Below are 144,179 nucleotides of genomic sequence, written 5' to 3' on the forward strand. Positions count from 1 at the left end.
TATCTCAGATCTTTCTGTCATTACCCACTTTTCTAAAAGAGCAGCGGGTAGCCAAGTAGCCGTAGACTGTAGTTGGAGCCATAATCTCCATCCAGGCTCAGTGCCTGGATGAGGGCAAGTCCAAGGCAAACCGCAGATGTGCGAGGAGTTCGTGCCGATGCCATAGCTGCGACTCAGCTGGCGTTCTTGCCTTGACATCAGAACAGAACAGCCTTGGCATTGGGATGAAGAAATGGACCAAAGAGCTGCAGATGGTGTTCTTTTAGTAACTGAGGTAATTAAATAACCTAAGAATGGAAAGAAATAGAATATTCCAGAAGCCTATGCAGGTATATTTAGTTGCTCACAGCTGGAAGCTGACTGACCCAATGGAAAATCAAATGTAGTATTTCCAAGAATTGTTAACACCTGTTTGTTGTTACCCTCTGGCCCACGTGGAACTGGTCCCCTGTCTGCAGTGCTGAAAGGAATCAAAATGGAAAAATCGGAAGCATCAGCCAAATAAGCAGAAAATGTCAAGAAGAGTTGGGCAGAGGAAAGTCTAAACTCTGCCCCTGAAAGGGTAAGCCCATACCGAATTTGGCAAGCAGTCAGCAAAGGCCCTTCCCATGTTGCCTGTGCTTTTAGCCCTGGCCGTAATTTATTTCATGAGAGAAAACAAAGTCTTATTTCAGTATCCTTTTCACAAATTTTTGACCTTTTTATTTTTTTAAGTTAACAGAAAATATACCTAGTAATTTAGGATAGACTTAATTTTATCAGAGAAAAAGAATTTAATGGTGAATTAATAGAGAAGGTAATAAAAATAAATTGCTTTTTATTTATAGCCTTTTTAGTACCTGGATATGGTAGGGTAAACTCCCTCACCCACCAGTTTATTATGATATTATTTTTATTCAGTATGATTTATTTTGTCTTTATTAAATGTTAATGATGAGAACTTTTCTCATAACTCTGTCTCCAAATATTAGTCAGGTTTGGATTCTGTAGGCATTCAAAATTTAAGAAAAGAAGGTCGTTGTTTTCAGATGTTTAAATCTGAGAGATCATCTCAGAAGGTGATTTCCCCCCCCACCCCCCCGTTGTTGCTAAATGGAAAATATTACCCTAATATATTTCTAGGTCTTTAACCTAAGTTTTGCTATGGAATGAAACACCAATGAAATTAATAACATGAAATTTCAGAAGCTTTTGAGGAGGGAAGAAGAAATGAACAGTGAAATGTTAATACATAAAGATATCTTAATTATTTCCATGATGTTAAAACTGTGAGGGAGTCCACAAACATAAAAAGCAAAAAAAACCACCAACAACAAAAAGTTGATGAATACAACAGATTTTGTGTTTTATTCTTCGTAACACAATTTTCAGGACAGCGCTCTTAGTGGTTGCACTAGCTCTGTCCCTGGGTAAGATTTAGAAAGAGAAACCAACTTCAGTGCAATATATTGCAGGGACACGACCTGTCATTCTTACCTTTGAAACCCATTCTTTGGTGCAGTAGATGTCCTCTGGATGCAAAGTCTCCAGAGAGATTAATTAGTAATTCAATGGGATTAGTGTTTAGTTTTAGTCTTACTCTGCCTCAATTCATGGATAGATACCGGTGTTACAACTTACTATGGAAATGAACAAGGCACCTTTATGACACCATCTTCTTTTATCTTTCTTTTTCCCTTTTACATTTTCACTTGGAAATGCTTAGAAATAATGAAAATGAGTATGGACACTCAGATACATCATTGGCTAATCTAAACAGATTATTATCTGTACTTTTATGTTCAGATTCAATGAGCCTCTTACAAAAGTTAGCAAAATCATATATGAGTTTTAGTATTTCATGGTAAAGAAACATTTTAAATATAGACAAAAAAAATAAAATACATTTATTATGCAAACATGCACAACTTTTTTAAAAATTATTATCAACACCCAAAGGTAAATCTGAGTGTTGGATTCATAACTCATTTTCAGTAGCAATTTAAAGTCATAAATATGGCAGTCAGAGGTTATATCTCTATGGGCCCACAAAACATTTGATCTACATGCAAGAAAACTCCATAGCAAAATGTACTCATTTCACTCCACTCTAAGGTACAGTGTATTAAATAAATAATTAAATCCACAAAATCCTTGTGAGAGAAAAATCTGTTACAAATACTTCATCTTCATTCTTATTTTTTCATACTTACCTATTGGTGACACAATCACTTATAAATGTGATTTGATCAAAATCAAATTGTTTTCTGTAATTGTGTAAAAGAGATTATACATAAGGAAATTTTCTAATGAACTTCTCAGTAAAATTTCATAAGAGACTGCAGATTTTCATCACAAACATAGAAGTATTTCCAGTGTCACCAATATAGAGTAAGCCACCTTCTCTCATTTTAAAAGTCATCAGAAGTGTCATCCCAAAGGCAGGAGAAGATTGAAAAAGTTCCTTGATAGCAAGCATGTAGAATACATTGCCTTGCATAAAAAAATTGCAAATGTTTCCCATTATATCAAATGCAATTTACTTCTCCAACTCCTAGGAGGTTTTGAAGATGATTCCATCCCTATAAATTTTACAGACAAGTCAAGGTACCATTTCTCAATAAAATAGCTTTGCTTATTCGACTTCAGTGCCATGACACTCAGGAACTTTTACTTTTGGCATAGCCTGTATGTCTTAAAATTTCACAACAAGGCATTAAACCACATTTAATCAAGAAACTATTAGTTTTTAATGAAGTCAGGCTGCATTAAAAAAGAAAAAAAGTTGCATCATTTTACTATTATAACTTAAAATGTCAGTGTATTTAGTACTTCTGGAAATAAAATTAAATTTCAAAAAATTTGGCAATGCACATTGCCACAGAGTGCAAGCACTGCTGAAGGTACCTGCCATGGGAACTGGGGCGTGATTCGTCTTTGGGACACACAGTAAATGGCCAACAGTCAAAAACGTCTTCTCAGGGTCTTTTGATGTAGCTGTGTGGAATGATTAAGTTGGAAACACTAATCTCTCTCATTTTCATTTGTAAGCCAAGACAGCATGTGAACAAAGGCTTTCGGAGATTAAATAAGATGTATTGACTGACAGTGTCATTAGTCCGTAGCATTGCACGTGTCTGGATTTGAAGAATGCATTTCTGCTTAGAAAAATGCAGAGTTTTATAGTAAAAATATGTAAATAAATGGAGTTAGAGCACTGTTGTATCATTCAACCGCAAATTGACTCTAGAAAGTTTGACTTTCATAGCTCTATGTGACAACAGGAAAGTATTTTTGACCTCTATGGATTTTTCCCATCACAAACACAATTCTGTCCTGAGAAGTGTGTGCATCTAATGCTGTCCTTCCTTATCACCTGTTAGGTAACGTGACAAAACCTGCCCCCCAAACACAAGAGAAAACCTGTCCCCCTTGTGGGGGAATGCCAGTACCACCTTCCACGGTTCCTCCAAGTGCCCCACATGATTAATCAGCCTGTGAAAGCCTCATCCTCGTGGCCGAAAAGGAGCACAGAGATGTGGTGTCGGAGGGCGCCCCAATGCCTCAGTCAGAGACAGGAGCCCCTGTCCTGACCCCAGGGCTGTCCCAGGGCAGCCCCAGCTCCATGTGCCGAGGGAAGACCCAGCACCAGGAGTCAGCGAGGAGGCTCTCCAGGTCACCCCAGAGACCAGGGCACTACTTGTCTAATACTTTGCATTACATTTCCTACTTATCTTTGGAAATGTACTTCATGCTAGATTTTAATACAAATACAATACAAATATAATGCGTTCATTATAATTGACTAAGCTCTCTGAGCAGCAGCACTGCTTCTTCACTACTAGGTCTGTTCTGTTATTTCTATGCATTTTGTGCAGTGGCAGTATTGTATTTTGCCATTGGTATTGTCGCCATTCAAAAAGGTTATGGTCAATATACCCTGCTCAAAGTGACTTCATTGGCTGAACCTGTTCTTCGATTATTAAAAGTTACAAAGTTCAGTCTTTAAATATTTCTTCTTCTTTTTCATTTCTTTACATCTGCTTTTAGGAAAAGAGATTTTACGCTGCCATTCCCAAGCTCATAGGGTCATATAATAATTCAGATTGAAAGTCCAGTGGTCCTATCTCCCGCTTAAAGCAGGGTCAGTGTCTGGGCCCTCAGGGCACCCACAGGCTTGATTGCCCCTGCCTAGCTCCTGGGACTCCTCCCATCCTGCACATGTCCCAGGACACCGCTGCAGCCCCCTGGGGCCATCAGCCCCTGCCCCAGCGATGCCACAGCAGGGCTGGTCTCCAGCTCCCCACAGCTCTGCTCTACTGGGACATAGGCCCAGACGCGTTGGGACTACCCATGAACCCACATCCTGGCCCATCCTCAGTCCCTTCCCATACCCATGGAGGCATCCAATGCCCAGGGTTGGGTCTGCCCCAGCTCCCACCATCTGTCCTGCTCCTGGCTGGGGTGGTGGGACAGGCCCTGGCTGTGGGGCCCATGACCTGCTGCCCCCATGGGCAGCCTCCACCAATCCCAGCCCAGAGAAGCCAACAGCTTTGTGGCACCCTGACCATCAGTGATCAGACCAGGTTGCTTAGGTTTTTATCCAGTCAGGCTGTGAAAACTTAAAAGGCTGGTGACCTCACAGCTTGCTCAGACCACTGGCTCTATTGCCTGCCTGTCCTCATGGTGAAAAATGTTTTCTTGTCTCCAGTCCCAAGCTCTCCTGTTTCAACTTGTGCTCGTTCCTCTTTCTCCTGCCATGCACCACTGAGAAGACCTTGTCTTTGTCATCTTCTAGATCTCCTTATAGCCTCTAGGGGAGTGCTGCTACGTCCCCTCAAAATCTCCTCTTCTGCAGGCTGGACAGGTCTGGTCCCCTCAGCAGTAAGGTGACATTTCATACTAATCCGTCGCTTCTCCACCACACCTTACTTTCCAGTTCCCTACAAACCTTTAAAAGTTTAAGCATTAGAAGGTGTACTCTGTTTTGGTTTATCTGAATCCAGTCCTTCCTAGGTAGGCTCAATCTACTTCAAAAGTTTCCTCTTTATCTAATTAACCCTCATAAACAGTTGGAAATCACTTTATAAAAGGAAATACAGAAAGACAGCATTAATCACTATTTATAATTTTGTCACACAGATTCAAATCTGAAATGTAAAATTCGCTATTTTGGTAATTTTTATTTCGTTGAGTAATATTAACATAGATGAGTCAAAGGTGTGTACCAAAAATGTGAGTCACATACACAGTGCAAATGGTGAGCTGTTTTTTGTCTAGTGAGTCACACATTGTGCATCTCCCAGTCATGGGCTCAGATATTCAACTTGCCCAGTAGCTGGGTGTGGATCCTTACTCTCCCCAGGTGCCTCCTGCGCTGCTTCCAGCACATACTCGCCCAGTAACTTACACATGCAGGTGCCCAGCTCCCAGAGACACCTCCCAAGACAAATGTCCCACTGGCTGGCTGGTCCAGCTTGCTGCTGGCCAGACACACACTGACAGCATATCATGCTGGTAACATGGGCACATGGGACTCCCACCCCTGGTCCACCCCTGGCACTCAGCTCCCCCATACACACACACACAGCCCAGAGAGCCCCTCACCCAGGAAAATCACTTGATATGGAGTTTAGGAAGAAGCCAGGACAAGTTGTGATGATCAGGTGCAGGCATGGTCAGACAGGTGTCCATGCCAGCACCAGTTTGCACAACACTAGCTCCTTTTCTCCCCTTCTCCCTCTCTGTTTCCACATTTGTTCCTTCCCTTTCCCCACCTTCATTACTTCCCCTAAACATCCAGTAGTAATTCCTGTACAGTCACAAAAGGCTCTTTCCTGCACCCCACAGCAAGCCCTGAACCCCAAGCAGCGTCCCCGTCTGTGGGCTGACCCGGAGAGCATCCTTGCTGATTGCTTGCTCCTGGTGCTGGGTGTCCCTCGGCATATGGAGCTGGGGCTGCCCTGGGACAGCCCTGGGGTCAGGACAGGGGCTCCTGTCTCTGACTGAGGCATTGGGGTCCTCCCTGACATTGCACCTCTGTCATCCTTCTCGGCCATGAGGATGAGCCTTTCAGCACCCCATGTGATCAGACTGCGGTTAACACAGGGAGCATCTGCAGAAGCACCTGAAGAATCGTGGCATGAAAACTCCATTTTTCTTCCACTCTTCCAAATTGAGAAAATTACAAGTACTTGTGAATCTGTAGAGGTCTCAAATACACTTTTTTTTAATGGATTTGAGATGTCTTTATCGTTGCACAAATTAAGTTGGCTAACAAGTACAGTACTTTACCTTTTACACATGATTTTCCTAGGTTGGTTAAAAGAAGAAATACACTTTCCAAATGTCTTCTTGTCCTGTCTTGAAAGCGATTTTCTTAACCCCATCAAATGCAACTGGACAGACTGCATTTCCCAAAGTAAATTAAGATCTTATATTTGAGAGTCTATGTGGAACCACCTTGGGACATTAAAGAACACTCCTAGAAATATTAGCATTCCTTTTTCCTCTATTTACATTTGCCCATTGCTTGAAATGTCAGATGAGATGTGATATTCTCTATTGCTTTTCTAGCTAGGATGGGAGTTTTTTTAGTATTTATAGAAATTTTGATAATAAACTTTTCACTTCTGGATTATATATTTACCTGTATGTGATGTTTTGTCCTGTAAGTGTGTTCTGTTCTTACCAGCAATTCAAAGAAAAAGCTTTCAGATTCCATGATATCAAATGTTTCAGAGCCTAATTAGAGTCAATAATAATAATAATTAAAAAAAAAAATAACAGTGGAAAACTCCACAAAAGAAGCAAAAAGAAAAAATATCTTCAAATAAAATTATAGACTTAAAATTAAGCAAACAGGTGAGAGAAGATGAAGCATAAAGTAATGTCCATTTTTGTATAAGTATAGTTCACTAAAAATAAAGAAGTAACCTCATCACTTCTGAGTTGGTTGATCCCTTATTCATTAATTGGCTAATAAAAGGGATTTTCTAATGAAGGTATTTTTGTGTAGGGGATGTTCTTCAGGATTATGTTGAGAACCACATCCAAGATAACATTCCATTATTCATACTAATCACAAACAAAGGTCAGCTCCAAAGGGGTTATTTGAGAAGATTTATGTCTTTTAAAATAAGCAGTATAGTACATTCACATGCTATTCTCTAATAATTCCAGATTTACTTCTTCCTGGTTATTACAAATGTACAGTAAATTACATTTTGTAATCACATATTCCCCTAAGAGATGTAAGGATTAATTTATGGCTTGTTTTTTTGTTTTTAATTTGATAAATTATGAGGGGTGACTCAAAGACCGGTGATGGAAAGAGATTTTCAACTATTAATGTAAAGATTCGAGTGCAGTACACGGGCAGGAGTTACCCTTGCTCTATCTTCTCAAACCCTCAACCTTTGCCTATTCTGCAGTCATTTACATGTGTGATTGACAAGTGAGAGAGAATTAGAAACAAGTGAAAATAAAAGCTTTTTTATTCCCTTTGAATATGTAAAAAATGGCTTAAGAGAATTCTGTGATTTGGCTCTTATGGTGTCCCATTCAAAGTGATGTTTTAGTCAGGTCTAGGTATGTTATTCTTCTCAAACAAAATAATGGACAAATTTAAGCACCTGCTATTGAATTTAAGTTCAACAAATCAACCAGCACTTCAGTCTTTCTTCTGTCAGCATTAGCTCACCCTGTGTCCATACTCTACTGCCCAAGAGTGGTGCTTCCGCAAGGCGTAGCCTGTGTCTTTGAGGGAGATCAATATGCCATTTTGCTTCATAATAGGATACTTTGTTTCCACTAAACTTCCGATACAGTTACCCTTTATCCATTTTGTTTTCCTAGCTCTAAAGAACAACAAACCAACCAACCAACCAAACCAAAAAAAAATAACCCCAGCATCTCCACACCCTATAAAACATCACTGACTGCTGAAAAAATTGATAGATCGAGAAAGAACTCTGTCATAGAAGATGTTTAAGAATAAACTGAGACGGAAAATAGTTACTAGGAAGAAACACTTGCAACTAGAAAATAAAAGGTCTTAAGTTTGATTCTGATTTGAAGACAAGTATATGAGTTGATTGCTGTATTATTTTAGATTTTTTTGATTACTGACTTATACTTTATTCAGCAGAGTCTTACCCTTACAGATGATCAGGAGGAAACAATAATTACCATTATTTTCCTTTAATCACTGAGATATTATAGTGAAGAGCAGCACACACTTCTAGAGTTGGGAAGATGAAGTCCAAAAATAAAGAAAAAAAAAGATAGGCAAGCACAGCATGGCTGGGAGAGAAGGAAAAATATTTACAAATTGGAAAAGACTGAAATAATCACACAGATTTCAGTCATTTCTTTAGAGACAAAAAGACTAGATATGGTGCCAAGCAGTTTTGGTTTTCTTTTTGTTCCTTACCAAGGATGACCCAAACTTGCACTTAGTAATTATGTGTCTTTTATCACCAAAAAAAAAAAAAAAATACATCTTTGAAGTGAGACTCCATGAGCCAATTAGGCAGATTAGTTTCAAAACACACAGAATGCAGCAGTCCTCATTTGTTGACCCTTGGACAGCTGTGCTAATGGCTTTTTCCCTAGATTATCAATGTATTAGCTCAATTACAGCTACTTTAGTTTTTAAAAATGTTAGGAACCTGATTAGTGTTCCCAGCCTAGTTGGAATATGTCAGCTGACTGTCTAGCTGTATCTTCTGTTGCTGAGTTTAAAAAACATAAAGAGGACAAAGACACAGTCAGTGAAGTGGAGCATCAGCTCAAAGTCCAGATCTAAATGTTCCTAATTGTGATTGCTTTAATTGGCTTTATCAACAGAAATTTTCTCTGTAAACAGTGTATTGTTTATTTAAGATACAGCCAGCAACACTGCCAGAAAATGTACGTATTTTTCTCTTACTATATGAGAGTGATGAGTGAATTCTAGCTTGATTTATATTTTAGAAGGTTTTTAATTTCTACATTTTTACTTTCAATATTGTCTTACGTATAAAGAAATTTACTTTAATTAATGTGAAAATACAGAAGCAAATGCTGTAGTCATTACTCTTCAGTAGTCATATTTATGTCTTGTCTTGAATTTAAGAATTATTTGTAATAAGGTAAGGAATCTACAGCCATCCATTTCCCTGTTATAGTTATGAGGAATAGGAAACTTGCAAAAAAATAGTAGGGCTTCATTTTAATATTTCAAGAGGAATAAGTCAGCATATTGTATCATAACTTCCTCTCAGCCCTCTGAATATTAATATTGAATCTAGTAAAGGCCAAGGAAAAAAAATATAAGAGTTGAAACATGATGATCTTCAAAAGATACAGAAGCCATGTGAAGGTTATTACATCATTTCCTCTGCCTGCCAGTAATGTTATAGGGGAAAAGACCCCTGGACCAGAGTTCTGCTATCACATTGGTGCTGGTGACCACTGTACTCTGAAATGCATTAGACCATTCCTGATGAGAGTAAAAACAGTTCAGGGAGACTCGTCTGTGCAAAACACCATGGGGATCAGGGTTCTGTGAAAAATAAATTTATGAACCTCAGCTTGATCTAGCCATATCCCAGGGGTGAACCAGGTTTATGGTAATACTGGATTTTACTGCTTGCAAAAAAAATAGTTCTTACAGGATTTTTCACTTTGATAAGGCTTTTGTTGATTTTTTGGTTGGTGATGAATGCAAACAATGTTTTGTATTTTTTCAATGAAACCTGAAGTGTAAAGAAAAATTAAATTTTGCAGGGAGAAAAGGAGCGAGGAAGAAGGATAGGGAGGAGAAGAGGAAGAAGGAGAGGGAGAGGGAGAAGGAGAGGGAGAGAGAGAGGGAGAGGGGGAGGTATTCCACAGTTGTAGTGTGCAGGAAGAGACAGACGTCTCTAAAAGTAATTAATCTTACCTTAGAGATTTGACGACAGCAGAAAACCCCCTCTAAAATTAATGAAAAGAAGGAGAAAAGTGACTTGACATGTCAAATGACTGAGGTATCAGATACTAGCAATATACTAGTAGAGAGTTCTTTTCAAATAGTGTAAAGCCAGTGCGATAGCACAATACATGCATAAATAACCATCAGGTTTATTGTGAGTAGGGGTACAAAATCAGATCTGTCATGTAGCGAATGCATTTCCAGTGAAAACGTTGGATTTAGTTATTGAGCTCCTGGAAAAAAAGAGCTCCATTTATTTTCTTGGAATGCTTTCTACTACTACAGAAGAATATTCCTTCATCAAATTTCATTGCTTCTAGATAAAACCTGCAGTGTAACCTTTGCTCTTTTTCTTATTAGTTGAGTGCAATTATTATGTAGGAAAAGACTCATTTGAAAAAGAAAATACACTATGTTGTGCTATGCAAAATTTCAGTAATAGTGCTGATTTACATCTGATGAGGATCTGGGTCCTCAAAGAGCATTACTTATATTATCAAGTGTTATGGATACATTTTTACTTGGATCTATTTTTGCTTAACACATACTTTCACTTTTCTGTATATATTCAATCAGTTTCACAGTTTAGACATGTGACACATCGAATACTCTCCTTTTCCCCCAAATTATTTGTGACAAATTCATAGCTTTTAGCACCAGGCTTGGAAAGCTCTAGATGATGTATGACTTACATGGTGAGCTCCTCAAAGGATCAAATATCAGGTGACATATCTCTTTTATATACCAGTCAAATCTCATTTGATTCTGTGAAGATAATCTTATTTTTTAAACTACTTCTTGCATTCCGTCAACAATTTATTTTTCCCTCACAGAGTTGAATACAAATATCTAGCAGAAATAAGACAAGAGTTTTCATGGAAAACATATGCCACTGGGAGCAAGGGAAGCTATTGCTAGATGAAAGTCATGATGGTGACATTTTCCTTAATGCCATGGAAATAAAAGAATCAGAACTGGAGGATTACTGACTTTGCACAGGTATTCACTCCAATGCAATGGGCAGCACACTGGAAGATCAGGTTAACGGAGACATGCTGAAGGGTCAGAAAGCTGTAGAGGGCCATAAAATTGAAAATTTTCAGATGATTGCATAAAGAGTTGTTTCAGCACGTTAACCTGGCTTTTGATGAGCTTAAAATATTTTTTTTTTTTAGTAGTGGGAACAATTTGTTGTACCTGAGTGTGCCTTTTCAAACTATTTTAAAAGATGTAGAACCCCAACTGGATTTCTTACAGTAAGACTTGAATCACTCTTTAAAGGCTTAAACCTAATTTTTTATTCTCCTCAGCTTAATTCTAAGCTGCAGTCTTGAAGTTTGAAAAGGCCAAGGAGGCCTTTCATTTCTTCTGTTAAAGTATGGATTTCATGAAGAGAGTAGCAAGTATGCTTTTTGACTTTACACAACTTCGATTACCACAATGTTTCAGGGCCATTCCTTTAATCTTCTGAGAAGATTCTCTTGATGACTCAGATTATAAGGATAGATCTCATTTACTGATCAGTGCAAGCAGACTAAGTTTCTGACACTTTCATATATACTCTTTTTTTTTAATAATCTTTCTAACAGAAGAGCTTAAGAAGATGAAATATAAAATAGACAGTTAATTATGAATATAGAGAAACTGCCTGAATTAAATGAGGATTGTTCCCTATGAGCAGGAAAGCTTTAAAAGTTGAAATATGAAACATTTTTTTAATAATTAATATTTAAAAATTGAAAGGAATCAAATAGAAATTCAGCTGAAAGCTACCTGGAGAGCTCCACAGGAAGTGTATACTCAGTACAGCAGATTCCTATGGACCTTCACGCATACATGCTAGGGAAAATGAAAGTGAAGAGATATAAAAGCTGTATTCAGTACTGGGATTTTAAATGATTTGATTGGGAAGAGAAATTTCCTTTTTTAGGGATGAGCGAAAACTTGTCTGCCCTTTTTTACAACCCTACTTTCTTTGAATGTAAAAGAGACCAAGTAAATAGCACTAAGACGTATCTGCTTTCTGAAGCAAATTATTTTCTTTCTTTTGTCTTTAGGAACATTCACAAGATATTGAACATTAAATAAAACGTGTATACAGATGTGATAAAACAACTTTTACAAAAGTATGCATATTTTTATATATTTAGAATATTAGAATTAGAATATAAACATGTATATATATCTGTATAAACATGTATATATATATCTATATAAACATATCTCTATATATCCATATAAACATGTATACATCTATTTATATACACACATGTATATATATCTAGATACGTTCCTGAGGATTAATTTAAAATTGCAATTCACTGCCGTCACAGTCAGTTTCCAGAACTGTTACCTGCCTATCCAACTGGTAGATTTTAATGGTAGGATTTACCCAATGAAACATATGGCTGGTATTTTCAAAGCTGCTGCTGACATCTCCAGCTGAGAATCACCAACCCATTTAAAACAGGTTGCAATCAAGCAACAAAACTGTTGGACAAGACTGAAGTTTGCAGAGCTCCATGAAGGCCTTTGTAAGTGTTCAGAAATTCAGTTGTAAATCCAATGCTAGGTTTGGATGCACGTGAGAATGGGCATGTTCATTCTTGCTCTGTATTAAAACGTTAAATGGAGAAGGCATAAACTAGTTTCTTGGAGGTTTGTTTGTTTCAACTGTTCTATAATGTAATGGAAATCATGTTTTAAATAAAAAGCACCATTCACAATTACATCACAGCTGGCAGAAATTCTGCGGTGCACCGGTGAGTCACTGTCATGTCAGGCAAGTGAAGGCAGGAGGCTGATTGAGATTTTCATCTGCTCACAAAGAGTTTCAGAAACATGATTGTTAACTGAAGTGAAAAGACTGCTACACTTTGAACATCATAAATCATACAAGAAACAAACAGAGATGACCACGTCCTTTTTGGATTGCACTCATTGTTTCTTTACTGCCTTCTCCTTGTCTTTGTACTGTTGAAATGAAGGCTTTGGGGAACACCTTTTTTTCCTGATCCTGAGAATACACTGACTTCTTTCATTGTAGAGTCCCAACAGGTAACTCATTTATTAATTTGTCATGGCCACATGTACAGATATATGTGGGTTGGTAAAGCTGAAGCAATCACAGCATATGGCGCTAGAAGGCCTCCCCATTCTCTCCTCTCACTTTGTAGCCTTGCTAGTGAAGAGTCCGAAGCTAGATTGAAGGTCATATGCTGCCTGTGGGGACCCCTCACATACACCCTCTTCAAACTTGCTCACCTTGTACAGGAAGTTGTTGCTTTCAGGTGGATGGAAACAGCAAAATGTGATGGGGTTCAGAGAGCTATTTGTTTGGTGATGTGGATCAGCCAGGCTTAAGGATAGCAGATACAACAGAGATGATGTGGATAATATCTTAGCAGAGATGCAAGTGATATGATTCTTCATTTTGAAGCAAGCTGCTGCTGCGATGTTGATGTTTCACTGAATCTCTACAACATAATATGTCAAAGCCTGTCATGCAGTAGCAGAACCATATTGCAGTAAGATTATTCCTACTCAGCAGCAATAACGTATATATGCAGTCAGAGAACATTTGAGAGACAAGAGTGCATTTGAAAAGCCCCTGTGAATGGAAAAAGTAAGAGAAAAGATAGATAAGAACCAGCTCCTAGAGTCCACTACTAGCTTTCAGTGTAGGTGCTGCTCACACGTTACTGGGAAAACAGAGCCTTTCCGCTTTGTTGCGTCCTGTCTCCAGGCTGGGAACTATGAGAGAGCATACCTTACCTTGTGAAATGGAGGAAAAGATGTAGTTGGAAAAGAACACATTATACCAGCTTAGCAGCATACGACCTTCTCTTCAAGAACTGGTGTCAAAAAGGAGCTGTGTTTCAACGCAGCACCCAGGATTGCTCAAAGGAGTAGGAGACCGTATAGACCTTCCTTTTGCTCTATATCCTCTGCAGGTCCACAAAGCTGTATAATGTTAAGCAATTAATACAATGCAGGGGTAACCAGCTGGATTTACAGATGCTTGTTTACATAATAGAAAAGGAGATATGGTGACTGTGAGCAAGATGATTTTCATACAGATTAGATACTGCTCCTGAAACTCTGGTGCTTGATTTATATTTTTAGCTTCACAGAGCTTTATACATTCTTTACCATATAATCCACTGGCACTGTTACAAATGTCCATATCTATTATTTCCTATGGTAATAAACCCCACCTAGAAATAAGCAGCTGAGTAGAGAAACAGTTGCCTTTAATTTACTATGTGGCTTTGAGTTTTGCAGAACCATGAAGTTATTTCTAGGCCAGAGGTGTTAGAAAGTGAGTAGCTGTGTGGTACTCTTTCTTCAGGGATGTTAGCAACCTCATGCTGAGAACTTATTGCCTGCAATTCTGTAACAGGGGAAGTGGTTCTTCAGCTGCTACAAAGGTGACAAGGAAAACAGTATGTGTTCTGAGAACATAAAAATATTAGTAATCACTGATATTACACCTTGAATTCATAGGTTTCACCTTTCTTTGCAAAGGTCTCTAGACATAATTTCTTGTAAGCTTAGAAATGTAGGAAAATAGAGACAAATAGAGTCCAGAAAGTTGCTTGGAATTTTTCTAAAATAATCCATAGGATACATATGAAACAATATGCATTGTTTACGCATATTGCAAAAATGCATAATTATATGCATTTTGATTTCTGTGATCCTGTTTTGAAGGGGAAACTTTCTAAATATACAAACTTTCCCATAAAGTCTTTTGATACAGAGAGAATCTTTTCAGGGGTGGAAGAAAGACTCCTGAATACGGTATTCCTGAATCTTCTTATATTGGAAGGGTTTTTGTGTTCCTTCCACCCAAAGATGCTTCCAGCATGGAATTGCTTATAATTTTCACAGGTACATGTGTTTGGTCAAAAAAAATTATTCCATAATGTATTTTTCCATACGATGACTGAAAATTTCTTGACAGAGAAACCTTCCCAAGGCCAGGCATCCTGAATTGGAAAAATCTATTCATAAAACTATTTGATTGGTTCCAGGTGAGGTTTGTGAGGTTTTTAAGTTTTTTGGCAAAATCCATCAGAAAGAGAAGTCCCGAAATTAAAAACTTTACATTTTCCTTGGAGATTATATTCATGCACACTGAAGCTTACAAATACCAGAGAAAGAACCGCACAAACTGTTCAGCCTAAAAGTTTTGTGGTTATCGCTTGGTGTGGTTTGAGTCAGAGTGAGGAAGAATCTGGACCGCGTTCAGAACAGACACTTCTTGATGTAACACAGTGAGAGACGAGCCCCTGGACTGAGCACCTTGCAGTACTGAAGCAAACTGTTGCTTAGTTGTTGTGCACTGTGGATGCTTAGCTGTAAGATGGAGAACGTGCAAAAAGTGTGAGGCAAGCAATTTCCACCCCAGGCTCTATGGTCAGCCGGCTGGTCTGCACTCGGCGGAAGGTGAGAGAAAGGTTGTCGTGGAGGCCTCTCAGTGACTGTCGCTTCGGTAAACAGAAAACACATTGCTGAGTCTGATGACACAGAAGTGGGAATAAGTTATTAACTGATACACAAAATGCAGTTGCAAATGGCTCCGGGGTGTTTCATGCTTGTTGTTGATGCCCTGCACCAACTGCAGAATTTAAAGCAGTCCTCTGGCTGCAAACCCCCGTTAATCGCATATTCTTGAGGGCAATTAAGTATGTCACACTTTTGAGCCCCTGGGACTATAGACTTGTGTTAACAGCCCACTTGCCACCCTCTGCCAGCTGCACTGAATCTCCTGCTTGGCTGCTGCTGCTGTTGTTAAAGCAGAGTTTAAGAATGAGTTTTTAATATCTTTTCACTTGATTAATTTTAAGACAAAATCTTGCTTTAATAAACCTGAGCGGAGCCCAGAATTAAGACCATTTATTGGCACTGATACTTGTGTGAAAAATACTGCTAGAAAGATTAACTCTCTTGGAAAATAATTGCTACTTTGGGGCATTATGCCCCATTTCCAGTTACTTTTTGTACCCAGACCAAACTTCTGCGCCTCTGGGTGTAAGGATGGGAAAACAAATATCTAGTTGGATGAGGCAGTCATTTTCAATCAACTCAGACTGCACCTCTGATACAACAAATCCAGTGTCCGTGTAAACACAAAACAGCTGACTGTGGATTTTATTAATACCCAACAATAAAATCTTTTATTTGCAGTGGACATCAGCTGAGTAAAAAGACAAAGGAGGTTATCAATGCCAATCTACTTTATTTAAGTCTTTCAAAAAGCTCTGGATATTGTTTCTTTTCAAAATGATGCATTTCCTATGATATTCCCTAAACACAATTCCGCAGGATTTTTCTGGCATGCAGGTATTAGCAATGTCTTTTATTGGTGCTCCTTCTCTTCGCAGAAAATATTTGCTGTTGGAAGACACATAATCCAGGTGCTAGAGTGCCGCCATGTGAAATGGAACAAAAGGTTGCTATTGCTGGTCTCTGCAGCAGTAAGAATTACCAGCAGGGCAGCAACTCGCTCCTGAATCCCCAGCAGCTTTAGAAGAAGGAATCGCGGGTTCATTCACGTCAGGCAGAAGAAAGAACTGAATCTGTCTCTCTTTATGTCTGATGAATAAAGTGATCATTGCTGAATCCTGTTGTTTCACAAACGGTATCCAACTCTCCCTTTATTTCCATTCAGAGGGTCTGAAATGGAATCGAAAAGCTTTGTTTTGTAATTAAGGCGAAGAAACACTCTTTCTGTGAGGGGAAAAAAACCCTTCAGTTCAGCCTCATCCATTTTTCCCCAATTATTCAGTTCAGTGATTGAACTGAATAATTACACTGCCTAACTGCTACTCATCTATCATTCAGGCCAAACTGGAATTGCAGTTATTAATCATACTATGATGGTTGGCAAAATGTATCACTGTTCCTCCAAAATAAACTCTTTGTCAGTGAAAACTGATACATCTGTGATATTTCAGAAAACTTTGCCATTTCTTTTGGTATCTAGCTACAGGTTTAGGGTTCTACAGGAACATTTCTGAAAATATTTATTTTTGTAAAATACAAGCACAATCTACAAATGCTGAACAGTATCTCCTCCAGTCATGCATTTTGATTCAGTTTTTTCTTTATGGAAACTTCATCATTTCCACGAAATTTCTCAGAGATGCTTTTTATAACATAAGACTGGAGAGTTTTCACTTTTCCAAATGGCTGGAAAATAACTTATTTTTTTCCAATTTTTTTTTTACTTACTGTTGTTGTTAAGGCATATATTTTTTTAAAGAAGTTCCATGTCTAGGAGCTAAAATATATTACTTTACTGGATGGATATTTTTTCAGCATGATCAGTGTGACAGAAGTTAGGAGGAGAAGAGCACATGAAAGAGGGGAAGTAACTTAACTACCTTCCAGGCCCATTTACTCTAAATTTTGACAAAATGATAAAAATAAAATCAATTAAGATGGATATTCATTTTTACAACTTACTTTTCCTTCAGATATACTAATTTGAAATATTGATTTGAGGTAATTTCCAAATAATACTTGGAATCTGCAATTCTAAAATTTTAAACTGAATTGAAGAGAGTACAGTTCTAGATGCTTTAAGATTTATCTGTGCTAATGAATGTAAAGTGGGTTAAGTGTCCTTAAAATATCATTCTGCCTGAGTGTTTCTGGATTTTCTCCAGGTAAATCACGTTATTTTATATATTGTGAGAAAAACAGTGGAACTGTGGCTTGGCTCAAGAGTTCCTTTGTACAGAAAAGACTGCAAGACTGAAGACTCATGGTAATCAAAGAAACAGCAGACTCACGTCGGTACATCTCAGTTTTGAGATGGTTAATTACATTAAACAATAGGGAGAAAACCAGTTGTTCGAAGGGGTGGATATATTCCAACCAAGTATTTGTTGCCGCATGGGATATACTTGCAGTTAGTTTCACTAGGCACTGAAAATTAGAAGTCACTTAATTAAAATTGAACTATTTATTCATCCAGTGAATGTCAATTACCAATTATGTGTCTCTTTTTAATGCACTATATACACCATTTACTTTTCTTTGGCTTATGATTTTGATTTTGTATTTAAATAATAAACTTGGTATTTCTGATCTCTAGAGATCGGATTGTCTTATCTCAATTTAAGAAGATGAACTGAAACATAATGTGCTATGGCAAATGCATGCATACCGGGCCGTATGAAGAGGAAGCATGAGGAAAAATAAATGTTCACATACATACTATTAGAGATATATTATGTGTATTATAATATATGTTTATTATGTATTAGGAATTTTGTTGAATCGCAATGCTTTGAAGTCTTGATCAGAGGTAACAGAACTGTGGAAGTGATTACTGCTGGGCTGCAGTGGTAAATGTAACCTATTAGCTCAATTTGGGATAACCAGTAGTGTTAAAAGGGCTCATTACTAGAATGAAATACCATTTCTGGTAAAACAAAGTAACAGGTGATCTTAGAGACAAACTACAGATTGAGGTCACCATCTATCTTGCCACTGAACTATCAAAATACAAAACCTCAGGAATAGGTATGATTTGTCTGAATTCAGTGTCTATTAAATATTCAGCTATGTATTTTAGTCATGCAATCAGATTCAGTGAGGTAACATACTTTAGGCATCCAAGTGATAACAATGTCTTTGAGCAGGATTAAATATCATACCCGGTTCATTGTGCCAAAGGGACAATTTAACAACTATGTATTTTTAACTTTATTTTTTTGCTTGGTCAATGCCTGAATATGGATTATTTTAGAATATTACAAATACTCAAATATGGAAATATTACAAGGGGCTAGAATCTAACCAAAATCTAAATATATTCTGGCAGCTGAATCAACACTTCCATATCAAGAAGATTACAGATAACATTATTTGAAAATAGATTTTAAAGTTATTAGAATCTAAAAATAAAGACCACTAGCTTTCATAGGCAAAGTTATTTCTTTCTTATTCAATAGTTCATCTTTTAGACTTTTGTTTCCTAGTATCTTATTGTGCTTCTGTGTAAAAGGTGCGTAGGTAGCATGCAACAGATGTTAGTATCTTTAATATTAATATTATTGCTAATATCTCCTTAATATTTCTAATTTTAAATATCCAATCACATTCTATAAATAAACACCAATTTAACTTGGGCAAGCAACCATAACCTTAAGTCAGTTGACAAATTCATACCATCTGAGAACACTCAGAAAGATGAAGAAGAAACAGTTATCTACATCCACTATTTCAAGACATATGGATAAATTCCTCTTCTGTAAGAAAATGAGTATTAGCAATAAATGAATGACATTGCATGTACATCCAATACAGAAAAACATCCCAATCAGAGTAATGGGGGAAAAATCCTGGTTGTCCAGATGGTATCTGAGTAATGTATGAGATTTAGTCATAATTATGGTGGAACTAGGAATAGCAAGGGGCTGCTGGCATGTTCTGCTGCTAGTAGTATCTTTCCTACAGAGGAAATCTTCCAGTTCTGTTTCTGTATGCAAGGAGAAGTGATTTTGACATCTTAGCTCCATTTGAATAGTGAATCAGTTAATATATCTATGAATATTTACACACTTTAAAAGTGTAAATGACTTACTATTAAAGAGTCTAATAAAACAGCACTTACATCCTTTCAGAAACTTTACATTAAAATTTTATTTTCTTTTTTTTTTTCAATTGTTTATCATACACATTTTTCATTGCAATTTTCCATAAATATATATGGACAAACTTGACATATTAGAGACTAGTACAAGCCTGGAATAGAAGTTAATGAGCAAGTATGCATTTAAATACAATGTAATGCAGTGCATAAGCATTTTACAGGGTTAATATACATTATGAACAAAGAATTTTGTCAGGTCAAAAAAAAAGGATTTGGCATCTAGAAAGAGAATGTTATCATTCACCCAGATCTCTTTGGAACATAAATAGCACCTCTAGCTAATAAATGATTGTCAAAAAAAAAGTCTAGCCAATATATTCAAGTAAAAACCGTACTGTATTGCAAAATACAAAAAGGAAGAAAAAAATTTGTTAGTCAGCAACAATGGCCACTGCATGTTTAATTATTGCATAGCAATACCAAGTTCTGTTGGTAGAACAGAACAGTAGATATGGCGAACTTTCCAAGTAGGCTAATACAAGTGAAAAATGCACCTATGTCACACTTCAGGAAGGGTATTTATGTTAAGTACTTAATGTACCACTCTGAAAAAATCTCTCAACAACTTTAAGGTAGAACTTTTGAAGAGTCAGAGACAAAAGTAGACTTTTCACTGGCTTGCCTACTTGCAGACAAAATAAAAAATCCAGAACCTGGAAAAGGTATGAAAAATTGTCAGTGTTTTAGAGCCTAGTGTTCTGGAGAGTTTCCTGCAAGAATTTAACAGGAATATTGTTTACGGGGCCTTGAGTATCCTCATTCTCCATACTTTTTACAAGAATATCATGTCCCTCAATGCCTCGTATGATCTTGTCGTACATACTACAATAGATGAAAACTCAGTCTATGTGTTGCAGTCTGTTCAGAGATCACCTCGTTAATACTTCTACAGCAAAAACAACCAACACCCCTCCACCAACAATGTAGGTTTCACAGTCTAACAACAATGAAAATTCTCAGTGATCTTATGCCACTTTGAACTGAGTCATGGTTGAAATACCAATGTTAGGTAATATTGCAGTTTTCTGAATGAATTGCTAATATAAATAAAACCAGCAGAAACTGAAAAATAATAAAATATACTCTTGTAGAAAACCTTTAAATTTTTCTGTCATTTGCCGAAGTCATTTATCTGCTTACAAATATGCTTCATTTATCAGGCACAGTATGCAACTTACTCTAAGACATTATATATATTTTATATATACATAAATATATATAATATATATAAATTAGAGTTTTATATATAGGGGAATACATATATACACACATACACACATATGCATATATATTCCCTTATATATAGATCTATATATACATTCCAAAAGACATAAAACATTTTCTTGGAAATAACAAAAATGAAGATTATACACTGCTGAAGGAAAGCTTGAAAGGAAATAGATAATTTCCTTTGGTGTTAAACAGATTTGTTCGGATATTTATTTAAATATATCCTCTATATTTTATAATCTACATTCAGAGTTTATGTTTGTTTTTTTATTATTTACATAAGCTATTAAAATAATACATATTGTGCATTATTTCAGGGACTGATTCATTAGGAATATTATGCAGGCAGAGCTAAATTGCCATTTGCCACAAATTCTGCATTTGCTGTGTTATATCTGATACTCCTGAGATTTGATATGGAGAAAATAAGGCTGAAGCCTCCACTGAAGCCACATCACCTCCAATGTCTGATGAAGCTTTTTGACATTGGAAGTTTTTTTTTTTCAGTTGGCTTCAGTGGACTTTGTACTAGGTCCTAGAAGGCAAGAATGGTTTGCAGACTAAAAAGAATATCTTTGAAGAAACAATCATCTCTGTTTTTGTAAAGAGCATATGCACAACAATCATTATTCCTTGGCCCCAGTCCAACGTTTTGTGTCCATCTCCCTCAATTGCCCCACAAAAGCAGGGGCAAGATAAAATTCTCTATTTAAGCTAAACCAAAGAAACTTTTTTTTTTTTCAGGGATGCAAAATGCAAAGTATCCTGTAATATTTTTTAAAACTGTTTGGCTGTATTAATTATGTAATGTTTCCATGGAATTACTCTGACTAACTCAGAAATGGAAAGAAAAAAAAAAAATGGAAGGCTAGCATCTCAAAAAAAGGGCAGTAGACTTTGGATATCTAAATGACATGCTGAGTTTTTATACCAGTACAGTGATGTAAAAACTACACCAATGTGAGTTAAATTTTTATATTTAATAAAGCTATGGCAATTGACACAAGAATTTGGTCATAAATATGCACTGCCTTAAAAATAGAACTCTAAGTAGCTTCAAATAGTTGGGAGACTTTTTAATAGTCTGTACAGCTTTTATCATTATGCTTTTGTCAACCGTTTTCTTCCAGGGTAGTGCAATTCTCCAAACTTCAATTAAGAGGTAGATGATGAAAAAAAATTGAACTGCAAAACAACAATATGCAAATTATGTTGACATTACTCAGCAACGCTTATGCAAATTGTGATCAAAAAGGTGATAATACATGCAAACACTTCAATATATATATATGCACAAATATCAGAAAAGCATTCACCTCAAAAAAAATCCAGAAAGCCTTGTTAAAATTGATATGTCATCTCGGAAAATAATTATTTAAAAATTCCCTTTATATTCCTCTCTGTGAGTAGAAAAATAGTCATCTATAGAGAAATTAACAAAAGGTGCCTCTATTCAATTTTGTTATAGGCAAAATTGTCAGTATCAGTTACAGCATGTTCATCTATAAAAGTGGTCACTGGCTTTGTTAATGAAATCCTGATGGCTGCCCCAAACTTGGCTGTATGTGGTATCTGTAGCTTTTTATGTATCTGAATATTAATACTTGCGGACATCCAGACCTGAAAGTATCAAGTAAAAATGTTGCTTAGGCATTTGAGGAAAGGGAATGACAAGAAAGCATTTAAGAAAAGCCCCTACATGCCAGGCCCAAATTCTTTGTGTTAAATCCAAATGGAGAACAGGGCTGCGCGTGGGGAACCTTCAAGAGGAACAAGAGTCGCCTGGGAGGAACAGTTACATACACACTGCCAAATGTTTTTTAAGCACACTGGATGCTGATATGCAAAAAAGACCATTAAAATTCATGTGAATTTTGAATCACGATGTCAGTGAAATTGCTGCCATTCACTTCAGCAGTAAGTAAAGTTGGACTTCCTCTCATAAGGACAGCATCATTAAAAAAAAAATCTATTTGAAGATACTGTAAGACTTTCCCTAACTCTGTCGAAACAGTTCACAAATCATGCTCCTGAAATAAAAGGATTGTAGTCTGACTACTTATAAAAAGATGCTTTTGTGAAGTTAATGGAAATACAGAACTGACAACATTGGAACCACAGTTCAATGGCGAGAGGTAGGAGGGTGAACCTTCGATACGTTCTTGAAAAAGTACTGAGAATTACTAGTGAGAAGTCTTTCTCTGGAGTTGGAAAGGGCACCAAAGAAGAACCCTCCAGCTACTAGAGAGTACGATGTCAAAAAAACATAGAGATGTCTACTCTGAAACTACTTGAAACTTAACCTCGATGTTAAACAGGAAAAAATATTATTGATGTTATCCCCTTTTCTACTAATTTTAAAATTTTGGCATTTTTTTTCTTGATTGATCAAATAAGAGCAAGATGATAATTAGGCTCTGTGATATCGTAGCAGAGAAATGAAGAGCATAAGTATACATGAGTATAAATGAGATTAAGAGCAATCTTGCACTGACTGACAGAGACTAGAGACCATAGTGTGTAACAGATGCATCTGGTATGTCTTGAAGTTTGAGAGTACATTTCTTGATTGTAGGGCAGGGGCATCTCTTAGTCTTGACCCTGCAGTGGTCCTGACTGGGGGCGAAGTAAATAAAAGAAACCAGGGGGATTTAGAGAGATGGTATATACCCGGGTCTTCTCCTGAAAGCAGAAATGTAATGATGAAATGATTTGCCGTACAAATTACAGCTCAGTGCAAGTAAGAGTGATATTCAGGGATTTGAAGGCAAGTTATACTCATTTTGCTACTTTGCTGCTCAGTATAGAATTGATTCAAGGCAATTTATTATTATTATTACTTTTAGAAATAAGAGCTACATATACAAGGCAATTGCCCCTTTAGGACCTGTTATTTGGAAGACATAGTTTTTTTAATTCCAGGCAGTTTTTGCATAGATATGGTTCTAATTTTATTCATTCATCTCTGGATTTTAACTTCCTTAATATTCAGCAATAACAAGAATATTCTGATGTTTTTTATTTTCTTGCTAGTATTATTAGGAAAAGTAATGAAACAGGTATAAGGGAACGTTTCACTTGACACAGTTCATATTTTATATTGCTCCAGTTGCCTTTTACATCATTTTACCTTATGGGATTAAAAATTGCACATTGGTGAGCGGTGGTAAAGCAGTTCTTTCATTCCTATTATTTTTTGACATAACTGACCAGAGATGAAAGAGTAGTAGCTCTGCAGAGGGTTGTGTTTATATAATTTTTTATTTCCTCTGAGGCAGTAACATGATTTTTGTTACTGGTGGTCAGGTGTGTCTATGGCTCGAGGAACCTTGCTTTTCCCTTATTTCCTATGCCATGTTGCTTTGCATTTTATGATCCTGCATAGAACAGGTAAGTTGCCTGCATGTTTCCTGAGAGCCTTTTTTTTATCATCTTTCCTCTAAGTCCATCATTTGTTCAACAGCAACGTTCAACAGACTTAAGTCAACACTTGACGCCTGTTGTCTTCTACTCTATATTCTTAATCATGCTGTTTTTTGCAAAGAGATAATAAGCACCTAGCATTTTTGCCTCAGTCATTTTGGTTCAGTCTCTATATTCATCTCTTTTCAAATATCTCTACCTTTCTACCACTTGCTGTCAAGAGCAGAGTGATATATCTGATGACTACTCTTTAGCTAAAATTTCAGTTCATCTTTCACAATCCAGTATTTATAACTGATATTCCTCACTGTATGAAAGCTTAGCATCTATGAAACTCCTCATCACTTTCTGATTCTGGGCACATAGGGCCTTCACAGGTCTTGGAATTCACCCTGTATGTTTGTATACCCAAAACCAGAGGAATGGTTTTACCTCATAGGGTGCTGGCAGGACTGAGGTTCAGAAGGAGGTGCAATGTATTTATTTCTTCTCTGAAGCTGGGGGGGTGGGAGAGAAACTGTAATTTACTGGGACTAAATCATTCTCCTTTATACAGTTCACTGCTCAACCCATATTTTCTCCCAAAACTCTGAAATGGACGTATTTTGTTGCTGATGCGCCTATAAAATTAGAGGACTTGTAGAAGGTGTTTGGTTTTCTTGCACATAATTAGGTAAAAAGTAGGTATTAATTGCTGTACCATGCTGTGAGTAGATTCATGATGGTTCTCCCCCAAAACAGCGCTGAGATAATGAGAAAGTTCAGCATAACTGTGGTAGTTCATAGTATATAAGATGATAACCCAGCAAAACAGAAGCAAGCACTACCAAAATTTTTAGAAGAATGAAAATAATAATATTGAACACTATTCTTTCTTAAAAGCACTCACATATTCGCTAGATTTTACTAAGCTGTTTCTTCTGTTATTGGTGCTTGAAAGTATATTTAACCCAGCTAGCTGTCTGTCCAATATCTTTGCAACTTTTTGAGATTTAAAGAAGTGCTAAAATGAATGGTATTTTTTTCCCTGAATTGAATGTATGTGTATTCTGCGTAAATAGTGTATGAATGTTTAATGAATCAGACCCTTAATTTTCACAATTTCTGAGGCATTTACATGTATCTCACCAAAACGAATAGCACCTTTCCTCACCTACAAATAGAACAGAAATATTTTCACTTAATACCTTCATAAGCTTGCACTTTTAGCTTTCAACTGCAATGCTAATTTCTGCAAATTAAAATTGTTGACTTATACTTTGTCTAAAGGAACAATTGTATACTTCTTAATTGATATGAGTGTCTGTGTGACATTGCAGACAGAAGACCAAATATCCTGCACAAAAAGGATATGTTAATACAAAGCTTCCAGACTGGCACTTTCAATGTGCCTTGCAGCATTTTTGTTCAAACTGGCATTACAAAAAAGAATTAGCTTTTCACTAAATACATGGGAAAGGGAGGTGAGAACTGGTATAAAGTTACTTGTCTGCAAAAACCTGAAGTTAGACCTTAAATCTCCTCTCAGCAGACCACCAAACAACTCATGACTTGCCAATAAACCCAAGCATCTACTAGGTCATTGCCATGAAACTGGTTCAGGCCACAAAAGCCAAGGGTAAGTATCCTTTTAACATCAGCAGGTTCTGAATCTAGTCCCTTTAGGAAGAAGGTGTCACAGTCCAATCCAGTTCCTTCAGCCATACAGGAATACATAAGCAAACAAACTAATTGCCACTCTTGTTAGCAACGTAAATCTTGCTTTTAAATCATTTTATGTACAGGCAGATTTTAGCTTAGTTTGAATTAGTGAGGTCTGAACGTACTTTGTGTTCAAATGTGTATGTTGAAGTACAATGTAGCCATCTATCACAGCTATCACAGGAGGAAACAACTTCTGGAATATATTGTAATTCAGCTGTTTATTGTATTTTAGAGATGGTACCCACCAATTGTTTGTCTTCTAGCCTTAACTTTTACATCCATATTATATTTTTTTTTATACAGACATAATGTATCTTTTTGATCTAGTGGCCATACAAAAGAGAAAAAAGTTTCAGTGTGCTTCAGGTACTCTGTCTCTTTTGAAACAAATCTTTGAGTTTATATTCTTTTTAGTATCAGCGGTAAATACAATTTGGGCAGATTATTTCAACAGACTTTAACAATAGTCTAAAGACGAACAGAAAGTATCTTCCCAAATAAGAGTTAGAGATACTTTTTTCATTAGATATACTTTTAGAACAAAACTGCTTGTCACTGGAGGGCTTTATATATAGTCTAGTTTACCTGACTCTTGATTGTCCAGAGTCATAGTTTGATGGACTCATTTGCATGGAGTCACTACCTCTGTAATCTCAATTTTGTATCACTGAAACAAATAAGCTATAGATAGTAATTTAACTTAGAGTCTTGCCACGGGGCAAAAATCTGTTCCCATCCAATATTGTGACTGATCATTATTACCACAAAACCTGGCCTGTGTCTTGAAGACATATTTCTAATGGAAGTCATAAATGTTGCCTTCTGAGCTATATTGCAGATTAAATATTGGTTTCTCTTTCTGAAGGATCTTCAAGAGCTTTATCAGCTCTGCTGGCAGCATCTTCGTTCTCATTATTTGTTAATGGTTCTGCTTCCTTTGAGTCAGCGTTCTTCTGTGCTTTCTGCTTCTCATCTTCTAACTTCTTTTCTTTTGCCAAAAGCCTGTAGTTAATGGTATTGCCAATGAACAACCAGATACTGGCCACAATCACAATCACTCCACAGACAAAATACATGTACTGATATTCACCAGTAACATCCACTAACCAACCTGAAATACAAAGACAAGAAGAGAGAAAAAGAGTCTTTAGAATAGAATACCCAATACAATCTAGATTTCTTCCTAGGAGAAGTACCTATATATTGCTTGTTTTCGAAGTTGGAGCAAAAAAGCCTTTTCAACATGTTCAAATGGTCTGACATATACAGCGTAACTCTAACGAAACCTGTATTAGTCAAGTTAGCAATTGTTATTGCAATCACTGACAATGATAAAATATTGAAGAACAAAGTAAGTAAAGCTTAATGAATAATGACAGACAGTTTTTTAGTTCTTTCATTTTCCTTCTTTCATTGTCTTATTATTTTATTCACCTCCTAATTTTGTTTCCTATTGTTTTGGAGTGACTGTCTGACACTCACGGAGGCTGCATACAGACAATAGGATGAAGAGGTATGTGCCTTTTTAGGCTGCTGTCACTGTGCATCAACTGCTTTCTTTTCGTTTTTACTTTCCTGTGACTGGCGAAAGAGATAGAAGGGCTTGTCCCTTCAGCTATCATGCTCAACTGCTGAGTTTTGAACTCTGAAGCACGTACCTAAAAATTACATCCAGACCTCTGAGATTAATTTGGTCATGACAAGGAGAAGAAAATATAACTCTTCTTCCATTTTATGAGCCATTCTTTCTAAATTTTCCCAACTGCCAAATCAAGATTCGTATGTATCTAACTATTTAGCTCTGAACTCTGCTACACTATCATTGAAATTCACAGGATAACCTGCACACTTCAATTTGGTATGTATTTAGATGCTTTTACTGGGTTGAAGCCAGCCTATTCACCTGATACATATTTACAAGCCATCAAATTATTTTAGTCTTTTCTTTATTTCGCAAGCTTAGTATTACGAAAAAACTCAAATAGCACTGCATCTGTATAATTCACCTATTGGTGTAAATCGTACAATTTACTGGTTTTTATCGATGAGCAGTATCGTAAAGGTGACAATTGAAAGTGAAATTCTGCATTAAAATTACTTTAGCATAATATTTTAAAGGATATGAACTAGTCAAAACTGGGATTTAGCTTTTAGATGTGCTCACCTTCTGTTGTCTCTATTTAACAAGATAAATCAATTATTCATACAGTTATAGGACAAACACATGCTTTTCAAAACTTCTGAAAAGCCAATACACTGAAAAATAAATAGTTGCATATGCTATTGCTCCATAAATATTAGATTTAATGTCTTTAGAGTTAATATTAATATTGATTTCAGAACCTGACTGAAAAGGCTGGATCCAGTGGTCACAGGCTCAGTCCCCCCACTAGGTGGCATAGGAAGAGTCTGTGTGAGAAGAATATATTTCGCTCTACCATTACCAAAATGGATTTGCGTGTTAAAAAATGAGGGAAATCTGGCATAACTTGAGGACTATTAAACATTTACTTGTATAAATATTATTGTACTGAAGTGAGTGGAATTCTTTTGACATATTTGAAATTTCACTCAACAATGCTATTTTCATACAAATAGTGAGAGTAATCCTTAAAGCATTTTGATAATTATAAATGGTTTTAGTCACATATAAACTTGCTGACTTTTGTGTCTTTGTGGGTATAGTGTATGTTCACAAGGCTGGTAATCTCAGTATCTTTATATTTTCGTATTGCTGGGCTTACACTGCAACACACACACACCTTTAGCAAATATTTTTCAGTAAGATTTGAGCATTATTTCTTTAGTGTCTTATAGCATCAGAAGCCTTAAGATTATAAAACTTACTAACAGCATTACTAAATACTGACTAAAAAGCTAGCAAGCAGAAAATACTTCAGGTAAGACTCTTCATCATTTTTGGTGCTAGAAGCCCAAGTTATAAATACAGTCCAGGCTGCACACCTAGCCTCCCTTTAAGCTCCCCTTACACCTGAAAGAGACAAGATGGCAACATTACCATCTTTTAGTCAATGTAGGATGGTTCATACTCTGAATTGCTTTAGACGTATCTGTTGGCTACCGAAACAGGCTAATGGACTGGTTGAGAGTGAGTCTCCGTCGTGAAACCATGCCAGGGCTCAATGCTCCACAGCCCAGGCCCAATCCCACCAGGCCCACACCCTGTCTAGGCTGCTGAGCATGCCCCTGTCCTTTCTGGCACCTCCCTACTGCTTTCTTCTCTCTAGAAATGCCAGTTCTCTCTGTTTAGACAAACTAAAGTTGCTATTTTAAATTTATGTGGGTGCTCCTCTAACTGCCATTAGGTTAGAGAAACCACAAGTCACTGTGAGATCTTCACAAAAACCGATCAGTGGATTCGACCAGTTCAAGAGAGTAAGAACTGTGCTGGCAAAGAGCAAATTGGAGCTGAATACATGTAAATCAAGGCTGCAAAGTTAGCAGTACATGCTATCAGTAAAATACATTTATCACATGGATTTATGGGCCAGTAGAGATATGCTCTTTATCTACTGCACATGTACACATTATATGCTTTCAGATTCTCAAGTGGATCTGCAGCTGTAAAGTCCAAAGATAACTGATGCAGCACACTGCTGCCACACTACATTCCTAGTCACACAGAAAGCATTAAATAACATTAAGAATAATGTTTATATTAATTCAATACTAAATTGCAAGATTATGCCGTAATGTCTGAAAAAAAATGGACTAAAAGAGACTCTTACCTCCTAGAGGAGGGCCTATGAGCACAGGGCAACATTCCACGATGGTGACAAGTCCAACTGCACTGGAAAATCTGGCAGCCCCAACGAGGTCCATCAATGTCTCAAAAAGAACACTGCTAACCATTCCAAATGCAAACCCAAAAAATACAGCATATATCACCAAGCCAGTATAATTTGTTGCCAGAGGGCACAAGATATGACAGACACCATTGTACAACACAGCAAAACTAAAAAAGTACTGAATCTTTGGCCGGATAAACTTGGAGTTTGCTACGAGTCCCATTGAAGGCCTAGCAAACATGTCTACAAAGGCTAAGATAGATAGCAAAAAAGCAGCAGAATATTCATCGATTCCCTTGTGCTTAGCATAAGGAGCCAAGAATACTATTGGAGCGAAAAAACCGACAAACATAATGACATTTCCTGACAAATAGATCAGAAACCCTCTGTGTTTGAAGAGGGACAGATCCAGATATTTATTGATAGTTTGCCAAAAAGATTTCTTGTTGTTTTTGTGCAAGGTAGAATCTCCTGTGCCTTTTTCAACATCTTTTTTCGCAGGAGGGACTGTTTTTGGTCCAACAGGTCTCATAAGCGACCCAGCCACACAGCAGTTCAAAAGAAGTCCTCCCAGAATGAGAAAGCTTCCTTTCCAGCCAAATGCATTAAAGAGGAATTGATTGAGAGGTGCCAATGTGCTCAGAAACACCGGACTTCCAGCCATGGCCAATCCATTAGCAATGGGACGCTTTTTATAGAAATACTTGCCAATCATGGTCAAGGCAGGCTGTAAGTTGAATGCTAAACCCAGACCTAAACAACACATAAAAGACAGTATTATTGGAGGTCATGCACTAAAAAACATATCACACTTCTTTCAAGTTATTTTGTTAATGACCTGTATCTAATCCAGTGATTCCCAATGAAGACAGAAACCAACTAGCATTACAGAATGAAATACAGCTTCATTGCTGTCCATGTGTTAATGCCAAGACCATGTCATGGTGACATTCTACTATTTCCCCCTGTACCACTGCAATAAAAGCCAAAACTCCTTGTTGTGTTTCAGCAGTGATAGAGACAGGAGAACTGCAGAGGAATGATGGTATCAGAGCCTTGACTCACCATTTTTATGTTTACCAAGCTGTAATGCAATTCTCTCTTGGCTCATTTCACCAAAGTTATTAAATGTCACCTCAGCTACAAGGAATACAGGGTATATTTAAATGCATAAATCTCCTAATTTCTTATTTCCAGCCCTATTTAAGATCAAACTTGCGTACAAAAGTGGAGCTTAAAATGGCTAATTATTTTGGAGCATGTTCAGCTCCACTTCCCCAGGTATGGAAGTCACTACTAAAGGTGGAGGAGTTGTAGAGGACATGCATGGGAGCAGACCACCCATCCACATCAGTTGAGTGTACAAGCTGAACCTCTAGGCCTCTGTATTAAGACACCTCAGCAATAAGGTCTAAGTAGCTGTGCATCTGCTGAATAGCACAGGAGAGAAGTTTTCTTCTCTGATAGGCCTGTTCCTGGACCCTGACTTTATTCTTTGAGTGACCATTAAGTTTAGGATGTAAAAAATAAGAGCTTTAAGAAATAATCACTGAACAAAGCAGGACTCTTTTAGTTCCAATATAAAGAAAAATGAGCTTGAATATAGGAACAAGTATTATCTCATTCATGAATGACCTGCCAATATTTCACCTCACTTGCCTTCCTTATTCTGAGGAGGTAGTTTTAAAAAAATGCCACAACTTTTGATAAGGAGGTTATTTAATTTACTGGCTTTATGATCACTTTAGTTCATTGCCTTAGGCAATATCCAATATATGAATAATTTTATTTGGGGACTGACCTTGGGAGATTTTAAACAGAAAGCTATTGTACTGAAAGTTGTTACACTTGTCTGTAAGAGTAAATACAAACCTGTATATACAAACCTACAGAAAGCTGGTACTAGCTTTTGCATTTTTACTAGAATTCTACTAGCCTTTGCCACCCCGTTTGAAGTGCAACATGATTGAAAGCTAAAAGAATGAATGTGAGATTCTACACAAAAGACTGTAATAAGTGCTGTCATGAGCCAATCAATTTTTATACCATAATTACAGTGCAGTGTGGAACAGTACATACATACAGCATTTATTGAATAAAATCATCAGTTGTTCCTGAAATATCCTAAGAAATAATTTAACATCATACCAGCTAATTTAAAGGATTTGATAGATCAGGTAGCTGAAATGAACTGATCTTGCTACCTTTTTTTGTTTGCATTTGTACAACGCCTTGCACAGTGGGTTCTTGATCAGTAAGGCTCATTGGTAGAACAGTATTAAAAATGCATCAATATAATAATATAATATAATATAATATAATATAATATAATATAATATAATATAATATAATATAATATAATATAATATAATATAATATAATATTAACATAACATAACATAACATAACATAACATAATATAATATAATATAACAGAATAATTCCTTTTAAACAAGACTCTTACCTCCAACGACACCAATACATAGATAAAGTTCGAGGACGCTATTGCAGAAAGAGGAAGCAATCATACCAAATGAACACAGGATACCTCCTGCTATCATCACAGGCCGGCTACCGTACTTATTCACCAAAATGCTGCTTATGGGACCTGTTGGTAGAAAGAAAATACATTAACAGGTAACAGGTAACTCCATCATACGTGTCTTTGTGTTTAGTTTAGATATGTTGGAATGCCTTACTCTTACATCCCAGGAAAGGCTTAGCTGTTTCTATACTGATTTGTTGTACAAACACACTTTGTGAGTTTGCAGACACATGAGCCTGGATGTGGATATATTGCCTCCATGACAATATAAATATTGATTAGTCATGGAGATGGATCAAAAGATTAAAGACATCAGACAAGTAAGAGGGATTGTTACAGTTCACAAGCAATCAATACTGAGATTGGTCAATGGAAGTTTTGAAAGTGCAAGGACTGAAGAATTTCAAGTATAAGACAGATATCAAAACTCCGCAGAGCAGGTGGAATCTCCAGGCAAGCAAACTAATAACTGATCTTAATACTGTAGCATGTCCCGGACCCCTACTTAAAACTACACATAGACTTAAAAATATTGTCAAATCAGATTGTAAATCTCTGGCGCCTGAGGCTCGTTTTCCCTTACCTCATCCAGAAAGGAGTGTTAATGGGCAGTAAGATGACTATAGGTTGTCTGTGAAAATCTAAGATGTGGTTTAGCATAAAGACCTATAAACTTTGAAAATATTGCTACAGGACCATTTTTCAGTTTCAACTGCAATTCAGTTTATGGTGTAATTACGTCCGTATTAAACAAACTGCTAGTGTGCAATTTAGCATGACATGCATTATATGTTTTTTAAACGACCGTGACTAGAATAGATGGTGTGCTACATATCAAGATTAAGAGGTTGCCAAAGCTCTTTAGGTAAACCTGTGTACCAGCTGGCTGCGCTATATTTGGCCCAAACCATTACGAATAGTCTTGCTTTTGCAATAACTAAGCTTATCCAATTCAAAAATAAATAAAAAACCCCCACTATAATAAAAAGCAATAAATTTCAAACTCAAGACAAAGCAGGCACCTGGCATAAAGTGGAATGCCAAGCTCTACATTCGGTTTTACTGCAAATCATTCACTGTACTCGTAATAGTTTTAAGTCTCTCTTTTTATAAATACCTAAAGGAACAAATGCCAGAAACTCCATGATGTGAAAAAGCTAAACCCAAGCAAATTTAAAAGTGTATTTTCATAGGTACAGTGTTATTTTAGACTCCACTGTTTGAATTACCTTAAACGTATTAAAGTACTACTATGGATGTACTGTAAATGTTAATTATTACTTGCATATAGAATCACAGAATAGAATAGAATTGTCTAGGTTGGAAGGGACCTTTAAGATCGAGTCCAATCATTAAGCTAACACTGCCAAAACCACCACTAAACCATGTCCTTAAGCATCACGCCTACCTGTCTTTTGAATACCTCCAGGGATGGTGATTCCACCACTTCCCTGGGCAGCCTGTTCCAATGCTTGACAACCCTTTCAGTGAAGAAATTTTTCCTAATATCCATCCTAAACCTCCCCTGGTGCAACTTGAGGCCATTTGCTCTTGTCCTGCCACTTGTTACTTGGGAGAAGAGACCAACACTCACCTCTCTACAACCTCCTTTCAGATAGCTGTAGAGAGCGATAAGGTCTCCCCTCAGCCTCCTTTTCTCTAGTTCCCTCACATGCTCCTCATAAGACTTGTGCTCCAGACCCCTCACCAGCTTTGTTGCCCTTCTTTGGACATGCTCCAGAACCTCAATATCTTTCCTGTAGTGAGGGCCCAAAAACTGAACACAGTGTTCGAGGTGGTGCCTTACCAGTGCCAAGTACAGGGGGACAATCACTTCCCTAGTCCTGCTGGCCACACTATTTCTGATACAAGTCAGGATGCTACTGGCCTTCTTGGCCACCTGGGCACACTGCTGGCTCATATTCAGCCAGCTGTCAACCAATACCTCCAGTTCCTTTTCCACCCGGCAGCTTTCCAGCCACTCTTCCCCAAGCCTGTAGTGTTGCATGGGGTTGTTGTGACCCAAGTACAGGACCCAGCACTTGGCCTTGTTGAACCTCATACCATTGGTCTCAGACTATCAATCCAGCCTGTCCCGATCCCTCTGTAGATCCTTCCTACCCTCAAGCAGATCAACACTCCCGCCCAACTTGGTGTCGTCTGCAAACTTACTGAGGGCGCGCTTGATCCCCTCGTTCAGATCATTGATAAAGATGTTAAGCAGAACTTGCCCAAGTACTGAGCCTTGGGCCACACCACTTATGACCAGCCACCAACTGGATTTAACTCCATTCACAACAGCTCTTTGGGCCCGGCCCTCCAGACATTTTTTTATCCAGCGAAGAGTACACTCGTCCAAGACAAATATCAACAACAAAAGTCTTAAGCTTATGCCAGATGATGCATTTTTAGCTTATTTCCTTATGGAAACAAGCTTCTATAATAGTTTTGCCCTGCGTCTGACTATCTTTTCTAATAGCTTGGGAATCCAGAGACCAGTTTGAAATTAACTTCACCGAAAAGCAAAGATCTGAGTGATGTTTAGATCTTACAGTTTGTGCATTCGTTAAATAGCTTGGGTCATAAGGAGTCAAGGGCAGCATCTGTTTAAAAAAGGAGGTTCCTGCCCAGGCAACACAGACACTGGCCAATATACTCAGCTTCCCACTAGTAAAAGCAATCTATCTTCTTGCCCAGGCAGCTGTACCGTTCAAGGTAGGTGTGGACACAGAGGATAAACAGGGTGGCTGTTTTACTGGAAAGGTAAAGGGTGCTCAGACTGAAGGCATCAGGGCTCATCTTACAGACACATAAACACAGGAGACCAAGCTCTGCTGCCCACTGAACTGCAGTTTAAGCATAACCGTATATTTAAACCAACAGAGTTGAAAATCCACAGCATGGAATGGCTCACCAAATATACAGTAGCCCAGAGGTTTATTAAAAGACTTTGAATCTCATATGAAGCACTAAAACTTTTCGCTGACAGCTTATATTATAAGATACTTAACACTTCTTTATTTCCATTTGGGGGGAAACATTGGGCAGAACAGTGACAGTGAGGTGGGGTTTCTCCTTTGAGGTCATATGGAGAAAGCAGTGAAACGTGAAGGATCGACACATTACACTCCAAACACTTTCCAAAATTATCATGCTTACTTCTCCTGTCTTAATAAACTTGTGCTCTCATACCTATGCTGAAGCATAACTTTGATCACAATTTTTTTATTTATAGAGCTATGTTTGGACAACCAGTAGTTTGGCTCATGTTTGAATTAGAAAGAAAGCCCTTTTGAAATACGTGAACAATACAAATATTTCCCCTGTATCAAAAAAGATCCTTTTAACTTGAACTCATTGTTTAACTCAAAGCAAAAAGTTTCACCCCTTACCAATTAATATTTATATTTTTTAAAAGAAATTAAATTAAAGGCAATTTTCTGAAAAAAAAAAAGTTTTAATCGTTATCATTGCTAAACACAATAACAATATTTCACTTCAAAGATACCAGAATAATGTTTTTTTTAATTATTTTCAAGTTCTTTTTCCTGTGATGAGATGAAAGTATCTACAAAATTGTAAATGAAAAATTTGTGTAGTATTTGGTAACATTCTGACCCCCCCCCAAACTACTACTGTAATAAATGTTGCCTTCCTGTAGTCTTACTTAAAATGCTCCTTTGCTGATCCTTAGAAAAAAAATTTGTAAAGAGGCATCATAGGAGGTAAATATTTGACCATACAATTTACAGATTTATTCACTACAGGAAACACCTTGAATTGTACCCTTATGTAAATACTTCAGTTATGATGTAGATAGACCTGTCAGCAATCTGCTTCTTTACTCATTCAACAAAGACAGCAGGAAAAGCCAGAAGGACGGGTGTGAGACCAAATGAAAAAGATGAGGTAAATCCACACATAGTAGACTATCAAGTACTAGAAAAAGAATAATGGCATTAAAAAAGATTGTTGCACAATATTGCCATATTGCTAGCATTTTAAATAAAACTATGGATCAAAAAGACAGCATTGCACAGCACTGACAAAGTTTTCCAACATAATCAAGGGAAAAGATGAGCTCTGCTCTAATAGTCACCGCAGAAGAGTACTGACTATAATAATTACATTCTTTACTACTGTTTGACCCATCTTTCCTTCCTTCTCCTGTAGAACATGGAAATGACCCAGATTCTCGTCTGTTTAAGGTTTTGGGGGAGAGGTTTGGTTTTAGTGTTTGGTTGGTTGGTTTTTTTGGGGGTGTCCAGGAATGGCAAGTTCCATAGTACAGTCCTTTGAGGAAGATCATTTTGCAAACAGTTCCTTATTAGGCACAAGAAAACTTGACCTCTTAACGGTGGATCTTAACTGTGGCAGTTAGGACAGGACTGTAAGTTACAGCTTTTCAGATCAAAGCATGCCATGTTAGCCTCACCTACAAGACCTGTTAGCTAGAGGTCAAATATGGATTTATTAATTTAGGTAGGCAGTGGATGAAGCGACCAGAGGAAAGACAAAGCTGTCTGAGAGGTCTGAGCTCTGTACTTTCAAATGACCTACATCTGGAATGTATTATGAATTTAAAATGCCTTTAAACATAATATTCTCTTTGAGATATTTTCCTTAAGTTAATGATGTGTATTTACCACCACAGCTCCATTTATTTTCGGGTTTTCTTTTAGTATATTCCAGTATTTTGATTTAAAATTTGCGCATGTGGGAAATATTAATTGTTCTATAAACCATAAAGTTAGTTTAACCTTTCTCCCTAAGCTATCTAGGAATCCTTCCAATCTGATGAGTAGGTTAAATGTTTTCTTGTGGCACCTATGTATATACTTGTGTTTTGAGTCTCATAAAATGGTGCATATTCATACATTAATGTGTACAAATCTACATAAATTCCAGCTGTTTGCCTGCCATCATATGTTTTATGGCCATGCACAAATTTAATTCCACATCTAACAGCTTCTACAATTATTTAAGCAATGCTCACATGCCAGCATGTATCTATATTCCTTGCATATCTTTTCTTTTTAGCAGAAGGCAGATTAAGCTGTTTAAGTACTGTAACACTGCCAAAATCATGCTATACATTTATGCACGTTAATGCACTAAAGGACTGCTGGATCTCTGAGTCTACTTTCCTGAAGCCTGAAGTAACTACATAACAGATGTTAAGTCAGGAAGCCCACAAGAATATTTACTGTGATCTCTCCCTTAGCACCAACAAACCCTCAGCCACAAAAGACTACACACTCCCTAAACCAAATTTAAGACCATTATCATAATATGCTAACAGTCTCCTGGTTGTATTTTTATTTTATATCTTTCTGTTTGAGGCAAATGACCAGACTGTGAGAAGGAATGGGACAGCAACTGTAACCAGTGCCACTGAAGAACAGTTTCAGGGCTGTGCAGGAGGACACAAATGCTTTAGAAGAAGACAAGAAACAATTGCAGCTTTTCATACTCTTCCTCATATGTTAAGGGAAAGATGGCAAAAGTTATTTCAGCTATGTGAGCACAGACTGGCTCGTGCATTTGGGAGCTGTTTATGATGTTTTATACAAAGCCTATAATAACGTGACACCTACGTTCTGTTTTGATGGCTCAGCAGAACCTTCACTTGCACATTTGTATTGTGCAAGACATGAGGACAAAGCTGCTTTCACTGGTCTTCAGTGAATACCAAGATCTCTTGGAAGAAATATATTGCTTACAAATTAGTTTAATTATTTCTTATAATAATAAAGGTAGCAATAATCCATATTTTCCTCTCACTTCCAAGTTTAACTTTTCAATCACCATTTCAATCTTCCTTCTTCTGCTAAGCCATACTGTGGTAAATTAAAAGCAATAAAGACTACATAACTGAATAATAACTAGATATAAAAAGCAGATGTTTTAAGAAATAATCACTTTTTTCCCTTGAAAAGATGCTTATTGTGCTAATATGGTTTAAACATCCCTTGAACATTAAAATTTCTTTCTAAAGAAACATATTGCTTGCTATATTTGAGGAAATGAACAGAGGGCTCAAACTATGCACTATAAATTTAATATTCTTTCTCATATAGTTACATTCTCAGAGATACACACTCATATACATACATCTATCCATTTATTTCTTTTTTCAGCCCTAAGAAAATATACACTTTTAAAAAATGATCCGACTCTGGAGAGAATGCAACAACTTTATATCTAGTATCTCTAAAAGCTTAAAGGATGCAAACCAGATAACAATATTTCCATTTTGTAATACTTTGAGGTAATGGTACAGACAGATCAGTTTTAAGGCCACAAAACAGACTAAAGGAAGATTTATTTGGCATAAAATCTATATCTTGCTCAGCTCTCAGGTAGAATAACATTTATAAGTCCAAATGTATTAGGTACACTCCATTAATTTATAAGAGGAAGAGAATCTAGGACACTAGAATTCTTGCTGCCTTTTCTCTTTTACATCAATTTTTTCTTCACACAATGAAAAAAAAAATATTTACTTTAGACAGTTCTCCTGTAAATAGACACTACTTTCTCTGAGGGATAAAAAACTGTTCTGCAACTTAAATGGATAATAACTAGTAAAAATCGTTACAATAATAGGAATCGGTTTGTAGCAGTATCAAGCTGCTATAATTGTCTTTTATGTCCTTAATGAGGTCATCTCTGGGTCTACTCTATATGTACATTCACTGTAGAAATGAAAGTTTCTTTAGAAAGTGTATAATCTAGGTTTTAGTATTGAATTTATTTGTCCTGGTTTGATTTCTCACTGCTATAATACAGTGATGTAATTAAAGATCATTCACATCTATAATTTGTTTCAGATACAGACAGTGCATTTATGCTTTCTCTTTTGCTACCTGCATTATTTTATTATGGAACTAGAGATGAGCCTTCTTGATATAAAGGTAATTTTTTAACATAAATTGACAATGTCATACAGTCTTCATAGTGTCACTGATCCAAAGCAACCTGAAATGACTCAGTCTGAACAATATGACATTTATTTAAATAAAGTGAAAAGCTGAAAGAAGTTGAAAATAAATGCAATAATAATATTTCAAGTTGCACTAATGCAATATTGTAGATTGCATCCTGTCAAGTCAAATGATTTGAACACAAGTCCATTCCCAGCCATCTGCTCTGCAGAGTCAATGCAGCTATCTTTCCAGTCCAGCTTTATTTTTTATTTCTGTTTCGTACAAGGCTGGAAAATCCCGAGGAGCTACAAGAATTAATATTAGGATAAACTACTTGCTAATATCAGTCAGTCAGAGTTTTTTCTTCTTCTTCTTCTTCTTTCTTTTCCTTTTTTTTTTTTTTTTTTTTACAAGATATAAAATCCACTTGCAGGAACTGATTTGCTTTGTTTGGCAAAGAATCCCCCATATTTTGCTATAGCAGAGCCTTATCTTTCACTTTAAAAGAACTCCTTCAACCACAAAAGCTTTAAGCAAATACTTAGTACTGCTATTAGAATGTTATCTCCGGCATCCAGAGGAAAACCAACTCAAAATTGATTCTGATCATGTTTAAAACCTGTTCATTAAGTTAAAAATACGCTGCTTTTCTCAAGCGGGACTAAATCAAAATACTGAGCATTCTGTAACAGCCTTATCTCTAGTTCAAAAACCTTTGGCTAAATACTTTTAGTACTCTTGGACAGGCATTTAGAGAAGGCAGACAGAAAAAAAAAATCCCCCAAATATTTATGCAACTATTTTGTGTAAGATTCTTTATCACATTTCTGGGAATGGTAACCTGTGTTTCTGACATATCCTGTGTGTTTGTGTAACAGCAATGAAAGTAACATCATTCAAGAATTGTTGGAAAGCTTTCTCTGTAGTTTCTCTGTGCATTTGGCAGGTGTTTTTTTTCCCATTTCATACAACATTTACAACTGTCCGCACTGATTCTATAAGCCCAGATAATATAGTAACCTTGACAGAAAGCAAAGGGCAAAAAATGCTCTTGCAATAAATATCACCAAAAAGAAATGGCTAACGTTGAGTTAGGGTTGCTAAACTATGAGTTAAGATAGGTCAGCAGCTGAAAGCGCAGCATGCCGGGGAGAAAGCAGTCGGTCGTTCAACCATCCATCACACTTTGCTCACCACTTCCCTTCCTCTAACGACATTTCCTCAGTGTCATTACCCTGAATGCACACATTCTCACTTGGGTCCTGAAGGATCCTTGAATTCTATTAAGCTTTTTATCTTTTGATTACTAATGAGGATTAAATTGACCTTAAGATGTTCCTTAGGACTTTTATAAGAAACACAGTAATCATGTGTGTGGTGACCCCCAGGAGCTTGGCTGATGGTAGAGCGCCTCGACACACTTGCTGCTTCTTCATGGTTCCTCCTCCCCAAAAGGTTACATCTGACAATTTTGAACTGATGTGCTCAAGTCAAGAACACATAAGTCTGGCTGCAAATATGAGACGTCTTTCTCCCGAAATGATCCGAAGAAACAAAATAAGTGAACAGTGGTGCTGGTGCTTGCTCTAAGTGTATTGCTTTTATGTAGAAATTACAAACCCTTGATCTGTTTTGTTATTTTGTCTTTCTTTTTCCCAGCGATACAGCAGAGATATGAACCAAAGGCATTACGTATTTTGATTAAAGCTTTTGGCTTACAAGTTTTTTTCTTGTTTGCTAGTGTGCATATGTGTATGCAGTTATGGACCATGTAATTTAGAAAACATCTTCAAGTAAGCAAATTACTCCATATGAATTTTTAAAAAGTTGGAAAATTGCCTGGTTTTTAATCAAGGAGTAGCCATGCTGATTATTATTTACATGGATACATATCGATGCTTTATATTAATTAACTTTTGCATGCTCTGCTACAGAATTTTTTTCATGAAAGGCTAAAACACTTGATTACAAAGCAGAAGATCTTAAGATGATTTATGATATTTCTTTTGAAATCAGCAATATGAAACTTCATAACATTTAATAGGAAATTAGTGTAATCCTATGAGCTGCTGAACACTCAGTGGTTTTCAGAAACATTTATGGTCACCGACTACAAAAAAAAGCTCTGTCCCAAAATTAATTGCACAAATTTCACATTGACGCATTTGTTGTGAAATGAAGTCAGATGCAGCAAAATACTTCAGCATTTTTTAAAACTTTCCTTATTTTTTTATTCCTTTTACCTTCAGTATCACTGAGTAAAGCAGAGCCCATGCATAGATACTTGCAAAAAAATACTCTTTCAACTTGGAAAAAGGCAAGAAACAAGAAAGAAGAAAAGAGGGAACAAGTTAATGATGAGATGGAACCAAAGCACCTATAAGCGAGACGTATATAAACAGAGACATTGTAACACCGGGCATACGGTTTTCACAAAGTGGCCTGTGTGCATCTGTAATGGGGATAGCTGGAAATAGCATTAGCACATGATACGTTCACCACAAGCAGTCTTCTCAGAAAAATATTCTTTTCTTCCCAGAAAAATATTCTTTTCTTCCCAGAAAACCGATGCAACCAACTTGTAACTTAAGCAGTAAATGTCATGTAGTGTATCAACATGAACATTAGAAAATTCAGTAGCAGATATGAGGTATTTGGAAGAATTAATGAAAGTTTCCTGCAGAAGAAAAGACAATGGATTTTTAAAGCTTAGTATTTAACTGCAATTAACTCCTCAGGACTTCATAGGCTTGCATGAAACTAAAATTAAAACAGCTTTTCAGACCCAAAACATGCATTGGGGATTTCACCTAAATAATACTACTGTTGACACACACAATGAACCTGTGCCATTAAAGGTTACTTCTCCTTCAAATGAAAAAACAAACAAGGACTTACTTATTTTTCCTCTCTGGAAATATAGCAAAGATAGTAATACTAATATATAAATATTAGTAAATATATTTCTCTATAGCAGTACTTAATATGAAGGTATTAATAATAAACTTCACTAAATTTATATCCTTTTCAGGGTTTCACCAGGAATTTCAGGAGGCATTAACTCTGCTTCAATGCAAATATTTAGTGGATTTCTTCCAGAGGTCTCATCTTTGAAGTATTATTCATTCATCTCAGTGGCTGCTCCGTCTTTCTCTGTGGACGGTTGCAAGTCAAAGACTTAGTTCAATTTGGTAATATGTGTTTGAGCGCTTGTACTGAAAGAAGCATCACATTTCTGAAAAGATTAAAACAAATCCTATCTAATATGTCTGCTTTCAGGGAACAAAGGAAAATTAATACTTATCAAAACTAGAGGTTCATTTATAGCTTTCCAGTACTTCTACTAGTTTATCTTTCTCAAAAATCATCTTACTAAAAACCTGCTATGCCCAGTCATAGAGAGTACATATTCACACAAACATACACACACAAAAAAATTCCAAAAAACCCCACGACTTCTCCTTATCCAATTGTTTTACTCCTAATGATACAAATGAGTTGGTTTTTCCTGGGATAATAGAACGTACTCATCCCTTTTATATGTATTTTTCACCTGGAAACTTCTGAACTCACTCTTTCAAGTTTAAAGAACTTGAAAATTTGTAACTGAAGAAGACAGTGTTTAGTGATTTGTGCCTTGCCAATGCAGATTACAATTTCTAGCTACAAAACTTGTCTTTACAGCTTGCTAACTGCATGAACCAGATTGCCAAACAAGTTTAGCATATTCTGCTGTTACAAAGGGAGAACAATTTTCTGTATTGTTGTAGATCATAAAACTGGAAAGAAAGACAGAGGTTACATTGTCCCATTGTTGTGACCATTGTCACAACTACAATTATAGCAACTTGAAAAAAAGAGATATGTTGTTAATCTCAGAGCTAATTATTGGGAAGAAAAAAAGCAAGACAAACAGTGCTTGCAAATATTTATTTTAATTCTTCGTAGACATTTGCCTAAATGATGTTACTTACAAATATTTTCCTTTTTTTGTTCTTCCTCTTTGAGGAATGCCTGTCTTTTCTACAAATCTGTGTATGCACATGTGAACACAATAGTCATAAATGTATTCATAACTCACCACTTCCTGTTTATTATCCCCTATTATCATTCAAGATTTTTTATACACCTTCTTAAAAATCTCTGGCTCCTTTTCCTGGAAGCAGAACAGTACTTTGTCATTTGGAAGCTTAGCAGACATCACAGAGAGCAAAAAGTCAGAGCAAACACTTTCAGAAGACCTTGCACAGCCTATTTAGTAGTTCTTATGAACCTAGGGTACATTCTATGCAACTCAAATCATTACATTTTTCAGATAATGCATTCACTGAAAAATTCAGCCAACTTCAGCTAAGATTAATATTGTCATTTGGATTTCTCTGTCTTCTTCAAATTGCCCATCATATTAATGTTCATACGATATCCCATTTTCACCCTGCATATCATCTTACAGTTTATTTGTTTTCTTCCAGAATAATGTTATAACTAGCTCAACTCGGAAATGATTCCTTATATATTGTTACAGGCAATAATATGTAATTTCAGAGAAAGCAAAAGATAATGCTTCTTCCTAGTTGCTCCTTTATCATATTACTTTCTGGTCTTAATTTTGCACTGTATAATTAAACTTAAAATTGAAAATACTCAGTCTACTACCTATGATGTTTCCGTGAACCGCTTACTGAGAATTATGGATCATGAGTGGAACATTAAATCTCATCTACATATTTAGAAGATATGTAATGAGAAGCATAAATCTGGATGTATTTATAACTTGGAAGTGTCCTGAGAAGTCATCATACTTAGGTCATTGACAATAACATTGTAAATTTATTTCCAAATGCATTTGCTGTTTAACACATATGTATCATTACGCTTAAAATTTACTTTATACAAAAGTCTTTTTAAAACATTCTTTTATCATTATTTTAATTATAACTGTATTTTTAATAAAATCCAGTAAAACGAATATGGTGACTTTCAGTGGTAACAATTAGAAGCTTAAGAGTGGGAATTTCCCAAATTCCTTTACAGTCCATAAATTAGATCATATCTGAAGAACTGCGTAAAGTAAATATATGTGAATTATCTTCAGTTCACAGCATACTAGGGGAATGGGAAGAGGGAGCAAAGGGGGAAGAGGGAAGAGGGAAGGGAAGGGAAGGGAAGGGAAGGGAAGGGAAGGGAAGGGAAGGGAAGGGAAGGGAAGGGAAGGGAAGGGAAGGGAAGGGAAGGGAAGGGAAGGGAAGGGAAGGGAAGGGAAGGGAAGGGAAATGGAAAAGGAAAGAGGAGGGGGAAGGGAATTCATTTGTGTTTCAAAGATATCGTACAAAATGGGAACTGAGCATTCTCAGTAGGTTTTGGCACCTAAGGTATTTAGAGTGTAATTGCAGGCAATGGTAATGTATTAATGGGATCATACCAAGTACAGAATTTACATTTTTCCCAACATTTTGCAAAAGAGGAGACTAAGAAACTGGGGCGAGGGGTGGGGGGAGACACAGCTACATTCAGTTGTCAATTAAAAGTGAGAATCTTTGGAGTGTGGTTTGTGGTTTCTTTTTCCTGTTTTCAGACAAGTGAAAAAATAACATATCTTGAGAAAATCTGTTTAATTGCAGAAATTTGTAAAGGTAACCCTGAATATTTTGTCTTCCACATCAAAAAGACTAAAAGCAATATAAACTGTTAAATGGCTAGAAACATGAAGAAAAAAATCAAAACTAGACTAAAGAAAAGCCAAAAATTATAAAAAGATCATCCTCTTAATCAACAACAGTACGATTTATGTGATGGTTTCCACCTTTCAATGCATTTCTTTATTCAGTAACCTTTATTACACCCTGGAGGAAGCAGAACCTTTGGAGAAAACGTGGCGAATAGGCCCAGAATTCTGAAAGCGTCCCATGGGTTCAGATCAGAACATTTCCCGATTTACTTAAACTTTAGACAACCCACATTTAACTGCTTTTTAAAAAATATTAATCTTCAGGAAAATATTTACTGATTAATCGGTAATTTAAGAATGAGTCTTAATCCCTTCTCTCCTCATTCTTTTTTCCTTGCTTCTCCCTAGCCTTTTACAGCAAAATAGACATGCCTGAGAATAATACTCTATGGAATAGAACTGAGAAAGAAATCAGATGCATTTTTTTCAATCTATGCATTATCTCAGTGGATGTCGGTTTACCTTTGCATATTCCCATACCCACCTCACATACATTATGTCATCAGGGTTGTATTTGTCATCAAGTTGACACTTCTAGATTTCTATCTACAATGGAAAGAACTTTACCTGATGGGTCTTTCAAATTTTCAGATGTTTCCTATGTATAGACACATGCTATTTCTTTTGTGGGCTGGATCAACAAACACACTTTCCATGGACTGTAATCAACTAGAACATGATGACTTCCTCTAATGAGGGGGAAAGTACGCCTTCCCCTATGAAAACAATATTTCATAAAATATGACCAAGTAAGGAGTGACAGAATCATGAAAAATTAGTAGAGGAAGCCTGGGACTTAAGCAGTGAAAAAGGAATATATTGTAAGGGAGTCGAGCAAAGGTCTTTATGGCATTTGTGTTTTAGCAGGACTAGCGAGGAAACAACATGCGTGATGCTCTCTACACAGCCCTTTCCCTTGTAGCAGCAGAGGATATATCTCCATAGAGAAGGTAAAAGGGGGTGTGTGGATGGGTGGGGGAAGTCTAGATCAGGTCTGCTTACATGAACAGGGAATATTTGAGCTCTGCTGCAAAAGGCAACATGAAGCGGCTTGGTGACTTGAGGCCATCTTATTGCACTTGAAGTTAATATTTGTGTGGCTTTTAAAGCAGGCGTATTTTCTTACCTAGTGTGAAGAAATAAAACAATCTACCACTGGCAGAAACCTTATTGTCCACCGAGTAATGTCAAGCAGCTTATTTCTAATGATTATGATGCATCATAAATTCAAAATAAATTAGTGCCCATTAAAATATAGGCTTCTCATGATTTCTATTGCAGATGCTGCCTAAACGTCATGCATTCCTGGAGCACTCTTTCATCTAAGGAGTTATGTTGATGTTCTTCAGCCAGAACACATTAAAATAATCCAATGAAATACACCCGCTTCTGCAAGGATTTAACATGTGTGCCTGTGAGGAGAATCTTCCTTAGGTTTACTAAAAAAATAATTATTTTCTTCCCACAGGAGGAACTACGTGTCTTTAGTAAGCTTTAACACATCTCACTGAAAAGCAATTGGTTAGAAAGTTGACTGATCTAGGAAATATGTATATATCTGAACACCTTGTCAGGTAAATTTTTTATAACATCAGGAGAAACAATTCAGAAGAAATTCTATGATACAAATTTGTTCTTGTCTTAATCCCATATGCCACTTCAGCTCCGTTTCTCTGAGCACAGGGTCAAGTGCTTTGCACTCAGGTTACTGTTTACATTTGAGTAAGTAAATATGAAAAGCTTCTAAATCACAATGGCAATGGTTTAAATAACCTTGCACACTCTTTGCACAGGTATGAAATATTGCGCTGTGTGAAAGACAAGAGAATCACTCCCATGCGTACTATCATTGAGACACGCTATTTGATTTTTAAGGAACGATACATAAAATTAGAATTAGCATTGCATGAAACACTCTTACGCTTTAACATCCATTTTATTCCCAGGCTGAAGTAAAAATTTCAAGTCTCAGTATTTTCAGCTCAATTAAAAATCTTCAAATAAGTCACTCTGAAATACCTCAAACATCTTCTGTTGTACAAATAAAGACAATGGCATTCCCATGATCCAATTCTTCCTCTTGGCTTTTCAAAATAATTGCAAACGTTTTATTTCAGGCAATGTGGTACTATATTGCATTTTATTACCACACAACCTTAAAAAAAAATGCAGCACAACTGTTTCTTAATTTAGTATCAGCCCAATTGCTGGACTGCATTGCTCATTATTGTATGTGCAGTCATACAATGCACATTGGACCTTGCTCTGAGATGAATTACCCCATCACATTTTGGCCGTGTGGTCCTTCTGCAAGTCCAGCCCATAGGACAGAGGGGTTTGTGGTTGTTTTTTTTTTTGACAAACTTTTTTATATATATATTTTTTCTGTAACTTTCTATGACAATAAAAATGTATTAATCAAAAATGAATCAGGCCATCAGCCCCTTACAACCACCTCTAATATTGACTACATTCTCTTCTCACGTGAGAATCATACAATTTCAGGTCACTCCCTGAAAGTGTTTTGCTACATAGTTTGTTGCTTCAGTGAATAATCACAACAATCCTTACAGTCAGAGTGCCTGATTCTCCACTCCACAGTGCACTTCGCAGCGCTGGAATTCTATAGATTCCAATAAATTAAAACTGAAGTTAGGAGGCTCATACTTAAGGTTAAATTGTACTGTCTCCTTAGATTTTTATTTTTTATTCATGAAGCAGAGATAAGCTTACTGACAAATAAACCAAAAGTTTAATCAAATTATTACTTTACTAATGTGAATACCACCAGTTTTACTCAAACACTGTAAATCCTGAAACCTTATCTTTTATATTTTATTTATATTTTATTTTGGGGAAAAGACATGAATCTTTTATAGATAATGTCTTTTTAAAGTTGATATAAATAAAAATGAGATTTCCATGAGTGCCTCTGGGAGCACTTAAATCATTGAAGGTACACTGTCAAGAGATCTTGATGTTACAAGCCTATGGATAAACATATTTGCATAAATATATAAACATGTTTATACGTTGACTTTAAGCAGGTGAAAAATTTATTTTAACTTTGAAATTTATGAGATCACTAAGGTGTTTAAAATTAAGCACGTATTGCAGGATTAGCATCATGGTCCCTACACCTGGAATGGAGTGCCAGGCAATTATTTTACATGTCTCTGATAAGAGCATAACATTGTCAGTGAAAACTGTCATTCATCACTTTGTATATCAATGGATCTGTTGTAAGTTTTCCTACTGTCAGCTTTAATTTTTTCCAGTGCCACTAGCCAAAATGTGACTTTAGAACACTTGGCAATAAATTCAAAGATGACTTTCAGATTCACCATATGTAACATGTGAGCTAAAGTTCTTTATCAATAATGTAGCTATTTTACTTTAATTCTTTCACTTTACTTCAATACTTTCATTTTACTGCATTTTGCTGGGCAGATGTCCAGGCAAACTAACTAACTAACTAACTAAAAAGTCTTATTTCACCATAAATAATGCATGCTGCTTCTCACCAGCTTTAAAACCTTACGCTCCTTAATTAAATGTTTCATGGTAACAGTTATAGAGTCTTGGTTTCCTATGGATTGAAGAGTTCCTGCAAAGACAGTCTTTAGAATATCCAGAAGTAAAACTTCCTGCATTTTGTTTATTTACTTGCTGTTCTGGGAATTACAACAATTCTGATTAGGCAAATAACAACAGACTCAGCTACTTAATTACACACACTCAAAGCTTAGCAATGTCACAATAATGAGGGATTAATTCTGACATTTGGTTATATGCCAATAATTCAAACAATTTAGATCAGAACTGCTCTTGAAGATTTTCTGAGAGAAATTTGACTTCCAAGGACACAAGATTACTCCCCCTTCCAGGGAAGACCAAACAGGGCACCCATCTTCTCCTCTTGTGCCAGGCCTACCCTGAAAGCCATTGCAGAGTCCTTGTGAAGTCCTGATGTTAACTTTTATTCCTTGATTTAGAATATAACAAGAAGATAAAAGCTGCAAATTTGGAAGCAGCATGTGCGGGACAGAGAAGCTCATTCTTGTAAAAGAAGAAAAAATTTCAGTCAAGTAATTTCTGATCCTGGAAAAGCAAAGGAGTCCTCCATAGGGGAGCAGTATAAGTAAGGTTGGTACCATGACAAAATTGGTACTGACAGCTGATACTGACAGGGAAGTGTTTGGGGATCTTGTTACAAAGAAGGTGAAGTGTATTCAACTTTCAAATCATTCACACAACAGAAGAAAATATAGATTTCTAGACAGGTGCATAGATTTCTATCAGCTTATAATCAGCTACAAAAGAATGTAGACTTGGTCAATCATTAGACAAAACAGCTATTCTCCAAGTTGTGTTTTTTTCTTAGCTGGTGATGGAAGAAAGGGAATTATGGGTATGTGGAAAGTCATTGCAAGATCAGAGAAGATTTACAAGCTAATAGGTAATCTTAAAATTACCAAGTATAAAAACTAGTACAGCTGAGTCAGTGTCACTGAAACGTGTGAGAATTACAACCCATGCAACATACAACAGGAAGATTAATGTAGAAAATCAAACCTTAACCAGAACAAGCTCAAAATCCCTAACCATGGGTGCATATGTCTAACAGGAACATTCTTAGATTGCAAGGTCTCTAGGGAGAGAAATATAACGTATTAGTATAGGGCAACAAAAACGTAGGGTAGCATCACCTCAGATTTGTGTAAAATGGACATCTAAACTTTTTCTCTAGGTTCATTTAGCACTCCAAAGAGAGAGAAGTCTTTCTAAAACATGATTCATTTGATAAGTTTGGACATTTAACTTAGGAAGGGATGAATCAGAAATTCACATTTTTATTGACTGACAACAGATGATGTCTAGACAACTGAATCAGATGTAGCTGTCTATGCGGAGGAAGACTAAACACATAAATCCTGTCCATATAATCTCTAGTTACTATTGTTAAAAAGTTGTAAGGGCAGCACTACTTCCTTCAAAGTTTTCTAAAAGTCAAAGGACTTAATGATAAGTGTTTCAAAGTAGTACACACAGAAAACCAAACAGGCACATGTTCCCATCACCAGTGGGAAAGTGTTGCAAGAAGCGTTTGAACCAGATGAGGAAATCAACGTCTTATTTCACAACACAGTCTCCTATTTTAATCACATTCTTTCATTTGTTTGTCAAGTCATAGTACCTATTCACCCGAGTGGAAGTCAGGTAAAACTGCAATGAAAATGCTTAACTATTTCTTCACAATTAAAAAAAAAAAAAAACCCTGGCAAAACTTGTGGAAAAGAAAGGTAAGATTTTCTTTGGTTTGTATGCACCAATGAAATATATATTACCTACTAAAGCTGCAGTTTGTGCTTTTTGACATGTGTAAGCTTAATAGAATATCACTGTTAGATGAAAAGGTTCTGACTGATCAAAAACTCTTTGCATGGTATATATGTTTATCTACATGTGTCATACGTGACCTCTGCAAAAATCTTCAAAAACAGAGTGTTTAAAGTAATCATACAAGTTAATTTAAAACCACCTCATACTTTGATTTCTGTAGTTGCCCTGGCATCAGCATAAAACTGTCACTAAGTCCCTGGTCCACTTACTTCTGTTAATGACTATAGATCTACAAATCTTTATGAATCACAGTAAAAATCTCAGCTGTTGCCATTTGATGCTGGCTTAGAATATCTTCTAAACATATCAGTACAACTCTGTTTCCCTTGAATATACCCTTCAAAATAAACAAGGAAATAGTTCTTAGACATTCCAAAACAATGGACCAGTAAAATTCTATAATAAGTTCTTTGTAAAGTGCTGGGTTTATTATTTCATTTGAAGTGCTGGTGTGATTACAATGGTACACACAGACTTTTCCTTCCCCACAGTACTTCTCTGGTATCTGCTTAAATATCTCATGATTCCCAGTTGTGCTAGACCATTGTTTCACTACCTTTGAATTACGCGACACACATCACAAGTACCACCATTGTATGATCCAGTGATATGAAAAACTATATGGGAACTAATCCAACATTATGAGTACACACAAAATAAGCATTCTTTCGTCAAAGTTCTACAAGCTCAATGAACATATCAAAGGCCTGTGTCCCTTGATATCTTTCTTAAACAAACCCAAGGTTTTAGTCCCTTAGAAAATGTTTTCTTATGATGTATGTTATTTATTATTGTTTGACTTTGACCCATTACTTGAAACTAAGTGGGAGAGAAAAAAGAATCTTCTTTGCAGAAGCTGTAAATATTGATTACTTTTATTTATTGAAACCGCTGGCTATAAAACCAAATGAAGATGAAGACAAATCCAAAGCCTTAAATAAGAAAAGAGTGCTTAACTAACGTTCATTATGTAATCCATGTTGCCTACTTGTATGCAAATAAGAACTGTTTTAGTAAAGGGCTTGAGCTCATTAAATTTAAGTTACCACAAATATTTCTATGATATGCATCAAATCATTACTAATAACCTATGGTTTGAATACTGAAAAAGCTTGGTAGAAAGCACAGTGGGAATTCTTTGTCACGTAATGTCTTTCCGATAATTATTCAAAATTAACATAAGCATACAATAAAAGACAAAAAACCCCCTTCTTTCTCTCGGTGGCAGCATGTCTTTAACTTTGAGACTGGCTGCCTGAGTGTGGCTAGAAAAGCAACTACGTTTCGTGAAAACTTGACAAAATTGGATCCCCAAAAGGCACTGACTATTTAACAATTAGATCTTATCTGTTCAGCCAAACATAACAAGTTGCAGGGTAAAAAACCAGCTTGCTCTTATAGATAGGATGACAAACCTGTTCGAAAAAAATTTGTAAAACCATCTACAACAGATCTGCTTTTTCTCATCTTTCTTCCCATGGACCATTTTAAAGAGTGTTTTCTAAACATTAGGGGAGGCCTCTGTTTAAAACAGCTATTGCTACCGCAGAACACTGCCTACAAGGTACAGTTCTACTAAAACTCAAAGCCTTCCAAGGAACACAAAAAGCGGCTGTATTACCCGTCAGAGCTTTATCAGGCTTTCTTAGCATTCAGGTCTTCTTTTTAAAAACTGAACTGCTGTAAATTTATAACATTTTTGTTACTCTTGATACCTCTTTTTGTACTTATCTCCATTTGCTAGTAAGATTCAGAATGCTCTGTTCTTGCGTCACCTCATTATGACTTCTTTTCCTTTATCTGCGAGTCTCAAATTAACTTGACATGGAAGTTTTACATATATTTTAGGCTAAATGTGAAGTATTCCCTTATGCCCATGAGGCATTCGGAAAGTTGATAAGTTCTGCTTTCAAGGACGCTCTAAATGAGGTTATTAAAATTCAACACTTTGTATATTCTGATGGCGAAAAATGCTTGTCCCTGACAACAAAGGACATAGGTCAATTTAAGAAAGCTTCTCAATCTCCTTATCCATGGCCACTGAAACGCTTGCGCCAGTATTTGTAAAACCAAAATAAGAAAATGTTACCAGGGAGGAAAAAAAGTGTAGGAGCCCACGTCCTGTCCAAAAGTAAAAATCCATAACCATCTGTTGTTTGTGTTACATGGATTTCGCAACTGTCATCTCCACTGTGCACGCCATTTCATCTTCACAGCAATATCACCAAAACACCCACTGAGATAAAATCACAAATATTTTGAACATACCATATGATATGCTATTTTCCAAATTAATATTTGACAAAGTCCAAATGAGAACTTGTCTATAGGTTACTTTTCTGTTGTCACCTGAAAAATCCTTTAAGGGTTTGCTACTGTTTGGAAATACTTAACATCAAACTTGAATAACTTAAGAAATACAGAAGAAGAGCTATTAAATGCTGCATTTTTTAATTATGAGCATGTTTTGAAAAACGGTAATGGCCACTACTTACACTTATATAGCATCTTTCTGCAAAAGGGGTCTAAAGGTCCTTCTTAAATTATTTACTTAGAAACATCATCTAGAATTTAAATGGACCTTTCTTTTTTGAACTTCACACCAGCAAGACTATCCCAGATTTCACCGCTGGGTATGGCTTGAAGGATTTATTAGCGCTCAAGCTAATCTCTATAACCCAATGTCACACCCAAAAATTTATTTTGGGGAAAAAACCAAAACCAGACAAAGAAAGAAATAAAAACCCCAAACTGAAATTGTCCTTGGAAAAATGACAGAAAAAGAGTTAAAGACAAGTGAGTAAACCAACTGCTTTTTCCCTAAGGAAATTTAAAACTCAAGGTCAGCTGTGTCTGAAATCACCGGACCTGTCACATGGCTTTCATAGCTGCCACTAAGGCTCCTATCAAACCTACGCTGAAAGCAATGAAAACATTTTTAATGAAAACAGATCAAGCTCCGATAAGAAGCTCTCTAATCACCTTCGGCTGTTAACGTTGCGCAAAGTGAGAGGTGAAGTTTTGAAAAAGAGAAGAAGGAACTGAGAGAACTTGAGGTCAAATGAATTTGAGCTTTTTCTTGAATTCCTTAATGCTTGTGCATGTTAGAGCATAAATACAGCTCTATGAGTATATGAAAACACATATAGTTTATGTATATAAGAATCCATACACGCACACACATTTTACATACATATGTGTCCATACACATACAGAAACACAGGTTGCCCTGTCAGGATAACTCAACTAATTCTATTTTATCCCAGCTCCTGTCCTCCAGTAACAAAAGTTTGGTGGTCTCAGTCACAGTCCCTTGGGTGTGGGAGTCCATCACAAAACCATCACCCTTAATTTAATACAATTGACAGTCTCTGCTCAAGAGAGGCAGAAGGAGGAGTTGCCATGGAGACTGAACTATTGCTCTTCTCCAGAGGATGCTTTTTTCAAGTATGGGCTGCACAGTAGAAGCTGTGCAGTACCTGTAACCTTGATCACATCACAGGATCTCAGTTTTTGGGATGGCTTTTTAGTAAACTCTAACAAACATCCAGAAGATGGGGGGGGTGGGGGGGATGGGAAGAGAGAGCTTAAGAAAACAAACAAACAAACAAACAAAAATAAACAAAAAAAAACAACAAAAATGAGTACAAAAGTGTGTATTATGCCAGACTGAGAGGGGAAAAGAATTTCATATTGATTTGATTTATCAGATTTGTCACCTCTGCTTAGTGCTTTCCTAACAGGGTGAATGCTGTGCTTGACCTATTTGCTGGAATTAACCAGGACTGCAGGAGACCATATGGATTGCCAGATGGTCTGCTATAATTTAATGCCATTTATTCTAAGTATGAAGTAAGTGATAAACATAATTAACATTCTTTTAGCTCCTTACTGGATGCCTTTTATTAGTTTCTTTTTTTTTTTTTTCTCAAGCATTGAAAGGTAAGTTAATACCTTGTTACTGAAACACAGATGCCAGCTAATTACTGCAAGAGGCTGCAGCCTCCAAAGCAAAAAGTGTCTGCACAGACTCTAACTTATTCACTGACCCCACTGTGATGATTAATAGGTTGAATGCTAAGCTGTAATGAAGATGACAGATCTTAGATGTTTTCAGGTTACCTTAATTAGTAGTATGATGAAGAGAGTGTTTATCGCAGACGTACGTACCACACTTCATAGTAAACAATACACCTTGTACTCATGTTCTGGACGTGTATTTCACATTACAGCACATCAAATGCTAAGGAATCAAACTACCTTCAGACAGTAAAAACAATGGAGTGATTTCCTTCAGAAATGTTTTTCCCGATTGCTATTTCATATTCTGCCAATGATTGTCTAAATGGCCTATTTTTTAGGAAGTGATTCTAGAAAAGCTATGGCTTCAAAGAGTGTTTATATCACGCAGGGTCGTCATTCTCAGCATTTTAAAACCAGGAGACTGTAACAAGATAGCCAAACAACTTTGCCTACTGTTCCTGTGCTGATAATCTTCATAGTGACTAGGGCAGGTGTTAGCAGAATGAATAGTAAACCGTTTTGTAATTTTTCGTGTCAATGTACAGGTGAAGTTAGCATGTTGGTACTCAGAACAGTAAAAGAAGTATTAGACAAAAGGCAGAAGTACTGAATGCTTTGTATTTTACATGAAAAGTTGTGCACATTGAACTTCACAGATAAATGACCACAGCTACATGTCCCATGATTTGCATCTGTATTGTTAATAAAACTTGGGTGCACTTTGAGATGACAGAAACACTGTAAATTAAACATTGTTCAAAGATTAAAACAAAAGAACAGCACCTGCGCTATAAAGCAAATATGCCCTTAGAAAAATCAGCTCCAATTAGAAAACATGGTGACAAAGAGTCCGTGTCAAAAGTCACAGCATAAAGAAAGATGACACAAACTCTGGCTTTTCAACATCTACGCTCTTCCCTTGTTCTAGATGGGTCCAGCACTTGTTCAGGGGCCTCCAGAGTTATACATGTACACTCCACAGTGCAAGCGCTGATGTGTCCTTTAAGAAGCAACTTACATTAGAGGAGACCTGAGTGTGACAGGACATACCTCCTCTTTTACTTCACTCTTGATTGCATTAGTTCAAGTTACTTCTTCACCCAGTGAATTCTGGTCAATCACTTGGTTATTGCTGCTGGTCCTATAAAATCCTTTATGATTCTCTACTTGTATATGAATAATTTATGAACCTCTACTAGTATATGAATATAAATGGGATCAAAATATCTGAAGAGCAAGCTTTTGTTGATATTGACACTGCTTGTCAAGACATCTTTATAAGGTCTCTGTCCCTGCATTTGAAAAAAGGATCCATTTTTCCATCCCATTAACTGAAAAATATTTACCTGAGGTGCTTAAGCTAATCCTATGCTGTCTGCAGGTTCATTTTTATAGTCAGAGAGGAAAAATGGGTACTTAGAGACAGCAACTCAGGTAGTCTGAATTCCCCTCTGTAGGCACCTACCTTTCTGCCCTGACTGCTAAAGAAGCTCGGGTCATCCAGGTGTCAAAACATACACAGGTTGAAATCAGAGATAAAAAATTACCATGCTAAAAACGAGACTTCATGCTTCCTTCCGCAGGCTGTTTACTGGATCTGATAAGACCGTACTTTGCTATTACACAGAAAAATATTGGAGTGATGCTCTTCAGTGATTATGGATATTGAATCTCAATGTGCTATTGGCACAATGTTTTCAGTTTCTAACCATATACATTTATACATATGAACATAGACATACACACATACCTATATATAAATGTATGTGTTTAATTGCTCCATCATTGCGAACAGTCTGAGATGTTCCAAGTGGTTACCTCATAACATCCAAAGAAAGGGCAGTGCCAGATCTATCGACTGAAATAATCTCTTATTCAGACCTCTGGACTGACTGAAAAAATGTTTTGCCTAATTAGCACCTAGTTCCCACCAATACTTAACAAAACATACTCAGAAAGAATCAAGAAATCAAGCCAACTTTAACAGCTAGGCTTTGAGGTTGATAGACACAAAACCTGCCAAAGCAGGTTTGACACTTACTACTTAAACATAGCTTTATACTTTAAAATCCTTTTTCATCTGTCTTGTTCTTCGCTTGCTTGCTCACAAGAAAAAAGACATCAGAGAATTTATGTTCACCGTTCATTTCAGTCCCAAGAATAAGATTGTCTGTATCTTAGCTGTCATACAGATGGCACGGATGAAACATGGCTCTTGGCCTAAATGGAAGGTAGGATTTTATTTTAGGACAAATAGGGGCAAGATATAAAACCCCTGTCTACAGAGGAATACCTGTGCCTGACTAATGAACCTTCATTGCCATAATAATTTTCTGTTTAAGCTCCATCATCTGATCTACTGAGAGATCTCACCCAGGCAGTGGAAACTGAGCAAATATATCCCCAGTTCCAGGAGAAGTTGCTTGGGCATTGCTTTGATGGAAAATGTGACTCAGAAACTGTGAATGTAGGGCAAAATTGCAAAATAGAATTAGGTAGAGGAACAAACAAAACGCCCTAAGGGGAAAACAAAAAGGAAGAGAAAACAAAATGTTTTAAAAGAGAATGTAAACAGTGCTTTAATGATGATGTGGCTACCAGTACTCTCTGATAAAGTATGATACAAAAAGAAGCATATAGTTGGGTAAATTCTTTAGGTAATAATGATAAAATCAGGTAGCAATTAACTTTAAATGCTTTAAGACCATAGGGAAAAAAAAAAATTATGATATTTGCAAATTTCGTGAATGTCTTACCTCCTGCATACATGACAGCCAACATAATTGATGATATCCAAGCTATCTCACTATATGATGTGTGGAAGATTTCTTGTATTTCTTTGAAGAATACCGTGATGGCTTTGGGGAATGCATAGGAAAATCCAATGGAGATAAAAGCCCCAAAGACCACAACCCATCCCCAGCCTCCATCTGGTGGTGGGTACTGTGGTGCTCCTGTTGCTGGTGGCATTTTTGGTCTCTGTCTCTTCTCCAACTAGGCTGAAAAAGAAGAGAAGAAACAAATTTCAAACAGTTTTCCTTTTTTTTTTTTTATCAAACTGCAGTATTCAATCATCATCTGCAGGGATTATAAAGAATCCTCAGAGCAGAGACCGATTTCCAGCTTTCACGTGACCACGAAACGCAAGTACCTGTTTTTAGAAGCAAAATCTGTTCTGCCAAAAAACTTGTGGCGAGAATATTTGTAATATCCTGTTCAGTATGTGGCAACTGCTACAAATCACTGGTCTAAGTCACTGAAGTTGTATTTGCAATTAGTCACTTATTGGAAAGTGACGTGTTTGTGTAGGCTAATTTACATAGCTCTACTATCTGCAGTGTGGATTTATCATAGGAATGAAACAGGAAAAAAAACCAAACAAACGACCCTGGAAATTGGACTCATAGGAATTAATGGAAAAAGAGTTACAGTAAATTATCACTAAATGCCATTGTGTTAGCAAGATTTACTGGTACCTCATCAAAATCATCAGCAACTACAGCAAAGAATAAATTTATTACACAGTTTTTTATGATATGCTGTCATTATCCAGTTTTTGACCATTGTTGATATCCCTTGCTTATTTCATGAGAACACCTAAGAAGCGGGTTCTAAGCAGAGATTTAAAATTCCCTGTGTGTCCATAAAATAAGTGCAAAATATTACAATTCCATATTGTACTCTTATTTTTAAAATTTTCGTCTTCATACTAGTTGATGTCGATATTACTTGCAGGAACGAGGTGGAGCTTGATGGTACTATTTTGTTCTGTTTCCACATGTCAGAAGACATCAGGAAGTCTTTTACTAATAACCTCACAAACTTTCCACAGCTGTTCTCTAATTTAGAATTTACCATAATAGATATCACCAGAGTGATACAGAGACTCTTAGAGGTGCAGCCAACACTTTCAGGCAGCTCAAGACATCATAGGTAATCCACATAAAACTCCTAAGGCCTGAAATAAATTGTTATTATCATCCTGATATCTAAAATCTTAAGCTTTCTACACTCTGCACAACCTTTTCAGAAAACATGTAGTACCAAGAATCCATTTTGTAATTCTGAGATTTTTCCACTATCAAATCCCTTTATTATTAAACAGAGCTGGAGTCCACCGTGTTTTCTTCTGTGTAATTCAGCCTACACAGAGAGCGTGAACTGAAAATTCCTCCTTCCTCCCTGTTTCTTTCTTGGGCATTTAGGCAACTTATTACTCTCGATTGGTCTCCTGCCATACCAGTATCAAAAGCTGTGAATGATAAGAGTGTGTAGGTTGCTGTTATGCTTATGATTACCGGCAAGTTTCTATGTGATTTCTTCTATGCCACTTACAGCATATTCCAATTTCTCGCAGCAAACTGCATTAGCAGTGGGAGTGATAAGATTACCGTAACAAAAACTAAAAAACGAACTGTGTCAGCTTATATTAATCTCTTGGGATAGTGCCTGGAGTACTTTCAGGGTAAACGCCATGTAGCATTGCATGCAATACATGCCACAAAACTAGCAAAGTGTTTCTTTTAAGATTATCTATCACTAGGCTAGCCCCGTGATAGAAACCCTCTTTACTGCTGATTCTCCGCTTTACTGAAGGTGATTGTAGACGTCACCCCGATACTGGCAGACCTCCGGCAGGAAGCTAAGTCAACTACTAAAACATCTGGCTTCTATGCAAGGTTGCAAAGGCCCAGGTAGTTTGGCTTCTGCATCATATCATACAGATTTGCTGTTGGCAGCAATAGGTATCTATTGCTTTGTACACAGAGCATATAAATCTTTTTATACGCATGTCCAGAAAGAACCTCTGCCATGTACTTTGTTTCTGCTTATCCTAGTCTCAGCTTAATATAGATCACACAGATCAGTGAGGAAAACCTGGGCCTTCCACCAGAAGAAGCTGGACAAGCAGAGACAATTCTGGTTGCTAAGACTTAACTTTGGCAAAGCAGCTAAATACCAGTTTGTTTTTGCTGAGTCAGGGCCCATTAGAAGGAAGAGTATCTCAGAAAGCCCACAGTGACTTACAACACACATAGTGATGATCGATTGCCTTCAAAAGCACAAAACCTCAAATTGGCATGAAAAGCAGAACTCTGTTTCTGTGAAATGAGTGACAGTAAACAATCGAGTTTGCTATCTGTCCCAGAAAGCTGTTGTTCCGCTCATCTGAGAAAACTTTTGGTTATTTCCTAAAAAAGGTTAACTATTGTTTTCTTACACTTCAAAGGTTTGAGCATATTTGTTTTCATATTTCATATGCACATGACAACACTTCTATCTCTATTATAAATTTTAGTAATGCCACACAACATCAAGGCATTGCTCTCCATAAAAATGGAAAGGCATTATCAATTTTTTGAGGAAGCACTCCTCTTCCTAAAAATAACACACAACCACTTTGAAAAATCACAGCCACCACACCAGTCAGAAGAACGCTGGAGGTTCCTGAAAGTCACTAAGGCATCTGCGCTTTGGAAAGATCCCATTATATCCATCCCTCTAGGGCAGCAGAACAGTGCTCTGGCAGTTCAGTGCTTTCCTCCCTTCAAAGGCTTCACAGTAAAATAAGGGGGCATTAAGGAGACGAGCAAAGGAGTACTGGCTGCTAGGCATTCCACTGTCACAAAGAAGAGCCTGGATCATTGTATCTCACACCTCCTGTTTATCCCACAGAGTAGAGTTAATAATAGCTTCCCTGATGTTCCTTTATGATCGTGATAGCCAACTTTAGCTCCAGTTAATAAAAGGTGAAAAGGAAAAAAATAATAAATACGTCTTTGCTCCAGGAGGAAAAGTACTAATTCTGTCAGAAATGTTAACTCCAACATCTCAAACAGCCCATACCTGCTCAGGAGCTCCCTCCTGTAAAGCATCTCTCTCCTGTAAAATCTGCACTTAATATCCCTGAAACTGAACTCCTAAAGCAGTCTAGTGCATTAATATATCTAGCTCTAATCTAAGCCTAACCAGTAAGATTTGGGTAGTATAGGTAGTATACAGAGAAGTGAAAAGTCCATTAGCAATCAAAACAAAACAGCATTTTAGATGAGTGGATATAAACGTTGACAAGGGAGGAGGCAGAAAAGGGAGGAACGAAGCAGTGACGAGCAAAATGACTTTTCAGAGTTCTCAGAGCTTATTATGGGCTGTGAAGAATAAAAGAAATACAGTAGGAAGCATGAAAACAGGCACGTGTGACGATGTTCATGTGAAGGACACAGTACCAGACACACACACACACAAAAAAAAAAAAAAAAAGAAGGCAGCACTTGTGTAAATAAAGGTCACCACCAGTGTTTTCAGTCAGTCATATGAATTCCATCATGTGCTTAAAGCTACCGGGCGAGCACTGCTCATACCTATGCTTTTATAGGCAAGCAGTGGGTGAGGAACGCTGCCTGCCCTCTGCCCAGGGAAGCAGCCAGGGAATAGTGACTGAAGGGCGTCCTGAGTGAAGCCATCGATCTCCCTTCTCTCTGTCAGATACAGAGAGGTTGCTCAGCCTTTCCATACCCTGAGTCAGACCGTGCACAAGGATTTTCTCCTAAGCTCCTTCTAGTTCCCCTGTATAAATCCCATTTATGTAAGCAGTGAACAAGAACATAGCTTACTGTAGTAAGAGCTACATGTGTCTACTCACAAATAGTAGGAGAGAAACAGGGCAAGAGGACACTTTGAAAACATCTGATAGGCAACATTTTTATTATATAGGTCTCAGCACATTTGAACTTAATTAGGCAAATGAGAAGTGAATGAAAAAGAGAAAGAGAAATAGGGAGGGAAGGAGGAAAGGAAGGAGGAAGGAAGGGAAAAGAAGAAAAAAGAGGAAAAAAGAAAAAGAGAAAGCAGCAAGCAAGCTACAAGGTCAAACTAAGAGCAAATGCTACGGACAAATAATGTATCTTGATATCATGCACTGCAGACTTCAGTCAGTCATGATCAAACTGTTCAGACTGCTCTTGTACCAATGCTTCATTAATATTCTGCAGTTGCCAGCTGCCAGAATCAGCTATCAATACAACAGCCTGTCAAAGATTCTTCTGAGGAGGGGTTATGTTGTTCTCTTGTCTACAGAGACTCTGATTTTACCTTTACCTAAAGTTTTAGCTTTGGTTTTTTGCAACATTAGAGTAACTGTTTGCTTTTTTGCTTGCATTTTGTCTGCCTTGTCCTCAATGTGCCCCCTCAGCACTTGGCTCAGCAGCCATTTGTCCCAGAGTAAAGGAGCTGGTATGTGAAAAATCTGTCCCCAGTTGCTGCAGGATAGTAGGAATATTTGGCATGTGTGTACTGCATTCCGGTTCCACACAGTAAGCCACGGACCGCAAAAAGCTTTGCAAACTTCTGCAAATTCAGTCTTAGAACATCCCTGTGTGGTGAGGTGGGCCCATGCCAACCTCATGAAGTTCAACAAGACCAAGTGCAAGGTCCTCCATCTGGGTCGGGGCAATCCCAAGCATCGAAATAGGCTGGGCAGTGACTGGCTTGAGAGCAACCCTGAAGAAAAGGACTTGGGTGTGCTGGTGGACGAGAGGCTCAACATGAGCCGTCAGTGTACACTAGCAGCCCAGAAAGCCAACCATATCCTGGGCTGCATCAGGAGAAGCGTGGCCAGCAGGTTGAGGGAGGTGATTCTCCCCCTCTACTCCACTCTTGTGAGACCCCACCTGGAGTACTGCATCCAATTCTGGAGCCCCTACTACAAGAAAGATATGGACGTGCTGGAACGCATCCAGAGAAGGGCCACGAGGATGATCAGAGGGCTGGAGCACCTCTCCTATGAGGACAGACTGAGGGAGTTGGGGTTGTTCAGTCTGGAGAAAAGAAGGGTCCAAGGAGACCTTATAGTGGCCTACCAGTATCTTAAGGGGGCCTACAAGAAAGCTGGTGAGGGACTTTTTAGGATGTCGGGTAATGGAACGACTAGAGGGAATGGATTAAAACTAGAGATGGGTTGATTCAGACTGGACGTTAGGAAGAAGTTCTTCACCATGAGGGTGCTGAGACACTGGAACAGGTTGCCCAGAGAGGTGGTGGAAGCCCCATCCCTGGAAGTATTCAAGGCCAGGCTGGATGGGGCTCTGAGCAACCTGATCTAGTGGGAGATGTTCCTGCCCATGGCAGATGGGTTGGAAGCAGATGATCTTTAAGGTCCCTTCCAACCTTAACAATTCTATGATTCTATGATTGAGAAGTATCATCCACTTTCAGGCATGGGAAACAAATATAATAACAGGCTAAATAACCTAAGTCTCGTCCCAAATCAGTGGCATAGCTGGGATGTGGACTAATATCCAAGCTGTGAGTTATGACTGAGATTTTTAAGTACATGTGTGTTTTAGAAGCTCATTAAGTAGCAAATGCATATTAATTGTACTGCTTAATACTTGAGTTAGGTGCACAGGTGGGTTACAATGTTTGCTTTATAGGTTTGAATAGTCTGCTGCTCTTACTTAACCCTAATGAATGTTAATTACATTGCTGTATTTGAAATAAATGACTTTGTGGTAGCATTAGTAAAATAATGAGCTATAAAGGAATTATACTCTTATAAAAGATCCTTGCTTGGAAGCTGCAAAATTTTCAATTTTCTTATTTTTATTAACCGCTCTTTAACGAGTTCCAAGCAAGATGGCAGGATAGCAGGTATTATCTCATCAAATGGTATTGCCTCACCAACTTTTACAAGCTATTGTCATTATCTTGTGGGCAGTATTCAGTATTTGAAGAAAAAAAAAAAAATCTCCTGTTAGTTTTGTGAGAAGGTTTTGCTCTAACTTGGAATTTTTTTGTGGAGAAAGGGAGGGCACAGAAAGACTCTGACTGAAGGGATCAAGAGAGTTTGTTCTCTGCTTTTAGCTCTAACTGCCCAGTTCTGGAGGCAAAGTAGCTCCTAAAGAGCCCTGGTACCCAGCCTTAAAGAACTGGCTAATTGTCCCGAAAGATGAGAAAAGTCTCCATTTTGTCTGAATGTCTGTATTCAGAGACTGAGGGGTATGCGATAGATGAAACCCAGGTAGGTGAAAGATACACTCAGAATCTGACTTTACTGCCTTTTCTCCACTGGGGTCTAACCTGCAGGACAAATACACCCAATGTAAGACCAAAACTGTTAAAACATGCCCAGGCTATCTAGCATTTTAGAAAGCTGCTGGTTTTTGCAGTTTCTCCAACAGCCTTGAACCAAAGGGCCATGTCTGTGAATGCTTTCCAGACTTTTATGTGACAATAAAATAAATTATATATATAGTATATTATATTAGATTGTATCTATGGTGCTTACGTTAGGATTTACTATTTTTGCTAGAAGTCTAAGAAAATATTAATAAAAAACCCCCAAAATCACCAGCCTTACTTAATTTTAAAGCCTATTTCACTTCAGTCTTTAATAGCACCATCTCGAACAACATTAAAACATACAACTACAGGTATTCTAAGTATAAAGTTATATCTTACTGAGAAAAAACAAAATTTATTTTTTCTTGAAGAGGGGATGAACGAACTAGTTCTTAATATTGACATCTATGAAACAAACATGGAGTTCTTCATGCCATCCATAATTTACAGTTAAAAATCAATATTGTAGTGTACTTGTCACCCCACTGAAGCAGTAACAAGACAAGTATGTGCTTGAAGAGAGTGTGGGAAAGTAATAGCCCCTCACACATCCGAAGCAGGCATATTAATATCATTCTTCCAAATGCCTAGGAGGTTGGCATAGGCAGGCTCCGTGGAGGGAAGCAGAAGGGAAGGAAAGGCACATGTTGTAAGATAAAAATAAACAAACAATCCAAATAATTTTCTTTCTTCTTAGGGTCTGGCACTGTAATGAGCTGATTCTTAGTAACAGCATCAGCTGAGCAGATAATTGGATGTAAAAGCAAAAGCTGTTTGCTGAGTTACACAAGGATGATTACAGATACAGGTCCCTGATGGCTGTGGGAATAATGAAAGTTCTAACTCACTTTTACCAAGAAGACTGGAATAAAGGCACATACCATGTAATTCCTTCTTCCTGTTTGAGGACTCAAAATAGGACTACTGAGGCAGAAGGGAACCCTGTAAGATATTGCCCTATAAAAAGCAAAAATGTATAAATAATGCTGTAAGAGTGTAATTAAAATCCCATTTGTACTACGGCTCTACCACATCATGGTTTAAACAGAGGCTGAGGCCAAAAGCTATTATGAAGTCAGTCTCTACTGTTAGGTTTTTACAGAACTGGAACCCCCATCTGAAAAAAATCCATTGAAACTGTCTTGGAATTGTTGCATCATTGAAATCAGATTTTGAGCACTGCTGAGTCAGTAGTGAGATGACTAATGTAATTCGTCAAAACTAATATTAATGCAGCATTTATAATTCATTGGAATTTTGCTGGGGAGGGTTTGTTGGGGATTTTTTGGTTTTTTTAACCTCATATCTTCTGCTGCCACATTCTCCTGGGAAAACATAATCTGTATTCACAATCCCAGCTATGCGTTGGACTTCCATTCATCATGTCTTCTGTTATTACCTTTTTTCATTGACTTCAAGGGAAACCTAAATGACTGGCTTACTCTGGATGACTAAATGCCTAGATGAGTAAAGTTAAGTGAAATGAATTCCAACTAAAGTGATTGCAATTCTGTTTTAATTACTGCAAAAAAGCAGTCAATAGGATATCTAGCCTAAAGAGGCTGGCACTCCACCCAAATTGAAGTGCACTGAAGTGAAATGTTGATGGCTAAATTGAAAATGCCAGTGATCCAGCCTGAAGAATTAATCAGTTTTAACAATAAGTTGATTGAGGTTGATGAAAAATTCTGCATACCTGGAAAAAAATAAACCATCAAACTAATCAACTTTTCAAAAAAAATCCAAATCAAAACTTTGTGGTGCCATTAAAGAACTAGTTTTAATAAGCTCAGTTAAACCGTTCCTTTATAACTCAAAGTGTTGGCTCCCTGCACTGCAAGAATATTGATCCACTTATTAATTCATTACTAAACATTTGCACCATCCTTTAAATTCTACTACGACCTCCCTCATATTTAACATGATAGTTACCAGCTTTACAACCTATTGTATAAGCTTATTATTTTACCTCTGTATAGACCAATTCTGAACCATTTTTGGTAATATAAGCCGTTTCAGTACATCAGCACATTCATCATTAAAATTCACATTGAGTGAATATTATAAAAAAGAAGAATACCCAACATAATGGAAGTCGTGTAAATCTGGAGCTGTATGTTTGATGCATATTTTTAAAAGTTCTGATCTTTAGAAGACGGGAAGTTATATTTTCTCTTACTTGTAATATTTTATAGATGGAAGAACTAAGGTTTCAAGTCAGTGTTAATGGAGTTGTCTGCAGAGCTGCTGCACATTGCTTGAAAAATAAATAGGACAGTCTTTCCAAAGCAGCAGATTTTCCATTATTAATAATAACAGATATTCATTTTAATATCATTCTCTCAATACTAAGCTGCAGAAAAAAAAATATCAATGATGGGAAAAGCTAGTTTATTCTTAAACTGTGCTATTAGTTAAGGTTGTCAAAATCCAAATACATCGCTTTTTACATAAATAATTTGGAAGTGGACATATTTAATTCCTTTATTGCTAAAGATAATATTCACATCCAGCTATCACCCTAATATTTGACATTATGGATGTGCAATAGATTCCAGTTCAAATTCTGCTGACCCTAATTTCTGTGAGCTTTAACAAAGTTACTCTGTGCTCTTGAGATAAGAAACCAACCACTGGCTGTCTTCTCTACTTCAGTATTACGGCCCACTGTATTTTCTGTATGTGTCCTAGCACCCACCTAAAGTCTGGCCTGGATGCATCATCTCACACACACTGGGAAAATATTTTTCTTCTATTCTTGTGCAGCACATGACTCCCATGGATGGAAATAGTTACTAATGCTTAAGTCTCAGTGACAACTACTTAGATTATGTAATAGGAAGTAAACTGATCTGGAGTCTGTTCCCAAGAGCATATGACTGGAAACACATAACAGGCCAAGGCTGGAAAATAACTCCAGTCTGCAAAAGCTTATACAGCGTTCACATTTCATTTATTCCTGCCAGTTTGGAAATTGTTAGTCGTTTAAGAAATAGTTTCTATATTATTAATAAAATGGAAAAAGTTAGGAACACTTCTGATGACATGGAGACTTTCAGAAGTGTGAACTGGGAAATCTAATGAATTATCTGTCAGCAAAACTACAGCTAAATTATGTACTATATAGAAAATTACATAAATAAGGCCAAAAGGAAATGGTCAGAACCATCAAAACTTACAATGAGGAAAATAGCTTTTAAAAGAAATTACTTGGAAACCATTGTATCTTGGAAAAGCCAGAATAGTTTCTGCAATTGTAGGTATCCAGTCTAAAAAACTCTTCAGGATTTAGGTCATAAGCAAGAAACTATTCGGTTAATGTAGATTTTAAAAGCTGTGTGAGAGTAAAGAAAGTAAGCCATCTATTTGTATGAAATAAAATTGATGTGTGAGCTCTTTCTGCCAGGGAAAGTTAAAACGTGAGCCACTGATTCCAAGCACAATATAGCCAAAAGATAAATTAATCCAGAGGTCATTCCAGAATGACTAGAATATATTAGGTCCGTAGAAAGAAGGAAAGAAGGAAAGAAGGAAAGAAGGAAAGAAGGAAAGAAGGAAAGAAAGAAAGAAAGAAGGAAAGAAGGAAAGAAGGAAAGAAGGAAAGAAGGAAAGAAGGAAAGAAAGAAAGAAAGAAAGAAAGAAAGAAAGAAAGAAAGAAAGAAAGAAAGAAAGAAAGAAAGAAAGAAAGAAAGAAAGAAAGAAAGAAAGAAAGAAAGAAAGAAAGAAAGAAAGAAGGAAAGAAAGAAGGAAAGAAGGAAAGAAGGAAAGAAGGAAAGAAAGAAAGAAAGAAAGAAAGAAAGAAAGAAAGAAAGAAAGAAAGAAAGAAGGAAAGAAAGAAGGAAAGAAGGAAAGAAGGAAAGAAGGAAAGAAGGAAAGAAAGAAAGAAAGAAAGAAAGAAAGAAAGAAAGAAAGAAAGAAAGAAAGAAAGAAAGAAAGAAGAAGAAAGAAAGAGAGGAAGGAAGGAAAGAAGGAAAGAAGGAAGGAAGGAAGGAAGCGAACTTCATCCACCTTAACAAAATTTATCAGAGATGAAAACTTTTATACATTCATAAAAAACTGAATCAATGTGGCTTCATAAAATGAAGCAGAATAATTCTAAAAATGTCAACATTTTTCTCACGGACATAGTCTACCTGAGAGTTTTTTCAAAACAGAGACATTAATTTTCATTTTATTAATCTCATGATCAGTGATAACCATGTCTCTGAAAAAGCAAAACATGACAGCAAGGTATGCTCCTCACTCCAAACGTCTCTGGATCCGGGCAGATAGATAATCATGCGGATATGTTAACATGGTGCTGGTGTTTGGGGGCCATGCAGGGGCCATCCTTGAAGATGTACTTGTCATTTCTTAAGTACAGAAATCACATTTTAATAGCACCTTGAGGACTGTACAGGGGAAGGTAGCACCTCTAACCAGCTAGCATTAAAGTAGACAGCGATGTCAGCCTTTCTTATGCCGATATTTATGCTGGTAAAAGATTGTAAAGGAAGATCTATTCTTATTGGATAGCCCGTAACTTTGAGCACAGAGCTAAGCAAATGAGGAGGTATATACTTACGTGGAACAGTGTAGCACTACACAGATACACATGCTATCTCTTGATGGCTAAACGTGGCCAGTAGAAGCAGAATAGCTATCTTAGCTCAGAATCCCACTGAGGCAACTTAGCTCTACTCAGGTATCATGGCATTGTGCTACATAAAATAAGTACATGTATGATGATTATTTGTCCTGTCTGGAACATGATGATAAAAAATTCATTTGAAGTATGTACCAAAACTAATATAATTTAGGCAATGGCAATGTTTTAGCATAAACAAATACAGGGAAGGAAGAAGTTATGATTGTATTTGATTTCCATGGGAAGGAAGAGGATGTTTAATTACAAACTTACTATGTACTTTGTCCAAGTGTTAATGAGATGACATGCTGATATATATACAAAACAACTTTAAAGACCAAGACAGTTTAATCAAATTCTGATGTGTACTCCTCCACCCATTGTGAGAAACTGGACATGGGGAGATCAAAAAACCTCTCTTGTCTATTATGGAGGACACTTTTTCCGACCACAGTACACAACACCCGAAGAATACAAAATACTGCTGTACCTCTCAGAGAGTAGTTCTACAACTATTTTGCACCAAGCTTCAGAATTCATCAAGAGTTGAATATAAATCACATTGTATATACATGTATCATTTGCAACGTTTTATTCTGCTACTTACTAAATCCCCATAGAACATCCAGAATATCTGTGTGAAGCCTGTGGTTCAGCTCTGGCACAGCAGCACTGAAAAGTTGTTTAGTGCTTGTCAAGACACTCAAAGAGATGAAGAGATGACCAACCACTGAAGGATGCAAGAGAAGGGCTACATAATTCTGAAACCCCTCCCCTCTCATGCTGACATCAGGAATTTCTGAAGAATCTAGAAAATCCAATATTTTTTCCATAGTTTTTCACATTTTCCATTTAATTCCAGCACTATGCATTTATCTTATACAACATCCATTTCCCCAGCTTACAGTGAGGAACATAAGCCTTTTGACCACAACTCACCATCTATCTTAGCCTGTTACAAAAGCGCGGCTTTCAAACGTTAAGACAAGAGAAACTCCTTTTCCTACTGCAAATGGATGATCCAGGCAGGCCACTGTCTGGGTTGCAGACCCAAAAAGCAGACCTGAAAACTGAAGTCCTGAAGCGCAAAAGCCTGCTAACTATGTGATACGAACTTGCTATTGCAATAGTTCTGGTTTAGCTGGTAAATTACTCATTTTTGACAGAGAATATGGGGTAGCATTGCTTCATTACTCAAAAGCAATCTGATAAATCCACAAGATGCACTTTTGTTGATATGTGCTGGACTATAATTGTAAAACTCCCATGTTCCAAAGTGCTTTGCTCCACATAACCCTTCTTTGCTAAAACCACACCAAAGTAAACAGACTAAAAAGTCTGTTAGCTTTTACATTTCTGAATCATCACAAGGAAAGCTTTACATTTCAGATTGTTCTCCTGTGAACTGAGATAACAACACGTATTATTCTCATCATTGAGACTCTAGATCAAAATAATTCAAACCCTCAAAACTTTGTTTCGCTATAATAGCTGCAATAGAAACAGCAGTACAGTTGGGGTTTTTTTATAAAGATACAGCAAATGAGACAAGAAATATAAAGATTTCTGTGGTATTTGCAAGTTTCCAATTAGCAAAAGGGCACAGTAAAAATATTCGCAGAAGAGACTAGTTAAATCATATTTACCTGAAACCTTAATAAATCAAGAGCAAGCCCTAACGAATGTAGGGCAATGAGCGCATCAATCTAAGCAATGACTCTGTTGTCCCTTTCAGGACAGAAATTTAATCAGTTCACAGGCAAAAAATTGAGTTGTGTTTTTCCTCGTGAAAAGCATACACACATTTGGTTGTTACCATATAATTTCTACTGAAGGCCAATTTACACTTAAACCCAAGAGTTTAGCCAAATTTTCTACATGTAAAATTGTTCATAATGTGTAAAAACATGCATAGTACACCACATAACTATTCATTTTGTCTTGACAACAAGACAAGAAAGCAGCAGTGGAGTTCTGTGAATCTCAAGGTTTTTCCTTGAGAAAGCAATACAATGCTGGGATTCACAGCCTAAAAGTGTATAGTCCACAGGAGATTACTCTTTCAGTCTTCAAGACAATAATACCTTTCTTTGTGTACAAAACACCCAACTCTGGAGTTTATATTTTTTTCTAAAACCTTTAAAGACATCTCTTTTATTTGTTTCTACTGCAGTCTTAAACTATTTTCCTACCTATGCATAGGTATGCATAGACTATGCACAGACCTCCTATACATAGACTTTTACTTTCGCATACAGCCCAACTGACTTCAAAGGGGTTTAGATGGATTTGAACTACAAATCCATATTTCTAATTGCCATTTAGCTAGATCCTTTCTCAGTCAATAGCTGCAGATGAAACAACAACCACCTTCTGGGATGACCAGATTTAAGTAAGAATATTTTCTTTTTCTTTACGGATTCTTCTCCAAACACACTTTTCAATATTTCACTTATCTCTCAAAATATTACTGGATGTACTGCCAGGTGTTCCTGAGGGGCGGTTGTACTTGTTTTAATCGGTTTGATTCAAGCACAAAATCTGTTTTCTGTTCAACCTTAGTATTATTATTCCCTTTTCATTGTATCTTGCATTTCATATATTAACCATGCGATTTGGGTTTTGCTCTTTCCCCCCCACCAACCCGTAAGTTATATAGGTTGAGACTCATTTCTTCAGTCAACAAAATGTTTATACTAAGAGACAAAGATTGGGTAAAATGAACTCTGCCCTGACTCTAAACTAATCTGTATGGCTTTCATGTATAGAAAGAGCACGGGTTGTTCCTTCCTCTTCTCTCTAGTATAATTTACTGATTCAAAAACTATGTCTGTAAAATGCCTCACACATTTATTGCACCATTTACATGATAAAAGATGCATATGATGGAAAAACATACCTAAGTTGCATTTTTGTGGCTGCGCATCTCAGAAAAATGCACAGCTTATGTAGGTGGTAGTACCTATGAAATGAAATTTGAATGCACTTCCCTTTGTGGGGAAATGTGTGATTGCCCCCTGCAGAATAAAGCTGACCATTAAAAGATGCTGCACTGATAAACCTTGAACGTTTAGGAAGTTAAAAAAGACGGTAACAGAATGTACCTGTTCAGGAAACCTGAGCAAATATCAGAGTGCAAAAGGATGAAGCAAATAGTGTTGTTTTCATCTCCAAAATGTGAGCAGAGCTATGACTCATCTTCTCTGCAAAACAAAATAGGTCTTTGAGGAGAAGCACATGTGATATTGTCTAGTTTTGGCTATTTTTGAGTTTTTCAATTGGCTTGAGCTTCTATATCTAAGCTTCCAGATCTAAACCCGCCTTGTAGGGCATATGCATTCTATAAAGTCACGCATACATTTGCAGTACATGTAGATTACGAAATAGCTATTATTATTACCTATGATAACTGTGCGTATTTTAACTGGTAATTTAACACAAAGTACTGTTTAATTTTCCACCAGTCAAAGAAAAATCTTAATCTTTTCTAGCACCATCCTTAAATAAGACTATTGTAGGATTTTTTTATATGCTAATTCATAGATTTTTTTACGATTATTCAAATGAAAACAACATAGTAATGTAAAGGTGATGTACAAATTCTGTACATAAATGAATAAAATATTTTCTAATGTACACTCCTTCAGCCGTATTTCTGGAAGAGACAGAGTGGGGATTCCTTACATTACAATCTGTCAGTTCAGTAAAACTGCAGAAAAGCAACAGAACAGAATGCAAAAGTTTGATTTTGAATGATAGCAAACTTTTATGTATTTCTGACACTTTGCACACCCCACATTTGAACATGCAGGTGGTGGTTTCGAACAAGCGCATTTTTATGTATCTATCTCCTGCAAATTTAAGCATGAGTGCTCACTGAAGGAAAAAAAAACCAAACCAACCCAAACCAAAACAGGTCCCTCAAGAATAAAAGATTAAACCTGTTTTAAATAGAACAAGTACTGTAATTCTTGAATTTTTCTTAGGCATAAAATGAACAGATTGAAGCTCTGCACTCAGAATACTTGTTTGGTTATACTGGTTTTGTACTATTAGAGCAGCCAAACACAGATGTAGGATAAAATTACATGTAAAATAGATATTAAAGGAATACTTTGGTAGACTCAAGGATAAGACTGAATGATTACTCATTAGTTAATGCATAGCACATGTATTTCAGACCAGTGGCTGGATCACCTAATATAAATTGGCCTTTTATAAACACTCCTGTTTATCCCAACTCCTTAAAAGATCAAGAAAAAAAACCCTCTTGAAAAATATATTTCATCTATCTGCGTATTTCATTGCTATGGGCTGCCCCTAAGAAAGTGTTGTAAAAGGTTACTCTAAACTTTACCCGAGCCTTGAATCACCCACGTTTGCCCTCATCAAAGCTTTTATATTGCTACCTGAAATTCACTGTAGTTTGGCTTATGCATGAGGAACACCTCCAAGGTTTATTAGACAAATACTTTAATACAACTACCCTAGAAGTATTTATGATTTAAAAAAAAAAATAATAAAAGCATATTTACTTTCAAGTTAACATAGTTTGAAAGAAAAACTTTACAAATAGTATCTTTTTCTAAAAAACCTAAGGTGACATGCAATATCCTTTGTGCATAATGATTATATAATGCCAAAAAATAATTTCAAATTGTGAAAATTACTTAGAAATAGTAATGATGTTGACATGAGCTAGACAATAAAGTTGTGCTTGTCCCTCCTCCATAATTATATAAGGAAAAATTAATTTAGAGTTACATATTTTACATACACTATATATCTACAAGTCTTTATGATGAAGATATGCACAGCTACACCCTACTTTAAGAAAACGCTTTCTTTTGTCTGTTAACTGGGCAAAGCACTGGTTTATTTGCTCTAATATATCTTACATACCTGCTCTGATGTGAAATAATGTAATATCACTCTACTGTTTCCTGCCAAGTAACTACAAAATCATTGTTAATTGCTAGCAAAGCACTTGAAAGAAAGTGTTTATTTAAGCAAAGCAAAGACGGCTCTAGGGCATATTTGCACCATGGGACTTATGTAAAACGGCTACTATCAACCTGACGTGGAGTCTTTTATCCTTCTCAATTACAAAGAAAGACATATTTTACCAAAAAACCACTATCCAAAATAGTAGTATTATGTGCATTCCAGGATATTACACTTCACAGAGGAATGTGACATACAGATAAATTTAAATATGATAACTAATTGTAGATCTTTGTTTCTTCTGGATATCCATGCTGAGTAGCTGAATGTGAAAAACATGCAGCCTTTCTGAAGTACGATGTTTATTTTACAAATAGGTTGATGTACACAGGACGGGAAACATGAAGCAGAGAGATGTATTAAGTCTTTCAAGGTGTACATTAGCTCTTTCACCCTGGAACATACTTCCACTCCAGTATGAGTTGATTGGTATGTGTCAAGTTGATTGACACATTTAATTCTTCCTTTTTTGCAGTTCTTTGTTTTTAGTAGATTCCACTGTATTTATTCTTTCATCTCAATGATGGATTTTTTTATCATCTATATTTATCGTATGAGTGTACCAATAGTATTAAGTATACACTTGACAATTTTTAACTCCATGCCTGACATGGAAGCATAGTCTTCCAGTCAAGGCAATGACTGAGCTTTCAGGTGACCTGGACCCAATCTCTCATTCTGCATCAAACTTTTCTTGTAATTTTAGGCAAGCCTTTCATGTCTCAGTTCAATAAAGATCTTAAGAACGCACATACATCCACTTCTATTTCAAACAAAACATTTAGGCTCAATACCTTTTCATACTGATTGTTGGTTACGGGTGGCTAACAAGTCTGTAGCGTAAGGATGGTCACTTCAGGAAAATCTGAATTCTATATATCCACGCCCAAAGCAGCAATTTCTTCTGCTCAAGCTAAATTTTGTTAACACTTGCATTTTCACAGGCCAAAGAATAAGAGATTATTGCCTCCAACATAGGACAATTTTATCAAGATGGACTGACAATGTCCTCCTGAATAGTCTCACAACTGAAGTACTCTCCTGAAATCGAAAAGATGTTAGCTAGAATTTACTTGGACAGAAAACAAACCTGAACGTTAGGTAATGTTCTAATCATTGAATAAGTGAATTCCTAAAAAGGAAGTGCCAGTGCCATTTAACACAACCAATAGTGCGATACCCTATTGACCAGGTAACCTCTAAAAATGTAGAACAGTCCAGACCTATCAAATGACCTCATCTTGGTTACTGAATGGACCCCAACGAGAGTAAGACATCCAGCACAGTAAAAGCTGGGGCATTTCTGACCATGCTAAAAAGAGAACATTATCATTCTGAATCAACTAGGAAAAGAAATTTAAGGGCCTTTACTATCTTGCTCTTTGAGGTTCTGATTACTGAACTTTATATATAAGCTTATGTTTATTACCATGTATGTATGAAGCTTATATATCAAGCTTACATATGAAGCGTATACTCCTTTCTGTATCAAATTTTATTGTAGCGAATTGAGGAATGATGATAACTGGCCAAATACATGTCTCTAATGCAAATACCAATCAAGACCATTTTCTCCAGCCATGAAAAGCTCTCCATTTAAGTGCCTATATATGATCAGTTTTGTTATCTTTATTTTTTCCATTAAGGGAATCCAGTGATGAGTGGGAATGTTGTAGAATATATTGCCTATCAGCTGCTTCTTTCCTCTTTTGGTCTTCAGTGTGAGAGAATACGTATGCTTCTCAATGGCAAGGTCTTTAACACTGTATTATTTTTGCCCTTTAAAACTGCCTTTTGCACAAGCGAATGTCAAAACCTATTTAATCTATCTGCATTTTTAAAGTGTTTATTGTGGTGACACTGTGCTTAGAGTGGTGTACAAAGATTAAAAAACAACAGGCAGGCTACCAGCAAGGAGGCAGTGGAATCTAAGTGTTCTAAGTGCAGTGATACCATGAAGTTTCTCTGGAAAAATCGAGGGATACAGAAAAAAATGAGACTCTGCACAAAACTTTGCAAAAGGAGAGCAGTAGTGGGGAATCCCAAATTTCAAAATATTTTTTTTAATTTATTTGTTTTCCCATATTCATGAAAAAGCGTCAAAGGTTTATTTACGCAAATAACCTGAACTCAATGGGAAAAAGGTTATTTTGGAAACACCGTTTCTCACTCTCTCTTTCAAAAAGAAAAAAAACACCCAGATTTTTAAATGTAACTTTCCTATTTGATCTAGCACACTCATTCAGGATTTACAGATGCGTATATTTTGCAGGGTGAACAATAATAAGTCTTTTTTAGCTGAAAAAGAGATAAAAAGCATTAAAACAACATTTCAGGTGAGGGGAATTTTTAGTGATATGAGCAACCATAAAAGGTTAAAGCTAATGTTTCAGACTTTGCAAAAATATTCCCCTTTGTCTACAGTGTAAACTTGGCAATTTCAATGCCAAATCACGTTTTCAGTTGAGAGTGAATGAAGCCTAGTAGCAGTGTTAATTTGTTGATTATATGATAGCAACAGTCTCTCTATAGTTTAACCTACATTATTTCTCTCTCCTAGGCAAAGATTAACTTTTTGATTATTCTAAATTCAACAGATTCCATCTTCAGGGGAAGCAGAAAAGTGGAAATCCAATGTCCAAGTTCTTCTACTAGAAAAATACGACATACCGATTTTGAAAATTTGAAATCACGATGTATCAATAATCTCTTTCTTTTACTTGTTGCAAATGAAAGATGCAATCCATAAAAGACCCAGTATTCATCCCAAAATGTAAGGGTTTAGTGAAAAAAATAAAATCAATGCTGGCTTTGGTGTTATACGTCACTTGGCTGAAATCATACACGCAAAGTCCACACATTCAGCCCTACCCAAGCTATTGTCTCTTTGTATTTTGCACCACGAGCAAGTGCTTGCTAAAAGACACGGGAAGAGGAGCAGATTAGCATATTTTCTGTGCCAAAGTAGAATTTACTCATAAAAAAGAAAAAGTTGCCACGAACAAAACAAGAAAGCATTTGGGGGGATTAGCATGGCATGTATATTTTTGGAAGCCTTGATTGTATTTGTTATCCATTCTGCCTTCTGTATCACCACATTTATCTTATTTAAGCTGTCTTTTATTTCTCCAGTATTTTAATATCTGTGCTCACACTCAAGGATATCGCAGAAGGACTCAGCTGAGATTTCAGATGAAATATTTGGCATCACAGCAGAACAAGGTCACCTTTTAGCCTCATGACTAGTGGTTGTGGTTCACCCTCATTGACCCTGCTATATTCTGAGTTAAGTCATGCAAGGAGGTGGGAAGGATTAGGCCAGAAAATGTGGGCAGGCTCAGTAACGTGTATAACCTTACGCACTTCTTAGAAAAGAACCACCTGGCTCTCCCCTCTCAGTAGGGTTTGCTTCTTTCCGTGGTCTTTCAGTTGCTTCTTCATTTCTGCTCTCTTCTAGTCAAGCCAGAGAAAAATTCTGTGCTTTCACACAAATAATTAAGGTATCTTTCCTTTGTACAGTAGAGTATAGTCACAGGTATTTTAAAAAAAAACTATTTGTGGCTTGCTGTCACACTCTGCAGCACTTTTTCCGAGAGCTGTTCTCACCTCAGCTGACCAGAGCAGAATGCCACAGCATTTCTGGAGAAGAACTGTCACGCCAAACAGCTTTCAACTGTGAAATCATTCAACAGATTTAGGAAACAATGCAGATCTGGGCCAAACTGCTGGGTTTTATTTGATAGAATTTATCCACACAGAATTACACAAAATTTTAACAGTTTATACCTTCTTCATCAAGTGGTCTCGTTAAACGCTAGTTTTAGAAGCAAATATAAAATAATTTCTATTCTCTGTAACCCTTTTCTTACTCTTTAGCTTGTTCCCTGGCATCCAGCATACACCCAGTTGTTTCTTTGCAATGATCAGATTCATTATTTCGTGCAAGAAATAACAGACTTGATCCCCTTTTCCAAAATACCACTGGCTAACAGAGTAGCGTGAGCACAGCCAAGATCAGCTACAATGAAGAAAACTCAGCAGCAGGATTGTTTTTTATCTTAGAACAATCAGGTCCTGAATCAAATTAGAGAGGAAGAACGGAGGAATTTATAACTAGGCTCAGATGATAGGAATATCTATCATAAACCTTTTTCCTTCCCTTAATTTTAAAGGTCTTACACACAGGAGGGGGTAAAAAAGAGGGGAAAAAAATAACGAGTCTTTATTATTGGAAAAAAATTATGTAAAACTTTGCACAGATTCCTTTAATAGCAGTTTCCAACAATTAAATCTATATGAAATTGGGGCTACGAGTTTCTGTTTCCCCCAAGATGTCTCTGAGACAAAAGTCACATGAAATGTTAATGTTGATGCCATAGCAGTTGAAGAAAAAGATATTGATTGAAATAGGTAAACAAACAAAATCAATATGATTTTAAACCCCTAGGAATTAATTCTCCAGACTCATGCTCTCTTTGAAGCACGTCTGTCTCACCTGTTCATGCAAATAAATAAAAAAAGCCACCCCGGAAAAAAGAATTGCTCTCAAAAATTAAACTTTAAATGAGGAATCAGAAAGGATTATTTTTAAAATTGACCAGTTATTTCATGAATCTCAATTTCTGAGTAATCAACTCATGTCATGACAAAAAGACGACTCATTTTTAGAAACTGTAGAAAACTTACACTGTGCAAAGTAACACAGTACAGCTAGGGTGTAAGGCAATAGGAACCTGCTTCTGTGTTTGCAAGGCACTGACCAAGCTTCTCGTACAGAAACTAAAAAAATTCAGTGTATTTTGAAAGCAAACACATCTGCATCTGTATAGCTCTCACCATCAACTGATCCCAAACATTACAGGAGCTTTAGGCTTAAAGACGACTTCTGAGCGTTTATGAGTTGAATATCTAGATTTCAGATTAAAGCCGCCTAAACCTGACATATTTCTGCCTGAGATTTTCTGGGCAGAAATACGAGCATCTGTTTTATATGACAAAGAAACAGAGAGTCTCAGGTACCGAGCTGCAGGAGACCACTGTGGATCCAAAACAGACATATCTGAGATTTCTGGAAAATTGCCAAAAGTTCTAAAATTCTAACTTGAAAAGATTTCCAGATGAGAAACAAGGATCTGCACATCAGGGTACAAATATCTCCTATATGCACTGAACTAGGCTATAGCCTAATTGCAATGAAATACATAGATGAACCCTTCCTCCGTCTATTCTAATAGTTTGGATAATACTTATATGTTTCATATTATCATCTGTGTTTCAATTTGTTTTTGGCAATCCCATTTTCCATCATTCATCCTTTCTTCATCACTTTGTCATATAAGAAAAAATAGCATTTAGAAAGAATTATTTTTGCACTTATATATGATTAAATTCCTTATGGTTTCTTTTTATGAAGAAGCAAAAGAATCTTATTTAGAAATTTTCTATTAATTCATAATTCTTCAAGCAGCAATGCTGTCCACTTTACTTTCCAATTTTAAAACTAGAATTTTCTTTCTAAGGACATACATGAAACTTCACCTTGATAACTCAAAAGAAGAATAGGATCAGAGTATTTCATATCCAAGACATTGATTTATATGTAGAAAAATCAATTTAAGCATATTACATATGATATGTAGCATTTTATGAAATGTGAGCAACAAGGCAACTAAAGCACACTGACAAACACTGGAAATTACATCAAAAGGAATGAAACCATACCAAAACAAAACTAGTCTTATTCTACTTTTATTCCACACACGGTACCTTAGAAATAACCCTACATTTTACAAAACTTTTTGCGGGACTTAAACTACAAAACACTTTGCTATTACCTGACAGGGGTAATTAATGATCCATCAAAATTGACGAGGAAGTAAATTTTATACTAACAGAGTCATGTGCTGAACCACCCTCAGCTGGCTGACTCCAGATAAATGAACAAAGTCATGCCATAGTATGTCGAGGCTTAAGTACAATTTTCCTATTTGCATGGTATGCCTGTGACAAATACAGCCTGAGGTTTCCAACAACAGACATGCTGTTATTATGGCAACTGCACAGGGTAATAAAAGAAACCTCGTGAGAATCACACGTGACAAAAGTTGAAAAGAAAGTCACAGTAAATAATTGCTTCTCTGAAGCTGAGCCTGCTGCTACTTTTTCAAGTATTTCCATGACTGTTTGTTAGTCTGCGCAATACACTAATTCTGCAATAAAATAGTTTTTATTAGTATTACAGGTGTGCACATGATATTAGATGCTGAAATGAGAATTTTGTAAAGCAGGCTTTCGGCTAGAAGAATGTATTGATATTTGACTATTATATCATGATAGCATCAATCCATTTACCTTTAATGGACTGTCTCACTTACAGGGCATAGGAAAAAAATAAAATTGAATTCTCTATTCATAAAGATGTTAGGATTACCAAAACCAGGAAAAGGTGGATGTATCTTTGGGATTTCCATGAAACAAAATTGCATTTTATCCCAGTACCTCTTTAAATAGGTAAGGCACTTCTCATTATTAATATATAGACATGTGAATTTGATAGAAGAAAGAGAAATCAAGGTGAAAATAAATTAAAGAAAAGATGAAATTCAGCATAAAAATTTAAAGAAAATGTGCTGATAGAACAACAGGTAACTTTGGGGCAATATTAAACTAATGCAAAGTAATTTTTACAACTTGCACTGCTTTCAGATTTTCCCCTGATGTCTTCTCCCAGAAATATTGTCTACAAAGAGATGAGGATCTTCTGGAAACCTAGCACTTCTAATGCTGGCTAAACCTTTTCAGTTCTGAGTAGGCAGAATCACGTTTGTACTGTTTATACTGTGCAACAAAAGAAAAGATCAAGAAGTGGATGAATGTCGGTAGCCAGGCACTTCTGACTCATGCTACAGGTTCAGAAAAATCCTCTTTCCAATTCATTACAGAGTCAACATATTTCAGAAATCGTAGTACTTACCAGGAATAAATAAACAAGCAATGCTCTGAAAGCAAGTTCAGACACTGTCCTCGTAAAAGAATGAGGAAATAGTGGAAGTAAGCCTTCATGTGAAAGTACGCCTCTCTCTTACATGCCATTTTGAGATATCACATTGAGATACTTCAGAGACAAAGATCTAGCTCACCAGTTTAAAATTGCCCCCACACTCATCAGCAATGTTTTTTAATCTGATGCCCCCGTACAGGTGGCCATCAGGATACAGACATCAGGACACTCTGTACTTCATGTGGACATTTCGTGTCTCATATAAAAAGCCAGTAACTCCTTCATGACACTGGCTTCTATTACCAGATACCCACACACTGAGCTGTGTGGCATCTGGAAAAACAGCTTTAGTAGTATCTTGGTTAGATAAGGACAACGTGAATGTGTGTATTTAGACAAAGGAAGAGAAAGAAAAGGGAGAGAGAAACAAAACGTGCAAGAAAGAGTGAGGGAGGGAAAGAAACATAGATAAAGTGATACCTGAGAGAGAAGAAAGTTAATTTTCTTAATTGAGGATTAGCAGACAAGGAAAAACAGTTTCAACTTCTGCACTATTACCGTTAGCACGGAAAGAGAGATGAGGAACTTATATTTAGCTACAGAGAGACATTTCCCTAGTGAATAAGGAAATTAATGCATACCTACTTTTCTATGAACTTAAGGTTAAATTGCCCTTCAGACACCTCTCTTTTAGAAATGAAATGCTCCTCAAGAATAGATACCAAGTGTTATCCCATTCTACAGAAGCAATTTGGTGACTCATCTGATAGGACAGTTGCAAGAATTAATGAAGCTGCATTTCTGTCATTGATATATTTCATTGCGATATGTATAATACTTCTACTTGTGAAGGATTTGCTTCTGTAATTTCTCTTTGAATCTCCTATTTCAACTGTATAATACCCAGCAAATCATCAGCCTTACAGTATGATGTGATTACGCCCAGGGCTAGCACTATTTTCCTCAGTTTATATATACTGCTTGAATTACATTAACTTTTATTCTGGAACTAATTACATTTTCCTATATTAACACATCTCAGACTGTCTCTGCTTTAGTCAGTCTGTTTAACCAGCATTGCATAAGAATACTGGGCCCTTGAGCCTAAAATAATGTATATTTGCTTGCCATTTTCTTCTCTTACTGCTATTGCATGAGTAATTCAGCTGCACTGTGCAGCCAGATGTTAGTACATACTGTTGATCTATATCATTCTTGACAAGTCAAAAATGAATATCATGGGATCACTTTGAACAAATAAAGTACTTACTGAGGGACAGAAAACAATGTGTCTTATGTGAGGGATGCAATGCATCCCACAAGGCTTTTTTATAGCCTGTAATTAACTCTTTAATAATTTCATACATTATAGAAAGTCCTCCTCATAAGTCAGAGATTAATTACTAAGCAAAAAATTTTAATGCTCATTCCAATAGTGTATTTCATACTGATTAATACAAACTAGTTTCCTAATAATATGTGAATAGGGTTCATTACTAAAGCAAAGATTCCTACTCTATGGAATTACACTCCTGCTCACCATTTTTCCTTATTTCCAAGATAAAAATGACTCATTTGGAATTTAAATTCGAGGACATATCAGTAATTTTATGTATCACAGTGATACTAAAACTCAATTCACGCTCTCTGAAAAGTCTTACAAAAAATAAAGAATGAATTCAAGCCAGTTAAGATACAGAAATAGACACCCAAAAGCACTTAAATGGTTGTTTTATTATACCAATATTTTAGTACAGTGATGGTCTACTTATGACTAGTGATTTAAAGTGTCTGTAACGCCAGATTTGGTTTAAAGACTTTTTAAAGATTCCTGATTTGTCATTAGGTGGGATTTCTTCTCCCTTTTCCATTTCTCTTTATTTCACTATTCAATATCTTTATTTTAAATGCCTGCTTTGTGTGTATGAAGGTGCATAAAATGAAAAATTGCTTCCTCCTCAGACTATGCTTAGATTTCTGATTTGCAGAAGGTGTAATTTTGCCCTCATTCAAACAGATTTTTTCAAGTGTTGACTTGTACTCTTAAGATGAGTGGTTGTTATAAAACTATCTGGGTAGAAGGAGGATGGCTTTCCCTCTCACATCTTAAAGACTTCTGCGTTTGAGCAGCTAAGCTTAGATAACCATGCTCAAAAAGAGCTGATTCTCCTTCTTGTAGCCCCATCTCAATTGTCTTATTACAGAAAACACCAGAAGGAAGGTTTTTTTGTCTGCCTCTCATGGAGCCTTCTTCATGTTGTACAGTCATATACTTCATATTGTCTTCATGCCAGGTACCTCCTCAGTCTTTTTGTCTTTCTACTGCATGTTTCAATGATGCCTGCCATCATTCCCTTTGTGCAAAGGGATAAAACCTAAGGGGCTCAAAAAGACTTTCTTTCCCACAGATCAACGGTTCTAGTTTTACTTCTCTGCCTCCTTCTCTCGACCACACACACTACCAGTGCAGATTGCTTGAGTTGCACACCACCATCAGGCCATCAGCTGAAGTTATAATGACCTCAGGCTGAAGTTACATCAACCCGCCATCTAGAACGTAGATTAAGTTTTTCTTCTCCTGGTGCTCTAATTCAGGTGTCTTCAGGCAAGGGACAGCCAGCAGCGTAGGCATGTGTGCGAGTTACCTCCTAACTTCTGGGAGCGCTGGCTGCTGCGTGCAGCCTGCCAGGGGCTTCCCTTCCACCAGCAACCTGGGTAGCCAGGCTGCACCAGCATGTCTCCATGTCTGCATTCCCAAGGAAGTGCAGGCTGCAAAACAAACACAAAGACCAAGCCAAAAACATTCACACTATGTTATCTAATGAGCATCCCTTTTTTGCAATATCCGTTCTATCACGCTCTCTCACAAATACATGAGGTTTACTGTCAAACCAGGGCAAGCGCTTCAGCTTTAATGAATCTGATAGCAATGAGGGAGAACGGAAAAGTGAATTAACACTTCATACAGCCACCACAAATAGCCGCCTAGAATAAAGTGGAATGCATGAGAAGTCTCTTCCCATCAATCTAAAGATGATGTAACGACATCAATCACATACTCTTGCTGTTCTATGTCCGTGACACTGTAAAAACTGAATGATGCAGAGAAGGATAGTAGGTAAAAACTACTTGCTATTTCTCACAATAAAAGGATGAGGAGCCACTCAAAGAAATGATCAAGTAGATTCTTTAATGATGCATGTTTTTAAGGTGAATCCACCAAGGGTGAATTGTATTCCATTCTACTTCCCTAATGTTGAACCTTGCCTGTAACCTAGGGGGGAAAAAAACCAAACAAAATCCCACCACCCTTCCTTTAGAAATCCTCAAATAATCCTAGCAGCCGTGTCACCATCCCCTTCTCTCAGAACAAACACTAAAGAGGTGTTTTCTTTGTATTTTATCCTTCTCCCACAGGTCTGGATTTCAAAAGACACTGTGTGGACTGCCACATTTTGCAGTCACTGTCAAGATTATTTCCTGAACGTATTGCAAAATTAACTATTCTGAAAAAGGGAGAGTAATTATTATTCCCAAATGTGGTAGTTAGTCCTTAGAGACAGTGATGAGAGCTCTCTTGACACAAGCCAATGGTAAAGTTTATGAAATATAAAATAGGTTGTTAATTACTAAGCATTGTAAACTGGTGGTTACGAGGAAAGCACTCATTCCTTCCAACAATATTCTCTATAACAAACCTCAACAAACAATCTCTTTATCTCTCGTAACAAGGACTGTATGGTTCTCTCTAGAAAAAGACACTCCAGCGATTCAGTGGCACAAACTCATGCTAAGTGTTTTTTTCCAGATGGGAGCTAGAAAGCTCGGCACACCCAGGGACTGAATTCTAGACAGGCAAACAACTGCGAAGTGCGCCTTCCCCTTTTGATTCATGTTTGTAGCTCAGCTGCATGATGGCTCAAGAGCATAACTACGGCTGTCAGGCTGATCTCCTGAAAAGGCGGGGGATATGCAGGACAGCTGGCCAGCAACAGATGGGGATATGCTGTTCCATCTCGCGGGCTGGTAGAGCTCCTGTTGCAGCACATGCTGTCCAGGAAGAATCCTAACTCTAATGTAGCACCGGTCTTGCAAAGGAGGCCTGGCTTTAAGCCACAACCAAGTCCTAGAATTCAAAGTACTTCTTAAATTGCTTATCTACTCCTTAAGCAGTCCAGTCATTTATAGTTCAGATCAGTTATTTTTGCTGGAAATTAATTAGTTCTTTAAATCCTTTTTTGTTTAAGTAAGGTGAAAGCATGCCATAACCTTCTCCGATTTTGTGAACAGAACTTGATATACCTGTTGACAGCTTAAGATTTCTTGTCCTTGAAGGAGAGAATTCTTTGCCTTTCTAATCACATGATAAATTCAAAAACGTCATCATCAGTCCCAGTCACCACAAGGATGATTGCTTTCATTCATTCTGCTTTACAGTAACATTGGCTTCGACCATCAATTGACTTCTAAAATAGTTAAGCTGCATTAAAATTAGACTGTTGTTATTGAAATTTACAATGAACTGAATTTATCTTTTATTCATTCTCTTAACTTTGTATAGACACCTAGAGTTTAATTCTGTTCTTCTGATATTTCAAATTAAATATTACTTGAAAACCAAAAAGTAAAACTCATTTGAAAACTTATAGAAACAGAAATGAAGATACCAGTTCATTTTGACCTTCCGAGTGGAAAGAAATGAATAAATTAAACATTCATACCGTTTCTCATTATCAAGGCGACTGGACGCAATTGGAGGGAGCTCATTCTACTACGCAAACTCACCCTGACCCAACTAGTGATTGTATGTCAATATAAATTACCATCTTGCCTTATCTCCTTAACATAGACATACTGTCTATTATGGATAAAGTTATCTATACCATGCCATGCAAACAATATCAAAGTACAGTATTCATTTGTAGTGCGAGATTCACGCCAGGGTTTAAATTACAAGATATTAATGTAAACTAATGGAAAAGCTGAACCAATATCTGAATATACAAAATGTGACAAGCAAGTTAAAGGGTATTACAAAATAGGATTTGGCTGAGAAATACTGCTTCTTTGCATTATCATTTGTGGCACTGCGTACAAAAAGTGTTATAACTTCACAGTGTGTGACAAGACACCTTGAGCTCATACTTGGCAGATTATTAAAAATCTTATACAAAAGGTGCCTGTACAATCCCACACAGAGCCGTAACTGTTCAGCAGGGCATTTTTTTTCTTTATGCCTTTTTCCTCTTTTAAAAAGTTTTTCAAGTAAAAGAGAAATATATTAACAGTGATGTATAAACACAACTCTGTAGTCAATCCTTTTTAAACACACAAATGAGAAAAACAGATATGGTCTACTATTAATTAAATGCTATTTTTGCATTATCTATTTCCTTCTTTTTTTTTTTAACTGAAGGATCTGTTTACAGAAATACATATACAGTCTGACCCTTTTGAAATGCCTTCTGACTTCAAAGAAAATCTGTCAAGAACAGGAATGTGTGTTTTACGGCTTCTTCCTCATTGTCAACAAATATTTCAGTATTTGAACTAAAGGAGCAATTCTTGTGAATGCTTACACACAGCATTTTAGTACTTGTGCATATTCTTACTAGACCCTACAGCATTAAGTTTCACTCTGATGAGTCTCTTTAAGGGAGTCTTGATGAAAAAAACCTACAACTTTGCATAATGTGCTCGATAAAAAAAACAACAGGATACTCAGAGTACTCATACAAATAAAATTAATATTCAGACTAAATGTTTACAGATGTGAGCCCTTAAACAAATGCAGTGAGCTAGAATTGGGTTTACCTTACTCTTTTAGATACTAATTCACCCTCACCACAAACCAGAACATAAATCAGATACAGTTCTAACCCAGAAAAAGAAGTTGAACTTGCTGAATAGAATAGTGCCGTTTTTATGTCTTCTCTTTCTCTGCAGTCACAGCCTACCCTTTTCCTTTTTCATGATCTTTCCATGCTTATAAAGTTCAAGGCACGCCATCAGCTTATCAAATATCAATTTCTTTTTAACTTCTTATTAAAATAGTTAGAATTATTATTCTAACCTATTATTGTTTCTCTAGTTTCTTCACATATCAGACATGACCATTACTGTTTTACACACATGTAGTAACATATAGTATCTACACACATATAGTATCTACGTAAATCAAAATTCCATATCAGAATTCAAAATCTAATGTAAAAGGACAAATATAAATGTATTATGATTTACTGCTGCTAAATATATGATACTAATTTGCTGCAATATAATGAAGGAATGGAAATCCGATGATGGACATAGTTGAGTGTTTTGTCAGTTTTCAGGATCTTCAGGACCAAGCATCACATATGGCAATTTTATTTGAGGTTGATGACCAGTTCCATTTGTCATCTAAAAGAACCTGATTTTATCAGTTTTGTATTGTTTTGAGTCACCAGATGGCACTTTTCCCTGCTCTTAAGACTTACCATCTGAGCGTGTAGGAGTTAGATCTGGGAGAAGCATTGCCAGCTGAACTGAGATTCTGTATAGATGTGGAGTACGTTACCAGTAACGGAACACTTGTCTTGTTTCAATCTTCCTCTTTAGCTGAGAAAATTCTTTCTCAAATTAGTTGTTGTAGACAAGCTATGTCTACAGAAGTGGAAAAAAAAGAATTTAAAAAAACCCACTTTTGTCAACACATATGCACTGCCCAGGGACATTTTCTAAAGGATTCTTTCACGTTCCCCACAAGACTATATTTAAAGCTGCACTTCTAACTTGAATAAAATTATATTGACAAAAGTAAATACAACTGTGTTGAAAAGTTTGTCCACTTTTAAGTACTATCATTTTGTTTCTTCTATTCTGTCTATGTTCTTTAAGTAATTTCTCTCCCTTGTTTCCATGTGCAATCCAGAGGAAAAAAAGAAAAAATCAGAAAAGTATGCAGCCATGGCAAGAGCCCTCAGTGAAGTACAATCATGATTCATTATCATCACATACTAATGGAATATCTCAGTGGAAACACCATAAAGCAATGTTTAAACATCATGCAGTGATTGCTTTAAAATGTCTGTAACTACATTGCACACACATCTTTCACTCTCCTGCTTCCTTCTGTTATGGGGGTCAAGCACAGCCATTCCTTTCGCTGCGACTTTGGGAAGAAGAGACAGGCTGATTTAATTTGTTTTCCCCTCGACTTCTTTCCATCTTCTAACTGTTTAAGGGGATAGGGAGTTGTACTGGTAAATCAATTTTGTGTGACAATCTGAAAAACAGTTTTTTAGGAGATAAGTTAAAGCAAAAGGAATTTTCCCCATATTAAAACTTCACTAAGGTTGCATGCAGCATCAGGATAAATCACTTGTTCAAACATGGCTCCATTATGTAAGGATTTGGGGACCTCTCTACCATTACCCTGTAGGAATACCTTTCTATTATCTCCTTCTATTTTTCCTAAAAGGCAAGTGACTGGTTTTTCACTGTTGGAGGGTTACAATACATCAGTTCTACACAAGGATGGGTCTACGTGAATACACACTGGGGTCCCAGTCACTGGTGAAAAACAAAATATTACTTATTTTTTGATCTTCCCAATATTTTCTTTTTTTCATAAATATTTTACGAATAACATTCCATGTAGAAGTATTGAGAATCATATAATGAGCAAATACAAATGAAAAAATACAAAGAAAAGTATAAAAATGCCCATGGGAAATAAGCGTGAAAACTGTCACCATTGACTAGTTTTGTCATTTTTTGTTTTGCAGTTTGGCCCATTTAAGTCCATAGCCTTACTATGTGGTAAGCCATCACGGTGCTTCTGCCATCAGAAAAGCTGTGAAGATGACCGACAAAATTCTGGCCTCTAAGCCATCAGCCTGCTCTAGTGAAATCAAAGGCAGCTTTGCACTCGGTCTTGAGCACAGTAAGAAAGAATTAGACCTTGAGGCTTTAAACTTTGATAACAGGGGTGACAAAAACAGTACCAAAAATCACCAGGTTATCTCCACGAAATAAACTCAGTAAACTTTTCTCCAAAATTATGTATGATCAGCCATTGTAAAACTTCTAGTGCATTAACTATTGGCAAAACTGTTTAGGTTGGTTGGAGGTTTTAGAGGCGTTGTTATATATGAAAAACAGAATTGGAAATTACTTTTGCACTTCAGTTAAATAATTTCTAAGTGCCTACAGCTAAAACTAGGCACAGGGCACTGAGTTCCAAGGTTGCAAAAGACTGAAGCAGAGTTACTTGTGTCAGTGAAACAGCCACCCACACTGCTTGCTTTAAAGTAACGCCTCATTCTTTATTACAAAAATCTCTGGCACTGCAGAAGACCCAACTGTGTAAGTGCTCAGCAAGGCTGAATAGCCTTAATTCCGTTGCTTGATTTCATGCAGGGGGATTATATTATTGCTGCCCTCACAAATCCTTACGAAAATAAGATGTTTATCATGAAGACTTGTCTTGTAAGTAAAATTAATACTGCATTTATAAATCGCGTGTTACCTCAGAACACATGGGATTAATTCTCCGTCAGCCCACTCTAGTCTTCATTCCCACACAAGCTGCCACAGCAACCATCTACCTCGCCTGCTGCCTCAGCTATGTCCAACTTGTCTTCAAATCTTCTCCTGCCCTGATTCATCTTTTTCCATATTAGCTGTGAGCTTCCTGAGCTTCTTCAAATCTGTGTTTCTGCCCAGCACTTTGCTTGCACTCTTTGTCACTGTCCTAGCATTCCTCTAATTCAATCCAAGTCCCACAGGCACAGAACCACTCCCAGAACACCCTTCACTCTAATTCCGATTTACATTTCACATCCATCAGTTCTGAAGTCTGACCTGAGCTACACTGATGCTTCCCTTTCTTTACAGTTTCTCTTTAGAAGTCTCATCTTTGAACTCTTTATTATCTCCGAAATGTTGGCAAAATACATGAACAAAAAATGTCAATCAAATCTATAAAGCCTGACAAGACCAGGGCGTGTCACCATTCAGTCATTAATCCTTGTTATAACTTTTTAGGAGTAGAAAGAGTGTAAGAATATTTCTTCTTTAAAGTGCCTCACACTCTTTTGTCAATATATGCTAGATAATCATTAAAAGGCCAATAGCAAATATTGTGCAACATGCACTGGAGCATTGACTTGTCTTGCATTTAATTAATCAATTAGTTTTGCATGGATTACCACAGTAATCTGAAGCTACCTATTACTACTAAGTAAAACCAAAAAGAATAGAAAAACAGCACATTACCTGGCAGAGCTCTGCTCTCCAAGACAATAATCTGAACTTGACAGATACAGAGCCTTTGTTCAGTTTGAACATTTAAGGACTCTTTGGAGACCTGATTGGCTGATCATCACACATGATGTTTGGATGGTTTATTTTGTGTGACCAATTGCCAATCCAACAAGCATCTCAAATTACTGAGGTTATGGTGAAACTCAACATTCAGAACACGATCTCACAGAAGGGCACCCTAGGTCTATGAACTTTACGTCGTCTCTTTAGGATTTCTTTCACAGTTTCTTTGTGTGACATGCAGGATTTTTCCTTATCATCCTCTGTGCACATTGAAAAGTATATTTAGATGCTATAGCCTTTAAAATGACTGCTAATATCCGGGTACACGTGAACATAGTTTTTGCCTAATGCTCAACATGTACTGAGATGCTGGGTGTGAACGTGGCTTTTAAAACATATAGTAAGTTAAGATTGGCATTAATACGATTTCATTCAACAAATTATAAATGTAATAAAAATGCTCTAAAGATCATCAACAGACGCTTAAAGGCAAAGTTGCAGGCACTCAACGCAGATAACATTGCAAAAGTCTAATTTTTTTCTCACTTGAATAAAATTGTCCAGCAATTAACAGTAAATATGCAATTAACTTAGACTTTTTTAGACTGCTCCATTTACAGGCATAGTAAAATACCGCATTAGCCTTTACAGAGTAATTAGAAACTTCTTTGTATTAATAAGCAATGCTAGCCACTACATTATTTAAAAAGCTGTATTTTGCTGGAGATAATGTGGCATTTGCTTCAGAGCTCCAAAAATTATTTTCCATTATTTCTTAACTTATACAAAAACTCACCATTTTTGTGTAGGAAAAAAATTTAATCATCCGCAATACTGATGATAAAATAAACACATACATAAAAGGCAAGCTGTACCTTAGACCAAATCATAATTTCACTCAAGCATTCTGAGCTTTTACAAATTCACATCAAAAGCCCTTCCTTTTTAACTGCAAAAATGATGTTGACTATTTTGTGGGAGAAGGAAATAAAAAGGTGTATGTTTTTTCACAATTGCTATTTTTCACCAGTCTTGCCTTGACCCAATAAATCCTGGAAGGATGAAACTGCATGGAAAAATTAAATGGGAAAAACACGCTGATGACTCAGATTAAAAAAAATTAAACTTTTTCTTGTCCTAGATATTCACTATGCAACTAATATTAAAGTCTCCAAGCTCTTAGAAGTGCTTTGTTTGGGATTTTTAGGCAGTCTCTGGGACAAATTCTATGAGAAAACTGCTGTTATTTTCACTGCCCACCACTTTGAATATTCACAGGGAAAGAAGCAATTCTCTCTATGAGTTTCTTAATTTATCTGAAAATAATGATGCTAATGATGATCTGCATTTCTAAGACCTGTGGCAATCTCACATGAAAAGTGAGAGGAGTTCTAGCACTACTGGAAGCACACCCAATATGAGAGTTGCTTGAAGGAAAAGACCAGCCTAATCATAAGAAAATATTATCATTTAATTGATCTCTGTACTGTCTAAAACTTTAATTTGAATCTGAAACGGCTCCTTCGGGAAGAATGAAATATATTAGAGGTAATAGGTGGCAGTGATAGGTAAGCCTCTAACGCCAAACGGCGGGGAGGACTCTGTGCAGGGTGTTCGCCTCAGCACTGAGGACAACGGCAGGAAGGGAACGTGTTTGCTGACACAAGGACATAAGAAGAGGACAAAAAGGAAGTAAACACAGGTCGCTGAACTCCGACGGAGACCCTGTGGTGACAACAATGCCACATTTCCTATTATTGGAGAGAAATAGGAAGCGAGGCTTTGTTCGCGCTGGACACCCTCTGTTAGATTTTGACAACTTGTGTTTAGTCCCGGGTACAGCTTCTCACTTGTGTCAGCAGAGCCGTTCCCCCCCGCCGTGACCTTTGGTGGCAGGCCCTTCCTTCCACAGGATCCCTGTCCCGACCCGGGCCAGGGAAGAGAAAATCACCTCTGGCCTCAAGATTTCTGCATCCGTGAAAAAGCAGTCACAGAAAGAGGGATGAACAGCAGGTACCACTGTGGTGTCTCTAGAAGGTGATGCCTCAGCTGTCCTCTAGGGACCATGACAGCATGGTCAACACCAGCCAGCACAGCACAGCACCAACTTGGCATCACGGTGGCGGAGCACAGCTGCCTTTTGTCCATCCGCTTCAGAGAACAAACAGAAGGGCTGAAATCTGTGCCTACACCAAGGCTGATCTTCTGAATTCAGGGAACCGAGCATGAGGTAGAAGGTCAGAGCTAATGTTAAAAGTCTGCTTCTGAGTGACAGAGTTAATTGGCACAGGGCATGCCAGTGGCAGGCAGCTGGCCTGCAGTTCACTGTCATCTTGAACTTGACAAAAATAAAAGTTAATACAGCCTTGGACGGTTGTCTATAAAAATGTATAGACATCAGGAGGGCTATTACTCAACTGACTGTACGAGACTATTCTAGCAGTGTATTTTGTGAATAATAACAGCAGTGGGTTTTAAAATATAATACAAATCCAGCTACTCAAGAGCTCCTCTGAGATAGGTGCCTACACGTAGTTGCTTTACTGCACCTTTCTGCCCACTCATGAGCTTAAACTGTTAAAATTGAAGTAAGTTCACCATAACCTTTTAGTCTGGATGCCAATAGCTCAGGTTTGCTATTCACTAATATCCGTTCCACCACAATTTCTGTTTATTAACAGGCACTTAAAAAATAATCTCTTTTGCACACACAGCTGATATTGTTAATATTACAGCACAATCTCTCTTTCAGTCACAATTCAGGGATGCCGGTTTTCTTGAAAGAATGCAGTGGCATTAGTACTTAAAGTTATATAGCAGTTTGTTCTAATGACGGAGGTTTGGTCAGAAGTTTTTTTTCTGTTGGAGTGTTTGTTTGGGGGGTTTTTTTATTCAATCCCCTGCAAATCCTCCGATATTAGGTGACAATCTCAATTTCTCCTGTTTCTCCTACTAGTATAGACTTTTATCTCTTCACATTTGAGGGAAGATTTAAGTTTGTGATAAAGGTCTGCAAGATATTCACAGAATTTGTGACTCTTTCTGATTTAAGAGAGGGATTAATCACAGCCATCTTTAGTCAGTGCTGACATCTGCATGTGATCTGGATACCTACGTTCCAGATTGACTCAAAATCAATGGTCAGAAATGAACTTCTGGGACACATCTCACTGACCTGTTTTATATCTAAGCTATAATGAAATGATACATGGCCTACAAATGCTTATATCTCTCCATTGTAAAAGGTGAGTCTAGATAACTAGCTGAATTACAGATACCTATGCTACTGAACTCTATATTTGGATGAACCCAGCCCTATGTGCTCATAATACACTTTCTTGGTATTGCAAGGGACCAGAAATAATGACCCAGTTCCTTCTACCATTTCAGTGTTTCTAAATCTGAAGTGTTTTGGGGTAGGTAGGAGGAGGGTTTTCTTGGTTTTTTATTTAACTTATGAAATACGAAAGTGAAAAATATATGTTCTGGATTCTAAAAATGTTCTTTCCATCTTCTTTGAAATACATCCACAGCTTAACAGTATAGTGTTGAAATCTGAAATTTTGCAATCTTTTCTGTGTTGCTGAGAAAAATAAGTCCAGTTTGGCTGAGTAATGAGTCTCTGAAAAGCATGTGCTGCAATACCCATATTTTGTGCGGGGTTTTATTTTGCTGTGTTTGTAAAATGTGCAACTTAGCAATGTTGCATTACGAACATTTTTGTGGCTATCATGGCTGCATAGAAGAAAATTTATGGAAGGTGCAGATAAACTATCTCATGCTTCATGTACATAGCAACATAGCCAACTAATACGATCTTTTTTGAAAGCAAATCTTCAAGTCAAGTCTTATATAGCAAAAGCAAATCTCTAACCGTCTCATTAGACAAAAATACAATGACAAATTTCATATGTGCAATTTTAATTCATAATTTACTCAACTAAGTCACTGCATAAACCACCAAATTAAAACTTGAAACAATGTTCAATGCCTTACAGAACATAGAGGGCAGCGTACCTTATGTAAAGACTGGACAGTTGCCCAGAGCTGCAGAATTGGAAAGGCAGCAGTTTTAGAGCTGACTTGTGACTGCACTGATTAAATTGCTAATAGGACATTAATTTTTATAATGTATAAATACTTTGTCTCTGAGGTTTTGTGAGTCTGTACATAATAGCTGAATATGTGGCATTCTAAAATTCTAGAAAAACACCTGGTATTAATGTGATTTCTTGCAAATGCTGGAGTGGAGGCAGCAGAATATATTTTACTCAAGGCAATGAAACAGCTAGGGCTGTCTCTGATGATACAGATACCAAATATGCATCAGGGACAACTGACCAGAAAAACAGTAACCGTTTGCCAGAGAAAAGCTCAAGAATTCCACAGTAGATCTGTTTGCAGGAAAAAAGGCAGTATTAATTTAATGCTATTCTCTGTGAATTATTTAAAAAGTATTATTATTCAGGCCTGAAATTTTGTCAGTTTAGGTAACTGCAGATACACAAGAGCTTGAGTAATAAGATATGCCATAGGGTGTGACAGTGCACAAGTTTGAGTGTGTTAGGTATGAAGAAAATGCAAATCTGAAAGGTATGTTGCACGTCACACTGCCCAACATTGTGTGAACATGCAGCCTTTTGGGCTGGTTCTTGCTTGATTCTCCTGTAAGCACTCTTTTGCAGTGGTTAGCACCAAGGGATAGTATGCAGTGAATGAAGACGACCATAAGGAACCATGAATAGAAAACAGCAGGACCAGAGTACCTGGGCAATGAGAAACACAGATTTTCTCGTCTGTCTCCAAAACGGCAGTAACTCTCCCCTCTCATACGGGACCCTTGAGAATGAGACAGACACACTGATGGATTAAAACCTGCAGCGCACAGAGGGCTGCATGTGCCTGTGCACAAGCTGCACACACACAGGCTGAAGAGAAATATCAGTAGTTTCCTTCTCACCACCTGTACTTTAGCATCTATTGCAATGGCACTGTGGCAAAAACACATGCTCCTCCACCAGCCCTAGGCTGTTAGCCCTGTTAGCCCTAGTCTGTTAGCGACTGCTGCTTCGTCCTGCTCCATGGGAACACTTGCTGCCCTCCCTCCGCTCTTCCTCCCTAATCCCCCATCCTCAAACGCTGGAGGTCTCATTCCCCCTTGCTCTAACAGCTCTCGTAACTCAAAAACTTACCAGCATACAAAGTCCAAGGTAAGGAAAAACTACTCCATAACTGACTTAAGGCTTGCTTACCACAAGACTGGTACTTCGTGCTTCCCCTGGTGCCTTGATTTCCCTTCAGTTGTCCTCACTATCTTGTATTTAAATGTATCTAGATGAATATAGAATCATACACAAAATAATGCAATACTTTCAAAATAATTTTTAAGGCTACTTTATCTGGGCAGACTTAAGTCACAATTATTTGAATATCACCTAATGCCTTAAATAAGGAAGTATAAACTCGGCCACTAACTTTCTTAATTATTAAAAACACTGCAGTAGCTCATGAAAACAAAGTATGTTCACATCACTAATGCTTGAAATGTTTCTTTTTTACTCGGACCACCTTATATTCTTATACCAAATCACTTCCTTTGTCTTTCATAAATTAAAGAGTAGAAAAATATCTTTTTCTAGTCAGATCAGATAATGTATGTGAGCCTAATTCAGTGGCACTGATTGTGTATATGAGACTTACTAAGTATTAGAAAAGAAAGGGTGTTCTTCAGAGGGGAGAGGACACTGTGAGGACATTGCAAAATATAAGCAAAAAGGAAAGTGAATGAAGCGGTATTACTGCCTTCACTGGCATCTTAATTTTTAATGGTATCCATCTTGTGAAAGCCTGTAACTCTTAGCTTTAACTTAGCAAATCTTTGTAATTAGTTGCATAATTATTACGTTAAGCAAAAAATATTTGTTTCCAGCTTGTAAGAAAATGCAAGATGGTCTCCAGCTTGAAAGTTTATGATTTACGTACAGATATATAAATTGCTAAGTATGTGTTATATTTGTTGGAGGTACACTCAACTTTTCAGCCAAATTTGGACTATGATTAAGGGAGGTATTTAAAACAAGTAAGCAATAAATGTAAGTGTACCTTATAGTGGGAACAGGAGAGTTGTACTTGGGTATACATTACTTTAACATATAAGCATAGAGATAAAAACATTCAGCAATTAAAGAAGTAATTTTGTTTAAAGACAAGAAGGAGATATAACAATAGTGATTAAAGGGTGCAGTACAATGTCTTTCTACTTTGCCTAGAGGGGCAGCTGTGCTGGCAGAAGCTTTCACCCTGGAGGGATCAACTCTTGGCTGTAGTTTCTACCAGGGTAAAGCAGGTTTATTTTTACGGGCAGAAATCCACACAAATCCTGCCAACTGAGGCTCCTCAAGAGACAGACAAATTTTATGCAACTCCCAGCTGGCCTGAATACCGCAACAACAGCACCTTTCCCTTACAGATCACTTTTCTTTTTCACTCTCTGGGCTAATCAGCTTCTTTCAAGCCACCCTCAGTATGTCTATTTGAGATAAATGCAACACTTAGCTACCACAGGTAAAAGATTCAGATCGATGTACAGGTTCACGTTAGCTCTACGGCAGCTATTTTGTACATGTGTGGGTTTTTTTTAAAGACGGTAAGCCTAGCAGTAAAACATACCACCTCTCAAAAGTCAGCCCATGGTCCACAACAGAACTGCTCAATCTGCTCTAATACTTATGCTGCTGCATTTTAGGATTGAAATTAAAGCCAGTGCATTCCCTCCACTTTGAGGTACAGAGGGTTTTTTAGGCAGCTCATGCTACTCTGGCTTTCTTCAGAAGAAAAAGTCGGTGCATTGCTGGGCTGCCTGGGAGTTAAAGCCCAGCAGCCTGACAGCTTATATCATGTACCTTTCCTTCTTTCTCTACCTTCAAGACCTTGCGTCTTCTCACTGCTGTCACCAGCCTTCCTACTCCTGCTTGAAGAACCAGTGCAACACCCTCCAAGACGTTACCAATTCTCTGAAGGGAAAAAAAAAAAAAAAAAGAAAAAAGAGAGAAATCAAACGCCATCTTACATAAACTCTTCTCTCTTTACGACAAGTGATAGTCTCTCGTGGTTCCCGTTTGCAGAAAAAGTAGGCAGCCCATTTCTCCTCAGCAGGGCCCAGACACACAGTTCCACCAAATGAAGAAATAAACAGGGATTCCCTCTGGTGAGGTCAGAGGAGCAGATGCAAATGACCCTGGGAGCACAAGTTCAACCAAATACAAAAGGTTTCGTGCTCAGTAGGGTTTGGTTAAATAATTCAGGTCCAATCTTTTAGGAACACAAATACAAACCATTCCCTTCTCAATAGGGTAACAGAAACAAACACACAAAGTTAATGAACCCAGCAGGGATTGACCAAACAGTTCAAACTCCCCTTTGGAGCAGTGAGAATAGCTAGGAAGCAAACAACCTTAGCCACTTGGCCCTGGAAAACAGAACTTGCTCTGCTTTCATTGGATGAGTAAAACCTCCCTTGATTACACGAGTCCATCATTCTTTAGGGGGCTAAATTTACTATTAAATGCTGACTAAAGAGTCATCTATTCAGTTCTGATGGTTCATGTGCTAAGTCACAGCAATGGCAGTGAAACGTCTTCTCCAAGCATTTGGTCCCTTTGTTTTCTTACCGGGTCCATAATCTGCATCTCCTCACACTGTACTGCAAACATGCAAGTTCCCTTCCTTCAGACCCATGCTTTCTTTCACACTGTTCTCCTTGTATGAAACACTTTTCCTTTTTTATCCATCAGTGTTCACTACTTCCTCTACGCATCTGGTTATGAAACTGTTCCAAAGGAGTCAAAAGGATCGTATGGAAAATATATCCACATGTACCTATGGTACTCATGGCAGACCAATATAGCCTGTAGGACACTGGGATAGGTTTCCCAGAGAAGCTGTGGATGCCCCTTCCATGGAAATGTTCAAGGCCAGGCTGGATGGGGCTTTGAGCAACCTGGTCTAGTGGGAGGTGTCCCTGCCCATGGCAGGGGGGTTGGAACAAGATGATCTTTAAGGTCTCTTCCAACCCAAACCATTCTATGATTCTATAAAATACCATACTGCAACACTAGAACTTCCTGAAACATCAAACCAATCTACCCATGCTTCTTTTTCCAGTGCTTTCTTCTTTTACCCACTTCATCTAGTATTCAGCACGTTGCACATTTCTTCCTATTTTTTCTATCATCACCTTCTGTGTACGTATATATACATACAATTATTTCTATTAGAAAAACTATCTCCTCACTCATATATATTCAGTTGACATAATGAGAAGCAAGTAAATGCTTCTTTGAGACTACACCAGAATACAAGATTCTCTGCTTACAATACAACTATATCTGCTGTTCAAAGTACTTATAAACGAGGCTGTTCAGCATATAGTTATAACTTCTGATTTCATCCTGCAGGAGTGTTAGTCAGAAGAGAGAGTTGATTTAAAAGTAGGATTTAAGCTTCAGTTATTAAGAGATAACAACCTACTTACCCAGGATCCAGTAACACTGAAATTAAAGATCCTAATTTAGGTGGCTAATTTAAGTTTCACAAGACTATTGTGCTGCATACAAAAAGCGTTGTACTTATACACCTGGGATAAAACTGGTAAATAGGGGAAAAGAAAAAAAAAAGGGGGGGGGGAGAAAAAGATTGTAACTACCTTATTAAGGTTAAAAACATATTCTGGATCCTCGGTAAAACATATCATCCAGTATTCTGTAAGAATCTGATTCTATTAGACTAGCAATTTAACTATAATAATTTAGAAGTAAGCTTGGACATGGCAACTACAATAGCTTTGCTAATTTTTCAGGAAATAGCTACAAGAAAAAAAAAAAAAACATGGCCTCATAGCTAAAATACATCTGTATTGAAAACACTATGATTTAAGTCATCATTTTAGGTACATAATATTTCAGCAATGCTAAAGTATATCTGTAAGTGCAAGATGATTACCTAGTTAAGCAAGAACATCTTGTTTCATTAACATCTTTCTATGTTACCACATTCAGAAGAAGAACCTATTTTAATCATGGAAAGGACAGGCTTTTGTATCCTATTACATTAGGAACACAATATGACTGTATTTTCCAGGGTTCATAAAACAATCAGCTTTAGTATTAAGCATAACGGTGGAAGGCACTATTATTTTTTTAATCACAGAAACAATTCTGAGCTGGGAATCATCAACTGGATCAACACTCCTGCTGGCATGTGGATGCCAGAGTACGCAGCCATGTACACATGACATATTCGCATTTCACATGTTAGAGCTCCTTTTTCACGGCACACATGAGAGGGGGTCACTGGCGCACGTGCACGTCAACTTAACGAACAGGCAGGCTGGCATGGGGCTTCCTGGTGCTGTACAAGCCATAAATCATGAACAATCCCTTTTTTGCCCACCTACTGCTAAAGCACCTGAACAAATCCATATTGCAGAGTCCATGCTGGCTCCCACTGAGGCCACAGGCCATCATTACTCAAGTAAATCTAAATGATGGTTCTAGCCCTTATTTAATTTTACCATGTGAAGTGTAATGGTTTTCAATGTGTTTTACATTATTTGCAAAGTACTTCTGGAAGTAAAGATATTCTCAACCACCAGGCTAAACAATGACCATAAAACTCAACATTCGTCTTTTATTTTCAAGGTTGCAATATTAATGTTTTAGAATTGGATTGCTCAATTGTTTGTTAATTTTTTTCTCATATCATATTTCATATTCATTTCTTTATTAACATCTTGTTTGATGGATATACTGGTATACACAACGGCACTGCAAAGAGTGCATCCCCATTTGGAGATCAGATAACATGACTGTTTGTCAACAACAAAAACCTTGCTATGGCCTACAATTAGCACACAGAAATAATAAAAGCAAAGGCCAATATTCCTTCTAGTCCTTTCTCAAAAATAAAACCCTAAAATTTAAAAATCTGAAGACAACTAAAAACCACTGACTGAAATTATGATACATTATTCCACTTCTGCTAGCTTGAAGACATTTGCCTCTGTGAAATTCCTCAAAATAATAATATTTCCTCAGGTTAATGTCTTTTTCCCTTTTACTCTGTTTTCAGCTTCTACATTTGTAATTTTTCTGAGGCTACATTTTTTCTTTACTCTAATCATAACACCTGAAAGGCAGAATTAAAAAACAGAAGGGTAAAGAATGTAAACATTTGTAACTCTAAAGATAAAAACAGCATTGAAAAAAACATAAATACTGGTTACTATGGAGGAGCACCACCTATGCCTTACAAAAGCTGTCCTACCAGTGAGCACGTCTCTGACAATTTCCAGTTTTAGTGTGGAAAACCCAGTATGCCAGTAGGATGAGCAGAGCGGAATAGTAACTTGATCTTTTACCTTGAGTTTTTTATTCTAATAAATGGGGAGAAGGAAAACGCTCTCACAGAAAGAAGCAGGAGAAGAGAAGGACAGAGAAGATGGACACACGAAAGTATTTGTTTGGAAACAGAGAAATAATTTTGATAATAATTATGAGAAATAACTTCCATTTAAACTAACCAGACAGATCAAAGCAAGTGATCCAACAGACTAACTGAGTCTTGAAAAGCAGTCAAAAGAGTCTCTTCAGTCAATACTAGGTGTAAACCAGGAGTAACCCCTTTTAAGCCAGTGGAACTGCTCGAGAGGGAGCTCAAGTTTGGACCTGGAGTCACAGAAACAGAGGAAATGCCAATCAAGCAACCCTGACATAGTCTTTGACTGAGAGAAAACACCACAGTGCTTTTAGGTCTCAGTTTTAAATGCCCTTCCTGGATTTCTTGATCTCATGTGAGTTTGGTCCTTATATTCACTAGCCTTGCTTCTAAACCTATTTCACTATTCTAATGTAGCTAAAACTGAAACAGGCCACGCATGGCTCTCATTATACACTACTGTTGTTATGTATGAATGAGGAAATAAGCTAAATTGAAATAAAGCATGCTCATATCCAGCATAACTACGTCAAAACATCTCTTTTTGGGTAACTACATCAGAAAAACAGGAGAACAAAAACTACCTTATACCTCTAGCCAACATAATTATATCTGCACAAGAACAAGAAAACAGGATCTCCTTTTTTCTTATTCTTCACAAATACAATGCATACTTCATGCTTTGTAAATACAGGCTATTACGGCATATTCTTTTCTACCTATTTTCCTTAACTATACAACCCAGAGGTCTCAAAATACCCAAGCTTTTTTTAATGCTTGCTAAAATCTCTGTTGAGACTTCTAATTATGGACTATTGAGTCCCCTGATTCACCTTTTGTAGTGCTGGTGAGAAGGGAAAGACACTGCCAGATGGAAGTCAGGGACTTAGGACCCCTGTGCAATACAATGAGCAGAGATCTTATAAATTCCTCAGGGCAGAAAGGAAGCCGTTAGCTTAACACTATGTAAGAATTATTATAAAGATGTGTGTCTTAAAAAAAGGGTCTGGTAATGGGATAATAGACTCATTGCCTTCTTCAGCTTCCAGCACCAGTTTCCCTCCACCGTCTATTCTGTTCTCTCCATCTGCTCCCAGATGTGACCCCGTTGCTTAAGTCTCTGTCCTGGGCACATTTTTTCTGTCTCTGAAACCAGTCTTCAGTTCCAGTCTGCGGTCCAATTCCCATTTCTAACATCAGCAGGAGGCATTGCTGAGAACACTGGGTTCAGTACCCAGTTTCAGACCCAAATCCATCCCTGGCATAGCATGCAAAAGCAGTGAACTTCTAGAAAAGATTTGCTCAGTGGAGAGTGTACTCAGCAAAGGCAGAATTGTCAAGGAATTTAGGACATAAAATTCCAATTGTTAAGAAATCAGACACCTACATTCCCATGAGGAGATTATTTACATCATTAAGTTATTCTTTTTTCTTTCTTTTTTGAACCTGCCCTGAGGGACATATTAAGAACGCAAACTATAGAAGCTCAATTTAGTAATCGCAGCTCCTATGGTATTTTAATTCAATAGCATGGCAAACTGTGGAGACGTCCTACATTTTAAGTTTTCCAATTTCCATCTCTCAGTAAGGTCAGCAGAGAAAAGCCGCTATGTCTCTCAGAAGCCACGTTGTTATAGTTGGTAGCTTGAACACAGTCCTGTGTCGCTTCAAAAATTCTAACCTTCACCACTAAATATTTATATCATATCCCAGAGATCTGAAAAACAAGGCCACAAAGCACTTCCTTTCTACCGTTAAAAAATCTACTCTAATACAATTGCTTTCAAAAGCAAACGCTGAAAGTGAGTACATTTCTCTTTCTGCAATACTAACCAAATACATTACAGTAGTAACTGACTTTGTTCAAAAAAAATCAAATATGTATTTTACACATATACTTTTGCTATTTTTGTCACCAGAAATGGTAAGTTCTTTTTGGTTTGCTTCTTCATATGTTTTTAGGATTGTAAAATACACATTTGTTCTCAGTATTTCTTGAATTCAGAAATCAAGCACTGAGAAGTACAAGTCTGAAGCTGACACTCTGGGTTTGATACTAACACAAGAGACAAAATGAGATTTCAGTCTCCTTTTTGCTTGTACCATTTACTGCAACAGTGTCTAAGTGATAAGTGGCGAGCATGAATGCTAAAATCTTAATTAATCTATGTCTATGAAAAAAAATGGTTTCTATCTTTTGAGATGATGCAGTGCTGCTTTGTGACTGATGCTACTAATTTCTATCGCACAGAACACATGCAAAAGGCAACATACACTGTTGCACTGTTGTTACCACCACTGTAGTGACAGCAAATGGCTAAAGTTCTTTGATGCCAAACACATGTTGAACACCATTACAACACTTTGTCGTATGCCAAACTTGGGAGTGCCGCCAACAGTTTGCTATCGCTGAATCCATATGATGGAAGAGCACTACAGAACAGTGATGCCTGAAGCTGCAGCAGAGTTTGCTAGCACATGTGGGAAGATAAGCTATTCTAACTGACCAGAACTTTAAAAATATATAAAGATAAGACCAGCCACAAAATACAGGAGGTGTTCTGAGCTGTCTTCTGTACATGTGCTTTCCAAATGTTCCCCCAGCACCTTGATCATCACCTACAGCTGAGTTTTCCATTGGAAAATTTTAAAGAGAGATAAAAGTGAAACAACTACCAAGGTTGCTGGAAAGTGTTCTTTTGGTGGATACAAGTGTCCACACTGGAAGAAAGCAAACACTAAGCAATCTTGCACATTTGGGCAACTCCAGCCCACGGAGTTTTATGCTTTGACCATTAAAATCAGATGCTGTCATTATCTTTCATAGTAATCATATGAAAAGCATGTCAAATCCACATATTCTGATATATTCCAACTTCTACAATATTTGGGGTTTCTGTAGTTTGTCAATAGCTAACTTAAAAGTACAAGTTTTCTACAGTCAGAAGTTACTAGCCAATTCTATACGATTTACAGTATTATTCAGAGCGCTGCTTTCTTGTTGGGTGGAACTGAAATACATTCAGTACTTCATATTCAATAATCATGACACCAAGTGAAAAGAAAATGCATCAACAGCTAAATTAAAAAAAAAAACAGGCTTAAGTTTGTTTTCTACTGCTTCCTATTTTGTGAATTAAGACTAATTCCATTTCTTAAGATTTGAAGTCTTAAAACCACAAAGAAAAAGAATATATTATGCTAAGGCCCCATTCTTTTCCATTAATTTTCCGCCTTCATTTTTGGGAACTTTTTAATTGACGTAATGTTAATATCCTTTTGGAAATACTTACTCATTTTTTTATCAGCAAATGCACTTAATGTACACCTCTGATTACATATTACTGCAAATGCCATGAGACAGGAAAGCACCATGTTCCAAAACTAAAAAAAAATTATTAGCGTGTAACTGGGGATTTGACCTTGAAGATAACAAATAAAGGAACTACTTAAAGACACTGCATAAACTAAAATTAAGAATATAGTCAACAAAAGAATGAGCTGATGACGATGAATCACTTCCCCCGCAGACACAAATATTATGAATTAAAAATCTTGAGATCGCAAGGAAAAAAGAACAAAATGAGATTCTTTCTAGTTTGTCAGCCACCATAACCTGGTTAGCTAGACATCTGCTCTTTAACAAAAGCTTAACGTTGTCTTGATCGCTTGACTATAAGACCAAGAGCAATAAGAAATATCGAAAATATGTGATAAACTGTAAAGCCAAATAGAGTTCCCCAGTCAGTTTGTCCAACATCGTCTGTTCCTCAAGTCATGGAATATTATCTCCTTACTCCTATATCCCAATTACTTTTGTTTGAATACTGCAAACTTTTCTTCAAATGTTCCAAGATTCACAAAAAAATTGTACAAGTTGGCACGACAGCTCACAAATACATGCAAGTCAAGGAACGCAGGTTTGGACGGAGATGCATCTGCGGGACGCAACCTGTTTCTCACTTTCATTTGACACATAAAACAGTTGGTCAATGAGGTCCTGTTTTCCTATCTAACTTCCTCCTTGGTGCTGTGCAAACATTAGGCCTTATATATTACACGAACAGACATAGAAACTAGTAACATTCTGTATCAATGATTAACGACTATGACCTAACCCTTTTTTAATAAAAATCAAAAGACAATTACATTCTCATAATCATAGCGACCTCGAAATAAAATTCATTTAACAGTACAAATCACTACCACAGAGCAAGAACATTCTTCTTTTCTTGATCCTCACGTAAGAAAATGGACAGCTTTAACTCTGGCAAGTGGTGTAAGGGATACAATTAATGGAGAATTATATTCAGGCACCATCTTTGCTAAAGCAAACATCTCAAGAAAAATGCAGCTCTTCAAAACCATCCTGTGATGTTGTAATAGGAAAAAAAAAAATCAGGTGAGCTGTAGTGTCTTTTCTTGAACTGGAAGAGGTCCAATAATAACCAGAGTTACTGGGAGCAAAACCACCTGCTCATCATAAAAAGAGGACAAGACAATTTACTTGAGAAACAAAGGATACCAAAGGGGACTTTTTTGTAAAATGAACAAAAACAATGGGTGCCAGAAATATATTTCTCTCCCTTAACTTGCCTGTCCGTAAATAGCAGCATCTCCTTTAAGGCTGCCCAAAGGATGTCCTGCCTCCATAAAACTCGGATTCCGGAATGAGGATTTTGCCATAGCAAGGGCTGAGTGAGCTTAAATCCAATATATTCCAGAGAAGTGACAGACAGAATTAGGTTAAAGAGCAGGAAGAAGATTTTTTTTTTATGTACTATTAATGATGCATTCATTTACACTGAAAATTGCTGAAACAGAATCCCACCTCTCTTCACTGCAGCTGCAGAGCCACAGTGTTTAACTACACCCTGTTTCTTTGATGTTCCCCTTTGTAATATTGCAAAGTCTCCCCCTTTACATGTAAAACTCCTGTTCAGATCAGTTGTATCACTAAGGAATCCAAAGTTTTCCTATCCACAAAACGTGTGAATTCAGTTTTCTGCCACCCATGAAGACCACAGTTGATATTTAGGCTATTCTACATCTCCATCATATAAATAAAGAAGGCTGACTTCATTAACCAACATCATTTACTGTTGCCATAGAAGAAAATCCGTAACCTCCAGCCAGTGTTTGCCTGTTCAAAATTATTAGCTGTTTTGCTCTGGAGCCACTGAGATTGTAAACACCATATTGCAAACTAAACTAGCTGGGCCCTTACAGATACATGGAGTTATACATCTATAATAAATTGCACAAATAATAGAAACATCTGGAGTATAATTTCTTCTCTGAATTTATTCCACCATGTGGAAGGAGTAGATAGTCCGCACTCATGCTCAAGTATGATACTCAAAGTTAGCAGTCAATAATGGAAGGAGAGAGGAGTCTTTAAAAATAAGAAGGGAATCACTTATACATTATTCCCAGATTTAATACTTGTACATAAAAGCATTTACCACTTTTATTGAACTATTTGTCAGTTTTCTGCTTCCTTTAAATATCAGTCTACATCCCTCTGTCTTGAAGACTAACTTTCATATCATGATTCATCTAGACAGAGCTGAGGCAATATTTTGTTGGCTCGATTGGTGTGCTGTTAAGTTTATGGCCCCATTCCTGCAATGGAAGCTGCAAGCACCTATTTCATTACTATTTGATAAGTAATTTGAGAGCCACAGATGGATGTCACTATGGAAACACGAGTGATTATGATAAAGCCCAATGAAACAAGAACGGACGCCTCCATGAGGCTGCAGCTTCCTTCTGTTTCTTCCTTTTTCCCAAAACAGTTTTCAATAATAATTTTGGTAAGACTCCCTTTCTGAAAGCTCAGACTGGCATCTGAAAAAACAGCTATCTCTAAATGTTATTCTTTTTTTTGTTTTGCTTTCCTATCCACCTGACTGGAAAAGCAATGGAGAACCCGTGTCAGTTTTGCATCCTTGCAGGACTGAGAAGTAACATGCCCTCCCAGGAGTACCAGGGGACTCTCTGGTCTCCAAAATATGAACAGGGCAACTTCTCGGTCTTTTCTAAGATTGCTTGTGTGTCTTGTAGGTGCCATTTCAATAACCACAAACCCAGGACACAGAGGTCTCCATAGGCACAGAGAACTCCTTTTCTCTTGGGATGATTGCCCCCCACCAGGGAGGCTCTTCAGATTATTCCCTTCAAGGACCTTGAGTCCACCATGTGCTAGCAGAGGTCAAGTAAAGAGAACGATGGAGGAGTATTGTCCCCGTTCTGGTACCAGTTACACCAGGAGCTCTGTACACAAACACTAACTAAAGCCAGCAGTGTCTGGAGACAATAATGCCAGCACTGTCAGGCTCAGAGCAGCCCGGAGCAGGGGAACTAGTGCTACAGCTGGCATGGTGCAGCAGAGGGTCCATCCAGACCCACCTTCCCCAAGGTCATCCCGACCCCTGAGCTACGACATCAGCGCTTCTTCCAGGCCCGTTTCTGATGACGGCAAGGGCGGCAGCACGTTTTTTCCTTTGCTGCTCTCCCCGCCGCGGCTCCCCGCCCACATTTCCCAGCGGAGCTGCCCCCTCCCCGGGGCGGGGGCGCCCGGGACCGCGGCTCCGCTCGGGGCGGGCGCTGCCGCATCCCCCAGGGGATGCGGCGGGAGGCGGCCCCGGCTCGCCGCCCCGCCGGGATGCGCGCAGGAGGCGGGATCGCGCCGCGCTCCCCCCACCCCCCAAACCCCCCCCGCTGAAGCTGCGGCCTCGGCCCGGCCCCGCCGCCCGCCTCCCTGCCCCGCTGTCTGTCAGAGCCGGGCGCCCACATGGCAGCGGGGAGCCGCAGGGCCGGCGGGGCGAGCGGCGTCTCCCTGCAGTGGCTGCTTTGGTACCGGGGGGAGACAGCGCCCGCGAGGCATCCGTCCGTCCGTCCGTCTGTCCATCCATCCCTGCGTGGGCGGCGGCTCGTTTGTGCGTGTGCGTGTGTGTGTGTGTGTGACTGACAGTGCGGCGCGCACAGCGCGGGGGGCGGCCGCCCTCACGCAGCCGAGCCGGGGGCCACGCCGGCGCGCCCCGGCGGCGGCACCCCCTTCTCCGTCCCCCGGAGCCCTCCCCGGCGGGGGCAACCTCAGCGGCCTCGCTGCTGCTCCTCCTCCTCCTCCCTCCTGGCGGGTAGGTTACGTTACCTGGTCTCTAGCTCGGGCTGGATCTAATCCCGCGGCCGCCGCCGGCTCCTCTCCCTGCCGCGGGGGTGAGTGGGCTAATTAATTTATTTATTTCCCATGAGGTGTCCTCGGCAGCAGAGCAGCGGCGGGACAGCCCGGGCCGAGCGGCAGGGAGGGAGGCCCGGGTGCTGCTTGCGGGGCCGACGGGGCGCCGCTGTCCCGGGGGTGCTGCCGGGGAGCGGCCGAGGCGCTTCAGCACCGGCGCGGGGGGGCGGGGGCTGCGGAGGAGACGCCTCCCGGGCTGCCCAACCCGGCCCGGCGGGGGCGCGGCGCCCGGCCCGGGGAGACGGAGCCAGCGCGGGAGGTGGGACGCGCCGCGCCGGGTTGCGCCGGGGCGCAAGGACGGGCGGGCAGGACGGGGCCCCCGGAGCGAGGCGTCAGCTCTCCCCCGCCTACCTGCGCGCCCGGGGGTCCCGCAGCCGCCGAGCGCGGAGTTTCCCCCCCCCCACCCCCGCGCCTCACCTCGCTCGGAGGTGCGGGCGGGGGAGCGTGCGCTGGCCGAGGGCTGGGAGGGCACGGAGAGCCCCACCGGCCGCCTGTCGCGGTCTTCGCCTCACCGCTGGCAGCACAAGACGCGCCCACCCACCACCACCCCTCCCCGGCCCCACCCCGTCCTCCTCCTCTTCAGGGTTGGGGATGCCAAATGTTTCGCATTGTAAGGCTGTTTGCACTCGCTGTTCTACGAAAAGGTTACAAAAAGGCGCATCAGTTTGCTCGTTAGGGGAAAAAAAAAGAAAAAAAAGAAAAAAGAAAAAAAAAAAAAAAAAACAAAAAACGGAAAAAGCCCCGGAGATCTTTTTGTGCTAAACGCGGGAACTTTGTTTTCTGAAGCAGGAACTGAAATTTCTCCAGTCAGCAAAGAGTTGTTGATTAAAATCGTGGTCACATCTTCCTTTGCCCCCATTTTCTCTCCCTTAAAAAAAAAAAAAAGTTACAAGAACTGTTTTGTATATATCATGAACATATTTATGAAAGTGGCCACTAAATTCTCCAAAAATTCTGTCCTTAAGGCTAAAATCCTGTAGGGAAGAAATAGAACATAATCATATAATTGCATAATTAAAGCCTTTACCATAATGCCTATTCTCATGGGTAAAGGTTGCACATTATGAGCAACATTTAAAGTGGTGTGAGTAATTACAGTTGTTGAGATTAAGTTGCAAAATGTGTACAAAAGAAACGTTGTTATCATGTGATTATTTTTTTTTAAAAAAACTTTATTGCATGTTCTTTGTTTAGCGAGAGCTTTATGAATAGGATCTTCACAGACATGTTAGGAACTGAGACTGCCTGTGTAGAATCATAGAATCATAGAATCATAGAGTTGCTGAGGTTGGAAGGGACCTTTAAGATCATCGAGTACAACCTTTAACCTACCCTGGCAAAAGCCACTTCTAAACCATGTCCCTAAGTGCCCCATCTACCCTTTTTTTAAACACCTCCAGGGATGGTGAATCCACCACCTCCCTGGGCAGCCTATTCCAATGTTTAATAACCCTTTCAGTGAAAAAATGTTTCCTAATATCCAATCTAAACCTCCCCTGACGTAACTTGAACCCGTTTCCTCTCATCCTATCACTTGTCACCAGGGAGAAGAGGTCAGCCCCCATCTCTCTACAACCTCCTTTCAGGTAGTTGTAGAGGGTGATAAGGTCTCCCCTCAGCCTCCTCTTCTCCAAGATAAACATGCCCAGCTCCCTCAGTCGTTCTTCATAAGACTGTGTAGGGAGAGGAAGAGAGAGAACTTGGGTTGTAGTTGGGCACGTTCCAGGTTGCTCAGCTGCTGGTGAAGGAGGGAAGGACTTGGTAGGGTCGTCCGTTTATTTTCCATTAATACCATTTGAATCCCTTAACTAGCATCAGCTACAGTGAACAAAAAAGTTTGAAAAATAATCTGGAAAGGAGCATGGCACCCCAAAAAAATGCTGCAGCATGAGTGGCAAAACACATCAAAGAATCTGTCCACAGAGGACTGCCATCTTGAAGCACAAATTCCATTGCCTATGAATCTGTTTGGTTTTGTGTGAGAAGTGTTAGGAATTATTCTGTGTTGTACACTATAACCATTAAACCAAAAACATAGACCCAGAAATCTCAGTAATGTAAAATTTTATCATTCCTTCTTTCTCTAGGATACTATTTTTATAATTAGTGTATCACCTGCTTCTACTGCAAGTTCTTCAGATGCAGAAGAGAATACTTTGTCACACGTTTGTAAAGTAGCCAAGTTGCTGCGTTCTCTGGGCAGATCCTGTCACCGTAGTCATAAAGAGCAGAAAGTAGTTCACTGGGAGGCACAGCAAACGCTTTATTCCTGAAACAGACTGAACAGTTTGGAGTCGTTTTGTGACATCACATAAGCTAAATAATAACTCAAGTGATATGCCAGAGTCCAGGGACATTTTTAGGAGCAAACATCCACGGTGACTGCCAGGGCGGCTCGTGGAAGTCACAGTTCCATTAATTTAGGTAGCAGTGGCCGTCATCTCTTGTGCAAGTGTGTGAAGGGAGCCTGTGCCCATCATCCCCACAGTCACAGTGTCTGTCCTGGCAGCAGGTTGCACTACAGGCTTTGGAAGACCAACAAGCACTCAAAAGGGGCCCACTGAGACAAGCAGAGGGAAAAGAAAACACTAAGCATACAAGCAAAGGAGGCTTGGGTACAGATGCCCATGGTCAAACTTTCTGTCACTTCCAGGCAGGCCCACAATTACAGGATTAAAAATGTGTAAATTAGGATGAAATCTGATGTAAGATCTTTCATAGAGAAGCTGCTAGTGCTGAAATCTGTTGTATACTTGGCATTGCATCTCTCTTCAAAATATTCAAATATTTTGTATGCCCTGAAGAAAATCATAGGACATATAGAACCTCAGACAGTTCCTGTAAAATGCAGAGCATGGCTACATTGTCATTTACAGTGAAATATTAAACTTCACATATTGTTTTATAGAATGTTAGCAAAGTGATTTTCAAAGGGAGCCGAAAATTAAATACCTGAAGATTGAAATGGTACCTGGTCTTGATTGCGTGGTTCTGTTCCCTCTACTGATGTGCCTTAACTAGAGTAAATATATATTTATATAGATATAAATGTAGACATTTTTCTGTAGATGTATACAATATATATTACAGACGATACATTTTACTCAGTGATATATGTGATAAGGTATATCATAGACACTGTAGTTGCTGTACTACCTAGTATATACTGCACACTATGTATACTGTACAGATGGATGTTTTCTATGTTTATATATAAGAAATCTGTATTTTATTGTATTACATATATTAACATATCTACGTAAAAATAGTAGATTATATTAACATATGCTAACCGTTACATAGGCATATACATTTTCTGTAAATACACACGTGCTTCATGCAGTTTCTTTCTATACCTCTTTTCAGAACACCCTCTCCAGGAAAAGTCTACGCGTCTTAATTGACTTGCTGTGTGCTTCACCGCATTTTGCGTTTTCTGACCTGAAGCAGAGACTGAGCCCAAGCTAACTGCAGTTACAACAGTGTGTGATTCTGGCCTACAGTCTGCACAAGTTTAGATACAGCTTACTGTCTGCATCCTGCTTAAAGTCACAAAAATTACCATGAGCCCTCAGACTAAAATTTGATGTATGATTTTATTTTTTATGTGGACCTCAATTGCAGTGGCATCAGATTTTTAAAGTGAATGCACTTCTCTGCCAGTGCTGCATATTGAAGGCTCTGAGTGATTCGGTTCCCTCGTGCAGACTGGGGGAAAAAAAAGTAAAAAAAAGCAAGAAACTGTCATCATTCTACATCCTTCCAAGTCTGGGAGCACCTTCAATGTAGGAAGCCCATTATTCAAAGTAAAATTGTTCACATCCACCCTCTAAGGGTATGAATTAAAAATTTATTAGTGATACTAATTAATAATTTACATGTGAATTTCAAGAAGCTAACAAAGGTTCAGAACTGTGTGTGCACGTGTGTATGTGTCTGTGTATGGGAGGGTGGCATTCTGTATTTTTCAGTGATCTAATTGTAGAGACGAAATTAAACAAATTTATCTATATCTAGACTGTGTGTGAAAAGAAGTCGTACATCTGGTTTTTCACTCTGTGTCCATTCGATGGTGAGATAAACTTCTGGGAGGCTGCATGTTATACGCTCTCCTGTTTCGGTTAATAACAGCTTGATGGCATTTTACTGATATTAACGGAAAAAGTTTTTAAGTATTATTTTTCAACCAAGAAAAAGAAAATACTGCAAATGTTAAATACCTAATGGTATTTTCTGGGACTCTATCCACTAATTATTTGGGTAAGTTTCCCAATGGAATAGTCCATTTCCCCCCACATGCCATTTGTCATGCAGTTCCATTTGAACCCAAAATTTTACGGGTCCTCTCCTAAGCTTAGATTCCTCTGCTACGTCGCAGGTTATGTCTTCTAGTCACAGAGGTTCATGTTTATGATTGTCTGTCATTCTGGTCTACGTAAGATTACATTCCGATTACATTGTTTGGGTTTTTTTCTGGACTGATTTCTGTTCCATAAACACACAACTCCTCTCATGTCTATTATGCAGCCTGGTGTGGTCTGCATGCTCGTCATATTCAGCAAATCCACAAGGTGTTGTCATTAAAATTGTATTGGTAAATCACCTAAGCCACCTTCTGTAAGCTTTGTATCAGCAACTAATCATTGTCAGCCCGTGTCTCACTCTACCCTCATTCATATACACAGATAGCACTGTCGCTAGCATAAAACTTTAATCCTAGTTCTGTTAATGAAAGAGATATGTATACTTCAATTTTTGTGATAAAATTTGTAAAATATGATTAGACTGTGGAATTATAATGATAAAACATAGCCAAAGCATGTCTTTCTATTGAGGTCAGTTTTCTCTATAAGCATCAACCATGTCTATTCCAGGCCCAATAAAATTCTTTTCTTTTACAGCTCCTGGGGACACAGAACACAGCACATTGTAACTACAGCAATAGACTCAACTGCAAAAGATCTCTATCAGGCATCACAGAGAATTTGAGGCAGCTGGCAGTTATCAGCTGAAGCAGGTAGTCAGTAGAAGTATAGAAGATAAATAGATAATAGAAAAGCAATCTGGAAACCTGGGAGAGATAATAAACCTCTCTTCTAGAAGGGAGGTAACAACTCGGGTAGGTCACTGATGAACTCAACTCCTAGATCAGTGCTGCGTCTAATACTGCTGAAAATACAGTAGCAGTTCATGCCTGTCTGCTCTGAAGTTGTATTCGAGATGTTGTTGGAAATGCAGTTTGACATATTCAGTTATAGAAACCGTTATTGCAGTAAAGTGAAGAAGGATCATACTACTGGAAGACAGCTGACCAAAATCCTAGGGACACCATGACCCTCTATTAAATTACAGTTGCCAGAATAGAAAATTGAATTACACCCCCTTCTTATCCTGGATGCTGTTCTGTCTATGCTGCCGGTGCAACCATTAGGTAATATTCCTCCCATACTGCCCGTGATCACCTGTGGGGCAAGTGATTTCTTTTTGGTGTAATTTCTACTTGTCTTAAAATAACTGATCCATTCAGTTTTCCCTACCATGAGCACAAAGAAGAGCTGTCTGTGAGTAAAAGAGTGTGCTGTTCTTTGTAGCTGGATATTAAAACAGTCCTACCAAACATCTTTCTCTTCAGGTCACACTTACAATTCTTGAATTCCTGTCTATGGAAAAGTGTGAAATTTTTCATGAACATGCAAGGAAACATCTGATAACTCTTCTTGCTGGGTTCTGAGATGTTGTAGGACTATATTGGTGGTAGGGTGATAGCGTCAGGAGATATTTCTGTGAGAGTGGGCACAGACAAGAAGTCTGTCAGTAGCCTCTTTCCACCAAAGAAGTGATAGAGTTGCTCCACTGTCGTCTGTTTTTATGTTGTTAACCTACTCAGATGGACCATACAAAGTAGCTGATGTCAGTGAAATGTGAATTCTTGTGGAGCTGAACAACAAAAGACAAAAAAAAGACTTCTGCTGCTTAGTTTGCTTTGAAAGATGCTTTTAAAAAATCTGTCTGTGCCACAGGAAATATAAATCATTCTGTGTTCTGAAAGAGCATAAACCAAGACACATGCATCAAATATTTTTAGAGTATTAATTACCCTTATTAAAGAAAGTCCTAACCAGGAAAGCAACATATTATATTCACAAAAGCCATTAATATATTAACATATTATATTCACAAACTCCATTAATATATTAACAAAATTTACATATGTCCATGTTGCTAGCTGTGTAAATAATGTGTATCCTTTGAACAGTCCTCTCTGTAATTCTTAAAAAGTAACTAATGTACATGTTTTTATTTTTTATGTATTGCTTTAATACTTGTTTTACAATGCCACTGGACATGAATTAATTGTGTGCCTCTATAAATTCTGCCGCTAGTGATTGCCGAGGGTGTTTTTCCTTTCATATGTCATTCTACGACTGCTAAAATAAGAAAAGGCCAAAATTTCAAAGCTTACATACATTAGAAGTTTTAAATGATCTGCTATTTTGAGGCCTGATTCATCTTTCCATTGTGTCAGTATAATCCCAGTCATAGACTCTGGGCAGTCAGGATCCCTTTTTTTCATCAATTTCCCAGTTCAGATATTATACAACTGCAAATTACTACCATTGTGTTATAAAATAGGCCTAACTTCATTAGATTATATAACTTTTTAGGTAGCAGGAGAATTTTCTTTTTGACTTACATATTTGCATTTGTTTTTAAAAGAAGATGAAAGAGAAATAGCAAAAAAATATAACTTATTAGATACAATTCTAGAATGTGCCTAAATATTTATTATATAAGATTCCTGTATATCAGTAATTATCAGCTAACAAGATATTGACAACATGCCCTAATTGGTGCAAATAATACATAAGGAATATATGGAGTGAGAAGTAAGAATGCCTCTCTCCCAGGGAAGCATCCTTAGCATTAGGATAGAAGAAGATCTTTTTTTACTTTTTTTTCTCTCTCCCATGAATCCTTTGAATGTTTCAGTCTTTTTCTACACTGTGATCCAGATGCAACAGGAAAAGTGGAGAATAAATAGCCCAACTCAGTCTCAGGCTACATAACACACTGACATTCAGGAACTCCTGTAAGAGGTGTAGACAGAGGGAGGTCTTAGCATCTCTTTCTGGTCAGGTTCCCTAATTGTGCATAAAAGGAGGCATCCTTCATTATCTGCTTGTGCTCAAAAGTAAATTCAGTGCTCTGAATCTCAGGGGATGAAGGTGTCTGTTCTGTGTAGGTACATGAGTTAGGTAAGTGTTCAGACAAACATGGTTGAGCGTTCCCAAAGACGCTTGCTGTCCCGCCAGTGGAAAAGGAAAGGCTTCCCTCCCTCAGGTTTCAGAATTTCCTTGTGGAGGCACTTAACCCACTGACTGTATGAGAGCTGGGATACTTAAGGGACTAAGTCCGAATCATCCTGCCAGGCAGATGTTATAACACTGGCAGCTGTTAACAGTATGAATACAGCCCTTAAGAGTACATTAGTTTGCAGAAACTTAAGCATAAATGAGCATACTCTGATGGGATCGCATTCTTCACTCCAGGTAACGTGAAAACCCAACTCCTGACTTGGTCTATGGAATATCATGAACATCTTGAATATTATGAGCACATTGAAAGCACAATTAATCTTCAGTGCTTTCATTTGTTATTCATTGTGTTGAAAGTACTGGACTATATGATCAAAATCATACATGAAGAGCTTTTACTTCTTTCCTTTATGTCTTGTTAAAATCATGGTTTTCTTTGCAGCTCACCTCTGTGATAGTCACATTTTCTCAAAGTGGGTAATACATAACAAGTAGAAGTGTGTTTTGATTACTGGTGCTTTGCATGCTTCCAAACTGGAAAAATCCTCAATATGTCATATATTTACTTTCTTTACTGATTAGGTTAAAAAATGTAGTTCTGCAATACGAAGAAATTATAAAAGATTTCAGACGTAGTGATTTGTTTAAGTTTTTCAGATGTAGCGACATGTTTAAGTTTTGGGGCTACACACCCAACAGGTCCTTCTCCCAACATGCAAATCAACACCAGGAGACTTCTGAAGAAGCAACCCCTCGATACTTATGTGTGTGGTTTTTTAAGGATTATTTAAGTTGGTAGCCTGTAATAATGGGAGACTGGAGACTGCATTTGTTGATGTAGAAGGTTACTCTGAATTCGGTGTCGGAGTGTCTTTCTTACCTGTTCCACGTGAATAAAATACTTTCTTGTAAACATAGTTTTTCATTTCCTTTGTAGTGATTGTATATATCAGGGGAAGGGAAGTCCGTCATCCCTTATCCTAAAGATTTTTATTTCTCACAACACCTGTTTTGTTTTAGAGCACTGGGTTAATCTGAAGATCACCGGCTAATATACCAGAGAGGAGATTTGAATCCAACCATCAGATAAAAATGGAGAGCAATAGCAAATGGCACAATCCAAGTTATGGTTGGACTAAGGCTACATAGGGAGGCTACTGACACAGGACAGCTATAGAGACAGAGCCTAGACAGCTGCAGAGCAGTGGCAGCCAGCCAGTGCTCCTCGACAGATGAAGTTGAGGCCAAAAGGAGGAAGACTAAAATCTCAGCTATTAGCCGCCCCAATATAGAACAAACAAGCTATATAAGAACCTTACATACTGTGACAAGAATTACAACAGGTCGTTGGTAACAGAGGCCTTAGAGCTTCTTGTGCAACTTTTCAAATGGAAATTCTCATAGCCAAAGTATTTTAAAAAGATTAGCTTTTGAAACTAAAGGTCTAAAAATTGTATACACTAGGTACATCATAAACAATTTTGGCCATCAAATATGTCATATACCGAGTCATCAAAAAAAGGCCGTGGCTTGACAGGGACATTTCAATGTATGCAAAGATAATCCTAGCTATCCTTTGTCTGTGAATTAGAATATGTGAGCCCAGGTATATCGGTTTTAGTATCCCAGCTAGCCCACTTTTCGTGATGGTACACTGTGTCTTGTGTACTTTAATTGTTCTTTGAAGAAGTAAAAATTATTTATGAAAGCCTTGTTTCTCTCTGAAAGGCTATTTTTCAGATACAATCTTAAGCTATGCGCATCTCCACTGGCTGAAAAGGTTACTTTTCCTATCCTATTTATAAAGCTTATTAATGCTTTACCAAATAATTGCAGACCCTAACACAAAGGCCTGGCAATTGAAAACCAGACAACAGCTCAAAGAGGAGGAGAAGAAATGCTGTACAAAAAGATCTCTGCAGAGAACCCTTAGCTGTCTGTGACCCTTCCCATTATTCTGTGTAGGACATACTCAGGTAGTTTGGATCAGCCATGGACACAGATGATGTCCGAAAGAGTCCTCTTAATATTTTCGATTTTCCATTATGAAAATATGCTATAGAACAGTGGTATCAGATATGAAACATACTTACATTTTTTTTAATATTAATATAATTATTTTTCATTAAGTTTTAAGTCATTTGTGCTGGATATGACGTATAATTTTTTTTCCTGTTAAATCCCAAAATCTTTCCTGATAAGGACATCCTTTCTCAAAGTACATCTTAAAATAGAATAGCTTGATGCTGTGGATAGCACTTTGACATTGAAGAAAACCAGGGAGATGCAAACAAATTCTAGCAAGCCTGGAAGTGGTGCCTGTATACTTCAGAAATGGTTTGACTCGTAAGTAGATTAATAGGCTGCACAGACAGCTGGATCTCTGAAAGAAGTCAGTGAATTAAGGGCAGACTATTACCCTGTAGCTCCCATTAGCCTGCACATTAACCAGATAGATCTACAGATATTTCTGTTCCATACAAATCACTGAACAATGGATATAGGTTTTATATAAAATCAGCACGGCCATAAAATGGAATGTAGGAACATTTTACAATTACTGCAGTTAGAATGGCCAAAGCTTTTGAATACAGCTTTGTTAGGATTTTTATTCTCAAGAGCCTACCACAAATCTGAGGTAGCTGAACATCACAGACTTAGGTTTCTTAGTATGGTGATTTTGTGCTCAGTAGTAATTGATAAAACCAATTAACAATTTGAAGTAAAAATATATTTTGATATATCTGATGATAGAAAATATACCTAATCTTGGCTGAGAGCAAAGAATGGGTAAGTTGACCTGGTATCTATGATTGCAAGCTGCTGTTCCTCTCCTTCATCTTTCAAACAGGGATCAGCTGTGATGACAGATACAGTGAGATTCAGCAGTCCCTTCCAAAGGGCTTGTAGTGTTCTGTGTGCGCAGGAAGGTCATAGGAAAGGTCAGCAACGTCCCAGATACTGCACATTAAAGAGTTCACTTGCAGGGGGGGAGCCTCTGCCAGACACATTTTGGATTTCAGTTACTTTATGTGAGATTCATATGACCAAATGGAACTTTTGCAATGTAGCAGCTACATCGGAGCCAAAGCATCTAGGCTACTCTCATTCTCAGTGGTTAGAAGTATATATATTAATTTAATAAATGAAGGATATAGTTAATTTCATCAAAAAGGTCTAAAATGAGCCAGAGGAATTGTGTTCTGGAACTGCCCATTTGTCTCGGTTCACTACGAAGACAACCCAGGGTGTTAGTACAGATATAAACATCTGCAGTTTAAGAATCTCAAGTTAAATGAAATTACTTCCATCCTAACTTTTCCCTTGTTTGTATATTACCATCCTCTTTGAGAGAAAAATTGATTAGTGGCTTCAGAACAGATTTATCATACTGCCTTTAGCTGATTTTTGACTGTTTAATAGTTCATTATATCCACTCTGTTTGTGGCCTGTAGTATGACTTGTCACAGGCTTCCAATTTTGGCTGATAGTTCTGCACTAGATAAGCACATTATTAGTTAAGCTTAAGAAAATAAAAACAAAAAGCCATTAAGTTAGGGATGAGAACTTAGGAATTTCCAGACTAATGGACTTTCTCCTATAGTCTCCAACACTGAGCGATGACAAGGACGGAAAAGACATGGATTGTGTTGTCTTTCCTGATTTTACTTTAGATATAGTAAGAGAAATATCATCCCGATTCTCCTGCCCACCAACTTATGCCCCTAAACATAAAGACTTAAAACTTTGTTGGTCAGTTCAGTATACTTTAAGTGCAGGTTACTACTTTCACATACTCCATACGGACTATTACTGGAAAAGAGTGCTTTGAATAGATCCTGTAGTGTGGATGTAATATCCAATAGAAGCAAAAAAATGGCACAATTTTGCTCCACTCATATTTGGTATAAGGTATAAAGAATCCTCTTACAGATGGCTTGAACCTCCATAAAGCTCTGCAGGAGCAGGGATGCTTTATGCATTGACAAGTCCAAAGCTATGGCTAATGAACCCAGGCCAGCAAATGCAGGGCTACCATAGACCTGCCCATAGCTGGCACCTGATCTGCGATATTCATGGAGAAGATATTTTTCTCCTGCATGTAACACCTGTTTGCCAAGTGTATTCAGACTTGGCACAGGTAGAAATGTTTGATGCTCAGCTATTTTCTGCTTTGATAGGAAATATTGGTGTTTGGTGGTTTTTTTTCCCATGTACGAGAACCATATTCTCTGTTTCTTACAGCCTTCATCAAATACTTAGCTAACCCTAGTTACAAAAATACAGTAAAAGAAATAATATTCATTAAAAAACCCTAGCTACCAGTCTTCTTGTAGTGATAGCGATCATTTAGAATTATCAAATAAAATAAGGCTTGATTTTCAAAGGGGACCAAATTGGATGTATATATAATGAATTCAATTTCCATTTATGTCTCAGTGAGAATTTTTAAAGGAGAGAAAGATGGAAAAATTATAGACATTTGTTTAGAGCAAGCACAATGAGACTGATTTGTTGTTTATAAACCAACACTCATATTTTGTTATTCATACATGACTATACAATTAATATTGCATCTTAGAGAAGTGTGTTTGTTTAATCCTTTGTCATACATTCCTGTCAATATCCTAAATGAAAGGGATGAAAATAGAGTGGTTTAAAAAACTAAAAAAAAAAACCAAAACAAAACAAACAGCCTCCACCCTCCATCCCCCATCCCTCCCTCCCCCCAAAAAAAACCAAACACCAGAAGTTCAGATGGGGAAAAGTTCTCTCTATACTGGGGTAACATTTAGGATAATTTACTGGTGTTTTTCTGAGTGTTTCACTTAGGTGGTGTTATGGTAATGCTTTTATTGTGAATTAAGTCAGAAGTGCCCAGATTAGCAAATGAGTGCTTTTCTAGATCTTAATAATGAAAGATCGATAAGTGATTCTCAAATTACTTGTGACAGATCTCAGCAATAATACAGGAATATAGTTTTCAATTCGCTTGTGTACTTCAGCACATTTGTGTCAATGAGACTGATTATGTTTTAAGGCTGTGCAAAGGATTGATTTTTCAATTTAGCTTCTGAATTAAACAATAGAAAAAAAACATTCTGAGAAGCCAGTGGGTTGAGTTTCCTTTCTTATTTTTTTTTACTTTAGGTCCCAGACTGATGGGAAAAAAAATCAATTAGTTTGAGGTCAAAGTATTGTGTGGCTGTGTACAAATAGTTTTCTTGGAACACAGGTAAGAAAAAGCAAAGGAGAAGATGTACCAGATCCAGACAAAGCTGCTGGACAAAGCCGCATATTTCTTTCTGTTGGAGTGTTAGAATGTCCGCCTCTGTTGTGCAGCCTAGGTTTAGTTTTCACTTCACCTTAGGGGAATTAAAACTGAAAATCCTCTAATCCTAACTGCCAAGCTGTGAACGGTTTTGTAAAGCGAAGAACAATTCTAGCAGAAGTAGCAGAAGTCTTATCTTCTTTTTTTCCCTGCATTACCCTCAAATATCTCTAGCTTTGGGAAAAGGTATTAGTTTAACATATGAAATAAACTGTTTCAGATTCCTACCCTCCATCAGAAAGAGAACAGATCCGAGTTCAGACAAGCACTGTAACAGGTGGAGTGTGGAGCAAGCAAAGGATGGGAAATGTATGGATAGGATATCTGTATGTTGGAGGTGCTCCATTTTGTGTAAAACATCATCCCTGAGCCAGAGAGAGCAACAGCTTGACAGCATTGGGTTCATGAAACCCTTCGGGAGCCACTGGATTTAAAAGCACTAATACAAAAGCTCAGTAAAAGGTAAATATGATCTCCCATTTCTGCTTTGTATTCTGAAGTTAGGATGCTAGCCTAGGATCTGGGAGAACGTTGGGAATTTAAGCAGAGACTGGCAAATTTTGTGTGAATGTCAGAAGTGCTAGATTAAGCAGGCATAATGATAGTTCTACATTTGTGTGTAATGAAATTTTCAAAATTCTGGTAATGAGCACATTTGGCTTGCACTCACATCATTTTGAAGTGACTGAAAATGCATTTTTTGAGGAATTTATACTTTGTCAAATCATCATCAACATCATCATTATCTCTACTCATCTCCGCTCATCTGACAACAGCCTTAGCCACAGTCCTTCATCGGTTTAGGATAGAGCAGAATTAAAGGATACCATTGGGAACACTTGGCACAATGAGGGTGTTTGATATGGAGTAGGTTTCATTTTGCATCATGTTAGTAAATTACTGCAGTTACAGGAAAGGGGAGAAGGACTATTTCTAGTTCCTCAAATGCACCAAATGTTGGAGTTACAAAATTTAATTGTTCGACTTAAAGAATTGAAATGCATAAATGCAGATTCAGAAAAAAAAATGTTAAGATGCTGATGCGTTGCAAATTCGTAACATGACTGTATGAACAAAGACAATATGGCGACATGGCAGTCACTCCCTGTAGTCCTCTGGTCATTGGGTTTAGTGACATATCTGACTCTATTTTTGCCACAGTCTGTTTTCTTTGTTTTAAGATTTAGACATCTATATTAAAATAAACTCATCTATCCCAGAGTTCCTCAATATTTCCTTCCCACAATTCCTCACTTCAGGTGGATTCATCTCAGAACTTCTCCTCTCTGGTAAGCGTCACGATCTCTTATACTCAAATGGGGCACAGTATCAACCATACCCAAGGTTTGTCTTCGCAGCCAGTTTACTCTCTCCTTATTCACATACTTATCTTTACCTTATTTTGACAATGGTCTTTTTAAATTAAGCTCTGAATTAACCTTTTTGAAGATACAAATATCTGGTTTGGGTTGGGTTTTTTTCAAGCTGCAAGTTGCTCCTGGTAATTATTATTATTAGCTACTTATTGACTCACGAAAGGATAAAAGTTATTCATTCAAATAACTCAGGATGTAAATCTGAGAGTGAAATATTTTACTTCACTGCGTGATGTAGTTAGGTCAACTTCTCCATTAAGTGTACTAATACAAGCATCTTCATTAATTTATGTAGTTTATGCTGGTTCTTGATTGAGACCATTCACAATAGTAGTCAACCATTGATTTAATAATACTCTTGGGTTGAGTCATGCACAAAATTATGTTTGAAGCACACCATAAAAATTATGCTAAAAACCAAATAGCAATTCCTTCCAAAGTTGATGATCCTTTGCTGCATTTGCAGAGGCCAGGCAGATTTCCCCCCAGCACTCTTTTTTCTGCTTCAATTTCCTACGCAAACCAAGAATATAATTTCGACCTCCTTCAGGTCTGGGTTCCCTATTCCCTGCAGCTATTCTGATTCAGATAGCAGCCTTTATAGTATTTTGATGGAGCAGTGTCTTTCTCTATGACTTCTAGAAGTGATTTTGCATGATGGTCTTAAGTTGAATTTTGCATTCCTTACTTTCCACACCTGAAACAGATCAAGATATCTAAATATCAGAAGGCACATACTATTCAGTGAATTGTAACTCTGGAGATGTATGTATTCAATTAGCACATCTCTTTTGGTCTAAAGCTTTGCACGTACATATATGACTGCAGAATTACTTGGTCTTGAGCAGTATTGCCTTCTCTACATCTGAATTGTGTTATGATGTAGAAACCTAAAGACTGTTTCCCAAAGGATCCAGTCTAGTAACTGTACATCGGACAGTCTCATGGACTGGCAACAGAGAGTTCAACCTCTGCCAAGCCACAACCTCTTCCTTCAGAAACCATGGTTGGGAAAAGAGATGTGATTACTGTGGTGTGTGCACTTGGCACATTGTTTAGAGGCTGGAGTATTCTGACGGAAGGCAATATATATACATGGGGTTTAATCATTTCTCCCTAGACAATTTATGCACATTAAATTAAGTTTGGGATTAAAACAAAATAATAGTAATAAAAATAACAATGTGAATGTATGGAGTAGATACAAATCTAATCTTTCTAGTGGGGTGCTTTGAGTATCCCTGACAGCTGCAAGCTAAGCTATAGCCTTGTAGGTAGGGCATTTGCTTGAGATATGAAAGCTGTGGATTTAAGTTTGTTGGGGTTGAAGGGAAATAAATAATTCCCTGCAATATATTTATGAAATGGGCTACATTCAAAGGGTAGGTAGCATCGGGTGTTTTAAGAAAGGTGAGCCCTGCTTGATTATTTAGCCTAAGGAAAGGACTTAGCGTTTGAACACAAGAACAAGACTCTCTAGATTTAAAAAAAAAAAAAAAAAAAAAAAAAGTGATTGGTCAAACATACCTATTGACCTTCCCTCTACACTCTCTCCATACTGAGAATGTGTTACTCATGAATAGCTAAACCTTGCCAAGTTCAGTGACTTTCTGCATCACCAGTAGCGCTGACCTGCACCCCCACTCTGGCAACAACTGCTAACAGCTGTACTTGAAAACAGGCAAACCTGTAAAGAGCCAGGGAGCCCTCTTCAGCTCTAATGCTGACTGATATAAACTGAACACATCCATGCAATATTCCTAACCTTGGACCAGTGCCTGGGATAGTATCTTTCAATCCATCAATATAATAATGACTTTCCATTTTCTTTACTTTTTCTTCGGTTAAAATGTTAGAAATAATGAAAGAACATTGCGGCCCCCTGGCATCTTGTTTTCAGAGCGTGGTGCCGAGGGCATCTGTTATAGGTTCTGGGGTGTCATAGACAGAGCATGTGGGTGTATTTGAGGTACAAGACTTGCTGGATGTGAGCGGGGATGGGAAGAAGGTTAGTAGAGGATATCAGGGTGGAGAAAGCTCTGTGTGCCGGAGTGGCTTGGCTCACGCAATCCCAAGCATTTTCTTGGAGATAGGTAGATGGTACAGGTGAAAACCATACCAGAGAGTGTGTTAATAATTAAATAGTATGAGTGTTTGGGTTCAGGGTTTGAGCTTGGTCTCTAGTCCTATTTTATTTAGCACTGTAGACATAGCCAATTGAGATAAGGTTTTACTGCTGGGCTCATTTTCTCCTAATCCAAAAAAATGCTCAAACATGACTAGATAAGGAGACAGAGGCAGATAACATCATGCTGGTTTCATGAACAAGGATTCAACAAAGATGGCAGAAAATACCTGCTTTTCCCATTCACAGCTGAAGTAAATTATGATTTTACCCTCTGCTCCACATACACGTTTAGTGGATTTTATTAGAATGGGAACACTGCAGGGACACCAGAGCAGAAACAGAAAGTAAAACAGAAAAACAGAGGTACAAAGAAAAAACTATGAACATTTTATATAAACCCAGAACTACAGAAATGGGTAAAGAGGAGTCTTAAATAGGACTTTCATAAATACAATAAAGATTGCAGTAATGCCTTGATCCTAGTCCAACAACAGATCTTTAAGAAGGGCTATGAATGTTAATACTGTGATACTGCATTTTATTCAGATGTTTGTTTTAAATAGAAGATCAAAATCATAAACGAGCCTAGAGATACATCAGTAAAACAGAAAAATGGCTTGATTTTTTAAAAATGAACTAATCTTTGGTTAACCCTGGTGTCCAAATTTATTTGTCTTAAAAAATATGAAAATAAATGTCATCCTGTTTCTTTGAAAGGCCTTGAGACCATGTGTTCATAAAGTACAATAAAATAATAACTATCAGATACATTCAGAATATAAACAACGAAACACAGCAGTTTAATTACTTCTTATTGTGGGTACAGATTTTTACATTAGCGCTTTTTTCTAAGTGATGATTTTGTAGATTGCTGAAATATACTCTTAGTCTTAGTGTTCCTATTATTTATGTGTCTTTGGTTGAAAATTATTATAGACAACTCACTAATGGCAATAGAAATGACAAGAGACTTTGCAATTGGCACATTTACAAAACAAAAGTAACAATACATATTGTATCATGTGAAACCTAAGGAAAAGTAAAATAATTGTAATTATATTAAAATTCATCTGTGTTTTTAAAATGCAGAACATCAGTGTTGCGCCTTGAAAAAATCTCTTTTCATGTCATTTTCCTCACAACACTCCATGCTGTTGGTTTTGTGCTATGTTTATTTAAATGAATGGTAAATCACTTTTTTAAACATTATAGGTGATTATCAACTACATGCTTGTACTATTTATTTCAATACGACAAATTTAGTGCTGAGACTACACCCTCAAGCAGGTGCATTTTCTACAGTAGAAATGCAAATCTGTAAAGGACTGAACTGTCAGATCATTCTCCATGCAGGGCTTTTACCTTTCAGTTCTGTTACGATTTCTGAGAGTTAGTCTGAGAGGTACTTCACAGAATAATGGCCTGAAGTGAAGGAGTGTTGATCAGGCCTTTTGTCATTGCAAAGTAAATCATCAGCCTGCTGTTTTTAGAATCCCACGGACACGACTCTGAGAAATATTCTTTCTAATTTTTCAAGGGGATGAGCAAATCTGCGAGAATTGTTTGCTGAGAAATCAAGGACCCAAGTTGGGAAGAAGGGGTAAGGTATAACTTTAACACGTTTAATTCCTTTGACTATCCCCACACTATAACTCTATCTACTTCTGGCAAGGGCACTGGCCTGGTTTTTTTTAGAGCATTGACAGCCATATAAAGTGGCAAAGGTATGGAATCAAGTACATTATTTACTAGCAAAGAAGACAGTGGGAAAAGCTTGAATGGCAGCTGTACGTCCTGCATTAACATCTGAAGATGAAGATCTGAGAACAAATCTATCATGAGGGTTTTGCACTATAAAGACCTCTCTTTCAGACTGTAGCCCCGAGAACCGCAATCACATGCTGATGAACCTGAAAAATCCAGGTCTCTGCCGTTAAGTAGGAGAAATAGTGCTGTACTTCTTCCGATGGCAGGTTACTAGCACAAACTCAATGAACTTGGCTTAAGTGAAGTATGTGTATGCTGCATTAAAAGACTCTTACACTATCTTGCTTAAAAAGATCTCTGATCTGCATAGATAAGATGGTGATGATCAGCCTTAGCCATACAATCAAATAATTTATTAAGATAATGGCTTTCTTCAGATTCTGTTTGCTACTGTTTTGTAAGTTGCTGCCTTGGAGATGCTAAATCGTGAGGCAACATCATTTAAATTAATTTCCTCATCTATGTGCAGTTCTTCACCTCAGTCAACAGAGACAAATATTGGCCCTACATGATTGTAAAAGCATCGTTTTTGTTCTTATATAAAAGTAAAGCACCTTGGAACTAAACAACTAGCTGCCAAAGCTCTTTTTTTTTTTTTCTGGGCTGATGTGATATTTTCAGAGAGCACGAAAGACTGTTTTTTGCTGTAATCGGGCACTCTCCGCAGGTGGTGTTACTTGACAGTGAAACTGGGAAAACCTTTCTCTGTCCTTGTGTCTTAAAAGGCAGGAAACACGCTCAGATGAAGTGTACAAATATCACTGTGGGTGAAGCGAGATGGCCAAAATGCACTCACCAGGACTGGAAGGGGCTGCTGTGAGACTTGGTGATGAAATGTCCTTTTTATTAATCCTCTTCATCAAGGAAAGAATATACTTCACACAACAGATGTCTTGACTCAAGGTGTTCGGGAGACTCTGTGAAACCCTTGTCAGGATGAGTGTGAATCATTTTTTGGAGGGGAGGAAAAACACAGATTAATAAAAAGGAGAGGAACAGCTCAACGTCAGAGAGCTGTTTATCTGAGAGCTACATTCGGCCTCCTGCTCCATGCGATTCAGAGCAGAAATTATAATATTGGTCTCATTGTGCCTTTAAAAGCAGAAATCCCATTTTGAGAAACTCCAATGAGGAGAAATTATTATACGTGTAATTGTGTAAATAAGCCAAGTTATGCTGTAGCTGAATTTGGCTCAAAATTTTATGTAAGTAACTGCCATATTTCCAAGTAAATGGGAATGAATATTTGACAGCAGATATTTTCCTTGATGACATAAATGTCTCATACCTTATTTGCCAGTAGTTGTGGTAAATGTTCTGGCATTTTTCCTATCTATGGATGTTGTATATCCACAACATTCTTCTGCTAACTAATACATCAGCTGCAGTATCACACAACATGGGTTTTTTTACATGTTATGGCCGAAGCCGAGGAAAGCATTTCAATGGATGTGTCTCAGTAAACAAAGGAGTGGCACTCTTGACTTCAGAAATGTAAAGCGAAGCTTTTGTTTGCTTCCTGTGTAAGGTAACGTCATTCTACAAATAGATTTGGCCTTTCTTCTCATAGATAATAAGTCTACCATTATTTTCTAGAACCCCCTTATTTTGTAACTTGAATTTGAATTTCATCTTTAAAGAAAGAATGTACAGGATCAGTAACAGTTGAACCCACATTTATTTAATAAATTGTGAAAACTACAGAAACAGTAATTTATATGGAAGAAAAGGCTGATTTTTCTGGTTAACAAGTTGGCAATTCCTATTGCTAAGGATTGAATTTCTATCACTATAAGCTATATTAACACGGAATTAGTATATTGTAAAAGCTGTGAATGCAAAGCTTCATATTAAACATCAACGTATTTTATGACATAGCTTTTTATCCGTAACTTTTCTAATTTGTAATGAAGCCTGGTAATAGTAAAAATAGCATTATGCCAGATGGGCAATAAAAGCAATAAAAAAACCAAGGGGCAGGTACTTGGATAGAAAAATCTATGAAATAAGTGCTTACATAGCAATGAATTTGAACAAACAATTCCAGAACCACTGTTTTTCTTTCTGTTTGTGAATTATTTCCGCACATCAAAAACTCAAAAGAACATCATATAAAGAAAAGGACAGATATGTGGATGTAAGCGTTGTACCAAAATGTTTCTGAAGCTGATTCCGAGCAGATGCAGAATGATCTAGGTAACTGGTTGTTAAAAACAGCAGATTAAATTCATCACCATGCCCTTGGAAAAAAATACTGGGAGCTTTTTGGTTAGTTCTCTGGCAATCTGACTTGATGGTCAGTAATGGTGAGAAGCCAACCACAGTGATATGAATTATTAGCAAAAGAATGTAGAGCAAAGCAGGAAACATAATTATACCAATGTATAAAAGAGGTATTTTGAAGTTGTAAATATCTCATGAATTTCTGAAAATGCAAACACATAAAACCCTCCAAATCTGTAAAAAGAATGTAGAAGGATGTGTGGTGTGATAAGAGGTATGAAATTGCTTATGACAAGTGAAAAATGAAATAAAGGCATTGGGGTTTCCAAATTCTGATTGCTTTCCCTTCAGATATGCAATTTCCAGAGTACATGTCTGTCATGTTTCTTTATGAAAAGAACAAATAATTTAGTATATTCCATGATGCACTTCAGGATTGTATGTATTTGCTTTAAATTAAGTGTTTGAAAATGAGACACCTAAGTCTTAGCTATTCACTTAGTTATGGTATCAAATCAATAGGAGTAAATAGACACTACAGAAAAGTTTCGTCTCAGCTAAACATGTAATCCAAAATTGCTCCAATTAATTGCCTTGAGATGTCTATTTCTGTCCATTAATTTTAAAGATGGCTTAGAGTGACCACCTCAGCTACAGTAAAGTGCTGCTGGTGTTTCTGCCATATATATGTAGCCCTGCTTATTTACTATATATACAACATACATAGAACATATGCATAACATCTATATAAAATATACATATAACAGCTCAAGGACTTTTTTGGTTTCGGTTTACGCGTAGAGACAGAGAAACAGCACAGACAGCAGCCTTGCAAGCTTCCTCACCTTATTGGTCTTCAACATTATCCAGAAAAAAATCCTCTATAAAGATGAAAGGTTGATCAGTTTTCACTTTACTTCTGTGATGGCTAACTTGTCATCAACTGTTGGCCATTATTTTATTATACAGACCTCTAGCCAAGAAGAAATAAACTACGTAGCAGTTTATACAAGAAAAGCCTGAAAAACCAGTATCAGCTGGGGATACAGAACTATTTCTAGCATTCATTTGCAATAGCAATGGGGAGAGGAGAGTCTTCATATTGTATGTACTGTTCATCTCTTTACGATGGTCTGCTTATTTCAAAGAAGCTTTACTGTTTCAAGAGATGTTAGTAATTACGGGAGAAAACATATTTCCAGTGGAGTGTGATGATTTGAATGGAATGTGAAGACATGAAATAATAATAATGGCTAACAGGTCATGGGTTAATGAAATAGTTTTTCAGTTTCCTTGCAAACCATGGTGTTTTTTCCTACTTTTGAAAAAAATCAGAACGTTAAAACCTGAGTGTAAAGAGTTGGTTGAAAAGATTGTAATTAAAGTTCAAAGCCAGTTGTAGTAAGAGTCAGTTATAGCCAAAATATTGCATTGTATACGTGGGTAGGATTTTTCTGCATGGTTTTATCAGCTTAAAGCTGTAGTGTTTCCATTTTTATTGTTACCTGAGAAATCCATTTCTAGCATAGTTTGTCCATGATGCTACTAAGCCGTTGTAAGTACATAAGATTTGTCCTTCAGACACTGCATAGCCTTCCTGACAGATTTTGAAATGATTTAATAAAATTATTGTTGACTTTGGCATGCTTAATGGTCTGGAACCTTTTTGTATTAACCATTTGCATATTCCTAATGGATGAAGAAAAACTGCGAGATATATTCCTGTCAGCTGTTTGTCAGTCATAAATATCACCTTATAACATTTGGACAGAAGAGCATTTTTTTCCCATATTCCCTTATCACATGTTTTTGCTTCTTGGTTTTCGTCACTTAGCATTACCGTGTATCTTAAACTGAATTTATGAATCTGGTGTGAAATGAGGTGCATAAATATGCCTTTTATTGTATATTTATGCACAACATGGTAAGGTTGTGAACCTGAACTTTTTATGTTCAGTAGGAAAAGTCCAACCTAAAAATACTGGAGTTTGATCAGGTCCGGTGAAAGCACAGTCTTATGTTAAAGGAGAAAAATCAAAGTATCAGGAGTGAGCGTAGATTTAGATATGGAAAAATATTCAGTAGAATTAATTAACGTTATCCTTTTATTCCTAATGAGTGAATATAAAAGTTATTTTATTCCAAGCCATTATTATTCTTTATATCCCATAAGAACTGGGGAAAAATGTACAGTGATTTGTAGTATAAAGAAGAGAAGTTATGTTTGTGCTAGAATCAGAAATATGAAATATGTGGTAATTTCATTCTTGGAGTGTCCCTTTTGTTATCACAACTATTACATTTGTTTTTTATTAAGTAAGAAAGATTATCTTTCATCTTAACAAATGCCTTGCTCTTTGGCTTGCTAATGAGAAAAAATGCCTTTCACAGCAAATTTAGTTGTAAATTTTGTCAGGAGAAGTTTGCCCTATTTAACGTAGTTATTTTCTGGACTTCTCTGTGTTCAGGGTATTACAGAATGCTATTGGTATTTTTGTAAATTTTTGTGATATTATTAGTATGGTGTCAGTACATACATGGGACAGCGACACTGGAGTTGGAGAGAGAAAGTAAAAAAGAAAGCAAAAATGCTTTTCTGTTCCGAGGAGTTAGTAAACTCTCACGAATTCAGAACTAAACTTCTGGGCAGTAAGTGGAACAGGAGAAGATCCTTCTGAGGAACAGTTTATTGCAAAGTTCAAATCAATCAAAAATAGTTCAAAACAACATACATTCTAGATTTTTTTCCTCATGAAAATGTTTCTTCCTTTCCAAAGTGAGACCTGTCCATCCTCCATTAACTAGTATTTTTCAAACCTCACTGCCTCTGGTCTCAAATTAATACCCAAAACATGAGACAGCTGTACAATCAGAAAAGGTCTGTCTCTGTGTCTCCCATTGAATTTCATTTTCCATATATATAATATGTATAAATATTAACTGAAGAATAGATTTCAGCATTACCGTGGTCCTTCACAAGAGTGAAATCTAGTTTCAGAATAGTTTCTCCGTTTCCCTCTCTCAACCAAGAATATTTAATCATTTATATGAAAAGAAGCAACTGCACAGAGATTTTAATGCTTAAGACAATGACCTGACAAGTACAAAGGGCAGGTGAGTTGAGGAGACTCTCCAAATTTGAAATAAATATTGGACTTTTTCTTAAATCTACAAATCTACAAAGTTCAATACTTTGTCAAGGGTACATAGCACAGCTGTATGTAGCCAAAGGCATGCTGCAAGCATGGAAAGGTAACCTATATAATAATGTACAATATGTTATTGGGTACTGAAAAATGTGTGAAATGTTTGAGAAGGAGGTAGTAGTTTAGTTCTGTTTAGAAGTGCAAATTAACTGAGAGTTGGCACATAACTTATTAAGAAAGCTTTATGAGATTTCATGAGATTTGGTCAACAAAGATCAAACAAGAGACCCTGTTGTACTGAACTTGAAATGAAGGGTGGCATAGCTTATGCTGTGTTTCCTCATCTTTTATGTTCAGGGTGCTTAAACCTTATCTGGAATCTTTGCAGATTTATTTTCTAAACATTTTTTTTAATATATATGTAACATGAGTTTTCTCTGCACTCTTGACATTCCCACTTATTTTTCAAGCATTTCATCATGCAAATAGGCCTAATACCCCCATTAAAAAAAAACAGGTTTCTCCCAAGTCTTATCTTAAATAATTATCCTTATATATTGAATTCTAATAATTTCTTTCACTCCTTGACAGATTGCTCTATCTCTACAATATAATGAATTACCTGTGCTTCACAAGCATGGCCGTGAACAGAAGCTAGTTCATAGATGTTCTCTTCCCCTTCCAAGGGAAAGGAAAATTTGTAATGCCCCTCTTCAGAAGGGATTTTACAGCTCTAGCCTCGAGGAAACCAGCCATTTATGCTGAGGGACATGTAGTCCAGAGCTCTGCCTGTCATCTTTGTGCGTGTGTGTCTATTCCAAAAGAAGAGTGCCTGATTAAAAAAGCATTTTGTTACATACTTACTGAATTGGACACACAGGTAGTCTCAATAAGAAATAATAGCTGTCTTACAGGTACTCAGTTCCCTAGCTTTTGATAAGCTACAATATCAATTCAACAATTTTTCTTCTGTTTTTCTGAAAAACTATTATTAGCAAAATTGAAAACAAAAAATAAGTCTGTGACAAATAAGGGCAGCCTTGCTCCTAAATATGATTTGCTCTTAGCGTTCTGGTATTACTGTTATGGCTATTATGACATTTCTATGAATAAATAGTTCATATTATAAGGAGATCTATTTCCATTCCAAGTAATGCTTTTTTCATTTTTCACCAGAAATATTCAGACAGAATGTCATTTACAAGTATCACCTCGTTTTTATGTTACAATGTTTTTTTCTGTTAGATACTCACATACACATTTTTACATATATAGGCACACATATATTCATATATATTTTAATACAATTTTGAATCTGCCAATTTGCATTATGAAATCATATAACAACTGCAAACAGAGCAAGCAATTCTTGTTGCATCAAAAAAGACTCAATATACGAACTATTATGACTATAATAAAAAATCATGACAGTGAAAACATTAACATTTCAAATCTGATGTTAGAGTGACAAAATCCCCTTTGCAGTGTGTCTTTACATACTTCTTCAATCTCTCAGAATCTCATTTTTCTGTGAAAATTCTGTCAAAGAAATGAATGCAGTATGTTTTTAGGTAACGTTGGAATCACTATGTTTAGAGCTCAAAAACAGACCAAAGGAGAGCTGTAGGAGTTAAAGAGAAAGGAATTCCTTATGTTTTTTCCACATATGAGACTCTATGGAGCATATGTTTGAATGAGTAAGAAAATAGAGCTGCAATGATTAGACAATTTAATGTTATTTTAGAACAGTTACTGCAGATGAGCAGAATTTCTGTGAAACGAGAAGACAGTCAACCAGTTTAAGTTTGCAGGTATAATCTCAGAGGATAAGCTGTGCCTCATAGAATATTTAGCCTTCTGCCATCATGAAAGTATGTTCTTCTGTTTTCTATTTCTAGATGCTGAATGACATACTCATAGAGATTACATCTGATTGCAAAATTTCAAAGCAACTGGGTTTTGTGTCCGTATGCTGTTATGGAGAAACATGTACCTTAGGTACCAAAGCTAGAAAGATTGTTGGTTTTGGTTGTTGCTTTTTTTTTTCCCCACAGGAAAAAAAAAATGTATTTGACAGGGTAAACTTTACATGTTTACACAGTTGAATAAATTTTTTACAGGGAAAATATCAATCAGTTTTCCATTGAGATGTTCTGGGATGTGTGGAAGACATACTTACTAAAATTAATCTTATATTTACAGGTTTTTTTATTTTGCTCTAGTACGTAAAATGAAAACAAGTTTTAGTTTGAGAAAACAATGGCTGCCTGCAACTATGCCTAAAACATATAATGTGGGAACACTCAGTCTGGGTCATTGGACACAAACGCGTGTTTGTGTCCAAAAAACCAGGAGTGCATTATCTCCTTCCCACTTGTGACCTAGTTAACATAAAAGGAAATCTGGAAGTGTGGCCAAGCCAGGAGCCATGGCATGTTTCCCATCTCCCTAAATCAGAGAAACAAGTCTGCAGAGCATGATGGTTGTCTAAAAGAAGCCAAACTATACTAAGTAAGTTCAAGTATTAAAAACATAATTTGACTAAACACATTCCCTTGTAGAGATTTCCGAAAAAGTCATTAATAAAAGAGATGCTGTTTTGGCAATAGAGAACATCTCTTAAGTTTGAATACCTGCAAAATTAAAGTACATACCAAATTACAGCTGGATTGGAAATCAGTCCCTTTTTGTTGTGATTGCTTACTATCTCATGTCTCTCCTTGAAGTGCTTTCTATAGAAATATGAAAGCTAATTATGGAAAATTTCCATTTTCTTTTAAAGGACAGATAACTTCATAATATTTTGGATTACTAGTTTATATTATACTATTCAAGATGCTAACTTAGTGTACGGTAATTCCTTGGTATTATCTTCTCTTTTCCCAGGCAAATCTTTCAAGCTCCATGTGTGATTAGAAATAGTCTGTATGAAAGTATGACAATTTGGAGAAAAGACAGTCCAATTTACCAAGAAGAAGAAGAAATATTCAATTAAGCAAGAATCACTCAAAATGTCTTGAATCTTTGTGTGCAAGAATGCCCCAAATAACAGATTAAAAATATATTTGGGCCTATTGCTTCTGTGGAAGATGACTGTGTGACTACTAGAACTGATACAAGTGAAATATGCAGAGTATTTATCGTTACTGTTCACTTAGTGAAATTGGAGTTTCAAAGAGAAACACATACATCGAATAATGTGTGTGGAGCATTATTCTATATTTTGTCATTATTCAGTGGACTTTCTGAATGGAATACAAACTTGTACTGTCCTGTTTCAAGTTTCTCTAACTGGTTTTAAATTTATCTTACACTAATGTAATATGCACTGTACTTGGCTTTGTTGAACCTCATGACATGGGCCCACTTCTTGAGCCTGTCCAGGTCCCTCTGAATGGCATCTTGTCCCTCAAGCATGTCAACCACACTACTCAGGTTGGTGTCATCTGCAAACTTGCTGAGGGTGCACTCAATCCTACTGTCTATGTCATTGATGAAGATGCTGAACAGTACTGGTCCCAGTATGCACCCCTGAGAGACACCCACTTGTCACAGATTTCCATCTGGACATTGAGCCATTGACGACTACCATCCAATTCCTCATCCACTGAACTGTCCACCCATCAAATCCATATCTCTCCAATTTAGAGAGAAGGATATTGTGGGGGACTGTGTGAAAGGCCTTAGAGAAGTTCAGCTAGACAACATCCATTGCTCCTCCTATTATTTTACCAGTCTTGTTTTCCACCCTACTTTTCTCGGTGCCTTTAAGGAGCTAGTGCCTGGCCAAACGATCCTGCAATTTTACAAAAAATCAACATCTACCATCCTACTTCCCCATGAACTCTAGCTTAACAAATCTTTTGGACCAGATCTAGTTATCAGCACCCATGTAAGGAAATATATCAAGTGAGACAGCCAGTCCTCCAAGTCAAGTATATCCCGAAGAACCCTTGATAAGAGGCATTCCAAAATGCATTTCTGTAAAAAAGGATAGAAATGTTTGTGTTAGTTACCTACATAACATTATTGTGCCTGACTGCAGATGGCCGAGGCTGTCCTGCTGTGCTTTTGGAACCACTAGTGATTTAGATTAATGGTGTGTACATGATGTAGAAGAAAAACACAAAGCTTAATACATGTTTTAGCATTTTAACTGTCTTGAAAATCTTTTCAACTGTATACTATTTCTTATAGAACAATTGCAGTATGACTATATCACTGAAATTCCTCATTACTTCAGCACTAAAAACCTGTAAGGAACAAAAATCTCTTTTTAGAACATTTTCTCAGGTGATAAAAAAAGGCTTTATTTCCTCTTCTAGTCAAGATAACTACTAAGGTAATATGGACAAAAAGAGTTTTGTTCATCATTAACTTCACTTGCACTAAGGGTGGAAGATCTTTAACTGGTTCTTTGGAACATGGTTTTAGAAATGTCTTTGCAGTGTTGGTAGGTTGTGGAAAGATGTTGTTCAGCAGTGAAGGCTGGGATCTTTATTCCTGGACTGGAATTTGAATTTGAGTGAGTAAAGCTGAGAAGTCTTCTGAGGAGCAGAATTTGTTTCAAAGCAAAGTGATAAGTAACGGAATACAGAAGCAGGAGTTGGGGAGACTTTGCTTTGCTTTTTGGAGCCCCAGGTAAGGACATGGTAGAACTGTATTTTCCCCTTCAAGGAAATAATACTGTAAGATGCCATTAATGTCCAACTCTTTATTGAAATGGAATTTCCTGACAAGAAGTGGGAATGCAGCAGAGCGTCGTCAGAGCTGGGAAGTTTTGAGAAATATAATTCCAAAGGCTGGATTTGCTCATACATTTGTAGCATCTTCTTTCTGTGGTGAGTGGAAGGGGTTGTGATAGTGTGGGTTTATTGCTGATAAAACTGTATTCTTTGACAGAACTCCATATACTGTACTAATAGTGTAAGTACAGAGAAAAAAGTGGCTCCAGAGAGGCTTGTTTTAGAATATGAAGTAAGAGCCATTGTTTTGTGGTTTTGCTTTTATTTTGTTTTTCTCACAGAAATAGAAAGGGAAACTAATGTTAATGAGGATTTGCACACAGGCAACAGATGATAAAGAGGTGTCAGAGTGTGTGTTTCCATCATGAGTTTCTTAAGGGACCAGTAGGAAATTAACCTAGACAGCAGTCACAGCCAGTTCATATCAGGCTCCCCTCAAATTCTCCTTGCAATAAAAGCAACCTCAGCTGTTGGAGATATAAGTGGGCTGCATAGGAGATATGGAAGAAACACATTTGGAATTTTGTTGTTGAAATAATTTCTGTTAATTTTTATTATTACTATTATTTTCTCATAACTGAAGATACTCTTAAGTAGCCTTATATCTATCCTCTATCCTATATTCTATGCATATTTTATTATAATAATTTAAAATTAAGAATTAAATCAGGAGTTTGACATAGAATTAATACTTTCTTTCTTTTTTTTTTTTTTTTAATTTCTGTCCTCGGCCAAAAGTGTACAATAAAGTTCAACACTGAGTTTCCCTCTTGGATTATTGCAGTATCCTTTTACAGTATAAGAAAGATCTTAGGTCTCAGAAAGGCTTCACAAAACCTTTCCATGTAAATACCATAGTGTAACGTATTTTGATATATCATCTTCTTTAGATTCCAGACCAGTTAGCCAGATTCAGCCACACACATGTCTGTGTTTCAGCTGAGAATTTCCAGGCTGTCTGTGAGGTGAAGTGTGGGTCTCCTGTTGACAGTACTGAAGACTACAGGGACTTCATTAGATACAGTATGTGTTGAAAAAAAAGGTGTGTTTATAGATGGTATCTAGAGGAATGGCACAATAGGGAAACATCTCAGTTACGCAATGATCCTTTAGTAAGCCATCAGGATTATCAGGATAACAAGGTACATAGAGGAATGGTTTTATCTAACATTTTCCTTATTTATTTATTTTTTTTTAATTAACAAATTCCCTCAAGAAACTCAAGGTATAGCTATATGTCTTTCAGGAACCAACATTTAAAATCAACAGTCTTACCTGAGGAAAGGGAGCAAATAAGAAAACAAGACTACAGGCCTAAAATTTGGGGAATCATAGGAATTGTAGGAGGTGACCAACTTTTTTGATCTTTTGAACCCAGAACTTTCAAATGGAATAGGTGAACTGCTTATGTTCCTTGATGTTGGGTTGTAGAACTTAGTTTAATAATAATGAAAATGTGATAGTATCTCTGCTGCATCATCCAGCATTATTAATTGGGGGGAAATCTTGTTAAAATTTATGAATTGACAGTTTCTAATTCACAGTTAATTGTTTAGTTAAAAAAAAAAACCTAGAGAAAAAAAAACAAGCTAAATTTGCAAGCTTTTGAAATACATTTGAAAAGCATGACATCATGTTACAAGATGCGTGGGGCTACTCCTATAGAGAGAGATTTCTATGTTAAAGAGGGAGAAGTGTGGTTAATTGTGAAAGTTGTTGCAATGGTCAGGTTGCATGAGCACAATTTGCAGTATTCTCCAACAATGGCTTTGTCCAAATTGAATTTTGGAATTGTAAATTTTGGATGACTTTTGGCCAAAGCTTTTGGAAATAAAATCCTTGTTTACTTGGTAATACAGTTGTCACTAGAAAGATTGAAAGCATGCCCATGGGGTGATGAACAATTCAGGAATGTTATGTATCCCAGATGGAAAGGTGGGATTGACCAACCAGAGACCTCCTCTCTACAACACTTCTCAAGGAATTTATATCTAACTGATAGTCATGTGGAATTTAGCTCTGCGAATAGATGATGCAGCTGGAGACGTGTAACGCAACTTCTGTTATATGACGAGGCACATCAATAAAAGGAAGGACTATCAGTACGTTAATCAATTATCAAGTCAACAAAATTAGTTTTGGGCAAAAAGTAACTAATAGGAGAAGTCAGAGGTTATTTCCTGTAGAGGTAGAGTATTAAAGACGCTGGTGAAGTATTGTCTTAAGCACTAAGTTGTTGCCTTTCATGATCAAGACAGGTAAGCTGCATAAATAACTAAATGATGAGAATGAGTGAAGAATAAAGGCCAGTATTACCAGCAGATATTGCAAGAGCGAAAGAATACCTATGAAAAAATGCTTTTGTTATTTATAAATATATCAACAGAATAAAAACTATAGGAAGAAAAATAAAGTAGTAACCTTAAAGGATACTGCTGGCATATGATCAAATTATTATAGAGTTACCATGAATCTATTTAGGCTGAAAATTTAGAAGCTGCCTTCACACAGGAAAAAGAAACTTCCTTAGACTGATAAGTTCACTGTAATCAAAAGTTTCTGTGGATCTTTCATTAGTTTTCAGTGATGCTTCTACCAAATGTCCTCTCTGTAGAGAAGACTTTTTATTGCAGAGATAGGGTTTTGAAAAAGAAAAAAGGAAATGTAATGATATTGCCCCTTTGATGGGCAATGAAATGTTGTCTCCTAGAGCATGTACACATTGTTTCAGACATACTGGAAAAATTTTAGAAAGTGTAGCCTGTAACCATCTACTTAGAGATGACCATACTAGACCAATACAGGACAGGAGATTGGGTTGGCAAGATAGGAATGAAAAAGATACTAGCTCACATTGCATGTGAATTTGGGTGTCAAGAGTAATAGAAATTTTGGGGGTTTGTCAGGTCAGAACTTTTGACAGCATGAAACTTATCACTTCAGTCCTGCATTAGCTGCAGCTTGTTCATGACTTGCAGTACCTGTACATCAATGTTGTATGTACATCTTTTAAAAAAACCCAAACCAAAAAATGGGGGCTAAATAGGAGCATTCTGAATAAAGCAAGGATATTTACCAAGCCTATTGTTATATTTTTCCCAGGGTCCTTTGCACTGGGTAATGTTCAGTGTTGACAGTTTATGTTTTGAACAGGTAGATGAGATAAAGTAAATTAATTTCACTGCTAGTATGCTTTTCACTTACAGGGCAAATATATCTATATCAATGGTTAGTACAGAAGGCAAGGTATTTTAGACCTCTTAAATAATTATTTGGCTTGAGCAGTGAATAATACGGCAAGAACAGGTAGGAAATTTTATGTTGCATTCTTATTTTTCTAGAGGATTTATAGATTATGACAGTCCTATATGGTGAAAACAATACTTCAGGGTTGGTCTTACACAATGGCTTTGTACTGAATTTGAACTGAAAGTAGTGACGTATCCATCTAGTCTCAGGCGAGGGTGATAACGTGGAAAAGACGGACCATGACACTTGCAGAAGAATGACCTTAATTGAAAAAATTTTTGGTTCCATGGGTATGTTTATACAGCCTCTCCAACAAAAAACATGCAGAGAATGTTGCTTAAATTGTAGAGTTACATATTTCAGTACTCCAGAAAAATCAGTTTAATGAGGAGAGGCATAATTCACCTGACATTTTAGGGGAATTGACTAATATTTTGAGGTTTTTTTCTGTTTTTACATGTAGATGTGGTCAGAGATGACTTATGACTCATTTTCTAACACCACTGGAGGTATGCCATAGAGCCTCCATAAAGATGTTTTCTACCCTGAAGACACTTTGAGAGATTTATGTGCATGATGCAATATCATGCAGAGATATCCAAGTCTATTGTGAAAGAGCTAGCTTGGTTACTTGGTTATCTGAGTATTGTTCAGCCAATACTAATATATCTTGTTTCTCAGACCATTGTACTTCTGCTCCTTTGTACGGCAGTGCATTTGCCATTAAAGTACAAGTTTCTCATATTGTATTAAGCTGTATTTCTACTGGAGACATTGCAGCACTGAGGTCCACAGTCTAGGAAAAAAATATTTACAAGCATCTCAGGTAATATTTTTTGACTCCTTTTGGAGTTTTTGACTCATGCTAAAGATGGTCTTGGAATGCCTTTAAAAATAAAAGACAGCCCCTGAAATAAACATATATAAGACCTGATTCTGGGACAGATGATCTAGATGATGAGGCTGTGAAATAATTCATAGAATCATAGAATGGTTTGGGTTGGGAGGGACCTTGAAGACCATTTAGTTCCAACCCCCCTGCTATGGGCAGGGACACTGTCCACTAGACCAGGTTGCTCAAAGTCCCATCCAACCTGTCCTTGAACACTTCCAAGTGTTCTGTCCTAATGCCTGTATTGGAGACCCCATGGTTTTTCCATCTCGTCTTCTTGGTTTTAGAGATAGCAAAGGACTATCAGGGAAATTGGATAGAGGTTACACATTGTAAGTTTATCCTGTTACATATTTTTTCTGAAGCCATTAAGTAATGTCTATATGATCTATGCCACAGGAATATAGATTTCTGTCACACACCCCTTTAGGTAGTCTCCAAATATTCCATTACTATACACCAATACCTTGTAAGTATCCAGATGTAATAGAAAGATAAACTTAAATTATTATGAAATTTATCAAGAGTATATTGGGCAGTGACTAGAGAACTGGAATCTCACAATCCTGCTGATAGCTTTTCACAGCTCTCTGGCCCATCTTCCTTTCTTCATTAAGTTAAAACAACAATCTGCTTCCATTGTAAAGTTACAGTGAGTTTTCCTGATGGAATGTTTTGTCTGAACGATGGAAAAAATGACAACAGTTACCTAACCACATTTCTGTTGCAGATGCATTTATATGCAGGTTCAGCTTCACAGGTATTGCAGTTATTATGTAATAGTTGCCACACTTGTCTTTTAAGAAGACATTGCTTTTTCAGTTCAATACAGACATTCTCTGACAAAAGAAAGTGTTACATTAATGCTGAGTTAAGGTTGCCTGTGGATTTGTGCCCTAAGTAAGGATCAGGACAGCGAAATTTAACCTTTTACAGCCAGAAAATTCTGAATTATAGGATGTGAAGTTGTTAATCTGCCATTAAAATGGCCTTAAAATTCCACAATATACAGATTTAAACTTAGTCTTTGCCAACAAGGTCATATTTCAGAGGAAATAAAGCCCTTGGTAACTTTAGGACAACACCTAATACGTCCTTTTAACTTTTTAAAGGTGCGGCTTAGTGAACTACAATGAGATGAAGCTACCCCCATGCGGGTTACAGATAGGAACCAACCCCAAATACGCTGTTTTACAATCCCTTGATACACTTCCATAAATTTAGTTGATTTTTCTGCAGGATTTTAAATCTCACAACACTAAAAACTCCATGACAAGAAAAGGCTTGATTTTTATTGCACTGATATTGGATTAAGACACACATATACCTCTCTCTCTCCTTGAATACATCCAGTACTGGCTCAGACCCAGATCTCTTCGTATTGCCAAGCTGCTCCATCTAATCCCTTCACCATTCAATATCACTGCACTTAGCACAGTGAATCCAGCTGAAATGCGTGTGGATTTTTGCCAGCTGGGGAGAAAGAGTAGAGCCAATGCTTCAATGACATGTACTTCAGCATTATTTTTCTTAATATTCACAAGTTACATACACATCCGCTCCTTGCTGCCTGGTTTTCAGATATCTGAAAGTCACTGGATTGAACACTCTGGAAAGGAACATCACTGTACTGATATTTTAAATCCTGGTAAAAGACATTTTTGTCAGGCATTTGTTATGTGCCACATGCTTCAGGTCCAAACAAACACTATTTTGATACATGCCAAGGTAAAATGCCAAGAAACATTTTACAGAGAGTGTGGAGAAATGGGAAGGGGGATTATGTGGCTGCTTGGAGCCTCTGTACATATTTGGGGACATGAAAAAAATTTTATGGAATAGAGAAGAGTGAGAAGAATGCATGGGATTCAGTAAGAAAAATAAGGTAAGGTCAGAAGATGCTTTCATGATTTAAAGCTCTGGGGTTGAGATCTGAAGTAGATGACAGACACAAAGGGTTTCTCTGTAATGCAGCTGACAGAGAGATTATAGCTGTCCTGGGACTAAGCAGTAGAAAACAAACACTGTGAATACTAGAGGGAACGAGATCAAGAACAGAATCTGCACGAACTTCAGCAGACAGTTTAGCCCAAAAATAAAATATTGTTTTATGGATTTCTTTTGAACTTTGGGATGTCTGTGGCATTGTTTTGTATGGGGAAAGTGAATAGTTATGTTCTCTCTCCTAAGAGAGAAGTTTGTGACTCGAGAGAGAAACATATTGCCAAACCCCAGTCACCCAGCAAAACATGAAAAGAGAGTATGATAACTGATCAAGGATTTGGTAGGGTCTGTGGAAGCAAAAATAGAATAAATGTTAGAGAAAATGCATCATTCATCTCTGGTGTGGCTGTGCTGATGCAATGACATTGTACAAGGGGTGATTACTGATGAGGTGATGAAAGGCAGTAGGGAGCCATGAATAAGGATATCTAAAGAAGGTCATAAACACATGATTCTTCAAAAAATGAGAAACCTTAGAAACATTCCGTTTTCAAACTGTTGTGCAAGGCTTCCTTTAGGAAAATGACTTTTTAAGTATGGAATCAAAGCAGTTCCTAGTTCCCAGTTCCCTTCTGTTAACGAAATACATACTCCAATTTTCTCCTTGGAACGATACTACACAGTGAAAAAAAAAATCTTTTCAAAAAATCCATCAATGGCTTTGCCAAAGCTGTCAAAGTTTATAACATTATGAAAATGAAGTACCAGATTGCCACACAGTCTGGATCATAACATACAAGGTAGGTGTTTTCATGCTGCAGGATAATTACAAATACATCTCCAGTTTCTACCTGCAGGAACAGCTACTGAAATTGCACATCTGTAATTAACAGAGTAACTCTATCTGATAAAACTGTTGGCTGAAAAAAAGGAGAGAAAGTAAAAGAGAAAACAAAAAGTACAGATGCTGTCTTTTAGACACTAATTTGACTGTGCACAAAACCTTTGGAGTTCTAGATTTTACCCAACAACCTTCTAAATAATGTTTTGTCTCAGTACAGTTTTAGAAGTGCATGGTGGATAATAGCATGACTCTGAAAAATTAATAAAAATACCCCAGTATAGGATTTTGTTGTTAGGGAGATGAATGTAGAGCTAGATTGGAGTTATCAACATTTAACTGTGTAATTGGAATAGCAGTGCTATACAGAAAAAATATTACCAACTCTCAGTGTCTGGATAATACTGTTATTTCAGATCTTTATAATAGTGCATATGCACCATAATGTGTAGTCCACTGTCCCAGATGAGCTCGTGAAGTTTGAATCCTCAACAACTTATGTCTTTGGAATGCAGTTTTCATAACATGGTCTATGTTTTTATTCTTTCTAGTGTAAAATATCCTCCCCATGATATAATTCATCACTTCCTAAGACATTATCAATATTAAATAACATCTTTCTCACCTACAAGAAAAGGAGGCCAGATTAACCCTAATATTGAGATTTTTTTTTCAAGAGTGGCTGCTCATCAAATGTATCTCACCCAAAATGTCAAAATATTTTATTAATTTATTATATGTAACATCTCTCGTTTGAATTCTGAATGAAGCAAAGACAGACCATGCAAAACCTAAAATTGTGAAGCCCTGAGTTCACGGTAATCATTTCCTAACATGGATACTTTGTGCTGATACTTTGTGTTGCTTGTTGAAATTGCAGTTTTATTTGTTATCTACCTTCTTTTAATCTGAGATAATTCCTTAATGGTATTTTTCAGTGTTGTTAACAAAGAAAAAATGTGTTCTGTTTTTCTTTATATAACATAGACAAGTTCAAAGTTTCTTATAGGAATAAACAGTCTTTGAGTTCATATTGCTTATATTATCTTTGGTTATTTTTCCATTTAGAAATTTCAGCCAGTGCTTAAGCTTCATTAAAGTATATAGCAGATATGACTTACTGTAAAGTCATTAATAAATAAGACCATTTTTAATTTTCCTAGCCATTAACAAGTAAGAACAGAAGGAAGGGATTTTGACTTCCTACATTTCATGAAGAATTTCTGTCATAGATTCTGAACTATGTAATGGGTATCTTAAAATTATGCAGTTATCTCCATTCAGACCTTTGCTTACATTTCATGTATTGTAGCAGCATCTAAGGAATAAGAAATTAATGATAAAACTAATGACTATTCCTAAACTCTGAAGTAGCACATTTTATTGCATTCTGTAAAGAAAACTTAGCAGAAGGAAACATTTATTGCTTGTCATTAAAGTCCTTTAATGATGACAGGTATTATTTATGATTCATGTCAAAGAAAGAAATAATGCTAAAGATCCTAAATTATGGAAGAAAAAGAAAGAAACTAAAATCCAGGTACCCACTGAGCTCAGATTACTTTTCACAGTGACCCACAGACTAGCAGTCTTCAGAATTGAGTGTATCATCACAGACAATAGGGTGATAACAGCTCCTAAAGTAAAATGGATCATGGTTGTATAGGGATTTGTAAACAATCAAGAGTACTTTAAAGAGAGTTAGCCTCACCTAACTGAGACTCATTGCTGGCACCTCCAGGGAAAGAGGGAATGCTGAGGGAATGTGCAAGTAGCTCCTTTGAATTAGCTTTCACATGTGTAGTGTAGGAGTTATTTCTAGAGGTAATCAAACCTCAGTGATCCGTTTGGTCTGGTTGGGCATCATGTGTGATCTGAATCAAGTAATCAAAATAAAATGTAACCAGCACTGCATTAAAGAGGTGGATATAAAGACATCCATCTTTCTAGGGCCAGCCTATCTGGCAAATCTCATTTATCTGTTTTGAACAACGTAGGCTTTATACCAAAAAGCCCTGTCAGGAAG

At 37.3% G+C, this 144,179-nt stretch overlaps 1 protein-coding gene across 11 annotated transcripts; it reads right to left on the bottom strand.

Annotated features, from left to right (window-relative positions):
* Nucleotides 1-19,914: 19,914 nt before the first annotated feature.
* On the bottom strand, nt 19,915-107,712 carry SLC16A7 (solute carrier family 16 member 7). 11 transcript variants are annotated; one of them, XM_063323077.1, is made up of 7 exons: nt 107,111-107,239; nt 96,381-96,473; nt 82,794-82,917; nt 57,154-57,396; nt 32,234-32,377; nt 29,711-30,523; nt 19,915-27,072 (listed from the first exon to the last, which is right to left on the bottom strand). In XM_063323077.1, the coding sequence occupies exons 4-7, from the start codon at nt 57,365-57,367 to the stop codon at nt 26,801-26,803; spliced, it is 1,443 nt and encodes a 480-aa protein (XP_063179147.1). In that variant the 5' UTR covers nt 57,368-57,396; nt 82,794-82,917; nt 96,381-96,473; nt 107,111-107,239; the 3' UTR covers nt 19,915-26,800. The 11 variants fall into 11 exon arrangements, with proteins under 11 accessions (XP_063179147.1, XP_063179146.1, XP_063179148.1 ...); XM_063323076.1 differs by having other exon boundaries at nt 96,363-96,473; XM_063323078.1 differs by lacking the exons at nt 82,794-82,917; nt 107,111-107,239 and adding an exon at nt 107,546-107,684 and having other exon boundaries at nt 96,363-96,473.
* Between the last annotated feature and the right edge of the window lie 36,467 nt (nt 107,713-144,179).

Source organism: Chroicocephalus ridibundus, chromosome 1 (genome assembly GCF_963924245.1).
Source record: "Chroicocephalus ridibundus chromosome 1, bChrRid1.1, whole genome shotgun sequence".
Taxonomy (NCBI): Eukaryota; Metazoa; Chordata; class Aves; order Charadriiformes; family Laridae; genus Chroicocephalus; species Chroicocephalus ridibundus.

Coding starts and splice junctions, on each gene's coding strand:
- SLC16A7 (XM_063323081.1), bottom strand. CDS start 57,367: ATGCCACCAGCAACAGGAGCACCACAGTACCCACCACCAGATGGAGGC. Junction 32,378..57,153: donor GGCTGTCATGTATGCAGGAG/GTAAGACATTCA, acceptor TTCTACCAACAG/GTCCCATAAGCAGCATTTTG. Junction 30,524..32,233: donor ATGTATTGGTGTCGTTGGAG/GTAAGAGTCTTG, acceptor TGTGTTGTTTAG/GTCTGGGTTTAGCATTCAAC.